At 41.7% G+C, this 144,179-nt stretch overlaps 1 protein-coding gene across 3 annotated transcripts; it reads right to left on the reverse strand.

Annotated features, from left to right (window-relative positions):
- Positions 1-629: 629 nt before the first annotated feature.
- Positions 630-70,237, reverse strand: MME (membrane metalloendopeptidase). 3 transcript variants are annotated; one of them, XM_038416238.2, is made up of 23 exons: positions 69,585-70,237; positions 65,221-65,390; positions 64,113-64,148; positions 56,303-56,464; positions 55,074-55,154; positions 53,964-54,059; positions 53,737-53,855; positions 52,508-52,573; positions 47,091-47,225; positions 44,191-44,292; positions 40,035-40,171; positions 39,840-39,933; positions 36,704-36,832; positions 35,401-35,499; positions 30,227-30,307; positions 29,002-29,105; positions 23,480-23,538; positions 14,723-14,842; positions 13,836-13,969; positions 10,895-10,960; positions 7,397-7,492; positions 6,946-7,022; positions 630-2,435 (listed from the first exon to the last, which is right to left on the reverse strand). In XM_038416238.2, exons 2-23 carry the CDS (start codon positions 65,378-65,380, stop codon positions 2,336-2,338), a joined length of 2,253 nt encoding a protein of 750 aa, XP_038272166.1. In that variant the 5' UTR covers positions 65,381-65,390; positions 69,585-70,237; the 3' UTR covers positions 630-2,335. The 3 variants fall into 3 exon arrangements, with proteins under 3 accessions (XP_038272166.1, XP_043348443.1, XP_043348444.1); XM_043492508.1 differs by lacking the exon at positions 69,585-70,237 and adding an exon at positions 65,675-65,707; XM_043492509.1 differs by lacking the exon at positions 69,585-70,237 and adding an exon at positions 65,596-65,638.
- Between the last annotated feature and the right edge of the window lie 73,942 nt (positions 70,238-144,179).

The following is a 144,179-nucleotide window of genomic DNA, read 5'->3' on the forward strand; positions in this document are numbered from 1 at the left end:
TAGGTCACACATTGCTATCCCCTTTGCTGTGCCAACAGGGGGACGCAGATGGAGTGGAACTGGGATTAGAGTTCTCTTGTGCAAGGTGTAGGGTAGTATTTGGAAAGCCAGCTCAAGGGTCTGCACTGGTAATACAGTGCAGAGCCAAGTTGTGTGGGGCTCTGTCAGAATCTCGGTACAATGGGCTTTGGCAGCGCAGAGCTGGCAGATGGCCTAGGGGCTGCCATTATGTAGAGCCACTGTTGTTGTCCTTTGTAGAGTGGCGATGCAGTGGCTGGTGAGCTGCAGTAGCATCCACAGAGTATTTTTTCCTCTTGCTCCTGCACTAAGCCTGACTACTTGGGCAGGGTGCAGGAAGAGGACTTGGAGCTCTGTGTTTTGATGTATTTTGTTTGTCAGCCTGGTGTGATGAACGCATGTGAGACAAAGACTAGCATAGTCCATTTTGGTGTAATTTCCCTAGGTTCCAAATTATCCATTTATTTTTTTTAACCATCATCAAATAATTTGAATTTTCATGTTAATCATAACAGGCACCACAGGAGTTTGGAATTTCTGTAGTTCTACTGCAGACGACACATCTTTGTTACTGCACATCTCCCACTGAAAACACACATACACTGCAGTCATTGTAGACAATAATGAGCAGTTGGCTCATAATTTCAATTTATTATCAAAAGGTTTTCCTCAGATGACAAACTTGAAAAGCGAAAATGAACATAGTTTTACCCATTATAGAAGTCATTGGAGGTATCTGGTGTTTATTTTTGGAAGTCTTAACTAGCTTCGATACAAGAAGCAGTAAGTTCCTTGGCAACCTGCAGGAGGGCATTTCATATGTATCATAGTGTACTTAAAGCCTTTTGCCAGTACCAATTAAGGGTCCAATCTTGCAAACACTTGTATAACTCTAATGACATAACCAGTCTCATTGACTTCAAATGGACTACTGACATCAACAAAGTCAAAGTATTTACTGGATCAGACCCTAAAAATTGAAAAAGTGAGTCTCAAAAGTTGTTTTTTTGTGCATCCCTTTAGAGATCTGTTTTATAGGCTTTGTCATATCATACTATGTGTAACTAAAATTTCTCAATTATATGCAGCCACTGATAAAATATATAACAATAACTTCAAGTCATAAGTATAGCTCAGAATTAAATATAAAAACTATGATTTATATATTACTACAAATCTTTTAAAAAGACCAAGTTTAGAGAAAGCAAGACAACTCTTAGAAAACTGTGAAGGGGTCTTTGATCACAACATTACTGATTGTAAACTCAAAAATTAATAAATTAGCTACATTTTCATTTTGGCTGGAAAGCGGTAAATAAAACCAAGTAAATAGTGAATTCAGCCTTTAAGCATTGGAATAATTACTGAGAAATTATTTAAGTGAATTACAACAGGTCTTTGGACTTTTCTCATATAAATCATTTCAAGTAAAAATGAAAACAAACATTTGGTAGAACACATTTATCATGACAGAAGAGGATACAGAGTCTGACATTTTTTATATGAACTGTTGTCTCATTATACTTTGATGTCCAAGCAGTAGCGTAGCCGGGGGAGAGCGACCGCTCCCCCTCTGAGCACAAGTGGTGCCTTTTTAATTTATAATTTAGTTTAATTTAATTTATAGGCTCCTTTTTTAATTTTTACTCACCCAGCGGCGCTCCGGGTCTTTGGTGGCGGGGGCCTTCACACTCTCCGGCTCTTTGGCCGTACTTCGGCAGCACTGCTTGGTGGGAACCTTCACTCACTCTGGGTCCTTGGTGGCATTTCGGCGGCGGGGGCCTTCAGTGCCGCCAAGGACCCAGAGCGCTGCCGGGTGAGTACAAGCGGACGGCACCTTTTTTATGTCTGCTGCCCTGTTCGCTCATCTAACTACGCCACTGTGTCCAAGATAATGTGCTACTTAATATCTTCTTTCTCCATCTGATCAGAAATATCAGTATACATTTTCAAAGGAGTAGGTGATTAAGTGTTCCCCAGGGAGAATAAAAAAATCTGTAGACCAAATGGAAAACAGAATTAAACTATAATAACAATGTTGTTTAAGAGTGAAGAAATAGGTAAACAATTAAGTGATTTATATTTTGCAAGGTTTGGTCATAAAAAAGCAGTTTATATATTATATTTGCTGCCTTGGCTATAAACCTTAATTTGAAGAATTGATTGTTTTGAATTTCTGATCTCACAGATATTGTTGTTTTTTTTGTCCACTAACAAATGACTTTTGTAGCACATATCCTTCTCCCAGTCCTCCCAGTAAGTTCCAAATTTCTGTTTGCCTGGGAAGTTTGTCCTTGGGGTGCCTGGTTTATAGCTGTCACCAAACACGGCACTTTTTTGCAGGGTCCATGTACTCTGTTGTGGTGCATGAAAAGGCCTCGGTAAACTCCGCAGAGTTCTGCAATGATCCTATGACCCTTTAAAACAAAAACAAAAACAAAAAGAAGTTGGCACCACTAATTCTCTTTAAGACCCAACTTAAAATAAAACCTAACTGTTATTTTCTGCACCTCAAAATATTTTAGGAAACATCCATAAGCATTTTCAGGTTATCCCCCTTTCTCCTCTAAAATGATAATGGCCCAACTAAATTTTTATTTTTCCAGTTTGCACATTCCCTATCATATACAAAAGAAGATGACCCGTAGAAACACAGGCCTGATATTATTTCCATTGATGTCTATTGGAGTCAAACTCTCATTGACATCAAAGGAACAGGGTAATGGCCTTTCGTTCATTTTGGTGACAATTTTTCTGACAGCTCCACTTGTGCTTTAAGTCCTCTGTAAAAGTAGGTAAAACCTACAGCTGGAGGAATATTGAAGATGTTTTTTGTTAGTATTCATTCCATTTAACTATAGTCATGACCCTTTTTCTGGTCACTGTCCGCATATATTCTAGTGAACAAGTTTCCTGGAAGAAATGTTGACATAAACAGTAGATTTTAAGTGAATTTTGGGAAATGCTAGTCAAAAGCAATTTTCAGACTTGTATTGTGAAACCTGATTCTGAGAATTACACCCTTTGCACCCTGTGACCTATACATCTAGTCAAAACAACTCCAGATTTAATGTCAAATATCAAATAGTGGCACTTAATTGATTGTGAAGCAAGAATTATTTGCAGAAATCACTTTCTGAATAATTTCAATAACAATTAGATTCAATATAATCAAGAACTGTCTGTGGAAATTGTGAGCAGTAATAGAGGTGAAGCAGTTTATCAGATTACATTTGTTACAAATTACTGGATCGGCCTTGTAAAATCAAAAGGGGAATATTTGGTAAGTATTGTCAGGAGCCATCAGCAGCACATGGGACCAAATAGAAGAGAGAGAAAACAAAGATTGCTTTCTAGTAAGTGATCCAGCAAAGCCTTGACCAATCCCAGGGCTGGAGCCACTGAAGTTGGATTTTGCCAAAAACATAGCCAAAAATATTCTGTGTGTCATAAAATCTTACTTATAGCTGTCATTATTTTTGATCTATTGGCCGTGGAGAGCAAATCCTGCTTGCTTTAGTTATGTCACTAATACCAATAAGGTGAGTCACATGAGCAGGATTTGACTTGTATCTGTCATTATATTTGATTTGTTTTAAAATGGAATAACAATCAAATGCAAATTTTCTGAAAAATTACTTCATTTCTTTTTCCTCCTTTAGAGACCAAAATCTAAGGCTTCCTTTCATATTTATTTTATTGTAGTTAGATATTGTATTCTATTGCTACATTTATTCACATTGTAACAAATGTAATCTGATCAACAACTTCAGGTATATACAAGCTTCTGTCATTCTCCATCCAGTGCTCAAAACAACCGGTCCATACATTAAAAACATATAATGCAAATAACAAACCAATATAAAGAACTGCCCAGAGAACCTTGACAGAGAAATAAATCAACTCCAGCAAATGCAATAGGCATAAAATAAACCTATACATTTTGAGTCCATATGACATTTTGATACAAAGTCATTAATATACTGGTAGTTTTATATATTTAAGTTAAATATGTTGTAGTTTTAGCTATAATTCTAATATGTACAAAGATGCTTTAGATTTTAGAGCTTTAAGTTGGGCCTGATCCTGCAAATCATTACTTAGGCAAGGTGTCCCAGCAATATCAGTGAGATTTCTCATGTAAGATGACTTGTGTGAGTAAAGGTTTGCAGGATTAGGCACATTTCGTTTGTAGCCACCTATATAGATATAAAAACAGTAGTGAGACTTAACGTATGACATTGAAGCAAAGTGCATCCACATATAAATGCATAAAGACATCAAGCTGATTAATTTACAAGAACGAATGAACTGTACAAATTAATAACACAAATATGAGGCAAAGCTATAACAAACTGCCACAGACCCTCATTAACATTGTGCCTCGATTCAGTAGCTTGCAGGAGTTTTAAATATAATTGCCTTGGGGAGAGTTTTGCAGATAACACAGAAATGCCCACACCAAAATGCCAGTTAATGAAACCGCAGAAACAGTCACTGCTTTCACCAAATATTCAAATATGTGGAATAAGCAATAATTCTCTGGTAAAGAGGGGGGTTAAGAAAGAAAGCCCTTTGGAAGTGATGTGCTGAACTGTATCAGAAGATAATGTGATCAGCGGGAGTGCAAGTGCTGTAGGGTTCACAATGATTTTTGTGGCTAGCACAGGTATTGTGGCATCTACCATTCTGACGAGACTTAGCCAATCAGATTTATAAGAACAAACACAGTGTTTTTATGTTGTTCAAATGGAATGTTGTGCTGGTTTAGGTTAAAATTTAAGGATCCTAATCAGCCCACACCATCTGCAACTTCTGGGTACCTAAGCCTCATAAGTAGGGCCCTACCAAATTCACAGTCCATTTTGGTCAGTTTCATGGCCAGGGGTTTTTAAAATTAGTCAATTTCATGTTTTCAGATTTTTACATCTGAAATTTCAAGATGTTGTAACCATGGGGGTCCCAGCCCAAAGGTGGGAGGATCACAAGGCTATTGTGTGTGTGTGTGTGTTTGTGGGGGGGTGTCATGGGATTGCCACCCTCACTTCTGTCCTGATGCTGGCAGGGGCACTGCCTTCAGAACTGGGCATCCAGAGAGGAAGGCTGCTGGCTGGGCGCCCAGCTTAAAGCCAGCACCAGCAACAGCACAGAAATGAGGGTAGCCGGGTATGGGAGCATGGGTTACCATCTCTGTGGTTTTCCCAGCAGTCTCCCACCCGAGTGGGGGGCTGACAGCTGGAGCTGCAGCCTCTCTGCATGGGGGAGGGTGACAGCTAGAGCTGCAGCCTTTCTGTGTGGGGCAGGAGAGGTGACATCTGGAGCAGCAGCCTCTCTGGATGGGGAGGACACAGCTGGAGATGTGGAGCTTCCTGCAGCTGGGGGAGATCCCAGAGGCCGGTCTGACCTGCCCTGGGAGCAGCCCCTGCAGGGGAAGAGGAAGTCAGGCAGCCTAGCTGACTCGTTAGACTGTCAGGAGTACTGATCAAGTGCAGCTGCAGGGCCTTCCTCCTGATATCCCTTCACACACAGAGTCAGCTTTCTCCAGAAAGGGTTGACTTGCCAGGAGGGAGGCCCTGCACCTGCACCGTACTCCTGACAGCCTAACAAGTCAGCTAGGCTGGCTGAGGGACTGCCCTGCCTGACTGGCTGAGGAAGCTAGCAGGATGGTTCTTAAACTCAGCAGCAGCAGCAGGTTGGTGGTTGCTCAATGCACATGTCCACAGAGTCTCTGCTTCCCTGTGCTTGTCTCTCTCCAAGCCCTTCTCCACCACTGCTCCAGCCTAGACCTTGCCCTGCACCCAGTCCTGTCCCAGCTTTGCTCTTGGCTCTGAGCCAGCCATACTGCTGCCTTCCCTGGCTCCTGGTAATGCAGTTCTGACCCTTGGCTCTGATTTCCGGCTCCCACTCTGTCTTGACCCTTGGGTCTGGCATCTGGACTCTGATTTTGGTTCTGATCTTTGGCCGTGGTTCTGACCCTATTTCACCCCTTGGCTCTGGCATTTGGACTTCTACCACTAGGCATGATCACCTATGACTCAGTTCCCTGATGGGGGGAAAAGCAAATCAACTCTCCATCATGCCACAGTGCGTGGGTCTGTTGTTGCTCACAGGGTGGAGAATCTCTGTTACCAGCCTTTTTTTCTTCCCTTTGTTAGGGATAGGGAGGGAACAGGGACCTTGTTTCCCTTGTGTTTGTACAGTGCCCAGTACAATGCTGCCCAAGTCCTGTTTGTGGCCCTTAGACAGTGCCTCAGTACAATTAAATAATAATAATGTAGGTCTAGGGATGCAGTCACACTGTCTGTGCCATACCAGTGAAGGAAAAGACCCAATCCAGACAATAAAAAACAAAACAAAAACACCCCTAGAGTTCTGGAGGGCGCTCCTGCTTCTGATTTGGTGTGATGCCTGCGTACCTTTAGGCAAAGAGCTCCCACCATAGAAAAAGGCCCATCCTCCTCCCTTCTATTATCCCTGTTTGTGGGGAGACCATTTGATTTCTTCATCTTTCCCTGGCTGAGCCCTCTCTCCTTAGAGCTGTTAAGAGAGACATACAAAGTGAAATCCTTGCCCCGATGAAGTCAGTGGGAGTTTTGCCATTGACTTCAGCAGAGCCAGGATTTCAATCCTAGCCTTCAGGCCACGCAGCCCCTTAAGTCACTTTGTTGTCTGTCTTTTGGCCATCTTGGGGAGAACCTTAGCAAAGGCTTAAATGAACATGACCATAGGAGGCAACAAGGAAAGGCCACTGGCCTGGACGTCTGCAATCTATTCCCAGCTCTGTCACTGACCTGCTATCTGACCTTGAGATAGTCCTGTCACATCCATAAAATGAGGATAATGATACTTGCCCTGCTTTGTAGAGTGCTTTGATATCTACAATGAAAAGATATCTTACAGCTGAGGATGATGATTATAAACACTGACCTGAATTTGCCTGGGCTATGCGTATCAGTTTTAATGGAGTTGACAGCATATTCTGGACGGTATGTTCCACACCATATCTAGAAACATATCAGAAAGAAAGTAATTTGTTGTGAATAAGATTTTTCAGAAGTGCTGCTTTAGTTTTATTATGAAACATTTAATGCTGGAGAACACATTTCAAATTGGACCACAGTGAAAAAATGTGGATTCTATAAAATCCCACAGACTGTAGTGCACTTTCACAGGCATTTGAGCCTAGCAGACTTACTCCTGCATGAATTCACGTGTGTAACTAGGATTAACATCCTGTCTGCTTTGCTATGGACTCTGCTCAATTTAACAATCCTGCCAGCTCTTGTTAGAATGAGAAAAGTCAGACTGCTGTTTCAGCTTACGGTGAAATTATAACTCAAAATGATTTTCAAACCTTCAGTCAAGAAGGATACAATACCTGTGCAAAGTTCAGGAAGAACAGCTGCTTATGGTTCATGTCAAGCCCGGGAAGCAGTTTTTCTTTTCCGTTTTTTTTGACAAAGTTTTCGTAGGCCTGCAAAACGAATGGAGCAGAAATGTTATGGTTTCCTATTTCCCTTATCAAAATGGCACTTTAATGAGAATGAACATGGATTATCTGACATACTACAGCAAGACTATTTTAGGATCCTCTCTGGCTGAATGCCATCCAGGTGCAGAAAAAGAGTGGCCAGCGTAGAAAAGAAATGCAATGACCTGATTGACCCAGGGCCTGATTCTCCTCTCAGATCAGTTTTACAGTGGTGTAGCTCCACTGAGTTCAGGTGGTTACTCCTGATTTATATTGGGGTAAGTGAGGGGAGGAGTAGATCCAAGGAATGCAATTTACTGGTAGAAAAGGAAACACAGCGATATCATTGTCTTAGTAGGACAGGTGTGATAACTAGTAATATATCATGTCCTCGGCATCCAGACGTCATGCACCTTTTTATAGGAAAGATAATGTACAGGAGAATTGTGTTTGTATGACAATAACAGTAGAGACACAAACTCTAGACCAGTGGTACTCAAACTTGTTCCGCTGCTTGTGCAGGGAAAGCCCATGGCAGGCCCAGCTGGTTTGTTTACTTGCTGCGTATAACCTCCCCACTTCAGCAAGCTTTACATTAGTTAATATTTTATCAGATCCCATTTAACTGTCATGTACTCATGCTGCATTTCTCAGCATTACTAATTACCTACGGCTCGATTGTCCCCTGCCATGATTATATCCAGGGTTTACATTCTTATTGAGTATTTTCTGGAGTCCTCCCCCCACATCCCTCTCCCAAAATCCTATAAAAACTCCAGCGGGTTTGAAAATGTTTACCGGAGCTCTACTCCAGACAATACCAGCTGAATTTCAGCCCTGCTCATATCATCTCCTTGTGGACAGGGGGATTGAACTTCCACAGAAAAGAGTGAGGGGCCAACTTCCAAATCTGGCAGGCCCCATGGAAGATCTGACCCTCAGCATGTTGGGCTCGTGCATGTTCCTTCGGAGCCACTCTAACAGGGACTACCCCACCACAGCCCCCAGAGGGGCTATGTAGAAAAGTTAATGTAGCCTGATGTTGTGCTGTCTTCCTAAAGTACGGTGCATGAGACCAGAATAAGGAGACGATGTTCATCTTACCCACCCACTCTTCCTCTCAGACCACCTGGACTATGCAGAGTGCTCCGCTGGCTAGGTGCATGGACTGCAGCGTGGAGTGGACTGAGCCCCTTCTGCGCATGAAGAACCCCTCTGTGCCTGGACTCCAGGGGGCACAATCTGTCTCCAAGATGATTAGTGTGTAAACAGAGGCTTTATTCTGCTGTTTAATCAGCTAATATTTCTAACCTGATCCTTCCCATGATACTACAGTTAGAGCTGTGGGGTAACAAGTTTCAGTTGCAGCAAAAATCACCATCTTCTCTGATTTCACACAGTACACAAATATGTCATTCTGTTCCCAAATTCTTTGTTTTCTCCATGAATGTAAGTAATTTCAAGTTATTTAATTAAATCCATAGGCTGTTACCATTGGAATTATGACAATGCTTCAGTTATAAGACCTCTTTGATAAGAATCTGGTCTGACTTACATGGTGTAAATGTGGAGTAACTCCACTGCTCTTGCTCCATATTTACACTGTAGGCAATCAGAATCTGATTCATACCTACTTCTGGTGTAAAACTGATTTCGTGGTGACAAATGCAACATTTCCTTATGAAAAAGGAAATTTTCCCTAGGGCTACTTTTATGAAAATGCAGGCCATTTTTCAGGCTGTAATTAAGTTGATTTGCTAGTTTGTGGATTCTTTTTATTTTGAAAAGAAAAAAAAGTGTTCATTGGCAGAAATGGTGAAACTTTTCCCTGAACTAAATTCTTGTAAAAAATCTGTTGTCATCAAGTGAAATTTGCTCCTTTCACATGTTCATAATACAGACCATATCTGTGATATCACAGTAACTATGAAGTCCCAGTTTCTTCTTGGTAGTACTGCGGACTTGCTAGTATTCCCTGTGCTAGATTTACTCTGGGCTCCCATTGACTTGAGACAGGATAATATCCTGTGTATTTGTGCTTTCTTGTTTAAATGCTACATAAACCAGGGCTTGGATTGAGCTTGTATGTAGCAGTATGACATACCAGCTCCTCTTTCTGGTTGCTGCCACCTTGTCCAGAATCTAAGCTTTCCAGGAACTCCCTAGTGAACTGACAGGTTTCAGAGTAGCAGCCGTGTTAGTCTGTATTCGCAAAAAGAAAAGAAGTACTTGTGGCACCTTAGAGACTAACAAATTTATTTGAGCATAAGCTTTCGTGAGCTACAGTTCACTTCATCAGATGCTAGTGAACTGAGCGTAACTGATGCAGTGATTACTGTGTTTGCAGAACCTGAAACAATAGCTCTGAGAGGTCTGAGCTGCCCCATTTGTTCCAGGGGTGCTCTGGTGTGGAGTGATATTACATTAAGTGTCAACATTGTGAAATATATTTCACTCTGATTAAAGTGGAAAAGGAGAGGGCGGGTCATATTATGAGGATCTACATCATCTGCTGTGATGGAGAGCTCACTATGGTGCCACAAGAGTAGAACTGGGAAAGTACTGCCATTTTCCCATCCCAAACCCAAGAAGCCTAGAAGAGCCTAGCAGGGCATCTGGGCCTAGGGTTGCCAACCCTCCAAGATTGGTCTGGAGTCTCCCCGAATCAGCATCAATTTCCCGGTGACTATTGAAAGCAATCAGGAGATTTTAATAGGATATTTTAAGAAAATGACATTGTCATGTTGGAAAAAAAAAACTCCGGAATAGCTTCAGTCAGAGTTTGCAACCCTCTATGGGCCCCCACCCAGGAGTAACCTAGAACACAGAGCTGATGGGTGTAAATGGACCTCAGTAAGGGGAAACCAAGCCCTGAAAGCAAGCGGGATCATATTTTGAACATCTGAGTAATCTACTGTGAATGGCATTCCATGTGGGCAGAGACTGTTTTGTGGGTGGAGCTTGGAAGACTACCATTACCTTTCCCTGCCATTCATAAACAGAATGCTGGTGAACAGATATAGACAACAGGTCAATATGATCATTTCAGTCAGGTTAAAGTTTGTGTGGCATTGATTCACTAAGTGTTTTCATTCTACAAATTCTTTATGCCCAACCAGTAATAGTGAGAGAAGAGCTAGAGAGAGCTGTAATGGGCAATAATAAACAAAAGAGCACTAGGAATAGAAAATCCCTTCCCTAAAGTGAGTAATATACTGAACAAAAGGTAACAAAGTTTCAATTGTTTTAGAAGCTGACTTGGTGACAGAGAATTACAGTAAAGTGTCCTTCTGTCTTTGCCACACATAAAAACTGCTCCCCCCCCCCCCCCCGGAACTTTAATAAATGTGTTTCAACAGTAATAATCTCAACTGTGAAGACAAAGAGAAAATGGATCTTTCTCACCTTATAAGCTTGTCTAACACCCCCATTATCAGCAATGTTTTCTCCCAGAGTATTGATTCCACTCAGCTGCAAAGAGAGAAATGAAAAAGTTGCAGGTTTTCTTGCAGGAAAAGCTTCTCTATACTGGGAATTACAGTGCTAAACTTCTGAATATCTCCTGTTTATTTACCCACTTTGGCCTTGACTAGCGGCCTCAGGTTCCAAAGCAGAGATGAGTGAATGGCAAAAGTTTCAAGCAAGCCCTCCCAAATTTCAATGTTTAACAGAAGATCTATGTTAATGCTTCTGAACATTCTCTGCCTCCCTTGTCTCCAAACCCTAATTCCCTCCCTCTCGATACAATGAGCATTTTATGGCTGTCAAATCTTTCTTGCCCAGACTCTCTGATGCCTGCTGATTAATTCACTCTTTCTTGTTCTTTGTGTCCTTAACATCCAGCTTCTTATCTTTCTCGAACCCATCCCCCCTACTTTTGCTATAATCTCAATGGTGGGTCTGGCTGGTTCTGTTGGTCTCAGTGTGGCTTTTGTCAACACTGCTCAAGGTCTCCAGGCCAGTGGTGGCCAGAATACACTGGAAACCCATGAAGCAGGGAAGATCCAGACTTCATAATGTTGGAAGACATCAGTTAACAGAACCAAGACTGGCAAATCTGCTGGAATCTTACTAGGAATTTTGCTGGATATCAGGCAAGGTACATGGCCCCTTAGCTTCATGTTCTAATCAACATGCTGGGACAGATCCTCAGTGGGTGTAAATCAGCATAGTAACACTAAAGATAATGGAGCTATGCTAGTGGAGAACCTGGCTCTTTATTATTATTGAACAACTTTGCCAGTCCTTAATCCAAAGATGCATGTCATCTGAAGTCATAAAACTGCAACTCATCATTAGATTCAATTCTGAGGGTGGATAAGTATCAGGACAAAAACCTTCACTGTCATTTCCCCAAATGATTTTAAAAGGATTCTGGTGATCTTATTGGTATAGCTGATAGATTGAAAACTCCTCAGGATGGGAGTTTGTCTTTTGCACATTCTGTATGGCAATGAACAGACTTTTCAGCTGTCAACAAAGAGACAATAAGGTACAGCTGGGAGCAACCCCTCATTCATCACTTGCAGCAGGAGGTTCCATCCCATTGAAACTGCTCTTTATACAAGCTTTCAGCACTGCTGAACACTGCATGTGATTATCTGGAGAAGTCCCAAATAAACAAGACAGATGTTGTAAGTAACTGGCCTTTCACAATGGAATCAGGTGCTATTGTAAACATCTTCCACCCATTTACTGTCCAACAGCGTTTCAGGGGCTCATGCTCATTTGCTGTGTGACCTTCTCTGTGAAAGAAACAGCAACACAAACTGAAAAGCACATTTGTGCAGTACAAGGCTTTACAAGCTGTCCACAGAGAATGCAGGCAACTCAGCAGAAACTTCAGGTGAAAGAGCATTGAAACTCAGTCTTTTAAACATGAGAAATGCAAGTTTGGAACTGCAAAGACACTCAGTCTGCTTTACCTCTGTCTAGTTTCATCTGCCTTTCTCAACTAGCCGAGATTATTAGGGTTCTTTCTGTGTCAACATTTCTTTGTGCTGTTTGGTTAGGAGGATGCTTTTTTTTCAATGCATTTTTAGTTTGAAGGAGGTTCACTGGGAGAAGTTCCGTGGGACAAGTCACAGACTGCTGTTCTAGTGAACCACCAAACTTGTACAAACCTATGCAAATGTATGCATTCCAAACTGTGGATTGTAGATACATGAGATCTACACTTATTTATCAGCTTTTCTGTGGTGATATCTGAGTGCCTCACATACATTAATGAATTCATTCTTACAACATCCTGATGAAGTAGGGAAGTGATGTTATCCCGGTTTTACAGATGTGGACTGGGGACAAAGAGAGCTTATATGATTTGCCCAAGATCACACAAGGAAATCAGCAAATTCAAGATTAGAATCCACCTAACCCTAAATCCTAATCCAGGTCTTTAACAGTAAAACCCTTCCTCTATGAGAGAGCCCCAATTGTTTGAATGCCAACTTTGCTTAACTTCATGGCCTGTGAATATATGCAAAATGGTTCTGACAAGTTCATGAAGCTGTTCAAATTGAACTTTGAAGGGTTCACAGCTCTGCTTAGTCTCTAAGTAAATTCCAGACCAAAGGAGTAGAGGAGACTGCAGCAATGGAAGGAAAATGTGCTAATATAGGTCTCTGTTTATAAGAGAAATAGAAATACACTGATATGACTGAGTATCCTTCAATACTTTTTCAACTGGAAATTTTGCCATTTGAGTTAAATGGGCTGGACCCATATTTAGTTAAAAAAAAGAAGACAGATGTTATTGTCACCTGCTTTTATGAGTTAATGGAACGTTAAACTTACACAAACAGACTAAGGGCCTGAACCTGCAAGCTTCTACTTATTCAGGACTCAAGATGCTCAAGGACTCATTGGAGGCCTGTCTCTACCTGGTTTGGGATCTGTGCTGCTGACAATGCGGGGGAGAGACTGCATGGGCCAGGGAAAGTAGCGGGTACAATGAGTTTAGACTGGGAGATACATTTTCCCCACCTCCAGTTCCAAGGAAATGAAGCCAAAAATAAATTGTCTTTCCTGTTCTACCAGGAAGTTGAAGTGGGAAGGGATGGCTTTCAGGGCCCAATGCCGGTGCAGATTCGCAATCACAAACCATGGTCTTACAAAAGGGGGTGTGTGTGTAAATCCTGACCCCTGCTGGATCAGACAGTATGTATGTGATCTTCTTGGAGATGTCATCCACCAAAGTCTCCTTCCACAGGTTTTTCTGAGGGAGGCTAATCTGGGCCATACACCACAATGGAACTACTCTCATATATGAGTTTGTGGGATTGGGCCTTAAATGTCCATCTAATTTAATTTAAAATGACATTGTATAGACAAATTATGAATGACCTACATGTTGTCCACCTGCTAGGTCCCACGAAAAGTTTCCATACTGGTATACCATACACTTAGACTGATCCTTAAAATGTTTTGCTGATTCTGGAGTCCACCAGTCTATGAGGTCCCCATTCTCATTAAAATTTCTACCTGTAATGATATGTGCACAGAATGATGTATGTAAGAAACAAGCTGATGATGAAATAATGAAGGGCAATAAAAGTTACTTTCTCAGTTAGAAGAACATATATTACAGTATAATTATCCATGCAAATAGGTGTTTCTGTAATGAAGCAATCACAGAAATGATGCCTTTTTCTTCTTTCAAAACAAGCCTGTGTTCTAGACAGGAAGGAAAGGTACTGTTGCCTAGAACATAAGCTGTCTCCACAACAGCATACAAAGGGCTTTGGGCATAGCCTGGGGGAAAAGCAGGAGATCCACTGGTCAAAAAACCATGATGGAGGGAGAGCATGTGCTGTGCTACTGCTCAGGAGTGATGGAAGCTTCTTAAAAGTGGAGTGGGGGCATCAGTGCCTGAACCAGGTTCCTGCCCCCCGTGGCGTCCTTTCCCCCCAAGGCCCTGCCTTCATCCTGCCTCTTGTCCCCAAGACCCTGCCTCCTGCATGCTCCTCACTTTTAAAAGTGGTGGGGCCATGGCCCCCTGGACCTGCCTGTTCTGGTGCCCCTGCTACTGCTGCAGCCCTGAGGCTACCCTAGTGCCTCTGTAGTGCTTTGGCTGTTGCTCTCCAGAGAACACCAGTGCAAATCACAAGGAAATATGATTGGGTCCTAGAAGCACCATCTTTTTATCTGCTACCTTGAATGACTAGACTGCAAAGAATGCAGTCAATAATGTAATGTCTACCAAAAGGATTATCCAATAAAAACCCTGAACCTTACCATTGTCGTCAAATCCATGAGTGATTTCATGGCCAATGACCATACCAATGCCACCATAATTCAGTGATTTGGATTGAGAGGCACTGAAGAAAGGTGGTTGCAAAATGCCTGCGGGGAAGACTGCAAAGGAAAAAAACACAATAAGATGCTGATTCATTATTTCATGCACTCAACTTTAATAAAGTAATTCATTCATATGGGATCACTTACAAGAAATGTACTTTATTACAGAATCATTTACATGAACTTCAGTGAGGAAGTCAAGCTGTTTGCCCTCAAATACAACAGCAAGGGCAAATATATTTACATACGGAAGCTCTGTGAGAAGTGAAGATAAATGAGAAAAAAAAAATCAAACATGGGGGAAAGGGAAACATCCCTTCAAACATTTGCTTGGCAACTCACAACTGGCTTTTACATTGGATCTTCACTGTTATGTGCAGCAAAAAGAAGTAATGGTACTTAGCTATTATATAGCATTTGGCAACCCCAGACCACTCTAGCAATGTTAATTAATCCCCACAACACCCAGTGAGGTCAGAGACCGTAACAGGAGAGCGAATAAATTGTTTGACCAAGGCCCCACAGGGAGTCATTGTCAGAGATAAGACCTTATTCTCCCAGCAAAGGATATGAATTGATTCCATGAGAATCAATACAAGTAAGTTATATGCAGTAGGGGAAGATTTGGGCCACAGGGGTTCCTTTCATTCAGTTCTGTGTTCATTTCTTTAGGCCATTAACAGAAGAAGCAATGACACAAATAAATAAATCAATTAAATTAAATGCATGTTTCAATTGTGATGTGTTTCTGTAAAGATGAAGAATTTAAAAAATCTTCAAATATGAATTAGAGAATTCTGTTCTATTTTGTATTCTATGCAGGTTCTTGTTCTACACTCATCACTGGGGTTCCCCGAATAAGAGGGATTAATTCCCATTGTGAATGGTATGGTTGTGGAACTAGAATATAACAAGGGTGAGGAATTAATGGACAATTTTCCCATAGGGAGAATAGATACATTCAGTATTTTGCTATAAAGCCTAGTTTGGCTCAAGGTCTTCCTCCAAATATTGAGGGAGGGGGAATAAGAAAATATTAAAAGACAAAATAAAAAGCCACAGTAATTGTCCATGAACGCTGCCTACTGAGAATAATCAGCAAATTGATTAATCAATACAATTTGTACTGTAGAAGTAATGTCCAAACGCTTTGATGTTAAATATTTTCAGGAAATGCAGTAGAAATGACAAGAAATTAATGATATTGCAGGTACTTTGTGACAACTTAACTATTGGCAAAACTGGGCAATATCAAACAAAGCATCTGCTGATTATATTCCTACGTAGAGGTGTGACAGAATGCACTCCTGTATTCGCACCCTATACCAGTGGTGGGCAACCTGTGGCCTGTCAGGGTAATCTGCTGGCAGTCCACAAGACAGTTTGTTTACAGTTGCACGGCCATCTGCAGCTCCCAGTGGCTGCAGTTCGCTGTTCCTGGACAATGGGAACTACGGGAAGCAGGCGTGCTGGCCGCCGCTTCCTGCAGCTCCCATTGGCTGGGAATGGCGAACTGTGGCCACTGGGAGCTGTGGGAGGCTGTGCAAATGTAAACAAACTTTCTGGAGGCCAGCCAGCGGATTACCCTGATGGGCCACGTGTGGCCCGTAGGCCACAGGTTGCCCACCACTGCCCTATACACTATTGTAATAATATTTGTACAAGGTATGCCTTCCGAGGTATCATCTGAAAACATATAAATTGCTGATCAGTAATATGATCTGTCCACATATCTATTCAGGGGATACCATCATAGGGCCTAATCACATCAGCCACACTATCAGAGGCTCATTCACCTGCGCATCTACCAATGTGATATATGCCATCATGTGCCAGCAATGCCCCTCTGCCATGTACATTGGTCAAACTGGACAGTCTCTACGTAAAAGAATAAATGGACACAAATCAGATGTCAAGAATTATAACGTTCAAAAACCAGTCGGAGAACACTTCAGTCTCTCCGGTCACTCAATTACAGACTTGAGGGTGGCTATCCTTGAACAAAAAAACTTCAAAAACAGACTCCAACGAGAGACTGCTGAATTGGAATTAATTTGCAAACTAGATACAATTAACTTAGTCTTGAATAGAGACTGGGAATGGATGAGTCATTACACAAAGTAAAACTATTTCCCCATGTTATTTCTCCACCCCCACCCCACCCCACTCCCCACTGTTCCTCAGATGTTCTTGTTAACTGCTGGAAATAGCCTACCTTGCTTGTCACCATGAAAGGTTTTCCTCCTTTTCCCGCCCCTACTGCTGGTGATGGCTCATCTTAAGTGATCACTCTCCTTACAGTGTGTATGATAAAACCCATTGTTTCATGTTCTCTGTGTGTGTATATAAATCTTCCCACTGTATTTTCCACCAAATGCATCTGATGAAGTGAGCTGTAGCTCACGAAAGCTTATGCTCAAATAAATTTGTTAGTCTCTAAGGTGCCACAAGTACTCCTTTTCTTTTTGCAAAGGCACCTCTCTTTTCTTTCCCTGTCCATCTCACTCTTTGCATCTGAGAAGATAAAAGAAGCAGCTGTTGGACTCTGGGGAGGAGTCCTGATCTAGACGTTAGTCAGTAATACTGCTGGAAGCATGTGATGAGAAACTTTGCTTGGATCTAATATAGATTGTTAAGATAGGCACTAGACAGTGTTTTATCTTTATTTTTCTTGTAACCATTTCTAATTCTTATGCCTCCTCACTTGTACTCATTTAAAATCCATCTCTTTGAATTAATAAACTTGTTTTATTGTTTTATCTAATCTAGGGTGTTACATTGAAGTGTCTGGTAATTCCATTTAAGGTGGCAAGTTGTTGTATATTATTCCCTTAAAGGAATAAGGGACTCTAAATACAAGAAAAATGTATCGAACAAACATGAATCTGTTCAGTGTTTTCACTGATCTCACAAAAGCATTTGATACAGTCAATAGAGAAAGATTATGGATGATCCTCAGAAAACTTGGTTGCTCACCAAAACTGTTAAAGATCATTCATTTATTTCATGAGGGGATGCAAGGTCAGGTATTTTTTCTCACTGACTCCTTTCCCATTTCAAATGGAGTCAAACAAGGCTGTGTCCTTGCCCCTGTACTGTTCAACCTCTTCTTCACCCAAGTTCTCAACCATGCTACAGATGGGCTCAACAGCGGCATATATATCAGATAGAGACATGATGGCTCAGCCTTCAATCTTACAAGGCTTAAAGCAAAACCAAAAACTAACAGAACGATTAATAAGAGAAGTGGTCTTTGTGGAGGATTGTGCCCTCCTAGCTCACACAGAGGGAGATCTCCAGTGCATCACAGATCGCTTCGCTGAAGCATCAACATTGTTTGGCCTCACAAGCAGCCTAGAGAAAACTGAGTTGTTGCACCAATCATCTTCACCGCTCAGTGCTATATCCCCTTGCACCTCCATCAGTAGAATCCAACTAAAGCAAGGATTACCTATCTTGGCAGCAACATCTCCAATGATGGATCTCTTGACAAAGGGATCACAAACAGGATAGAGAAAGCTTCTCAGTCATTAGGAAAGCTACGTATCAAAGTCCTGAAATCCCACAACATAACCCTCTCAACAAAAATAAAACTTTGCAATGCTTCTGTGCTCACATCTCTCCTCTATGGCTGTGCGACCTGGACACCATACAAATGGCATATCAAACAGCTAGAGGCCTTCCATATGCAACTCATTACGGGATCGGCTGGCAGGACAAATTACCAACTTGGCGGTTCTCCAAAAGTCAAAGACCACAAGCATCAAGGCCATGTTGATAAAAGCCCAACTACGCTGGGTTGGACACATCATTAGGATGTGTGAATATCAACTCCCCAGAAAAATTTTCTATGGATAATTGGCACAAGGACACGGGAATCAAGGCCGCTCCAGAAAGTGCTGCAAGGACAGCATCAAGCACAGACCTTTTGGTGCAATAAAACCGGATGATGTTGAGAAGGCTGTGTTAAATAGAACAGCATGGCAAGACACATTCAGAGTTTTCCAAGTCTTTGAATAGGACAGAAATAATCGACTGTTAGCTGCAAGGGAAAAGCATCATACTACTGCTGAAGCTACCAAGATGCTCACCAATTACTTTGTCTGCCCAATCTGCTCATAAGCATGTGCGTCATGCTTTGGACTTAGAGTCACTCCAGAATCCATAAAGAGAAAGAGCATGAAAATGTCATTGTTGAATCAATGGACTCTATACACACACATGCACACACACACATTTGGACTGTCCAGGTGAGGACAGGACAGTACAAAACATAATGTCAGGACTCCTGGGTTTTTACCCACCCTCCTATAAGAGCATTGATTCCATGACTCCTGTTACATAACAAAATCCAGACTTAACTAGAGTTACCTGAGGCCACTATTAAAGTTATGGGGTACATTCAGAGTGGAGATTTTAAGACTATGTGTAACTCTGCTAAGCACTGAGAGCCTGTCTGTGCCCTGCTACTCTGCGGACTCTTAGGCACCTCACCACACCAGCCCTGTGCACACCTGCACAACACAGCTCTAGTCCCTGAAGCACAAAGCCTGCTTCCTCGAGGCACTCCTAGGATGCAAGATACTCCAAAGATGACAGGAAAATGGGTCCACTGCCTTCTTCCCATATACTTGCCAACAGAGACAACTGGCTGCATAGGGGGATCTATGGTGCACCTTCTGAAGGTCTCAAGCATTGGGCTATTCCCAGCATTCCCCCTACACGCCCAACAGCTTAGGGAGAATTCTCTTTGAGGCAGAGTGCCTCCCAGAGGTCGTGCTGAGGAAATGTGGATCCATACCACCCCAGCCGTTGGCTGTACTGGAGCACCAGGACAGAGCCCTAAACTCCCTAAGCACTGTGCTGAAAACTCCGCTTTAGAAGAAATCTTCTTAAGTGTAAAAAGAAAAGGAGTACTTGTGGCACCTTAGAGACTAACAAATTTATTAGAGCATAAGCTTTCGTGAGCTACAGCTCACTTCATTGGATGCTTCAAGCATCAACTTTAAAGATCATGCTGCTTTAATTATACAGTGACACGCCATAGCTCAAGGATGAGATAGTAAATATGAGCCATAAATTCTTATCAGTCATTAGCTTCAAGCTTCCAAATTATGACTCTTGTTCCACTGATTACTAAGCAAAAGCTATTTTAAACAAAGCTCTGTGAGCAGATTTTTAGGCTGCATGTTGAAAGGTACTTTCAAAATGTTTATTTGACTTCAACACTCTTGGCCTCATTCTGCAGTCCTTACCGAAGTGCAACTGATCAGTGAAGTCAATGGAGTGTTGTCTGTGTTAAGCTCTTACTGTAGTCTCTTTGTGGGAGCTCTTGTAGCTAATGATAATTGTGTGGCAGTTTTGCTTTGCCAGCATTTGGGTGATCGTGTATTGTTGGTTTCAAACTGTGTGGTTGGAACTCCATCCCCACACATTTCATGTTCAAAAACCCCAACCAAAGGGGTGCTCACTTGGTGCAGTGCAAAACTGCAAATTTCACATGATTTTGATTTAAAGACAGAAATTGCCTGAGGTTAACTGGAAAAATTTGTGAGCAAACATTATCTGAGTTTCAAGTGGGGGATGAAACCTGAAAACTGGCGAGTTTGGCATGGGTTCACATGTTCATGCAAATATTTCGCACAACCCATCTAATCAAATCGCCATGGGCTGCTACATTGTCCCTGGCTCTCATTTAGGTGCACCAGGTATAGGGTGCCAGGAGGCATCCTCCTGCTCCCGTCAATCTTGCCTTCCCTGTGCCAGGGCCAACATTATTGTAGTCCCTGTGCACTAGAGACTACAAACTCCTAGTGTCTCTCTGAGTGCAAGCCCACAGGCGATGGGGAGTTTTGGGAAAAGGTGGGGCCACATTTGCGGAGCTGTGAACAAGATATAAACTGGCTCAATAAAAACTATGGATCTAGGTCTTCAGGACCATTTTGAAATTGTCTAATTTAATAAAAAAAGAAATATTCTAATCAAACTAGCAACCTTCTTGGAAGTATTGACCTTAGAATTCCAATTCTCTTTCATTCTGGGTCTGATCCTAGAACTTCAAAATCAGTGGGAGCAGAAGCAGGGTTTATATGATCCGAGATGTAACATTAACTTTTGTTTTCTTCTGGGTAGAAAAGACATACTCTCAAAACATTAGCAATGTAAATATGCCCCAGAAAAATTAAAGGAAAACTTCATCCATTCGGTTCAGTGCAGCTATGTTTACAGAATGTGCAATGGGAATCACTTTTTGCCATGCAATAAATTGATATATATTCATAGAATAAAAGTTTCAAATTGCAGTTGAACCTCCTGCTGGCCGGTGACTATGTTGCAGAAAAGTGACATAATTTTTAACACTAGCAACCTGAGAACCCAGTGGAAGAAACTGCACACCAGTCTGCACGCTGATTTAATACTTAGTTTGAAAATAGAAGTAAGATTGTAATAGAAACAATTTTTTAAATATTAAACAGCCCTGGTTTAACTGCAATGAAACCAAGAGTGTCAAATATTTTCTACAAAGGCTTTCCATACGTAAACCAGTAACACGTTTTTTCTTCTTGTGCAAGCAATGCAAGATCAGGTCCTTTAGTTTCTAAACATGGTACAGATTTGTTTAATGCAGTAGTAAGAATTATATATGGTTTAGGATGTCTCCATAAGGGGTTATAAAGGCCAGAGTCTGTACCTGTGAGTGTCCCTTCTGTCTTGGTGTTGCATATGAAGCAAAATACTACACAGGGGCACCAAGATGAAAAAAGCAGAAATAACAGATACTTGAATTGAAATAGACACAAGAGGCCAGGTCCTCCGCTGCACCCACCTAGCAAAGCAGACTGAAGGGACTATTAGGGGGATAGTTATATGTGCCCCAGCCCCAACACAGGTTAGAGCAGGCTGCGGCTGCTCTAACTTGCCCTAGTTGCCTATGGCCCCCAGGATGCCCCACCCATCCCCTTCCCAGTCTTCTTCCTAGTCCTTTCTGCTCCTGACATGCCTTAGCCATCTTGCACCAGAGTCATGGAAGGAAAGCAGAAATGCTGGCTACACCTGCTCTGCACCCACTGCGGCTTCTTCCTTGCCAGGGGCAATCTCCAGCAGGGGCCCTGTGAGCAGTTTCTTGAATAGTGTAAAGGGAGCAAAATGGGGCAGATTCTCTGCCCCAGGATCTTCCATTTGAGAATTGAACAAATACATAATAGTAAGGGAGCACCCAGCAGGGTTGGGAAATTAGGAGTTCAGGCTTCGGCACTGATCTCTGGTTGACTGAGGGAAAGCCCCTTCAACTGCCTGAGCTTCAAATTTCTCTAAATTTCTATAAAATAAGGATAATAGTACTTACTGCACCAATGGTATACGCACATGAGGGATAATTAATGTTTGTAAAGTGCTTTGAGATCTTTGGATGAAAGTGTCTGCTTTAATGCAAAGTATGTTATTGTTATATCGAAAGGGGGAACCTCAGAGGTTTCTCTCACTATTACTATATTCTTTTCTTCAGCCAAAGCCTATTTTTCCATATTCATAAAAATAATTTATCTTTTTATTGTTTTTCTTCTATTTTCAAATTATATATAACCAAAGGCGGGCCTGATACACTGATACTACAAGGTTTCTAGCTATACCCAAAAGCATTTCTAAAGCTATTTGATGATTATTGTGTCTTCTTCTGTTTTTGTGCTGAGTTTAACCTGCCTGGTTGACATTTTCGTTTTTTCCAGTACAAAGGAAACCAGAATTAAAGAGAGATGAAGCATGTGACAAACCAGGAGTTTCAGGTCATCTGACAGATGACACGTACTTAACAGAAATAGGAACCAAGGAGCCCCCAGACTCCTCAAGATTTTACAGAGCCATACTTTAGAGAATGTGCCTTATTGCAGGTTTAAGGTAAAAAAAATGACAAATGGCAGCTGAGCCTATTGCAGTGGAAACAGATCTCCTTACAGGCTAAAGTGAGTTACATTCGTATTTCAAGATGATTTAACATGGGGCCATCTTCTGTTACCTTGCCAAAAGGACATTTGTCTGAGAGTAGCCCCGTTGATTTAGATGAGAATACTCCCAGGGGAAGGTACCTCCATGAACGTAAGGGCAGGAGATTTATGGCCCATAAAGAGGACATGAAAAGGGATGTTAAGGGATTCTAAGGAATACATTCAGTAAGTTCATGCTTCCATTATTCACCTGGATGAAATTCACTGTCCCAACTAAAGATAGAGTAAATAGGCTTTGTGTGAAGGAGCTATGAAGAAGTTGTAAGGAACAGAATCCATCTCTAATCTACAGACAGAACCCTGAGCAGTTCAGGCCACTGCTTCCTCTCTCAGGCCAGTACAGTTACTGCAACTCCTGGGCATCCCCTAGGCAAGGTTTGTGATCACTGTAATCTTTGACCCACTGGCCACACCTCTTTCCCTTCCACAGCTGAACTCCAAGCTCCCTTCCCTGCTGGCTTATGCAGAAATGGTCCACTTCCCAGTTCTTCCATGTACAGAAGATGTGGAGTCCCCATCCGTGAGTGAGAGCCCCACAATCACCTAATCCCCAAGTAATGAAACCTCTGTGGTTCTGCTACACCGAGGGCCTTCTGCTGTCCATATGCTATTGGGTGCATATCACTTTCAGAACTTAAAAACAAATAACCAGGCCATCGAGGAACTGTACCTTCAGTATGCTAGTAAACCTTACCTATCTGATTCCTGGTTGCAGAATAAAAGGCATTGACGACAGCAGCCCCACTTATCCACCTACAGAAAACACACAAGAAGTCTAGTTAGAAATGCAATTCTTAACAGCAAGCTCAATGGAGCACAAAAACAGACCAGGAAAGTGACCCTCTCCTTCACCTGTTACTGAAAATATTTAGATTTCCTTTTACTGGCACTAGAAGTTTTCGCTGGAAAAATTTCAAACACAAAAAACATCATTAATCCAGATTGCCTATCTTCAAGTAGTGAGTTACACCATCATAGATTATTGTGATTTCAAAGTATTTATGATTAATTAAAATTGTGTTTATAGTCTTAGATCCAGAAAACATTGACATATATCATCAGCTATAAGTCCAGAAATCTAGATAGCAGACTTGACTGTGGTCATTATACAGGGATGTGAGGCCCACACAGGTCTAAAACCCAGTTCTGTAGAGCTACTAGGCAGCTAGCCACTCCAGGCTGACACCCAGCAGCAGCAGCTATAATTGACTTGTGCTCCATTTCCCACAGCGCATGGAAAGTTTTGCCTCAAGTGTTTGACAGACAGCAGCCCCATTGCTCCTGATTGGCTCCCTGACCTATATAAACCCAAGGGGCATTCCAGGGAATGCCTAGGCAACAGTGTGATTCTTCTATGGCTGCCATGACTGGTCCTGCTCCTTGCTGTTGAATTCCTGGCTTGTCCTCAGCTTGATTAGGAATTCACTGCCTGACTCTGACCCTTGGTATTATCCCTGCCCTGGATCTGACTATGAACTCCCCTGCCACTCCCAGTCTTGAGTTTGTCCCTGCTCTGACCCTTGGCCCTGATTGACTTCACTGGAATCCTGACAGGGCAAATCTTCCAGAGAAACTGATAAGAATTGTGCCTCCGTAAGACCACAGCACTGAACTCTTATTTATTATCAAAAGTATTCCTATCTAAAAGGGGTTGAGTCTGCAGAGAACTAAGCACCTTGAGTTTTTATCTGGAGTTTTTATTTGCTCAGCATACAATTTGCTTTATAAGCATTTCAGTGTTGCTCATCACTGTATCTTGGGGCCCCACAAATGAATTATGAGGTAGGAAACTATTACTCCCTTTAACAGAAAAGGAAACCCAGGCACAGGGTCAAATAGGAGGGCTGTCACTGAGCCAGGTCTTCTTGGCTTTCAGTCCTGTGCCTTAACCACAAAACAATGTCTCCTCCCCTTGTAGGGTAGGGCCTACTGTATGGAAAATACTTGAAAAGTCTTGGCTGTTTTTACTGTCAGACATTTTTTACTAGACCTTCAGCGAAGAAGCTTCAGCACCATTGGTACTACACACGTTCAACTTGCAGTATTGAAGCTAAGGGTGACATTTGACACCTAAACAGAGGGCCAGAAGGAGGCTTATGCAACAGCTAAGTCTTACTTAAGATCTGAGACTAGAGGAATGTAAGTGGTGCATGTGACTTCTGCTGGCCCACTGCACAAAAGTTTATTTCACCCTCAGTGATTAATTTAGAAATATACCTTGGAAGATACCCCAAGATTGCCCCAATAATCTCTTGATGATAAAGACCCAACAGGGGATATTTGGGGGGGGGGAGAGGAAGGGCTAAGTGCTTACTGGAGAAAGGTGATACAATTGGCAGAAATGGTCTGTCTACTGTCAACTTGATATTTATATTATATGATGTGAAAGTCATGAAAAGGTCAGCCAGCTTTGTGATTTCACTGATTGTAAAAGTTTAATTTATAGAACCAACATAGAAGCAAAAACCACATATACAAAGGATTTTTGAATTATTAGTAAGAATGGTTTCTTGCGCCTATCTTTCACATACCCATAAACCAATGTGTTGTGGTGTTCTTTTATGTTCTGTTCTCAAATACAGTCCTGATGTAACACCACTGGCTTCACTGAAGCTGAGCCTGCTTACGCTAGTACTGAATTTGGCTTTGGAGACCTGATTCTGTATCTCATTGGTACACTTCGGAATACATCCATTTGAAGTCACTGGAGTGTTATTAAGGTGAGAAAGGTCAGAATCAAGCCATGTATCTTCCATAGAGGTAGCACTCAGCAATCTGTGGAATCTGGCCCAATGTTCTGATAAGAAGATAGGTTTTTGCTTCACATCAATAAAAGCTGAGCCCATATATTCCAAGCCAGAATATAACTCTAATGGTTTTATTAGGCTTATAAAATAGGCTTTAATATTCTACTTGAAGTTTTCCAAGTAGACTTTGGACTAGTAGGATGATGTTGTAAATGGTCTATTGGATAATTTATTGCCTATAAATAATAAGTTATTGTGATAGATTCCATCATTTAAATGACAATGAACAAGTGGACTGTGTGAAAGATCAGCTACTCTGTGCATCTGTCATACCTGATATAAAGTAAAATGAATATTAAGAATGAATAATGAGTAATATAAATCATTTGGGCCTGATTCTCCTCTCACTTACTCAAGTTTTATACCATGGAACTCCACTGACTTCGATGTAGTTACTCCTGCCTAGCACACTGGTGTAAGGCTATGTCTTCATTAGAAATGCTGCAGTTACACTGCTGTATCACTTCACTGTAGACACTCACTACAGCAACAGGAGGAGATAAGCAAGGCACTGCAAAAATTACCCTGAAAGTATCAGAGGGCTATGAGTTAGATAAAAGAAAGCAAGGTCGCAAGCTGTGGAGGGGGAGTCTCTGACAGGCAGACTTGATGGGTGGTTAGTGGGAAGAAAGGAGAATGTATTCTTTGGGAATGACAGACTTCATTTCTCCCATTGTAACTAACTTAAGAGGTACCTCTCTAAGTTAACTCTTAATGAATACAAGGATACATGCTGCTGCTTTTGTGTTAGCGTGATTTTTATTCTCTTCTAAATAGACTGTGTTTTTAATTCTACTTGAGTCTTACCCTGCTTGGGAGTTTCCTACTGACCATCCCAGAGACAAAACTACCTTCAACCTTTAACAAGATGTACTGAAAGAAGGGTGCCTGGAGCCTACTTTGGTCAGGATTCTTGATCAAAGGGGCACAAACTAGAGTCCCCTCCAAGAAGGTGTATCCCATGCAAAGCTGTAGTCCGATGGATGCATAGGGAATACCTAGTGACCATGGACAAAAAACAAGTGTAAGGTGGTAAGATGACAGGCTGAAAAAGATTACCTGTAGTCTGTTGGATTCTGCCAAAACTGAACTAAAAACTATAAACCAGCTACAAAGATAAACTGAACAAACCCATTTCTGCAGCTCTTACTTATAAGAATAGTCTTGCATTTGTGTCGGTGATCCATTCTGGTCATAATCCCCTCTCTGCTTGGGTCCTGCAAGTGGCTAAAGTAGCCAAAAAAGTGAGCAGTGCTGGCAGGGGAGGGATGTGGCCAGGACAACCAGGGACTGGGCTGATACAGCACATGCTTGTTTCAGCCTTTGAGTGGAAAGTAAAGCTGCCCTCCCCTGTAGATGCTAGCCACCCTCTTCAAGTGATGAATCCTCACCCCATTTTGCCATGGGTTTTGGTGGAACAGTCCTTGTATGCCACCAGGGGACAGATCTGGTCAAATAGCCACAAAGTATATTATCTCACAACAGGTGAGAAAACAGAGAATTTGATGATGCATTAAGGCAGTTTCTCTAAATCAGAAACCACAGAGTAAAATTTACAAAGAACATGAGAAACTGTGCTCTGGTCTGAAACAAGAAGAAGCATCAGCTAGTGAATCACAGCCTTTGAACCCCTCCACAACAGGTAAGTTCTTTCCATTCTGGCACTGGTCAATACTGAACATTTTCTCAAAAGATGGACAAAGTTTTTAAAAAGCTAAAGACTGAAAAATAAAATTGTAGCTTTGAGATATGCTAGTGAAAGCAGAGTTTAGCTGAGCCCAGGCAAGAGAACTGGGTAATAGGACAGTCTATTGTAAAAGCAGAGTGTAAATGAAACTATAACAAGAGAAGTTTCAGAGTAGCAGCCGTGTTAGTCTGTATTCGCAAAAAGAAAAGGAGTACTTGTGGCACCTTAGAGACTAACAAATTTATTAGAGCATAAGCTTTCGTGAGCTACAGCTCACTTCATCTGTAGCTCACGAAAGCTTATGCTCTAATAAATTTGTTAGTCTCTAAGGTGCCACAAGTACTCCTTTTCTTATAACAAGAGAAGTAGGTAATAGAGCACTGCAAGGGAGCCAGCTGGAGAGAGGGATGTGAAGAAATGTAGTAGTTAGCTGCACTCATACAGTTGCACAGATGTCAATGCTTAGATCAATTGCTTTTAGTCTATAATAATTACATTCTATGTCACTAAATTAAATGACCTAAGTGAGGTATCATAGTAATATTTCAGGTTGGAAGGAGGCCCCCATGACCATTTAGGGCTACCTACTGTTTAGCTTTTTTATATTAGCTTCTCTACCTCTAAGGGTATGTCTACAGTACCAGCACGACAGTGGGACAACAGCAGTGCTGCAGCTACACCACGTTGTAGTGTAGGCACTTACTGTAGTGATGGAAGTGGGTTTTCCATTGTTGTAGCAAATCCAGCCCCTTGAGAGGCAGTAGCTAAGCATCACTGGAAGAATTCTTTCTTTGACCTAACGATGTCTACACTGGGGCTTAGGTAAGCTTCACTACATCTCTCAGGGGTGTTAATTTTTCATACGCCGTGAGCAACGTTGCTAGGTCAACCTAAGTTTTAGGTGTAGACCAGACCTAAAATGTTTGCCTAACTCCTTTTTAACTTCTTATCTTATAAGATTTGCAAAAAAATGTGTATAGTAATTAAGAGCCATTTCCTGCATAGCTAGGTAGACAAACTTCCCATTGATTTCACTACAGCCAGATCATATTTATAAGATAAATGTATACATGATGGATTGTATTTTCCAATGAATGCATCTGATGAAGTGAACTGTAGCTCATGAAAGCTTATGCTCAAATAAATTTGTTAGTCTGTAAGGTGCCACAAGTACTCCTTTTCTTTTTGCATTTGTAATATAACTGCATTATGTTTCAGTGCATCTAAACTGTTATTCCGGTATCATTCTCAACTCAGTACCTCATAAGCTCAAGCTCCCAAAAAACTCACCAATATACATGCTGCATTCTTTTATATTACCTAAATAAATGTAATCACCTTTTTTGTTTTGATAAACACTCGGACACCCAATCTTTCCTGAATTCAGATCTATCTTCAAACACCAATTAATGAGAGAACATCTGGAGACCATTGATCTCTGGTAACATCTGTGCTGATTTAGGGTGAACAAGTAAGTCAAAGTGCTAATGCTCCGCTTTCAGTGTGTGCAGGAAATGTTAGTATACTGCTCACATAGTGTGGAAAAATGTGCACAGTGCTCAGCAATGGTAGCAAACAACTATGGCCATGTGGAACTGAGCCCTGGTGAAAAGAGGAGTGCTGGGGAGGAGTGTGGCCAATCCTAGGTGCTTACCTGAAAGCCAGTTATGTCTTACTTTAAACACACTTGATAAACAATACACAGACATTTAAAATACATACTGTTCCTTGTCCACCTTTTCTCTGAGCTTCTTCAGCCGCTTCCTTTGGCTATATAGCAAACTTTGAATGATGTTCTCAAAGTACTCTTCCTCTTTGTAGTTCAGCTTAAAAAAGGAGAAATAAAAGAAAAATGATATTGCAGGTTTGTTACTTGACTGCTACCGAAGAGGGACAGGATTTAAAAAGTCCATTTCGAGCATTGTACTCAGAGTGATGAATTTCCTATGAAAATTTCTAAGATGCGAAAGCACATCTTGGTTTGCAGTGCTCTGTAACATCATTCACTGGATATCACAGCTACATCAGCACCAGGACGTATGCTAATGTAATGTTGCAGTACAGTATACCCCAAAGGATCAGTATTTGCCACCACTATTTCGTATTTGTAGATTTAGGGTTGGATTCTGCCATCATTACTTGGAGTGAGTAGCACCGTATTCTGGGAATCACCTAATTCAAATCAATGGTGCTGCTTCCTAAGAGTATGCATGTCAGAATTAGGCCAGGATGTTATTTTAAGAAGATATTCTGATTTTTTTTATGACTCTCCATTCTTTTTTAGCTTTAAAAATATTAACAGCCCTTTGGACTCCTACCCCACCTTCTATCTGAGGATCTCAACATGCTTTACATACTTTAATGAAAGTAACTCTCATGATATCCCTGCAAGGCAGGAGAGAATTATGAGCCACACTTTGCAGATGGACAAAATGAGATACAGTTTACACTAGGTGACTTGCAGAAGGTCACAAATGAAGGGCCAAATTCAACCCTGATATTAAATGGGCACAACTTCTTTGAATTCCATTAAACTGAAGTCACTTAAAGCAGGGCTGTATAATTCACACATAGTCAGTAGAAATACTGGGCCTGATTCTCCATTGCACTACTCCAAATTTATGTTGATATAATGCCATTGGAATTTGCACTTATGCACCATCCCCTTGGCATGTCTTGGCCTATACCAGCAGCAAATTATACCACTACCCATGCTGGATCAGTCATCTGTGCCACACTGCATACTGGGAGGAGGAGGGCGGATGTGCAGAACCTAAACTCCACCCACTCCCTGACTCCTGCTCCCCTGAATTCAAGATCCAGGTAGCCCATGTGGAAGTGAAATCTTAAGCCTTATATACCTGCATAGGCGTGTAGTAGAATCACAGTCTAGTTCGTAAGAGCCTTTGCTAATCATTGTTTGCATGATGACTTTATGGATACTTACATCTTGGTATTCATTATTCAGTTTATTGTTATCCGTTATGATATCATCTGGATAGCCGATCCTCTCTGTAATTGCTGCAGCCTAAAGGACATAATGTTTAAATCGGTTTGCTATTACATGCCAATCCAAATACAGCTATACCTTCAAGATGATCAGATACTAGTAATATACCAGATGTTTACAGGCACCTATTTGGGAATACCTGTGTAGGAGCCTTCAGTCTCATTGTACAGAGTTTTTGTTGATGGATTTTTCTTTTCTTTAATGGATTTTAAAGATTGTAAAGTCCTTTGGTTAATTACTTTATGACTCTAAAAGAATTCAAAAAATGTGTCCCATTCAACAGAAATACTATCATATGCTTTTTCTATAAAACTATATGCTAGAGCTGGACCCCATATCTCAGCAGCAGTTTCAAATGCAATACTTATTTCAGTGAAATAAGTTATCCCAATGTATTTGATATTTCTATAAGACAGAAATTAAATTAATAATTTTAATTTGTGTAACTTCAACACAAGGCAGGCAAAATAGTCTTGTTAATATTTGCAGGGATAAGTACATTATATGGAGAGATGGGATCAAATTGAAATCCTGAATCTGAACAAATCCCAGCTTTTGAAGACAGGAATTTTCAGAATCTGAATCTGGATCCAAATTTTAGAGCAGGCTCCTACATCTACCATTGACTGAGCCATACCCCTGGATTTGCACACTCCTGTACATTGAGGGGTTTGTTTGAAATCCAGATCCAATCTTTTCAATCCAGACAATTCAATGTCCATTACTTTGTGTAACTGATCAGTCTCTTTTATTTGATGACACGGCCAGAAGTTATAAAAATCCTCATGATAGTAAAGGCCTCCTTGGCAATCCTTTCTCATATTTTCAATATACAAATGCCACAGTGAATTTAACTGTTAAACCAGTTTAACTGATATGTCTGTAAGTAATGTTCTGACTGGCTATGCACACAAATAAGCAATATAAATAACTCATCTCAGTACATTTGGGAATCTTAGGGCTTGTCTACACTTACGTGGGATCGATGTATTGCGGTCAATTTAGCGGATCTAGTGAAGACCTGCTAAATTAACCAGAGATTGCTCTCCCGTCGACTCCTGTACTCCAGATCGAGAAGAATAGGGGGAGTCAACAGGAGAGCATCTCCTGTCGACATCTCATAGTGTGGATCCCGCGGTAAGTAGGCCTAAGCTACGTCGATTTGAGTTACACTATTCACGTAACTCAAATTGTGCAGCTTAGATCGAATTTCCCCTATAGTGTAAACAAGGCCTAATACTAATTAGTTTGTTTGAAATGTAATGATTTTAGTCAAAGGCTCATCCATGTGAATCTGCATAGTCTTGCAAATGTTTCTTAAATTGGAGAGGCTGAGCACATATAACATCCAGAACTAATTACAGTTCAGAGTGTACAATAGATGCTCAATTCATAGATTCATAGATATTAAGGCCAGAAGGGACCATTCTGATCATCTAGTCCGACCTCCTGCACAACGCAGGCCACAGAATCTCACCCACCCACTCCTACGAAAAACCTCACCTATGTCTGAGCTATTGAAGTCCTCAAATCGTGGTTTAAAGACTTCAAGGAGCAGAGAATCCTCCCTCAAGTGACCTGTGCCCCATGCTACAGAGGAAGGCGAAAAACCTCCATGGCCTCTTCCAATCTGCCCTGGAGGAAAATTTCTTCCCGACCCCAAATATGGCGATCAGCTAAACCCTGACCATATGGGCAAGATTCACCAGCCAGATACTACAGAATATTCTTTCCTGGGTAACTCAGATCCCATTCATCTAATATTCCATCTCAGGGGATTAGGCCTATTTACCCTGAATATTTAAAGATCTATTAATTACCAAAATCACATTATCCCATCATACCATCTCCTCCATAAACTTATCGAGTAGTATCTTAAAGCCAGATAGATCTTTTGCCCCCACTGCTTCCCTTGGAAGGCAATTCCAAAACTTCACTCCTCTGATGGTTAGAAACCTTCATCTAATTTCAAGTCTAAACTTCCTGGTGGCCAGTTTATACCCATTTGTTCTTGTGTCCACATTGGTGCTCAGCTTAAATAATTCCTCTGTATTTATTCCTCTGACATATTTATAGAGAGCAATCATATCTCCCCTCAACCTTCTTTTAGTTAGGCTAAACAAGCCAAACTCCTTAAGTCTCCTTTCATAAGACAAGTTTTCCATTCCTCGGATCATCCTAGTAGCCCTAAGATGTACTACCTTGCTTAAAATACCATTCTTGGACTCAACCTACTGCATTGTTGAAATGTTGATATAGATTGTAACTAACTATTGTCTATGACCATGGCTATACATAAATATAATATGGCATGATTGCATCTTCATTGCATAAGCATGTAATGAAAGACACTAACGTAAAGCAAAATGTGCAGGGGAGCATGGCTAAACTCATTGGGGAACACTAACTTTGAACTTCCTGACTGTAATGTTGCAATAATGGCATTATTTTATATGTTGCAGAATCTAGAGCCTGTTGAAAAAATAATAATACATTTCACAGGAATTTTTCAAAAAAATTAATGGGTTTTTCCAAATTTTGAAAAAATACAATTGTCAAAAAAATTGACCAGCTCAATAGTAAGTAGAAAAATCCCACCATTTTCAGGGTTTTCTTTTAAAAAAAATTAGAGACAGAATTTGATGAAAAATGTCATTAAAATACTCAAAATTGGGAAAATTTCAACCAGCTCTAGAATATTGTTGATAAATGCAAAGTAATGCACATACTCACAACTATGCATACAAAATGATGGGGTCTAAATTAGCTATTACCACTCAAAGAGATCTTGGAGTCACTCTGAGTAATTCTCTGAAAACACCTGCTCAATGTGGAGCAGCAGTCAAACAGAATGTTAGGAACCATTAGGTTTCAGAGTAGCAGCCGTGTTAGTCTGTATTCTCAAAAAGAAAAGGAGTACTTGTGGCACCTTAGAGACTAACAAATTTATTTGAGCATAAGCTTTTGTGAGCTACAGGAAGTGAGCTGTAGCTCACAAAAGCTTATGCTCAAATAAATTTGTTAGTCTCTAAGGTGCCACAAGTCCTCCTTTTCTTTTTAGGAACATTAGGAAAGAGATAGATAAGACAGAAAATATCAGAACACCATTGTATAAATCCATGGTACACCCACACGTTGAATACAGTGGGCAGTTCTGGTCAGCCCATTTAAAAATAGATCTATTAGAATTAGAAAAGGTGCAGAGAAGGGCAACAAAAATGATAGGGGGGATGGAACAGCTTCCATGTGAGGAGAGATTAAAAAGACTGGGACTGTTTAGCTTAGAAAAGAGATGACTGAGGGGGGATATGATAGAAATCTATAAAATCATGACTGGTGGGGAGAAAATGACTAGGGAATTGTCATTTACACCTTCACATACCCCAAGAACTAGGCTCACCCAAGGAAATTAATAGGCACTAGGTCTAAAACCAACATAAGTGTCAGGAATTAGGGACTGCAGCAAAGCTAGTCTCTAAGCAGCCTCATCAGTACAGAAGACTGACCTGCAGAAGACTGTCTAATTAGCAACACCACCTGATTGGCTGCTGAGGCCAGAAGGCTGGCTTTTAAGCCAGCAGCAGCAGCAGCAGCAGCTTGCTGGCTTCTCAGTGATCATATTGTCCTACCCTCCTCCCCCATATGCCTGCTCCTGCCTTTCACCCAGCCTCACTTCTGTCCTGACATGCCTTAAACCCCTCCTTGCCTGCTGCCCTGTTCGATCCAGTTCCTGACCTCATTTGACTCTCAGCTCTGGCTCCTGACTATGGACTCCAGCTTGACCCTTGTATCTGATACTCATTTTCTGCCTTCTGATTTGACCCTGGGTTCCCGATGACTGACTATGGCTCTGGCTCTGGCCGCTGGCTAGACTGCCCTCATCTTGGTCCGCTGACAATAAGGAAGTACTTTTTCACACAATGCACAGTCAACCTATGGAACTTGTTGCCAGGAGTTGTTGTGAAGGCCAAAATTATAACTGGGCTCAAAAAAGAATTACCTAAGTTCATGGAGGATCAGTCCATCAATGGGTATTAGCCAAGATAGTCAGGGATGCAACACAATGCTCTAGGTGACCCTAAATATTGGACTGCCAGAAGCTGGGACTGGACAATGGGATGGATCACTCTGAAGCATCTGACACCAACCACTGTTGGAAGATAGGATATTGGGGTACCAGGTGGACCACTGATCTGACCACTATGGCCATTCTCATGTTCTTATTAGAAAGCATCCCATTTGATTATCTCCCCTGCAAAAGAAGGATGGTCTCCTACAGTATGTTGTCTAGTGTTTAATTCAGCCTAGTTTTAAACGTTTAAAGCAATAGGACTTTATCTCTGCCCCTAGAAGACTGTTCTACAGATATCGCTGTCCAGGAGTTTTTTACAATATTCAGCCTAAATGTTTCCCTTCTTAATTCAATCCCATTACTCCTACAGTCATTTTAGCTCAATGAATTACCTTAAATCATTCCTTTCCATTTTGGTCTTTATAACTGTCTACAAATACTGTATTTGAAAGGGTATCTACTCCCTTTGTCCCTGCTCAGCCCAGTGATAGCTCAACCTTTTCTATACAGGGATTTCCTGTTCCATGCAGGATCCTCCAATGTAACCAGGACTTAACTGAGACCCCCTTCTATTCAGTAATATGGGAAAGGCAGGGTGGTTGTGCCCCCCCATCCCCAGTTAAAAACTCATGGATTAGTTGAACCATGCATATTTATCTCTTTTAACCTTTCCTCATCAGTCATTCCCAGTCAATCTGAAAACTGCTAATGTAGCATGTGGAGCTTTAAAAACTATGATTATATATGTGATTGGTACACTTTTAAGGTCTGGAAAAACTCTGTATGGTAGAGTCTGAGTCTTATCAGTTGTAGCTGTGCTGACTGGAAACTGACCCTCAGAATGAAATGGGGTTGGATATAGTTCGTAAACAAGGGATCTCCATATTGTACTAACTTGATTGCTGTTATTCTGATCTAAATAAAGTAATAGTAGATAAATTCAATGGTATGACTGTCTGATTAGATTTTTTGGTCAATTTAAGTTACCTATCTTTACAACAGAGTTATAAAACAAATCAAAACTTGTTTTTTCACTTACTTTTTGTTCTGCTTTCTTTTTGGTTTCTGCATCCATCCAGGTGAGTTCATCTAACGTTGTTATAAAAACCTCACGGATTTGTATAATCATTTCTTGAACCTGGGAAAAGCCATCAGAATACAGTAAGACCACCCTGGTCATTTTTCCCTAAATCATCATCTGTTTTGTACATTCTTGTTGTTACTCAAATGGCATATTAATTGAGCAACAAACAAACTAAATCTTAAGGCCAATTTTATCAGAAAGCAAAGTTTCCAAGTGGAAAGTGTTAATTATAACAATTACCTTTGTTATTTAAAGAATCAAAAGTTAAAAGTGGCTATTACTAATTGCAGCAATAATTATTTGGGAAGATGTTATGGTTAGTGATCCTAAAGAATGTATGATTAGACAATAACCCTGTAATAACCACAAAGGAAAAATCATGTATTTTCACATCATTAGCCATAATACAATACTGTTTTAAATAACTAAATTCACCCTCCTTTCATTGAGAAAATATACCTTACAAAATCATTTTACTTAAATATTTAATTTATCAATTTATTTTAATTAAGTTGATTTAAAAGAGTTGGTTTTCAGAAAAGGTAATCAAATTCAGTGCCTCACTCTGTAACCTTCTCTGCTTTATGATAGTGCCAGCTGTAGTTTGCCTAAGCTGTAGATTGCCTAATCTTCATTGACATCCACTCTTAGCATCATTTGCTAATTGCTTGTTTTACTGTCCTGGAAAAGGAGCATAATCCCATCACTACAGATTGTTGACATGGGTGCTTCCCAGCGTATTGCTGAGCAGCATGTTCTTCACTGTTCTTAACCAAACCTTAACATCTGAATGTGGGAAATAACATTTTATGTTTTTGCAATTAGTGTTCCCCCTATACAGGATGAGGGAACTAAATCTATTTGCTTAGAAACATTAGCAGAGTAGTATTGCATGATGATATACTGTGTAATGTTTGTCAGATAACTCAAAGATTCTCTTGAACTGATAAGCTTGCTTTTTCTTTTCCTGATCTAGCCCTTGGTAGCCATTAGCACGGGAATGAAACAAAGCTACTATACTTTCAAGGAACAAATTCTGACACTGGATGAATGAGTGGTGCAGCTCCCATTTATGTCAGTTGGAGCAGCTGCAAGCATCCCAGAATTTCCCCTGGGCATCTGCAGTAGAATGAAATGAATGACATCAGCAATAATTGGATTTCTACAATTCTAATAAGACGCCAATTTCTATTAAATCACCATCTACTAAACTTAACCACTTGGATAGTGAACAAGTTAAGCGAATTGAAAACATTACCACATGTTTACTGTCTCCAGAAAATGCTTCCTCTACATACAGTCGTCCCACTGCATTCTCCATATTGCCATTGACATAGTTTGCACACCGCCGCCAAACAGCTGTTTCTGATGTTGTGCCATAAAGTGCCTGTTAAACATAAATATTAGATAAAGGAATGACATCTAGGTCAACATAAACAGGAGAATGGTGGTTGATTACCAGACCATGAGTTTTGGAGGAGTCTAATCTACCCTCACTGACTACATTTAATTATCATTAGTGTTTGTGGGGATGAGGGGTACTCTCTAAATTGCACACCAATCTGAGCAAACATAAGGGAGTCACTGGCAACATTTCCTATCCCTCCAGCAGCCATGGAAGGGAGTGGGGGAAGAAAAAGACCCCTAATAGCCATGAAGGGGAGAGATAAGGAAGGTGTTGCTGCACATTGCTGCTCTGGTGCCTGCATTTGAATTGCAACCCCTTGCTCCACTAAGGGTCACTGTGACCAGAGGGCAAATTCACACCCAGGGGAGGAAGATTGAGCTTTCCACCACAGCCCTGCCAGAAGTTCCATAAGAGTGCCACCAGTGGTATCTGAGCAGGGGATCCACCTAGTCAATACCCCAGATACACAGGCTATAACACCTTTCCAGCGAGAGCCACACATTTTTGGGGCAGCCCTGACTGTTTGAAGGGCGGCTGTTGGTATCTTGTACTATCAATGTACATGTTGCAAAGATTTTTGTCATGATATTTCATTAATGATGATGCAGAGATGTTGATGTGATGGTGTGACATCATCACAAAATGATTACAATGTTAGGGAGTCACACCGTGATTACCTGGTGGCTCCCTGGAGCCCTGTTCAGTGAGGAAAGAGTTATCCTTCTCTTCAAGATTGTAATCTGGGACTTCATGTATTAAGAGCTACATAGTTGCTGCACTTTGCACTGAATTAATGATAGTGAAAAGGAAAACTGCCGATATTTCCTTTCACCCCAACAAATACATAAAGAATTTGGAGGAGAGGAAAGGGCTTCAGTGGGACACAATATAGAACTGTCTACAACAGGCTTCCCTGAAGACCTTGCATTGTTGCAGCTTTTCCATGACTCTTACACGATTCAACACCGCCACTGAATAGAATAGAAAATTCCCCTATCTAATTTTGCTTCCTTTTTCACACACAGACACACACATATACCCTGCATCAGGGGAAATATTCATGTAACAATACTGGCACACTATGCTGGGACTGATTCACTTTTAACCACAAAAAGCAGCAGACACAACAAAAATAAATGCAAAAAAAATTACACTGTCATGTTATGGTAGAGATTTTTTACTCAGAAATCAGGGGGCTAGAGTCACTAGGTCAGCCAAGCTGTGCTCAGCACAAGTCCAATGTGCTGGGAGACCATGAAAGTGACCTCAGTGCTGCTCAAACTTACACCAGCTGCCCACAAACCAAAGGGGAGTGGGAGTTGTTGCTGCAGCTGTTGCTCAGGTGCCACCTTATACCTGGCCACATCCCACATACACGGGCTAGAATAGCCAGGAGAGATTACGGTGCTCTTTGTTGCTCAGGGATTCTCCTACACCCACAGAATCCTCAGGAAGCAGCTTTTAAGTCTGTTTTGCCTCACCAGCGTGGCACAATGAACTGGTGAATCTGACCCTGGAAATCCAAAATTATGTTTCCTACAACAATGGAAACTGATCCGCTCTGCATGTGATTATCAACGGTGTTAAACTACAATGCATTAATATAGATTCATGTGTGTAATGTGACCATTATGGTTCTATTAGAAACCATACCACTAACTTTCATTATTTTATTGTGCATAAACTCTCAATTACAGTGTTCCATTAATATAATGGAACATTTAACTTTTAACATTTAACTTCTGTTTTTTAAATAATAATAATAATAATTAATAGAAAAAGGAAGGTGCCAGTGACTTTCTTTAAAGGAAATAACTATATCCACAGTTGTACAGACTCTTCAACTCCAAGTGCTATGCATCACCATACTAATGTACATGCCATTTTTACTGTCTTTCCAAGTCTCTCAATAACAGATCTGTTGGAGGGGCAACAACTGTGATCGTGCAACCTGACAGTTTGGCCTCAGGGAATAGAATGGAACTCCAGTGAACTAGGGTCATAGTCCTGCCTTTGTAGTAGATGCAGGTTTATTTGAATATGCAGTCTAGCAATCTGCCAGGCTCCTTCTGCTGAGATTCTAAAAAGTGGTGGCAAGAGGTTTGATGGCCTTTTTGATAGGGTTCTGGCATCTTCACCTGCAAATTTCAAGCATTCTGTGTTCTAGCTCCAGAACATGTGAAATTTTAAATCAATAACTGACTGAATGGTCAAACCTTCAGAGAAACATGCTCAGGGTGAATCGGGGAAAGGATCTTAATGTGATTATGTTAGGGAGGTAGATTAACTACAGTGATGAGAGAACTCCTCCCATCACTGTAATGAGTGTTTACACTGACATGCTACAGCATTTTAAGTGTAGACACAGTCAGTATTCGGCATCTTGCAGGATTGTGCCATTAATGACAGCAATATTGGGCCCATAATGTTTGACTCTGGGTAGGGTGACCAGACAGCAAGTGTGAAAAATCAGGACAAGGGGTTGGGGGTAATAGGAGCCTACATAAGAAAAATACCCCAAAATCGGGACTGTCCCTACAGAATCGGGACATCTGGTCACCCTAGCTATGGGTCATGATACTGTAAGGTGCTGAAAAGCTTGCAGCAAGTCAATAGGAGTCGAGGAGCCATAAAATATTATTAAATATTACTAAATACTAATATTATTACATATTATTAAAATATTACTATACTGCCATAAAACTGATCATGCATTCACTTGATTGACTCAGATTCAGAATAACACAGAGACAGACCTTAGAACAATATGTTTCCAACCCGCTTTTCAAGTATCAAGGATACATCATATAAATTATAAACACACTCCAGCAGGAGCATCAGCAAACATCTACAGCTTTGTGTGTTGCAAAGTTCAAAATGTATGAAAAAAATGTATATCATGTAGCTGGTTCTCGGAAAACATTTACCTTCAGTGGGTGTTAAAAAGTCATATTTAAAATTTAAAAAGAGAGATGAATTTCTGCACCTTACGAAAAGCATTCCTTGTGTCCTTGTAGTTACGGCTTAGACTGTTTACAAGATCCATTACGTATCGCCAAATCATGTAATTTTGAATGTCTCTGTGTAATAAAACAATAATAATAAGCTGGTGATGTTTCTAGGCTTTTGGAACTTATTGGCAATAAAATGCAAATTTTAAAAACATACCTGACATACCTACCTGCAAGTATATTTATTAAGAATAGGCTTTAGTTTGGTTAGATATTCCGGAGCGTAAACAACCACATCTTCTGCATTCTCAACATTAATTTTCACAGTTGACATTATATTATTTATGAATTCTGACCAGTTGAATTGCTGGAAAAAACATGCATTTTAGGGATAAGTATTAAATAAGATTAAAATAATGTGATTGTTACCCATTTCTTTTTGGGATTCAACTATGTTTGAGTGAAACAAATGTTTCAGCTAGTCTTTAGTTTTCCTAATAGTGACACTACTGTAACTGGAGCTATCATGGTAATACTTGATTTTGGAGGATTTGAAATGATATTACTCCAGGCTGACAATTACTGTGCAGGATATGGAATTTGTTGTTTTTTTAAAGTACAGTGAGTTAAATGGTTATAGTATTATAAAATAAATCTGGAAAAGTGGAAATGATACTTTATGCAGTTTCAGGAGCTCTTTTCTTTTCTTTTCTTTTCTTTTCTTTTCTTTTCTTTTCTTTTCTTTTCTTTTCTTTTCTTTTCTTTTCTAGTCAAAAGTTTTTAAATTAATAATTCTCTGAGAACCTTATTTTCATTTACTCTAAGGCCCCTCTGTATTGCTTTGGGAGTATAATAGCATATATACTAAGGCCTTGGTATATATGATAATCTGGTCCTGAGACTTTCATATGCACTAAGAGCCTGATACAAAGCACAGTGAAATCAATAAGATGTATTCCAGTGGGCTTTGGAACATACCCCAAATCCTTTTACTCTTGCTCCCCAGCCTGCCATATTTTCACTAAAATGAGATACTTGAAAAGGATATGTTTGAAAGCAACACTGTTTTCAGTGTAAAAAGGCAATTAAATCTCAGACCAAGGTTAGTGCTTGTCTTTGGAGACCACATTATAATATCAGTAAATTAAACAATGCCTTTGTATTTACACGGAGAGTGTACAAGAAGACCAATGCAGGCTACAATAAAAAAAAAAGTCAATGTGAATGGCAGGTACACACCTGCATAAAAGCAAACTGTTTGGACACATCTCTGAATGAGCACCCTAGAACATGGGCATCCCTCATGCTGGCTTGTGCAAAATGTCTCCTCTCAAAATTCTATGTCATTCACATGTGAACAAGGTACACAGACTGAAACAGACCATGTCTATGGTTTATGTGGGTGAGTTACACTCTACCATTAGAATAAAGTGGCTTTTCTCCTCCTCTTCTGGCCTCCAACCCCATATTTGTTTGTACTGCTTTTCATTATTACAAGGTCTTCAGAGCTTGGGCAAACAGCTATCAAAGCAATTTTCCATTAAGCAAATTCTTATTGAGTAATGCCTATACAGTCTGCACAGTGTGTTATTTTAAAACGTGAACATGTTAAATTTGAAACTGTGTGAAGGTATAAGGGATACTATTCCTCAGGGATCACAAGCCTGCAGCTGGCTGGCTGATTAGCTCCACTTGTTGCACTTGGGAAAAAGAGCTGGCACTTAATTGGTTGATCCTCATAAAAGAAGGCAGCAGGAAATGGAGGGAGGAGTTGGTAGTACCTTCCAGAAAACTGATGGGCTAGTGACTGTTTGCAATAGACTGCTGCTGGACCAATTGTGTTACTAAGGCTGTGAGGTAAGAGGCATGACATTTTGTGTTGATGAATTTACTGGTGTGAGGAGCAGACTTGGGGAAGGGACTACTCAGCCTGCACAGACACTGAGGGAAGAGTCTGTGAGGTTTTGTTTTCTTGTGTTAAGAAGGCTTGAAATAAAAAAAAATAACTAACTGTGTGGAAAACTGCTTCCCTGGATTCTATGAGACAGCGTCAGATGGAATGAGCTGGCTCAGCAAGAGCAAAACCTGGCCTGATAGGAGGAAGGTGCTGTAAGATAGGTCCCCAATCCTTTATGTTCTGTAATTGTGAACAACTTTTGAATAAGAAATATCATTGCTTGCCATTATGTTTTCTGTTTAATAGCTCTTTGCTCAAGGAACTAGATGGATGAAAGGATTCGTAAGAGGTTATAGAATTTTTCGCTGGACACTGAATTTGTCCCCCATACAGGCAGTAGTTATCAAAAATTGTTGACAGCTGGAGACTATTTTGTGGATTATGAAGAATGAGTTACTGGTCTCACTCTATTATGTAGTGGGACGGTACTTGTACGACTAACCTCACCAACAACATGGCATCTTTGTTCAGTTTCATCAAAGAACAAGGTCTGAGTAAGAATGCAGAATATACTTCTACAACCTATACATGCTCCCTCTAGGTCAGTACTGAAGCATATTGGCAGAGTAATGGCCTTTTCCACTGACAATTATATTGACAGCACTGGAAAATGTGTTACACTTCTATTGGCCTTATTCTGTGCTGCTCTGAACACTACATGGAAGATGCTTAACTTCTTCAACTACCAGAAACCTCAATGGAAGATGAGGGTGTTCAATACATTGCAGGATTGAATACTATGAAAAAACAAAAACCTTCTCCATTCATCACTTTACCAAATGAGCTTCCAGTGTGAGTAGATATGGTAGTTTTCATTAGGAAAACTATGACTATACACTGCTTTGTGTCGAAGTTCACATGATCGGTTAAAATATGCATATTGGCCCATAACTCCCTGTTCCATTGTGCTGGGATTCAAGATTAAAAGAGGGCTGCAGAGCCTCTGTGGCCAATATGAAGACTGAGGAGTTGGAAATTAAAGAAGATGGTTGTCACTGGAGACAATAATTGAGCTGCTAGAGCTACTCAGTATTTTTCCCCTGTTCAGTTAAATCTGCTCTTTAAATAGTTAAGGAAAGTTACTGTATCTAGGACAAGCAGCTTTGTACTTTGACACCTGAGGAAGTTTGTCACTAAAAAAGGTCTGCCTCTTATTTTGAAAAGTGGTTTGGTCTTGATTTCTACCTTCTTAAGGCATTTTTGGACAGACTTTCAGGAGAGAGGTGGCTGTTAATTTCCCCATGGCATTAGAAATAACCAGGGCAGTAATGTTTAATGAGCAAACTAAATAAATTCCTGATACCAGGGTTTATGTATAATCTTAATGTATAATCTTTAATTGAGATCTGTGAGTGTATGTGATGTTTATGAAATCAGAAGTGTGATAAACTGAGCTGAATTAAATTGATATTATTTAGGTTGGGACATTTAAAGTCATTGACAGTCTTTGAGATTAAGAAGGATACTTAGGTAACAAGCAGTGGCAGGAGGTGTATTTAAAAGTACATTACTTGAGCGGAAAGACTCAGTAATAATATACTGCTGCCTAGCATTCCAAGTTCTCTTCCAGTGACCATTAGCTAAGACTGTATTTCCAGAAGTGGCAAATTTCAGCCACCTGCCCCGCCAAGAGTAAATCAAGTCCATGGAATTAATTTTTAATGAGAATTTTCTCTCCTTTTCTCTAACTTTACCATGGGTGTGGGATGGCAGGGGCAAGGCCAGCCATAATCTGGCTCAAAATAATGTGTTTAGCTCTCAGATACAGAGATGTGTAGATAACTTTATTTTTCAGGCTGCTGGCTGTTCTGAAAAATAAAAAAACAACTTGCTTTGGGTCGAACAAAACATTTTGTTCAACCTATAATGGAACATTTCATCTTGATTTCTGTGTGTGTGTGTGTGTGTGTGTGTGTGTGTGTGTGTGTGTGTGTATATATGTATTACTGTTTTGAAATGTCCTTCAATTTTATTTTAAAAATGTAACTTTAAATCATAAAAATGAAAGGTTTCATTTAAAAAATGAACCAAAAACTTCTGTACTGGGGGTTAACTTTTCAATTGAAACCATTTGGTGAATTCGACACATGCATAAAACATTTTGGTTTACCAAGTCCGCATTTTTGGTCTCCCCCTCCCCCCCCCCCCAAAAAAAGAATTGGGGTTGAAAAATTTTGACCAGCTCTAGTCAATGCTCTTCCAGCAATCCTGAGTGTTGGCTTTAAAAGAGCACCTCCTTGTTTTTAATTTAGTGGCACCAAATCAGCCAGTAATACCCTATCATCTTCAAGCACTTCATGTACATAGTTCAACTTTAAAATACTTCCGTTCTAGATAAAAGCTTTATTTCAAAAAGAATTCTATAATATGACAGTTTCTTTTATCAGGAACTAATAGGACTTGAAAATATTTGGATATTAATCACTCACCTGATGATTGATCTCCAAAGAGAAGTTATTTTGGAGTTCTGTTAACGTCATTTTATTATACAGCAGAACTGGATCATTTCTGTCTTCAGGTTTAGTTGTAGCCTACACATGTTAATTACAGAAGAAGACTATATAAGTTGAGGCAATTTATAGCAATACCAGGAAAAGGAAGTGACGATGAAAGAACTGAAGGTCTTATGGCTTGATACATTGATACATGTCTACTGTATATGGGCAGTACATATATTGTTCAATGTCTTGCAGGTACATGTTGTAGGCTTGAGTCAAAAGAGGACAAAATTACACTCACTAAATATCTGTTAATATTATAGGTCTCTACTTTTTGGATTGGTTTTGGATTAGAGAGCCAGTATTACTGCCTCTTCCAAGAAGCTCTCTTGCTCTGCTAAGATACTTTCAACCCGTGGGATATACTTCTACTCTTTTTCTCATGCACCACGGATATCCCCAGTTAAGTTGCTTAAACAGCCATCTGGCACACGTTCTCTTGTCCTCAAAGATCCACCCTTCATTCCTGGGTTTCCATCTGTCCTTTCCAATGTACAGCATCCCCTCCGAGCCAGATCTGCCCTAAAGGTAGGAGAGGAGCAAGCACTTGCATGATGCAGCACTGAGCAGGGAAATACTGGCTTTTTGCCCTGAGGGTGCCATATTGCTGCTTCCCCTCTGTCTCCTCCCATTGCAGCTTGTCTGACTAGAGAGGGGGAAGAAGTATCATCTGGCAGCATGTCGTCCTTGTGTCCCTTCTTACCATGGCTCCCATTATGGTGAGTTGAGAACACAAAACAATAAGGATCAAAGTGATTTCTCAAAGGAAGGTGGTCTATCCAAGGCAGAATCCCCTACCTTTATTGGCACTGCCACTCTGCTGGTGTAGGGTTAGCAAACTTTGGCCTCTCCATTCATTTTTAATTTAGAAATTCTCTCCCCAGCTCCAATCCTTTTTAAAACTTCCTTTATATTTATTTTTTTCGTTCCCTCTACCGTGCTTCATTATTCCTCACTCGGCTTCATCATACTTTTTCTCTGCACTCCTTTTCCTACAGGCTTTTTTAAGCCAAATGCAGATTCCACATCCATTACTGTTCAAACTGGAGCTGAACTTTCAAACTTAGGTCGAATCGGTTCAGAATTAGGCAACAGCAGGTTGCCCATCACTAAGCGTGGCATTTGCCAATAGAAGTGCAATAGAGAAGTGTCAGATGTGACTTCCTTTCTAACTTCTCTTTTCAATCCCTCACTCTTTATCAAATAAACTCCTCTTGGTTGAAAGTTTTCCATCTTTGGTCTCAGCCAGAGGTGACTTTCTCAAGATTCTGAGGAAAATCAAAATCATCTGGTTTTGATATATGGAAATGAGGAAATTACACTTCCTCCTTGACACACATGCCATTAGTCTGTTGGTGTGACTCAAATGGCTGAAGCTAGAAAATGCAAACTTGGATTGTTTTTTAGTCCTCCTCATTGAGGAAGTAAAAACAACTCAAGGATGAAGAAAATCCGTCCAGAATCTTCAAGTTGTGAATGTTTTGAGGCCATATTTTTGTGCATGAGTACTAGAATTTTCCATTTGGTTTTCCCCCTTGACACATTTAAATTCTGGCTGCCTGTGTAAGGGATGCTACTGTTGAAGAAAACTCTTGGCTAAGAATCCATTTGGGACAGCTGACTAAGGGGGGACTGAAAAGGTGGTGTGGGCCAAATATTACTCTATTGTATTGGGTGCCTACTGCTCTAATCAACCCCCCAAAATCAAGAAGGGTAGGGAGGAAAGAGACCCCTAAAATGTCCCTCAAAGTGCCTTTTCTTAAGCAGATGTATGTGAATCAAGTCTCTTCTGTCATTTTCCCACTCCCCACTACAGCTATGGAGGGCTGAAGTAAACAATGTGCAGAGGGTCAGGATACTACTGCTTGGGAGGAGACAGCTAATGACAATATCTCCTCTTTCTCATTGTAATAAGCACCTTCAGGTCCATGTGCCCTTTAATCTCCCATCTTGTGTACCAGGCCTGACCTTCTTCAGGATTGGCCTGGTGCACATCCCATTTACAGGTTTCAGAGTAGCAGCCGTGTTAGTCTGTATTCGCAAAAAGAAAAGGAGTACTTGTGGCACCTTAGAGACTAACAAATTTATTAGAGCATATTTGTTAGTCTCTAAGGTGCCACAAGTACTCCTTTTCTTTATCCCATTTACAGTGTCCTGTGTCTTATGGACACCATACTGCCATATAAGCTAGTCTTAGGATTTGGAACCTAAAGTGTTGTATAGAGTTGTTTAAATGGAGAACCTCTGTGTACACGAATCACTTCAAGTGCTTTGCAGTAGACTGGTACATTACATGTAGCATTCTCGTCCTAATTTATAGCTGCATTATCAAATTAAAAGACGCTAAAAATATACTCAACATTTTGCTAATAATACTTTCCAGACAAGCAATTGCTATAGTTGCCAAAAGGGTGGTATGAAATCTTAAAATCATAGGGGAAGGGGCTCACAGGATTGTGAATGGGAGGGAAGGTAGCCCATGAGACAATCTTTCAGGTCCTCACTTTGGAAAAGTCTGAGACTTCTGCTCTACTCTATACAGTTGGTATATCAGTTTAGGATTGTAAAATTTTTTGGGATCCTTTAAAGATGAAGGCCATTATATAAATGTAACATGGGCTGCATTGTCTCGAATACAGCTTCCAGTTACAGGGAGACCATGCCTATTGATTATCTCAGGGCAGAATATGGCTCCATATCTTCTTAGTGTTCACATTTAAGGTAACTTCATAACTGTTTATAATGTTCTTTCCTAAGTATTCCTACTGCTTATCTCTTTCAACCGAGAATAAAGTCAGTTATGTAAAACTCACAAAGAAAAGTTTCCTTACATTGGCAATCTCTATCTCCAGATCCATAACTCTTTCCATTTCTTTAGAAATCTGGCTTTCATTGATGGTGAGATTTTTTTCTTGGAGAATTAACTTAGCCACAGAAATCATGAAAGACACATAGGCTGAACAGGCCTGCAAAAAAGAAACCATTTCAAGACAAATCTCTTCAAAGTACTGTGTATCATACATATCTTAGACTAACTTTGATTTTTGTTTCAGAGTAGCAGCCATGTTAGTCTGTATTTGCAAAAAGAAAAGGAGTACTTGTGGCACCTTAGAGACTAACAAATTTATTTGAGCATAAGCTTTCATGAGCTACAGCTCACTTCATGGGATGCATTCGGTGGAAAATACAGTGGGGAGATTTATATACACACACACAGAGAACATGAAACAATGGGTTTTATCATACACACCGTAAGGAGAGTGATCACTTAAGATGAGCCATCACCAGCAGGAGCGGGGGAGGAGGGAAGGAGGAAAACCTTTCATGGTGACAAGCAAAGTGGGCCATTTCCAGCAGTTAACAAAAACGTCTGAGGGGGGTGGGGTGGGGAGGGAAGAAATAACATGGGGAAATAGTTTTACTTTGTGTAATGACTCATCCACTCCCAGTCCCTATTCAAGCCTAAATTAATTGTATCCAGTTTGCAAATTAATTCCAATTCAGCAGTCTCTCGTTGGAGTCTGTTTTTGAAGCTTTTTTGTTGAAGGATAGCCACTCTTAGGTCTGTGATCGAGTGACCAGAGAGATTGAAGTGTTCTCCAACTGGTTTTTGAATGTTAAAATTCTTGACGTCTGATTTGTGTCCATTTATTCTTTTACGAAGAGACTGTCCAGTCTGACCAATGTACATGGCAGAGGGGCATTGCTGGCACATGATGGCATATATCACATTGGTAGAATGACTGTTCTTTAGAAATGTAGCTAAGAAGAGTCAAGAACAAAATCTAGTACTACATTCTGAAATGCTGTGTGTTAACGTGGAAATTAACTTTAAACATTTCCTCATGGCAAATTGCTATATGTTTGCAGCACTAATCAAGGCTAAACATTGCAATTTGTTATGCCATGCACTCTATTTAAAATTAAGATGTTTATTAGTCCATACTTAAACCCCACCCCTCGTTTGTCTGGGAATTACCCTAAATTTCCTAATCATCTTACTTAAATTATAATTTCTGAAAATAGTGCCTCCAGGCAGCAGAAGCAGAAACATTAACATCAGGGAAATGCTGATGGGCTAGTGCTGAATTAGCATTTGGGAAACATCATTCCCAGAAATAGTGATTCATTTTTTTAGTCAAGTAATTACTATATCTTTCTTGTGAGTCTATAGGAACCTCTGTGATGGGCAGTTTCCTCAGTCTGCAGTGATACATACTTTCTATCAGAACATCCTGAGGTCTGGCTAATGGCCGTGCACTCTGTTATACATTCAAAGGCTAGGGGAAAAGTGTTGTGTATACAGCTTTTTATAAATTGTGTTGGCTAATAGTTTGTAGCAGGGACATTTCTGCAGCTCCTCTGAATTTAACAGAAAATGATAACCTTTCTGTGGGCTTTCAGTTCATCCTGTTAAATGTAATGAATAATAATATCCCTGCTATGGATATCTATAGGGTAGCTAACATGTAATATGGATATAATTTTCTATTACATTTTATAAGATTAAATTTCTAGAGAACCCTCTTAGTGTCATCTGTTCAGTTCTATGGGACTTTTCCATAAAGGAAAGTAGGGCAGGAATTTCATTACAATGCCTCTTTATAATTCCCACTCACTTTGCTTTACCTTCTCCCTGATAGGAATCCTGCTTTCAACATGCTCCCTTAATGCAAATATAAATAAATTAAACTAAATAGAAAAACAAAATTTTTAAAGCATATGTGCATTTAAGGAAATATGTTGGGATGTTTTTATGTCTGCTCACAAGCTGACAGAATCTGTCCTGAAATGAGACATTCAGGTGGACATTTTAGTGACTACCACCAATGCCATTCATCTGCAGTTAGCCTCTCGTATGTGTGTTAAAAGGCAGTGCTGGTAACAGTCTGTATGCACTTGGGGCTTAAACCTACGAAGCACTGGGCACCTCCTGAAAAAGATGATGACTTCACTGGGAGTTGGTGGTCACCGCACCTCACAGGATTGGGCCCTCACTGATAGAAAAGAACACTTTAACAGTGAGGAAGTGGCATGAAGTTCCTGGCAGTTAAAATGACAAACTGTACCATGAAGTGTGCTTATCAAGCCCAGAAACACCACTTAAGAGTACACAGATATGTACACAAATCTTAAGCTTTCCATGGGCCCAATCCAAATCCAAAGTTAATGGTAGTCCTTTAATTGCCTTCAATGGACTGTGGATCAGGCCTAACCTGGAGACCATTGCATGGCACCTAGGAACAATCAGAACAGCCAAGAGGACAATTCAGCTGATCTCTAGCTACAGTTGTAAATAGGTGCTGGATATACTGCAATCTTAAAGGGCATTCAGGGTCAAAAATAACTGTCAGCAGTGGGGTGATATGGCTTCTGAGTAGGGGTGAAAGTGGGCCGGTACAACATACCGGTAAGAAGTGGCCGCCGGTACCGGCCCGTACTCAGCCGACGTTAAAGCGCTTCTTATAGCTGCAGCACTTTAATGTCACTGTCCCCTTTGCCCCCTGTGGGCCGCCAATGGAGGGGTGGGGGCAAAAGGGGCAGCTGCCCCAGGGCCGGCAATTTAAAAGGGCCCGAGGCTCCCAGCCACCGCTGCTGCTACCGCGGCAGCAGCCAGAGCCCTGGGCCCTTTAAATAGGTGCCAGAGCCGTGGGCAGTGCGGCCAGACAGCGCAGATGGGCTGGCTGGGGGAGACTAACCCTCCCCTCCAAACCCCCCCTTCTGCCTGAGGCCCTACCCGTTCCAAGGTCCCCGAGCCTGGCCCCTGTACCGGTAAGTGCTTAATGTTACTTTCACTCCTGTTTGAGGTACCATTAGTTTAAAAAACCCTCATACAGATTCCACATGTTGTTTTGGAAGGGAAACGCCCCTTCTAAAGCTGAAAATGCTTAGGTTAAAGAACAGGAGATAGACTGACTGTTTGCCACATACAGCTCAAGGATAAAAGCAGAATGACACAGCAGGAACCAGAGCCAAGAAAAGGCTGCTGGCAGACTGCAGATGTCCACTCTGTTGGGAAGAGACTTTTCTCATTGCCTTGAAGTCTTTGTGGTGGTGGGAAATTTAGTATCTTCCGGCCTAGTGCTTACTCTTGGCATTGCTAAGAGGTTTGGTTTGTTTGTTTTGGGTTTTTTTCCCCCCCCAAACGTTTGTCCATACTTTCTTCCTTATTTAGTGGTAGAATGTTTGCGGTTTTGATGGTAGACAATTTTTCAGGTCACAGTGTAAGACCATCTAATTTGTTCACTAGATTCTATATCAAAACAAATACTAAAACCAAGTATCTTGCATTTAAAAGGCCCAAGAAATAGCTATTGTTACAGCCCAAATACATCCTTAAGGGGGATAAAATTTGGATTAAAATTTGAATGGGGTGCCAGCACTTCATGTTAAACATTGTACAGATTTGTATATCTGAGAACTCAGTGGCCTGATTCTCCTCTCACTTATGCTTGTGTAAATCACAATTTGCTCCACTGAAGTAATTACTGCTATACTTTGTAAAAACTATTGTAAGATCAAAATCGGGCCCACAGTCAAATGAAAATACCAGCAAGAGTCACAATTCATACAATTTATATAATTTCCTCATGACCTACTTTCTGGTAGGCTGTAAGCTCTTTGGGGCAGGGGCCATCTTTTTGTTCTGTGTTTATACAGCACCTAGCATAGTGGGGTACTTGTCTGTGACAGGGGCTCCTAGGAACTATAGTAATATGCATAATTAGTGGTTATCTATTAGTAAGTAAACTCTAATTAAACAATGTTACAATTTAAACTAGTTAAGTATCATATGTTAGCAAAAATCAACAAAACGCAATCATGCATTTCTCACCACTTCTGTCTTTAATCATATGATAGGAAAACTGGCTAAATAAAGGCACAATTTTAGCTCTTAGATGACTTCAGTAAATATATATATATTTAACCCCGGAGGGTTAAGGTGCACCCATTGTTGGCAATGGAGGGAATAGACAATTCAAGTAGCAAGGAGGTAATGAATATATACATACATGGTAAGTAAACATGAATTAAAGATCAGCTAGAACTATAAACAGCTTTAGTAATTCTAATGGCATGATGTAATGTGGCTGCTAGGCTCTTTGCTTACCTTCAAGCTTAAGATACTTTTAGACCTTTTCTGCTAAACCATGCAATACAATAGTTCTGACTGGAGGCTCCTTTTTGACTGTAGGTTTCCTACTCTCTTCACCCCATTAAACATACCAGTGACAATTAAAATTTAACATTTTTTTTTTCAAAATGGTCAAATGTCATCTCCATCCTTAATCTTGTTTTCAAAAGTCAAATACAGACAGTGTCAATAAATCCACTAACTCTAACTCTGGTCTATAAGCTCCTGGTACAAGGATCTCAAGAAGGTGGCAGGAAATCTGTAAAGCCTGGCCTCCACTGACACCCTAGACTCTTTCCAGTCTGGCTTCATTCAAGATGTGATAGTACAGAAATGGCCTTGGTTGAACTGATGAGACAACCTCTTCATGATGCTGGAACACCAGGGCTGAGACCAAATCTTCCATATTAAACACTGCCTGTTTCAACTATCCTGGTTTATTTTGTGTGTCTTGGCAGAAGTTGATGGAATGATGTTACATTTATTCCTTTCCATTTTTGGCAACTGCTGCTGCTCCATAAGAGCTTCAGCTTGCATGCTCCCAGAAGACTCAGCCTCATCATTGTTCTTCTTTGACATCTACGTGCAGACATTAGGAACAACCATGAGGCAACATGAGCTATGTGCATCCTTCTCATCCAGGACAGAGTATCCCCACTATCTCAGTGCATATGGGGAACTTGACTTTGGCTAGAGAACAGCTGGCTCAGAGTGCACCCAGGAAAACTGAACCAAGTCCCTACCTTCACTGCATCATATTCATAGCACCACCACGGCCCTATGGCTCTTGTCCCCCTCCCCTACTCTAATTTATATCTCCTTGCCTTCTCACTTGCTACTCATTCATATTCAATGTTTCCTTTTTCTGTTCCTGATTTTTATGCCTTTCTTTAAGTTTCTTCCTCATTCTTCTCTCTGCTAAGCACACACTCTGTTATCAGATCAATCTCTTCTTAAAACTCTTTATACCCATGAATCTCTCTGTTCTCCCCACGAGTGCGGTTTCCATGGGAGTTAGATTGCAGGCTCTTTTGGCCAGGGACAGTTCTCTTTTCAGTATTGCCTGTGCACATGGGAGAGAATGTGCACCCCTACTTGTTAGCCATGGCTTACCTCCTTATATGCACCAGTACATTCATAGTAGTCACGAGAAGGCAGACCAAGCCCAGGTTGATCAATCTACAAAAACAATTAAATAGCTTACAGACAAAATAGCACCCTGTAGCAAACTAATATTTTGGAAATAATGAAAGTATTGTTCTCCGATTTCATTCTTAATATTGCAAATCCATAGGCTGACTGAGGTGGGTCTCTTTCTCTCTCTTCCTACCTTCCTCTTCTCCCCCCCCCCCCCCCCTTTTCTTTTTCCTCTCCTTTTTCCTCCCTATTACTGGAAAACTTTAAATCAAGACTGGATGCATTCCTAAGAGCCATGCTGTAATTCAAACACAGATATTGGACTTGAAGAGGGATTATACAGGGAAGTCCTCTGGCCTGTGTCCTGCAGGATGTCAGATGAGATAATCACAGTGGAACCTTCTGGCCTTAATTTATGAATCATCTCCTCTTAGCTCTTTCTCTCTGCTGCTGCCCTATGAAAAATACAGTCCATTGTGGCATTGTCTTCAGAGGTAAGCAGACAATGCAACTGGTGGCAAAGAATACACAGACAAAATTTATAGACTGGCACCATGGCTCTTGAACACTCTATATAATGTGTAAAACAGACTAGATTCACCATTGCTAAGGGTTGCATGAGAAAGCTGGGCTGCAGGTGGATTCACACTGCCCTTCTCCAGATATTCTCCTAGGGGAGACTATTTTAAATTTATGGCCAGGGCAGGCTGCATAGCAGCTGCTTGGAAAATGTGCTATTTAATCAAAAAATAGACTGGTCGCCCTAGCCACATCCCTTTCAGAGCTCTGCTGGCTGACTGCAGATCCCACAGTGGAGTAAGGGGTGTGACTGTCTTGTACAGCTGCAACTCCCTTGTTGGTGGGTTTTCTGCCTTAGAGTCTTGCAATCCTGAGTTATGCTGGCTGAGCATAGACTAGTGAATACAAGAAAATATGCGGCATGCATACTATTTTCATACATATACAGATATTTGTCACAGTCCTATTAAGTGTCATTAAAACCCCTCAGTAACTGAGATTCTCTGTACCAGACTGATAAACCCTTTAAATACAAAGGGTACAAACGTAAGATTTGCTATTGCTTAATTGCCAAAATTCAAATCAGTAAATTTTTCCTTCTGACTTCTTATAGCTAATAATTATAAAAGAGTGAAATGTATATGGCTATAAGGATTATTTAGTCAATGCCATCCTAGCAGACTTACATGAATGATATGCACTGTGGAGTTCTTATCATCGGTGCCAACAAAAAAATTAATAAGGACCTTTTTCCCATATTGTGAATTCAGTTGTGCAATAGCTGTTTCAGCTGTCCAATTGGCACCTAAGGAAATGATAGATGCATTTAGTCTCAGTATTTTTGGAAAATAAAGAAAAAATACAATCATTTAGAGATTTTAACAGAAAAATAAACAGACAAAAGTTATCCTACCATATGTAGAGTCCCAGTTATCTGTTGCTACTGGCCATTCAGACACATGTGGCAATATATTGATTAAAGGTTTTCCACCTCTACTATCAATAGTAGCTTTTGGAAACAAGAAAATTAATACAGTATGAGTTATATGCCCAGATATTTTAAAACATCCAAATACTATATTGACTTGTATAAAAGGTTCTCTGTATTCCAGGATTCTGCAGCTGAAAAACTTTCTCCCAGAACATACCCACCAGCAGCACTGCAGATTTGTGCTCCAGAATCTGAGATTTCTTTAAAAAAAAAAAACCAACTCTCATGGATGCAAAACAAACCAAAGAAACAAGAAAACCTTAAAATGTGAGCCAGTGTAAACTGAAGTACAGTTTGCTGCAATCACTTTCAAACAATAGCTCTGAAAAGTTTGAGTTAACATTTCACTCTGACACCTAACAATGATAATTCAAAGGGCTACGTTATTAGCTATTTTACTGATGATCATTTTAGTAGAAACATCCGGCTAACATTCTTATCCCCAAAATCCAAAACTGTTTCCCCATGCCTTTCCTAAAGTCAGAAGTCCCAAATGACTGCTACCCAGCACTCAAAATCTCCATCTTCAAGAATTTCTACAGTGCAGTTCTAAGTTGCCTATGAAAGGCTGCAGCACAGAGAATAGGGAAGAATAATATAAACTCACATCAAAATTAATAACACACTGGCTACTGTACTGAGCTTCATATTTAATTAAATACAAATCTACATAAGAACAGCCATACTTGGTCAGACCAAAAGTCCATCTAGCCCAGTATACTGTCTTCTGACAGTGGCCAATGCCTGGTGCTCCAGAGGGAATGAATAGAACAGGTAATCACCAAGTGATCCATCCCCTGTTGCCCATTCCCAACTTCTGGCAAATAGAGGCTAGGGACACCTAATATAATTCACATGAAGTGGGGTCAGAACTTCCAGTTTGCTTCCCAAGATAGCTCCAGAAGCTGGGGGTCTTGTAGCATTTAGTTACAGTCCCCTTGCATTGTGCAGTATATGTTATGCCCATATTTAGGATATTATGCCCATATTTATATAGAAATCTTACATACAGTAATTTGTGGAGAAACTTACATTCATTTATACATGATCTGTACAGAGTTTTTGCTTTCTGCACTGCGAGTATGTCATTAGTATTGTCCCTGTCAAGGACGTCTGAAACAAAGAACACATACATGGAAAAATATTACAGCATCTCCTCTGCAATGGGAGGAGCCTGGAGGAAAACATGATGGAAACCAACTGGGAGCACAAGGATGTGGGATCAATAACTCTTCAGCATGCTCCCTGTTCAGAGCAAATTCCATGGAAGCCCCTCCACTCCAAGTCTGAGAGGACAGGGCCCTGGAGGTGACATGGCTGGGTGGGGAGTGGTGAGACTCTTAAGACAGCCACTCTCCATGGTATCACCTCCAGTCTACAAATGTTTACCTGGCAAACATTATTGGGAAACCTTCTATGGAGTCCCCCTCTGTAGAATGAAAATTCCCTGACCCTGGAGGGAGAGTTTGCAGATGGTGGAGAGTAGAGGGAGCTGTGTTTCCATGCAAGAGGTGAAGCCTAGGAAACAGTACAGGAATATTGGGTTTCCCTGCAAAGGCCCCTGCCCACCATGGATGCTTTGAGTTTTGTGGGTGGTGTCCCCCAAATGATCTGCTGGGAAGGGTGCTTGCTGCCCCCCGACACACAATGGAATGATTAGAAAAACACCCTATGTGTGGAAACTCAAGGGAGGGATTATATAGGTCACAATCCTGAATTTGGTCTTAATACCTTTTGACATCTTGATATGCCTTGAACTTAACATTTAGAAAGCAGGCAGAAAGGGTCTGCCTGCTTGGCTGTGGCTGAAGAAGTACAGACATGCAGAATGTAAAGCTGGCACAGAGCAACTTCTAGCATGTGGAGCAGTGCTCCAATGGCTCACACAGAGGGAAACTCCTTTTTTCCCCCCTCACCTGGGACAGCTGTCACTTATAGGTCAGGAGGGTAATGAATTCATCTGTTGTAATAGGTGGATAAGTGCACACACAGAATTCAGTCATCAGAGGGGTCAGGTCTGGACAAGTCTGCTTCAGTGGTCAGCTACTATTTTTTCAGAAACAACAGCATTACTATCAAAACTCAAATTACTATCCAAGCAAATAATCTGGGTTGATTTATGCTGAACTGAATACAGATCTTGACTATTCTATCACATATAAACCTTTATTACATAACATGTTTTGTTCTGATTACACACAAGCCAAAGAGGAAACTTTTATATGGTCCAGCTTTCTAGTACATGGACAAACTCCACTGACCTTTCAAAACAACTTCTAGTTCGTCTCTTAAAATGTCAAAGTTGCTGTAACGGGAGCTGGTCTCTGGAATGACGTTCTTCTTTAACCATCCTCCACAGGCATATTGGTAAAAATCTTTACAAGGTTCTGCAGTAGTGTCCATATTCTCAATGATTCGGGCTGCTGTAATATGAGACAGAGCGACACATGTAGAAACCTTAGAAAATAAATAAATCTGGATTCTGATGTGGAAAGGGACAAATATAATTCCTGAGTTTAGGATACCCTAGCTTCCCCCTTCCCTCTCCAAAAAACCTACACAATCTTCTTAAATTAAAAGAATTTTTTTCAAACCAGGCAGTAAATTTAATAATTTAACACTTTGTCTTTAAAGCCTTGTATAGACAATGACTAACTCATCCTCACAACAGCCCTGTTTGTCGGGTGGGTATCTCCATTTTACCACAGAGAACACTGAGACAACAAGGTAAAGTAACTTATCCAAGGCAGTGTCAGTGCCAGAGCCAGGATTAAAACTTAGAATCACCTGACTCCCAACCCTGTACTCATTCTTCCAGACCACCCACCTTTCTAATTTATACTGTAACATGATAAATACTAAATTGATATCTGATATTGTTCACTGAAAGATCTTCATCCTCAAAGGGCAGTAGAGATGGACCCACATGTAGTGGTGAGTAGGCAGCCTTAAAGCAAAACTCCAGTGATCCTTTGTTATCTAAAAGTTATTAAAAAAACAAAACCCCCATTTTTGGGGCATATTCCTACTCAGTATACATTTTTAAATGTCAAAGCATCTTTTAAAAAATCCTAGTTGCTTATTCAATATCAGTATTTGCTGGGTACTTTCTTTCTTTAATTTAGTCCAGGGATCTCAAACTCAGATCACCACCAGGGCCACATGAGGACTAGTACATGGGCCCGAGGGCTGCATCACTGACACCTTTTCATACAAAGATACAAAAGCTCTGGCCCCACCTCTTCCCACCCCTCCCCACCCCCATTCCTACCCTTCCCCAAAGTCCCTGCCCAACTCCGCCCCCTCCCTGCTCCTATTCCAACCCGTTCCCCAAATCCCTGTGCTGGCCCCGCCTCTTCTCTGCCTCCTCCCCTGAGCACGGTGCATCCCCACTCCCCTCTCTTCTGGACAGTCCTAAGCTGTTTGGCGGTGGGAAGTGCTCGGAGGTAGATGGAGGAGTGAGGATGCAGCACGCTCGGGCGGGAGGGGTGCTGAGGGGAGCTATGGCGGGCAGCAAGAAATAACTCCGTGGGCCACCGCGTGATTGAGGTTCCTGATTTAGTCCTTACTCAGGTAAATCTGCCATTGATTTTAATGTGCCTAGATGTGGAGCCAAGTACAATTAAACAGCCCACAAAATGCAACACATACAATAACTTTTTTTAGTTACCAGTTTTTTCTAATGGAAAAATTGATTTTTCTAATTGTATTTAGCATAATCAAATTGTCAAGATGATGACTCCGTGATGATTTGTTTTTTAATTATATACAAGGTACTTGTGTTTCCTTTACTCATTTACACTTCTGTGTAACAAAATGTGGCTAAAATAGCATTTAAATTACACACAAGTTTTCCCTTTAAGGAATGGGAGACATTTTCAGAGGAGATTACAGTCTGGCAAATAAAGGAAACTAGGGATTGGAGGTGAGTGTTAGGAGTTAAATCTCCTAGAAAGCCTCTGGCTCATGCCTTTTTTATGCTGTTGGTAAGTTGCATGCAGGGCCTAGTATTTCTGTGTGTGTGTGTGTGTGTGTGTGTGTGTGTGTGGTGTATTTTCTGCTCAATGGACTTTTTTAATGACTTGAGAGACCTTTTTGATAAAGGTCTGTTTTTTTCACAATGCCCTAATTCTTGGATCGTGCAAAACTATGACTAGAACAAATCCTGCATTATTTGGCCCCAAGAAATAGCTCCCATAAGCAGTAAAAAAGGTCATGGAAACAAATAAAATACAGCACCTGATCTTTGTACCACTGAAGACAATGGCAACACTCTCATTGATTTTTAAAGCATACAAGATTGTGCCCACCATACAGGGAGATTGAAGTTTGGTTGTGTTTCCCCATGTTTGAGTGTTAAGGTTCTTGTAAAATTCAAAACCCAACTCTACTATCAAGTACCTTTGGTCAAGGGGTTGCCCACTTTGGCCATAATCTCTGATATCCCAGTCACTGTCTAGATTCCCCCTCCCCACCGCCCTACTCCCCAAGGTGTCGTGAATTTTTTGAATTGTGCCTTTTATCTTGTCACGGCTCCAGCTGCTTTCTCTAATAGGTTTGGTAGTGCCCGGTCACAAGCTTGCAGTTCCATTTTCATCCATTTCTTACTTCGTTTTTGTGGTCCATTATTCTGCCCCAGTAAAATCTCTCTTGCTTTCACTTTTTTTTTTTTTCAGTCCTTTTCCACCAGAGTCTAACATTTCACTAAAAGAAAAGGAGTACTTGTAGCACCTTAGAGACTAACAAATTTATTTGAGCATAAGCTTTCGTGAACTACAGCTCACTTCATCGGATGCATTTGGTGGAAAATACAGTGGGGAGATTTATATATACACACAGAGAACATGAAACAATAGGTTTTATCATACACACTGTAAGGAGAGTGATCACTTAAGATGAGCCATCACCAGCAGCAGGGGGGAAAGGAGGAAAGCTTTTATGGTGACAAGCAAGGTAGGCTATTTCCAGCAGTTAACAAGAACATCTGAGGAACAGTGGGGGGTGGGGTGGGGAGAAATAACATGGGGAAATAGTTTTACTTTGTGTAATGACTCATCCATTCCCAGTCTCTATTCAAGCCTAAGTTAATTGTATCCAGTTTACAAATTAATTCCAATTCAGCAGTCTCTCGTTGGAGTCCGTTTTTGAAGCTTTTTTGTTGAAGGATAGCCACCCTCAGGTCTGTAATCGAGTGACCGGAGAGACTGAAGTGTTCTCCGACTGGTTTTTGAATGTTATAATTCTTGACGTCTGATTTGTGTCCTTTTATTCTTTTATGTAGAGACTGTCCAGTTTGAACAATGTACATGGCAGAGGGGCATTGCTGGCACATGATGGCATATATCACATTGGTAGATGCACAGGTGAATGAGCCTCTGACAGTGTGGCTGATGTGGTTAGGCCCTATCATGGTGTCCCCTGAATAGATATTTGGACAGAGTTGGCAACGGGCTTTGTTGCAAGGATAGGTGCCTGGGTTAATGGTTCTGTTGTGTGGTTGCTGGTCAGTATTTGCTTCAGGTTGGAGGGCTGTCTGTAAGCAAGGACTGGCCTGTCTCCCAAGATCTGTGAGAGTGATGGGTCGCCCTTCAGGATGGGTTGTAGATCCTTGATGATGCGTTGGAGAGGTTTTAGTTGGGGGCTGAAGATGATGGCTAGTGGCGTTCTGTTATTTTCTTTGTTGGGCCTGTCCTGTAGTAGGTGACTTCTGGGTACTCTTCTGGCTCTGTCAATGTGTTTCTTCACTTCAGCAGGTGGGTATTGTAGTTGTAAGAATGCTTGATAGAGATCTTGTAGGTGTTTATCTCTGTCTGAGGGGTTGGATCAAATGCGGTTGTATCGTAGAGCTTGGCTGTAGACAATGGATCGTGTGGTATGATCTGGATGAAAGCTAGAGGCATGTAGGTAGGAATAGCGGTCAGTAGGTTTCCGATATAGGGTGGTGTTTATGTGACCATCGCTTATTAGCACCATAGTGTCCAGGAAGTGGATGTCTTGTGTGGACTGGTCCAGGCTGAGGTTGATGGTGGGATGGAAATTGTTGAAATCCTGGTGGAATTCCTCAAGGGCTTCTTTTCCATGGGTCCAGATGATGAAGATGTCATCAATGTAGTGCAAGTAGAGTAGGGGCATTAGGGGACAAGAGCTGAGGAAGTGTTGTTCTAAGTCAGCCATAAAAATGTTGGCATACTGTGGGGCCATGCGGGTACCCATTGCAGTGCCGCTGATTTGAAGGTATACATTGTCCCCAAATGTGAAATAGTTATGGGTGAGGACAAAGTCACAAAGTTCAGCCACTAGGTTAGCCGTGACATTATTGTGGATACTGTTCCTGACGGCTTGGAGTCCATCTTTGTGTGGAATGTTGGTGTAGAGGGCTTCTACATCCATAGTGGCTAGGATGGTGTTTTTAGGAAGCTCACCAATGGATTTTAGTTTCCTCAGGAAGTCAGTGGTGTCTCGAAGATAGCTGGGAGTGCTGGTAACGTAGGGCCTGAGGAGGGAGTCTACATAGCCAGACAATCTTGCTGTCAGGGTGCCAATGCCTGAGATGATGGGGCGTCCAGGATTTCCAGATTTATGGATCTTGGGTAGCAGATAGAATACCCCAGGTCGGGGTTCTAGTGGTTTGTCTGTGCGGATTTGTTCTTGTGCTTTTTCAGGGAGTTTCTTGAGCAAATGCTGTAGTTTCTTTTGGTAACTCTCAGTGGGATCAGAGGGTAATGGCTTGTAGAAAGTGGTGTTGGAGAGCTGCCTAGTAGCCTCTTGTTCATATTCCGACCTATTCATGATGACGAAAGCACCTCCTTTGTCAGCCTTTTTGATTATGATGTCAGAGTTGTTTCTGAGGCTGTGGATGGCATTGTGTTCTGCACGGCTGAGGTTATGGGGCAAGTGATGCCTCCTTTCCCCCCCTGCTGCTGGTGGTGGCTCATCTTAAGTGATCACTCTCCTTACAGTGTGTATGATAAAACCCATTGTTTCATGTTCTCTGTGTGTGTATATAAATCTCCCCACTGTATTTTCCACCAAATGCATCCGATGAAGTGAGCTGTAGTTCACGAAAGCTTATACTCAAATAAATTTGTTAGTCTCTAAGGTGCCACAAGTATTCCTTTTCTTTTTGCGAGTAACATTTCACTGGCTTCCATTACTTGACAGCTTCTGTTTTAAGATAGCAAATTATTATTATTATTATTTTTTTAAAGCATGACTTCATGAGTTTCACTGGCTGGGCAGAAGCTCAATCCAAAAGGCAGTTTTCTCCCCTGAATTAACTTGGAGTGTGCTAGCATCAGCAGGCACTTCACTCTTAGTTAGCCCAGGGGACAAGAAAGTTTTTAATATCCTAGTCTGGAAGCTGGCTGACTTCCATGACTGGAAAGCACCAGCCATGTCGCAAAATAATTTTGTACTGGAAAAATCTCCTGTTGAAAAGACTGGATATGAAACATTTTGGGGTTTTTTTGTTTTTGTGTTTTTTTTTTGTTTTTTTTTTTTTGCAAAAGTGACATCTACATCTTGCATGCATCCAGCAAATCATTAACAGGTTACATAAACGCAAAGCCTGTTTCACCCTTGGAATTAAACTCCTATCTGCATGTATTACGACCTACCTGCTATTGAGATATACACTTAATCACAACACTTTTACTGAAAAACCCATATTGGCCAATGTGTTAATCAAAGAGCTGTTCCCCTCTGCCCCTGCATGGCTTTGCAAAAGTTGTTTTTTAGGAGCAAGACTCTGTGACATGCAAATGGTTCATAACATCCTGTTTGGCTCACTCACCTCTAGCCCCCCCGCTTCCCCCCACTTTGCAAAGCAGAACCACTATGGGGAGTCTCTACAGCTTGAATGATGGATTTGTGTCTCAGTTAAATTTGAACTTTATCACTTTCCCCAAAGCACTACTGTGCTTGTTTTTCCTTTATTTGTCAATACTGCATCTCTTGGTTTATTGGGCCTGCTCCTGCTCCCATTGAGACTGGTAGCTAAATTCCTATTAACTACGGTAAGAGCCGACCCACAGAGCTCGGTTAACTGGCATCTATAATGCAAGACTTTCATTTTAACCCTTTTCAGGGGCTTGTGCATATTGCAAAGTTTTTGAAAATGAACACAAAAAAACTGTCCCAGTGCATTGTTCATATCTGGTGTAAGTTCAAGGCTTTACCAGTTTATTTAATTTCTATCCATAATAAAATTGATCTGATTCAATTTCTTTTGGGACCTCTGTATAAATTCCTTGTGTTAGTAATTTGATCACTTACTTTCCATGTGTGTACCGCAGCCATAGTACTACTGAAAGTAACCTGAGCAGTTTATCCAACTTGCCCTTGATACCAAAGCCCAATCAGATATTGGACACCAACTGTTGATGTAAATATTGAACTCAGAGTTATGGTTCATCATAGTGGAAACATTAATACATGGTAACTAATATGGCTCGACAACTATTTCTCTGGTTTAAGGGTTTTTTTATTATACTAGTCTTTCACAACAGAGTGAATTTTATCATGCCATTGAATCACTTCATAACTGTGGAAAACCCATGAAAACTACTATATTGCCAAATCTTTTGAAGAGCTGGGTGCCTTGAACTCCCATTGACTTGTCATTACAGAACACTGGTTTAGGGCTGGAGTGTGGAGTCCCCATTCACAGTAGTGAGCATTTAAACCCAGGAGTAGTCCTGTGAGTGAATGAGTCTGTACTCACAGACATGAGCAAGGATTCCACAATCTGGCCCTTAAGTCATGTGGCATATTTATAGGTCTGACCTCCTACATAAAATAGGCCACAGAACTTCCCTGGAAGAAGAATGCAGAATACATGATGGGTTATATAGTATAAGGTGTTATAGGTGCTTGCTTGGGATGATCTGTGTTATTCACAAGGCTCGTCTCAAATTTATACTAATTTTAAAACATTTTATCTATGATTATTTAGTCACATAGCACTGAAAGCATATATAGAAAAGATGGAATGTTCTCTGGGTCTCTGTCCAGAAGAATTTGCAGTCTAACTCTCACAAATATGATATATGGACAACAGTTCAAGGATGAGTAGGTGCAGAGATAATTGTATTTTTGTATCCCAATGAAAACCAAGTAAAGGCGAGACTGCTGGACTGAGTTAGTGATAGCTTCCAGAAATATAGGATGAGCTCCCAGAGACACTGGAGTCAGTGGCAAAACTCCCATTGACTTCACCTGAGACAATACAATGTTTCCTGAAGCATTAGGTGAGTGTCCACAGCAAGGGCATCTGCTACTACCATAGTGCAGTATGTGCTTCCTGTGACAGCCAATGATGAGGGAATGATGAAATTCTATTGCTCCTCTTAACAGTATAGTCCCTCCAGTCCTTTTACTCTAAAGGGCCAATGACTGGCTATGCTTAGAGAAGTTAAGTGGGGTACAAGGTTCCTTGCTCCCTCTTCACCCCAGCCTCTTTCATGTGCGCATGCACGGCAGTGCACAATTTAGAAGATAAAGGATGAAATCTGGAAGATACAGGGTAAAATCCTGCCCCACTGGAATCAATGGGAGTTTTGCAATTGACTTCAATGGGGCCAGGATTTCACCCATAAAATATAAATCACTACCATGCTAGAGAGCTTGAAGGTTTGATCCTGATCTCAGACACACAGAGAAGCTGATTGTTGATTGTCTTGTAAAAATGAAGGCCTGAAGGCTTTGAGATCAGGATTGAGGTTTTAATGTGCTTTTTAAAAAGTAAGTGAACCATTGTTGCTATATTTCATGAATTAAAAGTATGATATACAATTAAATCAATTTATTTTACCAAACATTTTAATTACTTAAATAAAACTGAAATTATAAAACTCCCATGAAAGTATCTACTACAAACACATAAAGAGCATATGAAATCAGTACTTTTTCAGTGCCTTTGCTTTCCTGAAACAGCTAAAGTGTTACTAAATAAAGGATAGATTTGTGAAGAGAAGAATATTTAAGATAAGCAGGGTTACAGTGTAATGGATTCTATAAAGTACCAACACAGGCAAAAGTAGTAGAATCAGTTGAAAAGCTATATCTCCTTACCTGATTTTATACAGTCTGAAGACTTGCAAACACCATCTGAAAAAAGTTATGGGACAAAAATTCAAATCCTTTATTTCATTTGAAAGTCTCCTTAATGTACACTACTCTAAATTATTGATTTCAGTGCTACCGTCATTTCAAAATTGAATTTAAAGGCAATGCAGAAACTAAACACCACCTAAAATTTTAATTCATTCAGGGCCTGATCTTTGCAAACACTTGTACAATTGAATATAATGCTAACTATGTCCTATTGGCATCAACTGGATATTCACAATAGTTAGTGCTTCAACTGGTAAGTAAGTGTTTTCAGGATCAGGCCCTAAGATTGCTAACATCTTCATTTAGTTAGGGTCATGCACTGTTTTTGATCCTTCTGATGAAATTCCAATTGACAACAGTGGGAGTTGTACTTCAAATCAAGAGCCTTAGTTAGGAAGAATGGAGTTTTCATGCTGGGTACAATAAGAATGTATAGAAAGCTTTCCTATTTCATTTATCTTTTCACTAGCATACACTAGCATTAATGTGTAATTAAATTATAGTGTATACAATAAAGCACAGACTGTAAACTACAGAATTAGTATATTGGAACAAACAGGTGTTTTTGTTAAAGTATAGCATTTGACACATTCTGTTACTTGAAGTAAAACTTCTTGGAAAAGGAATGTTCATAGTAAATCAGAACTTTAAATGAAATATTACATTTGGATGAACTTTTAAATTTCAGTTGACCATATAATGCTGTCTAATGACTCTTTTATGGTCAGCTGCAAATAAATTGCAGCTGTTAATCAGCTAATTGTATACACAATACTTTATATGATTATAAAAAGTATAACATAGTAGTGACAGGCAATTTAATTCTTGGCTGAGCCCCTCTAGGTCAAACATAAAATGGTTTTTCTTTTATTAGCTAAATGATTTAGTTAGCAATATATATGCACTCAGACACACTGAAACTTTAACATCACATTTGAGCCTACCTCACTTGAGTGCTATTATCTCTTATCTTATTCTATCAGGTTCATTCTATTCTTGAAAACATTTTTTGCAGACTATTAACAGCTTTAAAATTCAAATTGCAAAAAGATGAACATCCACTTACCATCATATGTTGCATACAGAGCTATCATTGTGATAGATATAATAGTTAGGAGAATCACTACAACAATGAGCCCTATTTCGAGGGCACTCCATCGCAGTTTTTTCTTTGGTTTTGGAGTGTTCATTTCAGTTATATCCATCTGGCTTTCCGACTTGCCCATAACCCAAATTCTGAAAAGGAAAAAGCCAAATTCACTAAGAACCTAATTGAATCGTATTTCCCAAATACATCTAGCCATTTAGCTCATCAGCTACTAGGATTTTGCCATGGTGAGCTTTCACAAAAGGAAAAAAGGTTGGCTTATTGAAAAATCCAAGTAGCATGTTAGTCATAAAATTAAAGTGACTATAACCACACAGCTGTTTTGCCACTCACAGTTCACAGGACAGTTCTTCTTTCACACATACAAGCCACCAAAAAGGAAAGAACACAAACCCATGGTTTTAACACTTACCCTTGTGATTTAATCATATGTCTTGGGACAAGAGTTCATAGGCAAGCAAAAGGCAACTATTACTGTCTGAATAAAAATTAACTTAACATTCCAATCTTTGTTCTCACGCCAAAGGTCAAATATGTTATTTTTACCTCAGTGGCATTTTTTAAAAAATCTTTTCAGCAATTAGATTGTAGTGTTGAGGCTATGACTAATTAGAAGCAAGAAAAATGGGCTTTGTTCTGGGCTCAATCCCACTCACGCTGAAGTTAGTGGGAGTCGTTATTTTAATTTTAATGGGAGTAGTATCAGAACCACTGATCTAACTTTAGATGGGTGTAAATTAGGAATAACTCCAATAAAGACAAGTAAAACTAGAGGAAGTGAGATCAGAGAATGTGCAGGTAGTAGGATATGATTGTGGTGACAGTCCTTTTTGTTTATATTTCTTTAAGGGCAATTTTTGGTTTACCTCTTACAGTACTGCTGATCTTATATCCACTCCTTGCATCCTCATTTGAATATTGTCATTCACATAGGGCTGGTTCATTCCCTCTGCTTCTGCAATACTGGGTCAGATTCTCCCTGATGCAGGGTAATTCTCCCTTCCACAGAATGGGAATCCTGACAGTTTCAACTCAGAGCTTCCTTGAGATTCTTTTATTAGGGGGTAGAGTTCGCCCCCTGCCCTCCTGCCTTTTCACTCTACAGAGAAGAATAACGGATTTCTACCAGCAGGAATGGTGGAAATCCTCAAACTCTCTGGGCTTGTCCCCCCCACAAAGTAACCAACCAAGGGCACAGCAGTAAGTCAGGGCCTTTGAGTCCTCCTGCCTCCATCATACTGAGAGGGACCCACCTGGGGCATCTGGCCTAGTGGCCTGCCTTCCCATCATCCAATAAGGAACACCAGATGGTGGCAAACTTATCAGCATCTTGTTGTCATCATCACTCAATCAGCTCTGAGGCTTGTATTCTATATCTATCTATTTGTTGTAATGCTATTGGTGGCTGGTTCTGCTTCATCCGTATCCTCTCCTACCACCATAGCCATTCAGCTGCGCAACCTCACTTCCTTTCCCATACAGATTGAAATTCTCAATTATTCCTACTCTTTTAAACCTATGACCTCTTCCTCCTCTCCTTTCAATTTCAAGATCTCCATGCCCCGCCTCCCCCAAAAACTAGCCCTCTATAACTATTATTTGTAAGTTAATAAATAAAAAAAACATGTAAAAGAATTCAATACCCCGGAGATAACTGTCCACCTGTCCCATCACCCTGATCACTTTGTGTGAATGTTCCCCAACGCTTCATCTCTTTTAGACTGTAGGCTCTCCTGGGCAGGGCCAATCTATGTTTGTCCAGCACCAAGCTCAATGGAATCTGGGGCCCTGAGCCTAACTGGGGTCTTTGGGGACTAATAATAACAACAGTAAATAAATGAATAGGATGATATGCCCTCCCATCGTCTCCCAGTTCTACTTGCAGTTCCCAGACATCACAGTACTTACAAGCTCTCCTGACTCACAACTGTTCTCTTAAGGGATAGTTCTTGAACCACAGAGCAGGGAGGCACAGGTCATCCACAGGAGACTGAAATCCTGCATAGCCTGTCTAGCCCCTCCCTTTCCAAACATATAGACTACCAGAGCCCTACCTCCTGGCTAGTCCACATGGGCTCCCATTTTACTGTGAATTACAGGCTTTTCATCAAATAAGTTACAGCTTGCCACACATAAGAGTGGAATCCCATAGAAAATGGATACAGAAGAGTGAGAATTTCCCATGTTTGGGAGAACTGGGACCTATATTAAACAGTGAAATCTAAATTCACAGATACAAATGTATAACTTTTTAAAATTGCTTTTATCTTTTCACCTCCACATACAGCAAGCAATAAGAATTGCTCTTTGTTTATAGTAAGAGCTGACCAATGCTCAAAACGTTCTCAACACTCTCCTCCTAAACTAGAATAAGGTGCACTCTTCAGATTTTGGAAGTGTTTTTAGTGCTCTGGAAATGCTGTATTTTTCATGTGCAAATGTGCTTTTGCAGTCAGCAACTTTTTCCAAGTAAACTAGTCTTTCTGTTGCTGCAGAAGTGTTCCTCTTATTTAAAGGCATCCCACTGATTCATTCTTACTTTTAGTTCTTTGTAAAATCTATAAAGAAAACCATTAAAGAACACCTAGTAAAAGCCTCTTTATGTGTTAATTGCAGACACAACAAAAGCATAGGAGTAATTTAAGCAGATATGAGCTTAGGTATTATAGTTTCATTATGTTTCTCTCAGTGCTCCTGTGATCCTCTACCAGCTGCCCACTAAAGCTTAGACAAAACAGACAACCATAATTATTTTGACTGACTGTGGCCTAGGTGGCAGAGTGAGTTAATGCATTAGCTTTTCATTTCTGGATATTTCTGCATATGTTTAAAACTGACTTCTGAGATGAGCCACATGTTCTCAATCAAATCTCTAAAGAAATGTGAGTGTGTCCCAAAAGTACCACACACTTCCACATGAGTTAAAACTTATGTCCTGAGGAACTGAGGAGTAGACACACCCGGGCTGTTACAATAAGGGTAGAAAAGAATTGACAGAGATGACTAACAAATGCATTCAGCCATCACTCAGATAAGCATGAATTCTTGGGCCAGGGCTACTATCTCTTCTACATTTTATCGGACCTGTGAATGTGATCTTGGAGTAACTATGTATACCTGCAAAAACCTTTACCATTTACAAATGTAATTTGTTTTTAATTAAAAAGTGAACACAAAGTATTTGTTACAGCCATACCACTTTGTGCTATGATTGTGTCAGCTCCAACAAGCTAAGCAGTGGCCTGGATCAGAAAAAGGATATCAGAATCTTATTGACACTACAATTTGATTGGTTATGGCATCCATTGCTCATCCTTTGGAGGAGACGTAAAACCAAAGTTATCAAAGGTGTAAAACCAGAGTCACTTATGATCATTTCAGTAGGATGCCTTCCATAAGTAAAGGATGCAGGATGTGGCCCCTGGAACACTAAGCTGGATCCTGCAGGGTACTTAGCTAGGAGCTGGTACTTAGCATCTCACCGGAGGCACTAAGTTTCTTGCAGGTTCAAATCCAGAGTGACTTAATACATAAATTTTATGAAATGTGTAATATCAACTTTTATGTAAAAGACAATGTGAAAAAATAATCCTATGCCATCAAAGCATAATCAGTATCACTGTAATGATCCGATGAAGTGAGTATCACTGTAATGCATCCGATGAAGTGAGCTGTAGCTCACGAAAGCTTATGCTCTAATAAATTTGTTAGTCTCTAAGGTGCCACAAGTACTCCTTTTCTTTTTGCGAATACAGACTAACACGGCTGCTACTCTGAAACCTGTAAATTACATTTGAGTCCAATGGAGGAAAACAGGGTATTTGAAAATAAGGTATGTCTTCATAATGACAAAGATAGCAGAAGGAGAGCATAATAACATAAATCTAGACGGTGTTAACTATATGCTGTATATAATTAAAAATCATAGTCCAATGAAGGCTTGGCCACCATAACCTTAATATCCATAACATTCAAGGGAGACTCTGCTACAACAAGCTCTCGGGCACGTTTGTTGAAGAGGACAGCCAAGTAACTGTGTACAGGGAGGTGTGATAAGAGTTTAGAAAACTGCATTCTCTCTGTGCCTATCTCCATAGCTCTCCAGTTGCTTTTTCTCCCTGTCCTCCTCTTCCTCCCTCACCTCCAGAACCTCTCCCTGTCCGACCCCACTCTCACTCTCTTCCCCTTTTCCAGTCCCCGTCTCCCCGCCCCCCTCTCCAGTCCATCTGCCCTCGTCCTGTCCTCTCCCCCTGCCAGTCCCGCTGCCCCGTCTCCTCTTGCTGCCTCAGTGCCCCTGCCCTGTCTCCTCTCCCGGGACTCACCAGCTGATGTTCGGAGAAGTTCGGTGCTGATGTAAATAGACACATCACCGACCAATGAAAACGCGAAGGCAGCCTCGGGTGTCCCCGGCTGAGCAGTCGCCGGGAGCCGGCGGGAAAGCGGCTGGGGAGGTAGAGCGGGGCACAGACTCTGCTCCTGGGGCGCCGGGCTTAGACTCCGGGTGCAGCGCGGCCGGGAGCGAGGAGCTGCGGCATCTCCCAGACATCAAAGCCCGGCAGAGCTCTGCCTTCTTCCCGCACCGGCTGCGGCGGCAGTTCGGCGGCGGCTGCTGTAGAGCCAGGCTTTGCTGGCGGCAATAAACCAGCCCTGGTCTCCCGGCGGCCGGCGGAGCTGTTCTCTGGGGGAGCCGAAGGCTTCCCCCGGGCGATCGTGCAGTGGGATATTATGCAGGGGGGCTAGCCAGGTACTCCCGCCACAGCTTGCTCCGGGATCGCGAGGGAAGGAGGCGCCTGCGGGTGGCCCTCAGCGCAGGGGAGCACTGATCCGACGGAGTTGCCCCATTTCCGGACTTCGGAGTGGAGGCTTGGGGCAGACTTTAGTCAGCTGCTCTCTCTCGAGTGCGGGAAACACACACACAGGCCGTATGCAAAGTGACAGCTGAGCTGCAGCGGGAGCTCAGACTGCACCTTCCTTCACGGGGTTTTCATGTCTCCCCAGGCTAAGTCCAAGGGGGTGGGGGGAAGGGTGCAAAAGCGGGGTTAGCAGTAGAAGTTCTGCCGTGCACAATGCCTGTTTTGTGCAGGCGCGTTGCCTTTGTCAAATGAATGCCGTCACACCGCTTATCTGCAAGCTTCCCTTCCCCACGCACACTTAATGATTTCTGAAGAGGGAGAGACAGACAGGAGAGACTTTTTGCATTCAGAAGGGGGCTGGGTATGGGAATGGCTCTGAACTCTACTTTTTCAAGATTCTCTGGCAAAGTAAAGATAGCCATGTGCGTGTTTGGCGCCACATTAGTGGAAATCACGCTACTATCTAGATCCTTAACGGCAGCAGTTTGATTTCTGTTACTAACGTGCCGAACAGGCAACGGATAGATTTTTATTACCATTCCCCACACCCCCTTTCCTAGACGCCCATATAGTGTTTCAGGGATGCAAGTACCAATTGAAATGTCTCAGCTCTGATATTACTAGCTCCGCAAACTAAAATATCTGCCACCTCAGAGCTGCAACCTTTCTTTAATGGAGAAGGGTGAACATTAAGAACTAATTTCCTTTCTGAGCTGCACAGCAAATGGTCCCAACCACCCATCAGTAAGGCGAGGGTGAACAGCCTACAATTAAGTAGGACAGCCTATTAAAGGAATAAAAACGAGCAGAAGTTTTCACAGACTGAGCAGAAAGGCAGAGAAGCAGCCAGTGAAGGCAAGAAAGGGGCACATTCAAAAATTAACAGAACAGAGATACCACATTTTCTTCCAGTGTAAAACTAAATGCAGAGTAATAACCACCCTACTCTAATCTTTTCTACAGACTTATTAATTCAAACGTCTCAATGTCAACCTCTCATGCATTAGTCTTTCATTTCTGCCACTTCAATTATTACAGCAAGCCATCTGCTTCCACGACTATCCATCTTTCTACTGCCTTAAAATCACCCTTTACACTGTCATAATTCCAAGGCTTCTACCCATTATCCTTCTTACAAATGGTGAGGGCAGACAAGTCATTAAAATTTTTTAAAATGAGTCTAATTATGTGAGTATAGTAGGTTCCCCCCCAACAGCCTGATATTTAAAGTACATTAAAGTTCCAGAAGTAGAGGGAAATGGGAGTGGTCTGAGTTAAAATGAGCCCCAAGGTTTCATTTTTCAAAATGTTCTGAGGTGAACAAAAGAAATGCCAATACTTTGGGGCCCATTCCAGAGGGAGGAAGAGGGGAAAGTAACTTTAAAATCTGCTCAAAAGAGACTAAAATACCTAAGTCTTCATCCCTTATTTGTCCAGTTGTTTTAGAGCCCCTAGTTTGGAGGGGATGGGAGAGAGAAGAGATTACAGGCTAGTAGATATAGGGGTTAATCAGTTGTATAATCTGTGGATCAAATTCTGAAGTTCTTCCTCAGCCTTTATTCAGGCAAGAATCCCATATAAATGTATCCTGCTTAAGAGATGAGTGAAGAGGTAACACTTTGGGCTCAATGGGCCACATCTTCAGCTAGTATCAATTTGCACAGCTCCCTTTACTTCAGTAGAGCAACATCCATTTTCACCAGCTGAGGATCTGGCCAGTGCTGTAAAGGGTACCAATATGAAAGGATTGCTAAAACGACTTCAGGACTACATTCTCTAATCTTTTTATGCACTGCATTTTTTAGAGATAACAAAAAGGTCATTCCATTCATGGAAGAATTAAATATATTTATTAGATATGCCTCTACTGCCATGATGAACCAAAGAAATGACAACATAATGCTTTAACTCATGTGATGTTCTCTCTGAACCAAAGAAATGACAACATAATGCTTTAACTCATGTGATGTTCTCTCAGAATATTTGTGTGTGTGATCAGATTCCTTACTGTAATTCAATTTGCTCATTTGTTCATGTTGTTTAAAAAAAACCAAAGAAACAGAAACAAGTTCTCCCTAAATTTTACAATAGTTTATAACAGTTTATAATCCTAGGCATTTTAGTGTCATAATAAATGGCCAGTCCTCTCAAATTGTACTCATGTAACACTTAGTCCCTTGAGTAGTCATATTGGTTTCAGTGAAAATAACCACAGGAGTAAGGGTTTGCAGAATCAGGCACTATGTGGTAACTTTAATGGGATCTGGGGTTACTTCCTGATAACTTTCTGTATTCTAAAAAATGACTACTAAGTTGAAGCCGATACATGAAAAAGTGGTAATTTGGTAGTCAAAGAGAATACAGCATGCCACTTACAGAATCAGAGAATGGAAATAGTATTAATAGAATGGCACATTGCCATTCAATCAATGTCTCTGGCTTGAAACATACAGGTTTCTGTGCCAGCTGTTTGTCTAAGGGAGATCGGATGGCAGTCCTTCATACTAGTGACATGATCTCTTCAAAAGAAGAGGTTAAAGAAATCTGCTTCTTCTGAAACTTTACTTCCGAGTACCTTCCCCCCAGCCCCATGCATCACAAGTCATTATCTAAATTGTTCAGCCATCTAACTGTTGCATCATCGAGGATAGTAAGGTGTTGCAGTCGACCATCCAACCTTCTAATTGTGCACTCCACCACATTTGACTGTCTGCATCACTGCCCTGCAGTCACACTGTGAAGACTGGGCTAAACCAAATTTCTGCATTGTGGGAGCCACTATGTCTATTCTAGTCAGTAGCCTATTGAGCCTAGTTCAGGATAAGCATCCCAGATTGTAAACTAGGGTTTCTGAAGTTCATCGGCATTCCTGTCTCTCTATCCCAGAGTTGGTAGCATTCCATAAAGTCATAGCTGTTGGCCCTGATATGTTGTTGTTCATTTGAGAAAGGCACTGGACTGGCAGCACTGGACATGAATGCACGAATGGCCACCTCAAATGAATATTGCAAAGTCTTGTGTGGAAAGTCAGCAGGAACTACAGGGGTAGGTGTTTTCCTCTGGAGGTGGGCAGATCTTCTTGTGGGAAATGTGAGTTGCTTATTTGCACGTATTGAAACCATTGTCAGGCCTTGTGTGCAGCAGATGGTTTCATCTGTCCTATCCCTCCATGCAGTTTTAAGGGTGATGGCATCTCTGTGACATTGCACTCTATATGATTTTATAAAAATATGCTAGTGAGTGTGAAGATAATGTAATTGGAATATGCTTCATGCAAAAGGTGTCTTGTAAGGTATCATTACAAAGCTTATAATCTACCGAGTGTGGTCATCCTATTTGTATAAATGTATCACTCTTGTATCTGAAACTAGAAATGTGAATTATAGCTCTGAGGTCCTATTGTAGTTATGCAAAGTGTGGGCCATTAATGGTGGTTTGGAATCTTAATGGGTCCATTAACCAGGACAATTACCTGTAGATGGCTCTGTTTTACTTGTAAGTCTTCCTGTATATCTGTGGGCTGGCAAATGGGTAATGAAGTCTTACAGTGACATGTGATAATGTCACCTGAACTGGAATCCATCTTTAACCTGTTTCAGAGTAGCAGCCGTGTTAGTCTGTATTCGCAAAAAGAAAAGGAGTACTTGTGGCACCTTAGAGACTAACAAATTTATTAGAGCATAAGCTTTCGTGAGCTACAGCTCACTTCATCGGATGCATTTGGTGGAAAATACAGAGGGGAGATTGATATACACACACATGATATAAACCCATGAAACAATGGGTTTATCATACACACTGTAAGGAGAGTGATCACTTAAGATAAGCCATCGCCAGCAGCGGGGGGGGAAAGGGGGGAGGAAAACCTTTCATGGTGACAAGCAAGGTAGGCTATTTCCAGCAGTTAACAAGAATATCTGAGGAACAGTGGGGGGTGACTAACAGACCTAAGAGTGGCTATCCTTCAACAAAAAAGCTTCAAAAACAGACTCCAACGAGAGACTGCTGAATTGGAATTAATTTGCAAACTGGATACAATTAATTTAGGCTTGAATAGAGACTGGGAATGGATGAGTCATTACACAAAGTAAAACTATTTCCCCATGTTATTTCTCCCCCCACCCCACCCCCCACTGTTCCTCAGATAGTCTTGTTAACTGCTGGAAATAGCCTACCTTGCTTGTCACCATGAAAGGTTTTCCTCCTTTCCCCCCCTGCTGCTGGTGATGGCTTATCTTAAGTGATTACTCTCCTTACAGTGTGTATGATAAACCCATTGTTTCATGTTCTCTGTGTGTGTATATAAATCTCCCCTCTGTATTTTCCACCAAATGCATCCGATGAAGTGAGCTGTAGCTCACGAAAGTTTATGCTCTAATAAATTTGTTAGTCTCTAAGGTGCCACAAGTACTCCTCATCTTTAACCTGGTGCTTTTTCATTGAGAAGGAGGGGTGGCAACTTAGAGGGACAAAGGATTCCCACCTTATGCAAAAGATATATATATTTGGGTGGAACAGAACAAAGGGGGTGGCAATCATGAGAAATCCCCTAGCTACCACCTGAGCTGGAACAAGGGCTATACTAGGGGAAAGGATTGTGCCCAGACTAGGAAGGCATCTAGTCTGTGAAAGAAACTTATTGAAACATCTCTGAGGGTGAGATTTTATCTGTATTCAGTTTTTTTACTGTACTAGACTTAGACTTGCGTGTTTTATTTTATTTTGTTTGGTAATTCACTTTGTTCTGTCTGTTACCACTTGGAACCACTTAAATCCTACTTTCTGTATTTAATAAAATCACTTTTTACTTATTAATTAACCCAGGGTATGTATTAATACCTGTGGTTGGGGAACAGCTGTGCATATCTCTCTATCAGTAAAAAGAAAAAGAGTACTTGCAGCACCTTAGAGACTAACATTTATTTGAGCATAAGCTTTCATGAGCTACAGCTCAATGCATCCGATGAAGTGAGCTGTAGCTCACGAAAGCTTATGCTCAAATAAATTTGTTAGTCTCTAAGGTGCCTCAAGAACTCCTTTTCTTTTTGCGGATACAGACTAACACAGCTACTACTCTGATCTCTATCAGTGTTATAGAAGGTGAACAATTTATGAGTTTACCCTGTATAAGCTTTATACAGGGTAAAATGGATTTATTTGGGGTTTGGATCCCATTGGGACTTGGGCATCTGAGTGTTAAAGACAGGAACATTTCTTAAGCTGCTTTCAGTTAAGTCTGCAGCTTTGGGGCACGTGGTTCGGACCCTGGTCTGTGTTGGAGCAGACTGGTTTGTCTGGTTCAACAAGACAGAGTGCTGGAGTTCCAAGCTGGCAGGGAAAGCAGGGGCAGAAGTAGTTTTGTCACATCAGTTGGCAGCCCCCAGGGGGTTTCCGTGATCTAACCTGTCACAATCTCATCAAAGTTTTGGGGGAGCTATGTGAGCCAACACATAAATTAATGTTAATGTATGGTTAAGGGAGCCACTAATGATACAAAAAGAAAAGGAGTACTTGTGGCACCTTAGAGACTAACAAATTTATTAGAGCATAAGCTTTCATGCTCTAATAAATTTGTTAGTCTCTAAGGTGCCACAAGTACTCCTTTTCTTTTTGCGAATACAGACTAACACGGCTGCTACTCTGAAACTAATGATACAGGTGATAGTATTCAGCTCCAAATCAATGAGATGCTATGCCATCTTTTTCCCCACACTGCTGCACTGCATTCCTCTGAAGCGAACACCAGTGCCAGAACTGAAGTTTGTAGAACATTTGCCTCTACTTCCCAGGATGTTCCTGCTAGCTTTTGGATCGAGGCCGTGTAGGAGATGATCTTTTTCTTTGTGTTCTACATGGGACCATTAAGATAGACTACGGTCCAGTTTGACCCTAAATAAGTGGCAACTAGCTAAAAAGGGCGTGAACAATCCTCAGCAGAGACTGTAATGGTAGATTGGTTATAATAGATGAAGAGTTGGGGCTGTTTTGAGGGAACTCTTGGTAAACCCAGGAGGGGGCAATAGTTGAGCTATTCTGGGGGTACTTAACTTCTGTTTTTAGGGTAACAAGTGGAGTCTAAGACGGTGGCCACGATCTTCCATCTGAATGATTACCTGGCCAATCTGTTCTCCTTAGGTACGGGTCTCCAGGATGTCTAAGGAATTTCTTAGAGGATACAGATACAGCCCTCTGATAAATGATTGACACAAACAGTGTTCCAAAACAAATCACCCTTTATTGGTGCAAACACAAATAACACAAATCCCTAACACAATAACAACCTAACAACACCCCTTACTGATGCTATAAAACACAAATCCCTCACAACAAGCTAGAGAGCACCCCATACTCAATTGTCATACAGTTTGAAGTGATGCTACGTGGCTGCGCCTTGCTTCAGATGGCCAGTCTTCCACAGGTTGCTGACAGCTTCTGGTAACAGTCTTTCAGTGTCTTTCATGTTAAGTCTCATCTTTGGATCTGTAAAGTCTTTCATGTTAAGTCTCATCTTTGGATCCTTCTCTGGTTTCTGCTCCTCCTGTTCCAACTTCTACATGCACTCTAGCACTCTTACTCTCTGCACAGTCTCTACACTCCTTGCACCTTCTCTTCTGCTATCTGTATCTCTGACACTCTCTCTTTATATAATGACAGGTTTCAGAGTAGCAGTCGTGTTAGTCTGTATTTGCAAAAAGAAAAGGAGTACTTGTGGCACCTTAGAGACTAACAAATTTATTAGAGCATAAGCTTTCGTGAGCCACAGCTCAAAGCTTATGCTCTAATAAATTTGTTAGTCTCTAAGGTGCCACAAGTACTCCTTTTCTCTTTAAATACTATGCTGACAGGCTTGATTGACAGTTGTTTTGCTTACTTTTGCTAATATTTTCCTGTCAGAGTTCTGCAGAGCACATACCACATCACAATATTGTTTTTAATGTACCCAATCTCATGATCAACAATTGCCTCACCTCTGCTTTTGCTGCCAATTTGTCTCCTGCCAATTTCAGTGCTAAGTGACCTACAGCTTTCATCTAATGGTGGAGTGACTCTTGCTCATTCAAAATAAAGGCTAGGAGCTCAAGATGGAGTCTGGGGACTTCAAAATGGAGTTTCTCTGGTATTACACAGACAAAGGTAAGTGGCCAGAATATTTGTGTCTTGGCAGAGTAACCCTTCAATATTGCATAGAATGTTACCCACATCAGTGGGATGGATGTCATCTGCATATACATACTAATCAGCTTAGGTGTTGTTTCTAAGTATATATGTTGAAAAAGAGGAGCTAGAATGGATCATTGTGGGAGTCTGTAACAGAGATGCCTAAGGCAGCAGACTTTGTCTCCTGCTTGCAAGATGAAGCATCAATTCATTATGATGAACCGTACCATGGGCTTGCAGTCTGGAACAACTTGGCAGTCAGCCTTGTATGCCAGACAGTCTTATATGAAGCTAACATATCCGCCAGAATGGAAGCAACTTTCTTGCCCTTCTCAAAGGCATCTTCAATGTCTTGTATTAAGCAAATGACTTGATTCTGGGTACACCATCCTCATTTGAAGGCAGTTGTGGTTTGATAACCTCATTGACGGACATCAGAATCTGTCTCTCCATAAGCTTGCATAGGCACAAAGGAGAAGAATTGTTTCTAGCTCTTGGGATCTGCCACTAGTTTTTCTGGTTTCAGAATGGCTACCTTTTTTTTCCCTGCACCAGATTTTTGAGATGCAGTTGTCCTGGAAACATGTAATGTACACACAGTAATGTGCTTCCAGATAATCCAGTACTATCTATAATAGAAAGATGCACTTTACTGTATACTTAGAACAAGTTGCATCACAGGGGGGAGGGATAGCTCAGTGGTTTGAGCATTAGCTTGCTAAACCCAGGGTTGTGAGTTCAATCCTTGAGGGGGCCATTTAGGGATTTGGGGCAAAAATTGGGGATTGGTCCTGCTTTGAGCAGGAGGTTGGAATAGATGATCTCCTGAGGTCCCTTCCAACCCTGATATTCTATAATAGCTCAACTCACAGTCATGCAATCAATGGAAAAACAGCCAGTAACCCATTCAGTATTGTATTGGCTCATATGACTAGGGCAGCAACAATGAGGCATTTTGTAGTCAAGGTACTCTCTGAATGACATTTAACAAAATGAGTACCCATTTAAAATGACTATGAGATAACGTTGAGAAAGGTTGATACATTGCCTTTGAACGCTGGTCATTTTGATGAGATCTAATGTCCACCCTTAATATATAAATTATATTACAAAACACTACATTAAAAGAACATTAGGTTGAAAAGTCAAGCATTCGAAAGTTAGGAAAGGCCAAAATTAGGGTTGCCTAGACTACTTCCTCTCAGGTCCTGCGTGCAGTGCCAGAGCGATCTGCATCAGCCAGAAACAGCTATTGCAAGGAAAGTCCTGCTCAGCCCTTGCATTCCCAAGAGGGAGCATGCTCAGTGCAGATGGAATCTTCAGAGAATGGAACTGCTAATCTGCAACAAATCTCTATTGAGCATGTGCAAACAGATTTTTCAGAGGCTTATAACTTGTCCAAATTTGTGGGAATTTTCATGGGGACAGCAAAAGTCACAACCCTGGCACCATGTCAACTCCTCCCACCCACCACTAGCCAAATTACAAATCTTTGCTCCAAAGTACGGAGGTACTAGAAATTCTCAACAAAACAGTTGTAAGAAATTTTAACATGGGAAAAACAACATATTGCTGAACTAGTTTAGCTGAAATTTGAATAAAATAAAATAAAGTTAGCCTGATGCAGTCACCTGGCATGGAAAATTTCAACTGAAATGATTAAAGTTTGGCAAAGTTATAAACAACTGAAAATAGAGTCTCATAATGGAAATTGTCAAGCAACTATAGGCATTGCTGGCTGTGCTGCCTATAGTAATAAAAATTTTCCACACTCAGATAGCATTTTTCACTTGAACCTCTCAAAACATTTTGTGAATGTTAATAAATTAATCTTCTCAGTGAGGTACATTATTATTATTATTACAATATTATCTCCATTTTACAGATTTAGAAACTGAGACAGAGACAGGTTAGATTACCTGTCTAAGGTCACACAGCAAGTGAGTGGGGAATTGAATTTTCATCCCCTGACTTTCCATATCCCATTTTTTAGCTACTAAACCATGCTTCCTAAATGATCACTTTTCACACCAAAACTTAGGAACACAATTTCTCAGTAAGAAGCTGTCAGCTCACTCAGAGAGTTCTTTCCCTGCTGTCCCCAGCACTGCAGCTTGTTTTGATTGAGCTTGATTTATTTATTTATTTCTAGAATTTCTGTCTTCTTTCCCAGACTTTAATTCAACTCCTGGCTACCGATGTTGCATTCTCCTACAATATTATATAATTGTAATGTCTCCTTTACTGTATCTAAACAAGTCTGTGGTCTGAGTATTTTGCTTTGTAAATTATTCATTTAAGAAGACTGTTTCCTCCAAATGACTCAGTGTAGAGTAAAGCAAAGCAGGTTTAACATTGTCTATTTTGGTATGAGGGCCTTGATTAAATCTGTCAGCTTCCTCTTGCTTCAGCACCAGAGGAATTATCCAGGAGGCAGACGGACCAGATGATGGTTGCTGTAAAACAGATTGTGAATTCATGGCTCTAGGTTCATCATATACAAAATTCCGAATTCCTTTCTTTGTGTTTCATATGATTGCAGACTAACTGGGTTATAATCCCTGAATTCCAAAGAGATCACAGCTCTCGAAAGGTTTGTTAGAATTTCTAAATGATTCAGGCTTCAGTAGTAGAGTACCATAAACCCCTCCAGGGCTGGTGTGAGCAGGTTGATATGTTTTATACCACAACTGATTCAGATGAGTTTGCAATCCTTGACATTTGAAAAGGTTTGGCTGCAAACACATCTGGTTTGCTGTATGTTTGAATCTCACTGCAAACCCACAGACAAAGTTTGAGTTAACATTGGCTCACTGGGACCAGAAATTGGACTAGTGACCATATTGGAAAATATGATTGTAAGTGTTTATTAGAAGACAACACAGAGGATTCTTCTTTTGTGAGAGGAGGGAGAAAATTAACTATAGATAATAAGTGACACACACACTTTATACATGGGGAAGAGGAGACACCATATTGCATGACCATAATATAAATGCAGTAAGAAAGAGAAGGAGAAAGAAAGCATTGTGGGAGATTATAGTAATAAAGACAGTAGGCAGATGGAGTGATAACCTGGGAGGCAGGTGCTGTCTGATGGGGATCAGATTAGAGTGTGGTCTGTCTTTGGGGACCATTTTCCTACAGGAGATACCAATCAGATTGTCACTCACAATCAGTGCTGCAAAGCGGTGAACCGTGGTCTAGAAGGATCATAGGAACTATAGGTAAGTGGGAGAATAAGTAAATATATGAATATGTTACAAGGGTAGTGTGATTAGAACAGTGATCGTGGGGTGACAGAGCAACACCGTGGCCAAGGGAAGAAGCTTGTATGTGCACCTGCTGGGTAGCCAGAGCAGACAGCTGGAGCTTAGGAAAGTTGGACCTGGTTGGCACAGGATGTAGTGGCATTAGCTGAACCAGGATTTTGAGTCGGAGAAAGCTATACAAGTAATACATATAGTTAGGCTAAATAATTATAATTCAATTTTCCACTAACTGATGGAATGAAGGCTGGTAACATACTGGCCTAGACTACTGCTCAAGGCTGAGTTGAAATGTTTATTTTCTCTGACTTTTCTGTCTGGACAAGCGACATAAGCTTAACCGCAACCTAAGAAACAAAGTGATATAGTTTCTGCCTTCCCTTCTGATTGCTCACAGTAGACACCACTAGTCAGGGACACTGGGGAAATGCTGTGTAACTTTCAGAGTAGCAGCCGTGTTAGTCTGTATTCGCAAAAAGAAAAGGAGTACTTGTGGCACCTTTAGAGACTAACAAATTTATTAGAGCATAAGCTTTCGTGAGCTACAGCTCACTTCATCGGATGCATTTGGTGGAAAAAACATTTTTTTCCACCAAATTTTTCCACCCTTTTTTTCCACCAAATGCATCCGATGAAGTGAGCTGTAGCTCACGAAAGCTTATGCTCTAATAAATTTGTTAGTCTCTAAGATGCCACAAGTACTCCTTTTCTTTTTGCTGTGTAACTTGTTTTACTTCAGAACTGAAATGTACAATAGCCTCAAAGTGTCTGTGAGCTGGGATAGAGTAAAGAAACTCCTATCCCACTTTGATAGAGCATTCACAGACTCAAGCAAATTTGTGTAAATCATTGCTAGTTTCTGAATGCAGGCTGGATTTGATCAAAGGTTTATTTGTGTGTGTGTGTGTTAAGGTTCAAACTGAATGTGTTGCATAGCTCTGCTTTTAAGTAGGCAGTAGTTGGTGAGTTTAAGAAAGAAACCAGACAGCTCTCATCAAGTGAAGGAGATTACTGTGAGAATGGGCCCTCCTACTTTTAGGATGGGAGTTGAGGGATCTGGGCATGAATCACTGGAAATATTTTAGCTACACAGTAGCTTTGTCCAGGATAATAACTCTTCTTGGGATTATAAACTCTTCTTGGGATTATAACTCTTCTTGTGGTTGGGGGTTGATTTTTAGAGGTTGTGAAGTGTGATATGCAGTCAGAGGGATGACAAATCTGTGAAATGAGACTTTATTCAAGTGTGTAAACTGCAGACTGTCAGCTCCTTGCATCGTGTATGCTGATTTCATGTCTGCAAATTCAATTATTCAGGGAATCAGGGAAACATTTCATGAGATTATCCATATCAATATAAATCAATTCCAGGTCACACTTACTCTGTACCTATTAGACATGAAAATCAGTTGATAGTAAAACATAAAAGAATCAGTTCCATTAACGTAGTTGAGAAGGAAGAAGTTGATGTTTCCCAAGGCATTTTCTACTGAGGACTTACAGTACTGGCTGGTAAATGAAGCTAAAACTGTATAATGAAAAAACTGTGTGTTAAGGAAACATTATTTCTGCAAAATGCTAGAATTAAGTTTTAGAAGGTACCTTAACTCAGGCACAGAGGACTTGCATGGTTAGACTTTATAATGTGCGACATCACATGGTATATATTTGAATGAGGAGAGATTTCAGAGTAGCAGCCGTGTTAGCAAAACCAAAAGGAGTACTTGTGGCACCTTAGAGACTAACAAATTTATTTGAGCATAAGCTTTCGTGAGCTACAGCTCAGAGTAGTTTTATATGATGTTCATTAAGATTTTTTATTTAGCTGCTTGGTATTCACAGGCATGTGCTTAGTATTTTTCTGTGCCAGTCCTGGGGTATTATACATTGTTTGTATGAAAAATGAACAGCACTTCAGTATTGTATTTGCCCTTGGTTTGAACTGTTTTCATTTGTTTTATTTTCACTACCTTTTAAACTTTAATATTTGCATATATACTAGTAACCTGGAGCAACGGCAGTGTCTTTTTTTTGTTAACAGTTTCTGGCATATCAACATTGCAGGGAGAGAGGTTGTTGTGAACTCTCTTTTATAGTAACTGGCTTTTAAATGCTTATCTGCTGTATACTAGCTTAAAGATACTCGCAGTGCTTCACTTTGTATTTTCAGTGCTTGGCATATTAAAGTTAGAGTCATAGAGTTTAAGGCCAGATCACCTAGCTTCACCTGCTATATATCACAGGCCACCAACACCAACCAGTACCCACACACACTAAACTCAACAAACAAAACGAGACCAATGTATAACAGTCCACCGGAGACTAAACTATTATGTTCACAAGGAGCAAATAGGAGGGATTGGGGTGCACCAGTGCCCAAGGCCCCCACAATGGCAGGGTAATTATTAAGTGAGATATGCCCAGGTAATCCTCGCAAGTGACCCACATTCATACACTACAGAGAAAGGGAAAAACCTTCTCCCCAAGATCACTGCCAATCTGACTTGGAGGAAAATTCTTTTCTGAACTCACATATGGTGATCAAGTTGCATTTGTTCCTTCCTAGTTATGCAGTAGTTGACTAAATTTTTATATTGTCTTCCTGCTCCTCTCCTCTTTGCAATCAAAGGCCACTGTTATTTTGATGTTTGGATTCTATTCTTAACTGAAAGTTATGAGATAATCTATTTAAATTATAATTTAGCTGTCTTGAAAGACTGTATGTGCATATTTTCCCTCCTGTTTATTTTTGGGGGTGGGGTAATACTTCCCCTTTCTTGCAATCTGTACATTTCAAAGTCAAAAATTCCTCTTTGGTATTTTTACTGCATATAAATTGTACTCCTCATTTCTATAGCTCCTAATCCCTGTGAATTCTCTAAATTTAGTAAATATCGTGTTCACTTTTTTCCATGCTTAGCACTTTTCAAGATGTAGCAATTTTAAGTGCTCAGAACTGCATGCCACATACAGGCAGGATGTGCCTCTTTCTCTGGCCATGCACTCTCTCTAGGGGAAGATCTGCTTCTGCTTGCTACATCTTGAATCAGATAGTCCGACTACCAATGAACATCAACAAAATCTAGGGGAGGCAATAGGCTACCCTATTACTGCCTCCTTAAATGGTGCACCTAGGAAAATGCCTCTTATTTTTTTTTAAATACAGGGATGTGGCAATAATTCATTTGGGCTATAATGCTGCAGAAAAGAAGTATTTTCTTGTGCTGCATTGGATGGCTGAATAACTGAGCTCAAAGAACAAGCCCAGCAAATTCAGTTTGACTCAAAATAAAGTCTGGCCTAAGTACATTCTGCTCTTTAATACACCAAAATAACTGGTTTGGTGGATAGGGGAATGCAGTGAATCATAGAATCATAGAATCATAGAATATCAGGGTTGGAAGGGACCCCAGAAGGTCATCTAGTCCAACCCCCTGCTCAAAGCAGGACCAAGTCCCAGTTAAATCATCCCAGCCAGGGCTTTGTCAAGCCTGACCTTAAAAACCTCTAAGGAAGGAGATTCTACCACCTCCCTAGGTAACGCATTCCAGTGTTTCACCACCCTCTTAGTGAAAAAGTTTTTCCTAATATCCAATCTAAACCTCCCCCATTGCAACTTGAGACCATTACTCCTCGTTCTGTCATCTGCTACCATTGAGAACAGTCTAGAGCCATCCTCTTTGAAACCCCCTTTCAGGTAGTTGAAAGCAGCTATCAAATCCCCCCTCATTCTTCTCTTCTGCAGACTAAACAATCCCAGCTCCCTCAGCCTCTCCTCATAAGTCATGTGCTCTAGACCCCTAATCATTTTTGTTGCCCTTCGTTGTACTCTTTCCAATTTATCCACATCCTTCCTGTAGTGTGGGGCCCAAAACTGGACACAGTACTCCAGATGAGGCCTCACCAGTGTCGAATAGAGGGGAACGATCACGTCCCTCGATCTGCTCGCTATGCCCCTACTTATACATCCCAAAATGCCATTGGCCTTCTTGGCAACAAGGGCACACTGCTGACTCATATCCAGCTTCTCGTCCACTGTCACCCCTAGGTCCTTTTCCGCAGAACTGCTGCCGAGCCATTCGGTCCCTAGTCTGTAGCGGTGCATTGGATTCTTCCATCCTAAGTGCAGGACCCTGCACTTATCCTTATTGAACCTCATTAGATTTCTTTTGGCCCAATCCTCCAATTTGTCTAGGTCCTTCTGTATCCTACCCCTCCCCTCCAGCGTATCTACCACTCCTCCCAGTTTAGTATCATCCGCAAATTTGCTGAGAGTGCAATCCACACCATCCTCCAGATCATTTATGAAGATATTGAACAAAACGGGCCCCAGGACCGACCCCTGGGGCACTCCACTTGACACCGGCTGCCAACTAGACATGGAGCCATTGATCACTACCCGTTGAGCCCGACAATCTAGCCAGCTTTCTACCCACCTTATAGTGCATTCATCCAGCCCATACTTCCTTAACTTGCTGACAAGAATGCTGTGGGAGACCGTGTCAAAAGCTTTGCTAAAGTCAAGAAACAATACATCCACTGCTTTCCCTTCATCCACAGAACCAGTAATCTCATCATAAAAGGCGATTAGATTAGTCAGGCATGACCTTCCCTTGGTGAATCCATGCTGACTGTTCCTGATCACTTTCCTCTCCTCTAAGTGCTTCAGGATTGATTCTTTGAGGACCTGCTCCATGATTTTTCCAGGGACTGAGGTGAGGCTGACCGGCCTGTAGTTCCCAGGATCCTCCTTCTTCCCTTTTTTAAAGATGGGCACTACATTAGCCTTTTTCCAGTCATCCGGGACTTCCCCCGTTCGCCACGAGTTTTCAAAGATAATGGCCAAGGGCTCTGCAATCACAGCCGCCAATTCCTTCAGCACTCTCGGATGCAATTCGTCCGGCCCCATGGACTTGTGCACGTCCAGCTTTTCTAAATAGTCCCTAACCACCTCTATCTCTACAGAGGGCTGGCCATCTCTTCCCCATTTTGTGTTGCCCAGCACAGCAGTCTGGGAGCTGACCTTGTTAGTGAAAACAGAGGCAAAAAAAGCATTGAGTACATTAGCTTTTTCCACATCCTCTGTCACTAGCTTGCCTCCCTCATTCAGTAAGGGGCCCACACTTTCCTTGGCTTTCTTCTTGTTGCCAACATACCTGAAGAAACCCTTCTTGTTACTCTTGACATCTCTTGCTAGCTGCAGCTCCAGGTGCGATTTGGCCCTCCTGATATCTTTCCTACATGCCCGAGCAATATTTTTATACTCTTCCCTGGTCATATGTCCAACCTTCCACTTCTTGTAAGCTTCTTTTTTATGTTTAAGATCCGCTAGGATTTCACCATTAAGCCAAGCTGGTCGCCTGCCATATTACTATTCTTTCGACTCAGTGGACATAATATACCTGGATTTCTGCAAGGCTTTTGACACAGTCCCACATGACAAATTTAATAAGTAAGCTGGAGAAATGCAGACTTAGCGAAACTACCATTCGTTGGATACATGATTAGTTAAACAACCGCAAACAAAGAGTAACTATTAATGGGATGATGTCAGATTGGAGGGAGGTCTCAAGTGGGGTGATAGTACTGCTCTTCTCAGCACTGGTTAGGCCTCAGCTGGAGTACTGTGTCCAGTTTTGGTCACTACTGTATAGAAAGGATATAGAGAGACTGGAAAGGAGCCATATGAGCAAAGGCTGAAGGAACTGGGAATGTTTAGTTTAGAAAAGAGGAGATCGAGGTGGGGACATGATAGCCATCTTCCAATACTTTAAAGGCTGCCATAAAAAAGATGGAGAAGAGTTATTCTCTCACAGAAGGTAGGACAAGAGGCAATGGGTTCAAACTACAGTGTAGTAGATTTAATCTAAATCTCAGGAAAAACTTCCTAATTGTAAGAACAGTTTCCCCAGTTGTGAAAAGGAATGTCGGTGGTAACCATTTTTCTCCACAACTCTACATTCCCTCTTCTAAGTAGGGCACAGAGAACCCCAATAGCAGCTTACCTCAATCCCCATATCTGAGAAAGGAATGAATAAGTCCAGCAAAGACAGCAGGAGGCCAATGGCATCTCCTTCCTCCCATCAATATAGGTTTTAACAACTATATCATGAGACAAGGGCAGGAAAATCCCCTAGCTTCCCATTCCTCCAACTTGAACCCAGGGTTGGAGAACCCAGCAGTTCATTTCTCTTCTTCTGATCTCCTGTTGGACAGAGGTTGGGAAAACGTAGAGGCTAGGTGCTGCAGGGTTCTACTAGTTATTAGTATGACTTTTGGGAGAGAGGGTGAATCCCTTTACAGCCCACCTTGGCTGCCTTTCTCTTTCTCACTCTCACTCCAGTCTTCTACTACACCTAATCACAGGAGGTAAATATACTGATAAGCTGGATGTTTCTACTAAAATGGGCAGCAGTAAAATAGTTAACATTGGGTTTTAAATTGTAATCACTAAGTTTCAGCGCTAATACCAGGTGAAATTAACGGAAAAGTTTATACCTCTCATATTGTATTTTTAGGGACTCAGTAGGCAGCAGCAGTGGCTCATATTTGAAGCTCATATTTGACTAGAAGAGCCAGGAACTTAGGCCAAAAATTTCAAATGTCTGAAGTTAGGCAGTTAAATCTCCTACCTGGGGACCTACACAAGTGGCTGGATTTTTAGAGCTGTAGGTCAGGCCCCTTAGGCCTGCACCTTGAAAGTCAATGGGAACTTTGCCGTGAACTTCAAAGAAGGTAGGATCAAGCCCTTATTCAGATGCCTCACTATGGATTTGGTTGCCTATTTTTAGGCATTCAAGTATGCATATTTTGGCCTTTAAGGTTTTTTTAAGAGACTCTGCAGAAACTAATGTGGGTATTCAGATTGGCCATTCTTTTCCTCTCCCCAGGTCTATTGCTGGAAGTGATGTAAGAAGAATGATTTGGACTTTATTACATGAGAATTCTCACTGTGGTCTGACAGCCAGGAGACCCAAAGGAATAGGGATTTCCTTTCTCTTTTTTTCCATTTTTGTACAGGATTTATGCTGTGCAACATTCTCCCGAATGGCTGCACTTATGTGAAAGCATCCAAGTAGCAGCTGATGCAGGCAGCATCAGAAACATGTATGACGGGATCAAGAAAGTCTTGGGTCCAACTTCAAAGAAGACAGTCCCATTGAAATCAGCAACAGGGGAAACAATCAACGACTGCATCAAGAAGATGGATTGCTGGGTAGAACTCTACTCTGAGTTTTATTCTCATGAAAATATTGTTACGGATGCAGCCATCAATGCCATCAAAAGCCTGCCTGTTATGAACCAACTCAATGATGAACCAACTGTCGAGGAGCTTAGCCTCGCCATACATGGCCTCCCCAATGGAAAGACCCCTGGAAAAGACTGCATACTGTCCGAGTTCATAAAATGCGGAAAACCTGTTCTACTGCAACATCTTCATGAGTTGCTCTGCTTGTGCTGGAAATGAGAGACACCAGCATCATCACTCTCTATAAAAACGAGGGTGACAAGCGACTGTAACAACTATCGTGGCATTTCCCTTCTTAGTACTATGGGAAAAGCCTTTGCCCGAGTTGTCCTGAACAGACTTCAGACCCTTGCAGACAGAATCTATCCTGAATCACAGTGCAGCTTCAGAGCTGAAAGGTCTACCATCAACATGATCTTCTCGCTGAGACAACTACAAGAGAAATGCAGAGAACAAATAAAGCCCCTCTACATAGCCTTCGTCAGTCTCACAAAGGCTTTTGACTTTGTCAGTAGACGTGAACTATTTGCGCTTCTAGAAAAGATTGGATGTCCCCCCACACCAAGCTCTTAAGCATGATTCAATCCTTTCATGAAAACATGTACAGCACAGATCAATTGGACAGCTCAGTTTTTGAGGCTTTTCAGATTCATAGTGGTGTTAAGCTAGGTTGTGTACTTGCCCCAACTTTGTTTGGGATCTTCTTCTCCCTGCTACTGAAACAAGTTTTTGGTTCCTCACCTGAAGGAATCTATTTGCACACAAGATCTGATGGAAAGCTGTTCAATCTTGCAAGACTCAGATCTAAAACCAAGACTTGGGAGGCCCTTATTCAACACCTCCTCTTCGCTGACAATGCAGCAGTGACAACCCACACAGAAACCCATTTCCAAAATCTTATGGACGTTTTTTTCCAAAGCCTTCCAGGACTTTGGGCTTACTATAAGCCTAAAAACAAGACTAAAATAATATGCCAAGGAGTTGAGGAAGCATGCTCCATCAAGATCAACAAGCTTGAAGTGTTGAATGAGTTCACATACTTGGGGTCCACTATCGCAGTCCACCTTTCACTTGAGACAACTCAGCATCCACATTGGAAAAGCCACCACAACAATGTCTAGACTGAACAAGAGGGTCTGGCAAAACAACAAACTGACAGAACACACAAAGATCTGTGTATATCATGCGTGTGTTATAAGCACACTTTTGTATGGAAGCGAGACATGGACACTATGCTCTCATCAGGAAAAGAGGCTCAACAGCTTTCATATGTGTTGCCGTCGTTGAATCTTTGGAATCTCCTGGAGAGACAGTCACCAACACTGAGGTGCTCAAATGGACTAGCATACCTAGCAAGCAAACACTGCTGAAACATAGATGCCTCCATTGGCTTGGGCATGTGTGCTGAATGAATGATAAGCACATCCCAAAGGTTATCCTCTACGGTGAATTTGTATCTGAAAAAAGACCCAAAGGATATCCAAAATTGCGTTTCAAGGATGTGTGCAAGCGAGACCTCAAAGAAATGAACATGGATGTGGACAAATGGGAAGAACACATTCAAGGCCACAGCCTTTGGAAACAAGAGCTTAACAAAGGTCTCTGGAGTTCTGAGAGGAAGCTGTCCAGCTTAGCAGAGGAGAAAAGAGCTCACAGAAGGCACAGCCCAAAGGGTCGAAACATCACCTTTAAATGTGACAGATGCAGCAGAGATTGCCTCTTTTCAGTGGGTCTCCTCAGCCATGTTTGTGGCTGCCATAAAACCAACCGAGTAAATTCTTTACGTCTCGGGGGCACATATCCATGGACTGAAGGATGCCTGTACAAGCCTTGTATTTTGTCATCTGGGATAAAAAAACCCAAAAGGGACACTTAATTGGAAAAAAATCCATTATTTATCTCATTGTGTACAGATGTAGAGCGACCTAATCTGTGACATGGAAATAGAACTCATTTTTCTTTCAGGCTATTTGCTTATATTATTGGGAAATGAGACTACAATATAGGTTTTAAACACAGTGTGAAGGATGTGGATTGAAATTCTATAGTTGCATTGATTTGTTGCTGCAGTGGATGAAGTGCAGTGGTTTGTTATTTTGTAGGGTTGTGAAATATTTGTCCAGTGCTCTAGATGTTACTTTGACACAGTTTATATATTTTTTTATTCCTATGTTTAGGCCAGATTCTCCTAGGGTGACCAGATAGCAAATGTGAAAAGTTGGGACACAGGGTGGGAGGGCGGAGGTGGGGGTAATAGGAGCCTATATAAGAACAAGACCCAAAAATCGAGACTGTCCCTATAAATCAGGATATCAGGTCACCCTAGATTCTGCCCCCATTACTCACATCAAGCATTGCCATACTTCCTGAGTAATACCATTGATTGCAATGGTACTCAACAGGAGTAAGAATGGCACAATGTAGCCCTTAATATTTAGCAGATATATAAGTGTACAATCCATCCATGGCTCATTGTATTATAACAAGGAGAACTGTACCCAGTATTCTTAAATTCTGTATAAGGTTATGTCTACACTTATTGCAGCATGTACAATACATACACTGCATGCTCTCCAGCAGGAGCATATATAGAATATATACAGTGAGACACTGCTTATGCCAGTAAAGTAATGAGACGACAGACCCTTAGAATCCTACACAATCCTCTGCATGCAGAGAAAGGCTCTGGCAGGGGAGAGGCAGCAAAGCATTGATAACTATTCTCTGAGTATGGTCTTTCAAACTTTGACAATTTGCCCCGCTTTGCAGCAGTCAGTAAGAAAAATCTGTCTTTTTTTCCTCTCTCCTCAACTTCTGTCATATTTTTCTCTTTTTCTTTTAAAAATTAATATCCAGAGCATATTATATACATGAATTTACTGCAGTTATGCATCTATAATACTGAAGTAGTACACTATCCCTTATAATGGGTTAGAGCCTGATCCTTAGACTGTGATCAACTTTTTTTGAATTACCAAAATCATAACTCACACTCTTTTGTGTTTATTTTTGTTTCCATTGAGATCTGTGTTAGATTATCCTGATATATGTAGCAGGATAATCTATCACTTTTTCTATCTTTATTAGAAGCCATTCCGTAAACTTTACAAAGTAGGACAATTAAATTTGTACTGTAGATTCCAATGTGTTTTTAACAAAAATGTTGGAAAGATAGTTTGTGAATACAAGTGGCTAATAATTTGATTACACCAGAATAATTTAGGATTACTTCTACTAATGTGAATGATTTACTTCAGATTTATTTTAATAGAATCATAAGGTTAGAAGGGACTGCAAGAGTCATCTAGTTTAACCCCCTGCCAAGATGCAGGATTTGTTGTGTCTAAACTATCCAAGACAGATGGCTATCCAGCCTCCTTTTGTAAACCTTCAGCAAAAGAGCTTCCGCAACCTCCATAGGAAGTCTGTTCCATTGCGTGGGTTCTAATGGTGGCAGCACACTTCCCTGTCCTATCTCTTTTCTCCACTTCCTATGTGGACACCCAACTGAAGTGAGAATTAGGGATGGCTGAACCTTGTGGAGTTTGAGATTTGGCAAACTGCTTGAAGTACTCTTTTGGGTTAACAAAGTTCACAAAACTTGCTCTAGTATATGAACCTTTTATTTCTTCTAATTTAAATCCTTTAAAAAATAAAAGGAATGCTTTGCAAATATTCATGGCAGGCTTGTGCAGAGGCCATGCTAATTGTCTCCTCATTGTTCCAGCATCTTTTATGGTGCCAATCAAGCAGGGTTATTTCCTAAGGGTGATTCAATTAAAAAAGTTATTCTGACTGAAAGAGAGCCCGTGCAATTTATGAAAGCAAGCCAGAATCCCTCTCTCCACTCCCACATAAAGATACAATATGACAAATGGATACTTACTGTTGTACATTGTTCATTTTGTAATTAGAATTTTTTCACTTCCAACCCCCAGACTTTCAGGGGAGTTCAACCTTAGTCTTGTGTTTTCAGTCTGCCCACTCTTAGCACCAATATTCACTTTGTTTTCATAATTGGTTATGTCCTCTCTCATCCTGTCTTCTTCCTTTTTTGACAGCATTTCCTAAGTATGAAGTGAACCAAATATTGTTCATGGTTAAATCAAACCCTTGAACTCACAATGTTTAAACAGGTTTGTAATTAGCCCAGCCAACCCTACTGAGAAAAGGACAGCCTTGGAATTTGCCTGGATTTTCAGGGGGATTTAGTAGTCCACTTACAGGCCTCTTAAATGCCCCTCAGCTCAGCTGAGCATAAGGCATTCCAAAGACACCACACACTGAGACCATAGAGGATTTTGAATGAAGCTACCTTAGCCTACACACAAAAACCTAAAGGAATAAGGAGAAAAGTTATTTTTTTAGAAAAATAGTTTAAGAAAATAAAAGTGAGAGAGTTTTAAAGTTTTTTACATCTAAAATGAAAAATAGCATCTTAAAACTTTGTAAAAGTGATAGGGGACTTTCAAAAATCAACTGGGCAAAACTTTGCCGGTTTGGTTCCAAATAGTATGATTTTTCTGTTAGTATTCAAATTGGCATATGAATAAAAATATGCCTGTTAAAATGTATGCCTGCCAGACACTGCACCTCACACTATCGGTCCACTAAAACACTGTGTTTGTGAACAAGGAATTTCACAAATTCTCTTTTCCCTGGTGATGGTTTCAAATGGGTCTCAGTGTTTGTCCAACTCAGGAAGAGACCTGATCCCCAGACCTTCACCCTCTTAAAATCCTCAGATGCAAGGTGTCTGTAAAGCATCAAGTTTTACTGCTGTGCTCGTATTATGAAAGTAAGAACATATGAATCACCATATTGGGTCAGAACAATGGTCCATCTAACCCAGTTTCTTGTCTTCTGACTGTGGCCAGTTCCAGATGCTTCAGAGGGAATGAACAGAACAGGGCAACTATTGGGCAACTCCATCCTCAGTCATCCATTCCCAGGTTCTGGCAGCTGGAGGTTTAATGCACGCCTGGAACATGGGTTGTGTCCCTGACCACTCAGCTACTAGCAATTGATGGAACTATGCTCCATGAATTTACTTAATTCTTTTTTTGAATCAAGTTGTACTTTTGACTTTCACAATATCCCCAGGCAACAAGTTCCTGCCTTATTTCTCTCTCTTTTCTAAGATGAATAGTCCCAGTCTTTTTAATGTCTCCTTGCATGCTCCATACCCTTAAACATTTTTGTTGCCCTTCTCTGTACCTTTTCCAATTCTAATATATTTTGGAGGGGATGGGACTACCAGAACTGCATGTAGTATTCAAGGTGTGGGTGCAACATGGATTTATATAGTGGCACTTAGATATTTTCTCTCTTCTTATCTATCCTTTTCTAATGGTTCCTAACATTCTGTTAGCATTTTTGACTGCTGCTGCACATTGAGTGGGTGTTTTCAGAGAAATATCAACAGTGACTCCAAGATCTCATTCTTGAGTGGTAACAGCTAATTTGGACCCCAGCATTTGTATGTATAGTTGGGATTATGTTTTCCAGTGTGCATTACTCTCCATTAATACCATTAAAGAGCAATTAGCCCAGTCACATTCTTCCGGACTACAAGGGCAGACCTCCACTGTAGCTTTCCTGGCCAGGAAGAGAGTGCAAACCAAGTTATTTAACTGGGATCTAAGTAAGTAGCCCACTTTTCAGTGCGGTTAGTTGAAAATAGCAGTGTGCGTGTGTTAGAATAAAGGGATGAAGTAGAACAAATGGTTGTTTTTGAGGCAACATGTCATTGCTTGTTCTTCCAGTTTGGGCCTGGACCAAACTGCAAATGGGCTGTTCCTCTTTCACTTCCAATCAATGCCCTGTTAAAAGACCAAAGACACAGAAATAAGAGGTGGAGAATTTATACATCAAAGAAATTGTATCAGAGTGTGACTTAGGTTTGGTCTGTCCAAATCTGCGTTCTGATTAGATATGGGCTTGAGTTATAAAATTCGTATCTAGATCCAAACCCAAATTTTCCCAAAGTCCAATGGGGAGTGAGATCCAGGGTTCTGATTTGGGCCTCTCTCTAGTTTTATTGTCCAGCCAGACTTTCTTGCTGACGTAAGATCTCTCCATTCGTTCCCACTGAATTCACAGCTCAGACCTCATAAATGAAACGAAACGGATGTAAATGAATGAGAAATCATTAAGCTTTGCTTCAACTACTAGCAGTGCTTCAATCCATCATGTGCCTGAGTCATCTAAGATGGCTTTGCACGCAAAAAAGAGTGTATTTAAGAGCTAATAACTCATCTGTTACAGTGGCCACTCAGTGTCTCCCTCAGCTTTTCCATTACTGGTCTGGTGACATCCGCAGGACTGAAAGTGAACATGCCTAACAGTATTAATATACATATTTAATGCTCTATTGTGCCTAATATTGGGGTATACAGGAAAACATTAGGGTTTTTCACTTGGCTCTTGGCCTATGCCTCAGATGTATAAAGGCATAGATCCAAATTCTGTGCTCACTTACCCAGGTAAAACTCCAGAGTTTCTCTGTTACCTGCAACTGAAGATATTCCATTGCAGTCCTTAGTTATATTGGATTTATACTCACAATCATATAACTGGGAGTATAGTTTGGCCCTTATTATTTAAATAGTAGTAGTAGCAGCAACAGCAATTAGTAGTTCATTGTGTCACACTGTGAATTCCCAAAATGTAGCCTGAACTATAAATCTGAAGAGTTTCTGGAAAATAAAATTGTTGTTTGAACATCAAGCACACGCTGTCCCTTCCTCTTCCTTCACTGAATTAGTTTTTAAAAAGCCAAGAGCTGCTGCAGAGATAACAAGGACTAAAGAATTTACAGCAGGTGGTACCAACTGTGCAAGTATAACTCCAAGCCAAAATAATATGACACCAAGCTGTGGAGAAGCCTAGGGGATCTGAGAGTGACTCAGTTAGGTGGAAGTGAGAGTAGAGGATCTGGTCGAGTCCCCAGCCTTCCAGAAGTGTGTTACTATTCTCTTACTTTGTGAGATAATCTGGGGGAATGCCATGTTAAAATTAAAATAATCTCCTGGCTAGGGAACAAGCAGATACAGTCAAGAATACTTGTGGACCAGTTAGACAATCTCAATCCCTATACACAGAGAAATTGCAGAACAAAGCTATAAAACATTGTGTCAAACAGTGGTGCCCCCAGTATAGTTTGAGAAGTAGAAGTTCATAAACATTATAAAATCATGCCATTCCATACATGATGCTAAAAAACAGCCATAAATCAGTAACAAATATGTTACAGGGAGCCAGTAAACTCCTCCTGAGTTTGCATTCTGCCTCTGCCACTGATTAGCTATGTGGACTTGAGTAAGTCATAGTGGTATCATCCAGTGGATAGAAATAGCAGTGAGGAGGTTTCTGCTCTATATGTGGCTCTGCCACTGAATCACAATATAGTCTTGAACATGTCACTTAACTGCTCTGTGCTTTGGTTTTCTCATCTGTAAAATGAATATTGTGGTACTTTTACTGTATCCACCTCTTCAGGTCTATGTGGGGGGGAGTGCTAAGTGTTAACAGTAAGAAGAAACAATATCATTTTTATATATATATATATATATATATATATATATATATATATATATATATATATATAACCTCTCTGTGTTTCAGTTTTTCCTTCTGTAAATTGGGGATTGTAATACTTATCCACCTAGGGTGTACAAAGATAATTCTCACCTTTTGTGAAACTGTAGAAAATTCATTTTTAAACCCCAGGAAATAGCTGCTTTATGTGAAAAGCGTGAAATTCACACAAATTGTATGTGGATTTTACTGGGAATTGCTACCAATTTTGTGAAAATAGTGGGAATTAAGACACAGTACTGTGCTGGCCTAAGTTCAATACATTTTCACAAGCATTTACCTTTCTGCATGATTAAAATATTGTTAGTCTCACCATTTGACATTGACTCCAATAGGATTACTTGAAAAGGAAGGGCTGGTGAATCAGTGGGATAAAGAGAAATAAATAGCCTCTTCCAGATATAGTAGCTGGCTGCGTGACAGCCAAATATTTTCACTTTTCGAAATCTTATCTTAAAGCTTTTTGGGGTGTTTCTCAGAGGACTGTTGTAGAAGTGGGGGCAAGACTATGATTCCAATCTAGTTTCCAGTGGCATCAGATATGGGAGCTTGATTCTGCTCTCATGCTGGTTCTATGCCCATGTAATTCTTTCGACTTCAGTGAAGTTGCTCCTGAGATAAACAAGTACTTCTCTCTGCTGGTTGCAAAATAATATTGCATATGACTTAACTACAAAATAGTTACTCTTATTCCAGGGGTATGCTTTCTCAGTATTGTAAATCTTTCCACAATTTTCAAAGTAGTGTTCTTTCTAGCTACTTTCCTATTTTTATTTTTCCATGGGGATATTAGGTCTCTCCAGAAGTTCTTTCCTTTGCTGAGTGATCCAAAATGTGTACAGATATTAAAAGCATCTGCTAGAAGATATCCAGTAGAATGCTCACCCTCAGGAAAATCCTACATAAGCTGTGCCAGACAGCTGAGATAGCAAAGCTCATGTGCGAGTTTGTTATCGCACAATGAGTTTGCAGCATTGTCAGTGATGATGAAACTGGGGGAAGACTTTGGGAGGTATGCCCCATTTTTGTTTAGTCTTTCAGAGCAGATGGTACCATTGTGCTGAGGGTTGTGTGATCTTGTTATAACCAGAGGTGCACAGTGCAGCTTTCACCTGAAAGTCAATGCCAATGGTTGAAACATATACTTTGTAGAATGACACCCTCATGAGCTCAGACAATATATATATACACACATATATATAGTCTGTTCCACCTATGCCTAAGACCAGATATATAGGGGAGAGAGCTAGTTTAGGCTAAGTTGTCTTTATGTTCATCTTATTCTGGACCAGTCCTCACTACTTAACCCAACATGGTTCTGAGTGGACAACTAACCTGTTCTGCAGATTCTTTTCCCATCTCAAACATAGTTTATATCAATCTTTGCTAAATAAGAGCTGGTCACATTATTTGTTGCAAATAATTTAGTCAGAGATTTTAGCTCAGAGGCGACGTGTGGAGGGAGTCACATGTCCCTCTAGGGTGGGAGTTGGACTCAGCACAGCTTAGCGGGATGTGCCTTGGAAAGGCACAGATACCTAGTGCTCCTGCTGAACCCTGCTAGGAGGCGCCTGGAGTAGAGAAGAGAGATCGGACTGGCAGCACAGCTCTGCCAGAGTGCTTGCGGGGAAACCCACTGAGTCCCATCCCTTCCTTGCCCAGAACTGCAGTTACCTGCTTGACAGTATCTGGAACCTGCGCCATGCCCGTAGGGAGGTGATAGAAGCAGTGGGGAAAGAGCTCTGAGGGGAGTAGCCAGCAGGGTAGTGCTGGCTTGGAACAAGTGTTGGAGGTCCAGGCGAGTGGGGAAAAAGGACCCTGAGGCAATGCATGGGGTAGTCATGTGTCCCCCACCACCCTCAATTTGTGCTCCCCCACCATCAGGTTGTCTCCGTGTTCCGTTCACAAATTGTCTATGAACATGTTACAGTTTTCAAAGTTTGTTCTTTGTTCAAACTCGTTTGCTGAATGGTTTATGTGAATACATGTCAGATTGTTCACATATTGTTCAAAGTGGTCCTTCAACTTTTGGACTTTGCTGTTCAAGCTGCATGATGAGTCATATGATGTTGCTCCTATTTTTGGCTGACTGGATGTTCTAATATTTATAAACAGCATCTACTTCTATGCAAAATGCATTTTGTGCCGTGGTTCACAGATCCTGGCTCCAGCTTTAAATTAATTTTCTGTGAGCTTCTCCTCCAGTGAACAAGGCTGAACTGAAATGTAATTCAGAATTCACAAAAATGTTCATAAATACTTCCCCCCCCACCCCCCATTTGTCCAGCTCCAGCTACAATGTATTATGATTCACTTGAGCTCCTGGTGTACCTCAGATAGCTTGACCATCCTTTTGACTTCTGTGGTGAATCTTTGTGGGGAGACTGAACGATAATGACAATACTTTAGTACTTGCCCTTTCTCTTTTAAGTTAATTGCATGTTTAGTCTGGCTGGTCTGTGTGTTAAATTCAAGGTGGGAGAGGGGAAAATAGATTACCTATTTCTGATACAGACCATGGATCTATGAGATAAACAGGAGCAAGTCATCTTGTCCACATATGGTGCAGGACCAGATCAAATCAGTATTACTGCTTCTGATATGGTCAGTTTTTTATTGTATGATATATTCCTCTAATTATTCACCATAGTTTGAAGACTGTACAGTTGCTTTTTGTTCACTGCATGATTCCTGATTCATTCCCTGACTACAGCCTTGAATAGTCCCACATAGAGCTATTTGGAAGCTCCTGGCTCTCGTTCAGCCTATTGAAATCTATCATTTTAGAAATGTTTCCACATGAAGTCAGACCATTTAACAGGAGTGCATTATGAGCCAATGTGAATCTTCCTACTGACTGCAGTGGGCAGTGAATCAAGCCTTATACCTCCTTCTACAGTCACTGGTATCGATGATATTCAATGGATCAGGTATCAGCAGGTTCAGGTATTCGTTAGGATAAGCACAATGCTTTCTGAACTATCAGAATTTTTTTGTATGCTTCATGCTGTTGGATGGCCTGGAAATACCACAGGAACATCTTTCTCATGATAGCTTGGTACATCAAGTTTGTTCCAGTTAGAAAGAGGATGTGTGGAAGTAACATCAGTAAATTTCTATATCATTATAGCACACAAAACCCTCAATCCTGACTGCGGCCCCATTATGCGGTATAAACACATAGAAGAGACAATCCCTGACCCAGAAAGATTACAACAGAAAAAACACAAAGGGCAGATGATGGAAATATGACACACAAACAAATGTGTGGCACAGCTTTGTTAATTACATGTGGTAGTGGTGGTATTTAATACAGGGTAGAAGTAGGCAGTAAGAGTATAGGAAAAAGAAAGAAAAGGAAGAACAATCATAGATTGTCACCTATCTAGCCATTATGTATCTGAATTCAGAGGCATCACAGCTGAAATGACTAATAAGGAGGAATTTCAGGAAAGATAAGGTAGTGGCTGGACAGATTTTGTCAAGGAGTTTTCCCCATGCATAAGGGAGTGTGATGGGGTTTGTAAACCCCACAGGGCACAGAAGGTTAACTGGATCTCGAGAGCTTTATTAGCCTCATCTAGTGCACCTGAAGTGTGTGTGATAGGCTGAGGGAGGAAGCTAAAGTAGGGAGTACAGGGCAGTCAAAGGGAGAAGACACTGGGGAGAGGAAGTTTTGGATCCTCTCCTGTAAGAGGATTGGCAAGAGACAAGGATAAGGGGATTCAGGAAAGCTGCAGGAGAGGATTAGTTTTCTGGTGAGCCTGGGAAAGGACAAAACTTGAAGGGAGAGGCCATGTGAGTCAACATCCTGAGAATAGGATGGTAGACTGAGAGGAACAGGAAAAGAGACTGGAATTTCATGCCCCGCAGGGCTGGAGGTTGGTTTTTTGTTTGTTACTTCTCAGCAGAGACACTGGGACTGAAGAGAGACCTCAGGAGGTACAAAAGACATTTGAGCTGAGTATATGTAATTTGCCAGCTGTGGTGGACATTATTTGAAATTCTAAAGACCAGTTGAACCCAGGAAGGGGTGGGGGTAGAATGTGACCTGGCCAAGACACCATGATGCCATATCACAGAAGTCCTGAGGCAGAGCCATGGAAAGGTCATGTCACATTACAAGGGGGTACACTGGGATGATGAGTCAGTTACAGGGAGAAAGTGTGAAGGTATTTAATGGAGAAAGCAACTGATGGGTAATACAGGCTGGGAACACTGGAGGAGTGGTGGTGAGGTTGTTGTAATAAATTACAAGATTAGCTAGATAGAATGGGCTTAATTGTGAAGGGCCTTAAAGACAAGGACGAGATATTCGTGTGGAACTGGTTTGCTTCTTCTCTTTCCAATCTGATCTATATTTCATAGAGGGATACCAGACGTGGCTGACTTTCATATAAATACAGGCACAATCTACAATGGTAATGAGAATAGCTGCAGTTTCCCCTTTTGTTTCGCCATGCTACCCTTCCAGGACCTAACTCCTATCAAAATCATTCATTAATGCAGAATATTTTCTAAAGCTTTAACTTTGTGGGCATTTGTAATTGGCCAGATTCTATATACACATTGATCTGGAACATTCCTAGTGGATTCTTTGAATGCCATGAGGGTTTTTCCATCTGGGTTAGTCGGTTAGTAGAGGAACTTTTATTGAACTTCTAGATTAATATTATTCTTGGCCTGATTTCTCAGGTGATGATTATCTTGGAAGTATGGTCCATTAGAGATGGAAGTAACCTGGGAAGCTATGTCTACAAAAGCAACTGGACCGATACATCTGGCAAGGAAAGGGTAAAGATAGGGAGGAAACACTGACTATAGGTGAAAAGAAAAGGAGTACTTGTGGCACCTTAGAGACTAACAAATTTATTAGAGCATAAGCTTTCGTGAGCTACAGCTCACTTCATCGGATGCATCCGATGAAGTGAGCTGTAGCTCACGAAAGCTTATGCTCTAATAAATTTGTTAGTCTCTAAGGTGCCACAAGTACTCCTTTTCTTTTTGCGAATACAGACTAACACGGCTGCTACTCTGAAACCACTAAATTAATAGTGGATCACTTCAAATGTCTGAACATTGTTTAAAAAATTGTATCATGCCTAAAATTACAAAATTTAGGAAAAGGTTGACGATATGCAACAGGATATTTAGAGCTTTTACAAGAATGGGATCATATGAAAACTGATTTAAGACATGAGCTATAGCGTTAAAAGTTTTGGCAAGTGATACTCGGTTCTTGACTGTCTGCCCTGGATGTGACGGAATAGCATGTTAATGTCACTCCATATAATCAGAGATGAGTGCTACTGTTGTCAGATATGATCTGTCAGATATTTTAAAAAAGAAGAATCCATCTACATTAGGGACTCAAAATATATGTGGACATGAAGTTCAGATGTATTTGTTCAGCTGCTCAAATACCTTGGTGAAGAGCGTGGTAGAAATGCACAGATAGATAAAATCTGCCAGTTGGTGGTCAGACACTAGAGCAAACATAACCAAATATCAAGATTCCTCTGCCGCTGACCATGCAGTATGGTCACCCCACATGTGATCATAGCACAGACTCAACAGACTAAGAGGCTCTGAGGTTTGGTTTGTGGAGAGTCAGGAACTTCTGAATTCTATTGCCACTACTGCTATTGAATTTCTGTGTGGTCATGGGCAGTAGCTTCACTTCGGAGTCTGTTTACTTTTCTATAGAATGGAGATAAAAATTATCTACTTTACAGTGATGTTACAAGAGTTAGTTATTTAGGTCCTGATTCAGCAAGTGCTTAAGCATATGCCTGACATTAAGCACATGAACTGACTTATGCTTAAAGTTAAACTCATGCTTAAGTACCTTGCTGAATGTGGGCCTTAAAGCTTTTCTAGACAAATAGTGCACAGCAAGCTGGGTTATAAGTCTACAGCACACTAGCATGCTGCACACCATAGACCTGTCTACACTACGGGGACTGTAGTGGAATAGCTACGGTGCTGTAGCCATGCCAGCATAACCCCGTAACATAGAAAACCTATAGTGACAAAAGGGGGTTTTCCTTCATTGTAGAAACTCCACCTCCTGGAACAGTAGCTTAGGTCAACAAAAGCCTTCTTCCATTGACCTATCTGCATCTACATCAGGGGTTAGAGTGGCCTGCCTAACTATCCAGGCAGACCATGCTACCACACTGTAGCAGGGCAGCAACTCAACCCTGCAGCGCCTCCCGCTGGTCATCCAGGGAATTAGCATTCCAGCCTCCAGAGTGCCCTCTGCAGGCCAGTGTCCCACTTGCTGCTGGGCCCCAAGTCCCTCCTGGACCCCGGTGCCCCCTTTCATGCCAGGGTGTTGCCACTTGCAGTACCGAATTTGGGGTACCGTGGATGCAATTAGATGGTATTGGCCTCCGGGAGCTATCCCAGAGTGCTCCATTGTGACCGCTCTGGACAGCACTCTCAACTCAAATGCACTGACCAGGTAGACAGGAAAAGGCCCACAAACTTTTGAATTTCAATTTTCTATTTGGCCAGTGTGGCAAGCTGCAGGTGACCATGCAGAGCCCATCAGCAGAGGTGACCATGATGGAGTCCCAGAATCACAAAAGAGCTCCGGCATGGACCAAACGGGAGGTACGGGATCTGATCGCTGTATGGGGAGAAAGAAAAGGAGTACTTGTGGCACCTTAGAGACTAACAAATTTATTAGAGCATAAGCTTTCGTGAGCTACAGCTCACTTCATCGGATGCATTTCATGGAAAAAACAGAGGAGAGATTTATATACACACACAGAGAACATGAAACAATGGGTTTATCATACATATGGTAAGGAGAGTGATCACTTAAGATAAGCCATCACCAGCAGCAGGGGGGGGGAAAGGAGGAAAACCTTTCATGGTGACAAGCAAGGTAGGCTAATTCCAGCAGTTGACAAGAATATCAGAGGAACAGTGGGGGGTGGGGTGAGGGGGAGAAATACCATGGGGAAATAGTTTTACTTTGTGTAATGACTCATCCATTCCCAGTCTCTATTCAAGCCTAAGTTAATTGTATCCAGTTTGCAAATTAATTCCAATTCAGCAGTCTCTCGTTGGAGTCTGTTTTTGAAGCTTTTTTGTTGAAGGATAGCCACTCTTAGGTCTGTAATCGAATGACCAGAGAGATTGAAGTGTTCTCCAACTGGTTTTTGAATGTTATAATTCTTGACGTCTGATTTGTGTCCATTCATTATTTTCCGTAGAGACTGTCCGGTTTGGCCAATGTACATGGCAGAGGGGCATTGCTGGCACATGATGGCATATATCACATTGGTAGATGCGCAGGTGAACGAGCCTCTGATGGTGTGGCTGATGTGATTAGGCCCTATGATGGTATCCCCTGAATAGATATGTGGACAGAGTTGGCAACGGGCTTTGTTGCAAGGATAGGTTCCTGGGTTAGTGGTTCTGTTGTGTGGTGTGTGGTTGCTGGTGAGTATTTGCTTCAGATTGGGGGGCTGTCTGTAAGCAAGGACTGGCCTGTCTCCCAAGATCTGCGAGAGTGATGGGTCGTCCTTCAGGATAGGTTGTAGATCCTTGATGAACCTTGGAGAGGTTTTAGTTGGGGGCTGAAGGTGATGGCTAGTGGCGTTCTGTTATTTTCTTTGTTGGGCCTGTCCTGTAGTAGGTGACTTCTGGGTACTCTTCTGGCTCTGTCAATCTGTTTCTTCACTTCAGCAGGTGGGTATTGTAGTTGTAGGAATGCATGATAGAGATCTTGTAGGTGTTTGTCTCTGTCTGAGGGGTTGGAGCAAATGCGGTTATATCGTAGAGCTTGGCTGTAGACAATGGATCGAGTGGTATGATCTGGATGAAAGCTAGAGGCATGTAGTTAGGAATAGCGGTCAGTAGGTTTCCGATATAGGGTGGTGTTTATGTGACCATCGCTTATTAGCACCATAGTGTCCAGGAAGTGGATCTCTTGTGTGGACTGGTCCAGGCTGAGGTTGATGGTGGGATGGAAATTGTTGAAATCATGGTGGAATTCCTCAAGAGCTTCTTTTCCATGGGTCCAGATGATGAAGATGCCATCAATGTAGCGCAAGTAGAGTAGGGGCATTAGGGGACGAGAGCTGAGGAAGCGTTGTTCTAAGTCAGCCATAAAAATGTTGGCATACTGTGGGGCCATGCGGGTACCCATCGCAGTGCCGCTGATTTGAAGGTATACATTGTCACCAAATGTGAAATAGTTATGGGTGAGGACAAAGTCACAAAGTTCAGCCACAGGTTAGCCATGACAGTATCGGGGATACTGTTCCTGACGGCTTGTAGTCCATCTTTGTGTGGAATGTTGGTGTAGAGGGCTTCTACATCCATAGTGGCTAGGATGGTGTTTTTAGGAAGATCACCAATGGACTGTAGTTTCCTCAGGAAGTCAGTGGTGTCTTGAAGATAGCTGGGAGTGCTGGTAACGAAGGGCCTGAGGAGGGAGTCTACATAGCCAGACAATCCTGCTGTCAGGGTGCCAATGCCTGAGATGATGGGGCGTCCAGGATTTCCAGGTTTATGGATCTTGGGTAGCAGATAGAATACCCCAGGTCGGGGTTCTAGGGTTGTGTCTGTGCGGATTTGTTCTTGTGCTTTTTCAGGGTGTTTCTTGAGCAAATGGTGTAGTTTCTTTTGGTAACTCTCAGTGGGATCAGAGGGTAATGGCTTGTAGAAAGTTGTGTTGGAGAGCTGCCTAGTAGCCTTTTGTTCATACTCCGACCTATTCATGATGACGATAGCACCTCCTTTGTCAGCCTTTTTGATTATGATGTCAGAGTTGTTTCTGAGGCTGTGGATGGCACTGTGTTCTGCATGGCTTAAGTGATCACTCTCCTTACCATATGTATGATAAACCCATTGTTTCATGTTCTCTGTGTGTGTATATAAATCTCTCCTCTGTTTTTTCCACCAAATGCATCCGATGAAGTGAGCTGTAGCTCAGGAAAGCTTATGCTCTAATAAATTTGTTAGTCTCTAAGGTGCCACAAGTACTCCTTTTCTTTTTGCGAATGCAGACTAACACGGCTGCTACTCTGAAACCTGTATGGGGAGAGGAATCCGTGCTATCAGAACTACGTTCCAGTTTTCGAAATGCCAAAACATTTGTGAAAATCTCCCAGGGCATGAAGGACAGAGGCCATAACAGGGACCCGAAGCAGTGCCACGTGAAACTTAAGGAGCTGAGGCAAGCCTACCAGAAAACCAGATAGGCGAACAGACGTTCCAGGTCAGAGCCCCAAACCTTGCTTGTCACCATGAAAGGTTTTCCTCCTTTTCTCCCCCGCTGCTGGTGATGGCTTATCTTAAGTGATCACTCTCCTTACAGTGTGTATGATAAAACCCTTTGTTTCATGTTCTCTGTGTGTGTATATACATCTCCCCACTGTATTTTCCACCACATGCATCCAATAAAGTGAACTGTAGCTCACGAAAGCTTATGCTCAAATAAATTTGTTAGTCTCTAAGGTGCCACAAGTACTCCTTTTCTTTTTGCGAATACAGACTAACACGGCTGCTACTCTGAAACCTGTCATTATGCAAGGCTTCTATAATGAGCTGCATGCCATTTTAGGGGGTTCAGCCACCACTACCCCAGCCGTGCTGTTTGACTCATTCAGTGGAGATGGAGGCAACACAGAAGCAGGTTTTGGGGACGAGGAAGACGAGGAGGAGGAGGTTGTATATAGCTCACAGCAAACAAGCGGAGAAACCGGTTTTCCCGACAGGAACTGTTTCTCACCCTGGACCTGGAGCCAGTACCCCCCAAACCCACCCAAGGCTGCCTCCCGGACCCACCAGGAGGAGAAGGGACCTCTGGTGAGTGTACCTTTTAAAATACTATACAAGGTTTAAAAGCCACCATGTTTGATGATTAATTTGCCCTGGCATTCGTGGCTCTCCTGGATATATTCCCAAAGCCTTTGCAAAAGGTTTCTGGAGAGGGCAGCCTTATACCATCCACCATGGTAGGACACTTTACCACTCCAGGCCAGTAGCACGTACTCGGGAATCATTGTAGAACAAAGCATTGCAGTGTATGTTTGCTGGCGTTCAAACAAAATCCGCTCTTTATCTCTCTGCATTATCCTCAGGAGAGTGATATCATTCATGGTCACCTGGTTGAAATAGAGTGCTTTTCTTAAGGGGACATTCAGAGGTGCCCGTTCCTGCTGGGCTGTTTACCCATGGCTGAACAGAAATGTTCCCCGCTGTTAGCCACGCGGTGGGGGGAGGCAAAATGCGACCTTGTAACGAAAGCACATGTGCTATGTATGTAATGTTAACAGCAAGGTTTACCGTGAAAGAGTGTACCCATTGTTCTATAAAATGTGTCTTTTAAATACCACTGTCCCTTTTTTTTCTCCACCAGCTGCATGTGTTTCAAGGATCACAGGATCTTTTCCTTCCCAGAGGCTAGCGAAGATTAGAAGGCGAAAAAAATGCACTCGTGATGAAATGTTCTTTGAGCTCATGCTGTCCTCCCACACTGACAGAGCACAGACGAATGCATGGAGGTAGACAATGTCAGAGTGCAGGAAAGCACAAAATGACCAGGAGGAGAGGTGGCGGGCTGAAGAGAGTAAGTGGCGGGCTGAAAAGAGGGCTGAAGCTGAAAGGTGGTGGCAGTGTGATGAGAGGAGGCAGGATTCAATGCTGAGGCTGCTGGAGGATCAAACTAATATGCTCCAGCGTATGGTTGAGCTGCAGGAAAGGCAGCAGGAGCACAGACTACCACTACAGCCCCTGTGTAACCAACCGCCCTCCTCCCCAAGTTCCATAGCCTCCTCACCCAGATGCCCAAGAATGCGGTGGAGGGGCCTCCGGCCACCCAGCCACTCCTCCTCAGAGGATTGCCCAAGTAACAGAAGGCTGGCATTCAATAAGTTTTAAACTTTAAAAGTGCTGTGTGGCCTTGTCCTTCCCTCTTCCACCACCCCTCCTGGGCTACCTTGGTAATTATCCCCCTATTTGTGTGATGAATTAATAAAGAATGCATGAATGTGAAGCAAGAATGACTTTATTGCCTCTGCAAGCGGTGATCGAAGGGAGGTGAGGAGGGTGGTTAGCTTACAGGGAAGTAGAGTGAACCAAGGGGCGGGGGGTTTCATCAAGGAGAAACAAACAGAACTTTCACACCGTAGCCTGGCCAGTCATGAAACTGGTTTTCAAAGCTTCTCTGATGCGCACCACACCCTCCTGTGCTCTTCTAACTGCCCTGGTGTCTGGCTGTGCGTAACCAGCAGCCAGGCGATTTGCCTCAACCTCCCACCCCACCATAAACGTTTCCCCCTTACTCTTACAGATATTGTGGAGCACACAGCAAGCAGTAATAACAGTGGGAATATTGGTTTCACTGAGGTCTAACCGAGTCAGTAAACTGCGCCAGCATGCTTTTAAATGTCCAAATGCACATTCTACCACCATTCTGCACTTGCTCAGCCTGTAGTTAAACAGCTCCTGACTACTCTCCAGGCTGCCTATGTATGGCTTCATGAGCCATGCCATTAAGGGGTAGGCTGGGTCCCCAAGGATAACTATATGCATTTCAACATCCCCAATGGTTATTTTCTAGTCTGGGAAGAAAGTCCCTTCCTGCAGCTTTTGAAACAGACCAGAGTTCCTGAAGATGCGAGCGTCATGTACCTTTCCCGGCCATCCCATGTTGATGATGGTGAAACGTCCCTTGTGATCCACCAGTGCTTGCAGCACTATTGAAAAGTACACTTTGCAGTTTATGTACTCGCTGGCTTGGTGCTCCAGTGCCAAGATAGGGATATGGGTTCCGTCTATGGACCCACCACAGTTAGGGAATCCCATTGCAGCAAAGCCATCCACTAAGACCTGCACATTTCCCAGGGTCACTACCCTTGATATCAGCAGATCTTTGATTGTGTTGGCTACTTGCATCACAGCAGCCCCCACAGTAGATTTACCCACTCCAAATTGATTCCCGACTGACCGGTAGCTGTCTGGCATTGCAAGCTTCCACAGGGCTATTGCCACTCGCTTCTCAACTGTGAGGGCTGCTCTCATCTTGGTAGTCTTGCGCTTTAGGGCAGGGGAAAGCAAGTCACAAAGTTCCATGAAAGTGCCCTTACGCATGCGAAAGTTTTGCAGCCACTGGGAATCGTCCCAGACCTGCAACACTATGCGGTCCCACCAGTCTGTGCTTGTTTCCTGAGCCCAGAATCAGCATTCCACCACATGAACCTGCCCCATTAGCACCATGATGCCCACATTGGCAGGGCCCATGCTTTGAGAGACGTCTGTGTCCATGTCCTCATCACTCTTGTCACCGCGCTGACGTCGCCTACTCACCCAGTTTTGCTTTGCCAGGTTCTGGTGCTGCATATACTGCTGGATAATGCATATGGTGTTTAATGTGCTCCTAATTGCCAAAGTGATCTGAGCGGGCTCCATGCTTGCCGTGGTATGGCATCTGCACAGAAAAACGGTGCGGAACGATTGTCTGCTGTTGCCCTGACGGAGGGAGGGGCGACTGATGACATGGCTTACAGGGAATTAAAATCAACCAAGAGTGTAGCTTTGCGAGAAACTGAATGGTCGCCTCAAGGATAGAACTCAAAACTGGGTTTAGCAGGCTGTTGATTTCACAGAGGGAGAGAGGGAGGAGAAAATGAATACAAAACAAATCTCGTCTATTTCTTGTTTTGAGCCACTTCATCAATCTTTATACATCATGCTGGCAGCAGACTGTGCAGTACGACCGCTAGCCATCGTCACCTCCTGGGTGCTCGGCAGAAGACAGTGCAGTATGATTACTGGCCATTGTCTTCTGCTAGCTGCAGATTAAAAGACAGTGCACTGCCAGTAGGACTCAATCGCCATGAGATGAAATAAGGGAAATGACCTGGCTGAGTCACTTCCATGTTTGCCCAGGAGCCCGGTTAAAAGAGCACCCAGGACTACATCGATGACGGCTACCAGTCATACTGCACTGTCTGCTGCCAAAAGGCAATAAACTGCTGCTGTGTAGCAATGCAGTACCATGTCCGCCAGCACCCAGGAGACATACGGTGACGGTTAGCTGAGCGGGCTCCATGCTTGCTGTGGTATGGCGTCTGCACAGGTAACTCAAGAAAAAAGGCACAAAATGATTGTCTGCCCTTGCTTTTATGGAGGGAGGGAGGGAGGGAACGGGGGCCTGACGATATGTACCCAGAACCACCCGCGACAATGTTTTAGCCCCATCAGGCACTGGGATTTCTATCCAGAATTCAAATGGGTGGTGGAGACTGCAGGAACTGTGGGATAGCTACCCACAGTGCAAAGCTCTGGAAGTCGACTGTTGCCTCAGTACTGTGGAAACAGTCCGCCGACTACATGCACTTAGAGCATTTGGGTGGGGACACACACACTCAACTGTATAAAAACGCTTTCTACAAAACAGACTTCTATAAATTTGACCTAATTTCATAGTGTAGACATACCCTAATAGGGAATTTTTAGTGTGCAGCAGCAAGGTCTACATGGACAATTAGTGCACAGCATGTCAGAGCACTGTAGATTTATATCTTAGCTCTCTATGCGCTAACAGTTTGTCTAGAAAAACCCTTAGCGCTTGTACAGTGCTTTCAAACTGGAAAGTGTTCCATAAGTGGTATTACTGAAGTCAACAAAAAGTGCAGTAGCTGTGCCAGTCAAGCCAAATGGAATCTCTTTCTAGTTGATCTGAGTTCAACTTGGCTCCACTAGAAGTTACTTGTCCTGTCTATACTGACAATTCATTCTGCATGCCCAATTGCTGCTTTGATTTGATCTTTGCCAATCAAAATAGCCAGCCCAGTTTTTCATAGAGTCAGTTATTAGCCCACTTCCCCCTAGACTCCCCCAGTGAGAATCAACCTCAGAGACCTATTACCTAGTTTGCTGTGAAGACTCCTGGGCACAGAGATGCATTTTTAAAATAAGAGCATCGTTGTATTGTTTTATAAAAATGTCAAGAATTTGTCATATTTTATTAGATAACTTTCCCTTTTGCATTCTAGGATTCCATATTCATAGGGGAAATGAATGATGTCTGACCAATTTCCTCTGACTATTCTTTTTAGAATCTAGCTTTTCTAAGCACAGTATACCTACTGCAAGACAAAAAGCAGCATGCAGTATAATACTGAGGTAGCTGAGAACAAAAAAGGCATAAAGGGCATTAATATTTGACCAGCTGTGAAAAGGCATTTTGAGTGCACATGACCTGTCAGTCCATTGTGCAGGCTCTTGGTACTAAGTGATGAATGAAAGAAAAAGCTCTTACAGTCTATGGCTATCCAACAAAGCTCTCAGTGCAAAAGAAAGGGCTTAATTCTGATCTCACACCAGTTTGCATTAACGTTAATGAGATTACTCCTGATTTACTCTGGTGTGAGATGCCCAGAATGTCCATGATGACAGTTGTTATGGTTGCTCCTTAAGGAATAATGACAGCTTTTCCATAGAAGGATTTTCATTCTGAAAGATTGTAGCAATCCATTATATAAATGGGCAGGGCTGGCTCCAGCTTTTTTGCCACCCCAAGCAGTGAAGGAAAAAAACAAACTGAGCCTGGTTGAGCTGCCGCCGAAGTGAAGAGGAAGAGAGGACATGCAGGGCCCATCGCCGAATTGCCGCCGAAGACCCGGATGTGCCGCCCCTTTCTGCTGGCTGCCCCAGGCCTGCTTCCTTCTCTGGTGCCTGGAAATGGCCCTGTAAATGGGCCCACATGGTCTGAGATGAATTAGCTAACATTCTATATATACGTTTAGGCTGAGATTTGCAGGGCTGCCCAAAGGACTTGGACACCCAATTCCCATTAAATTTAAGTGGAAATTGAGCAGCTTTGAAACTAGTTGCCCTTAATAAACTCTGACTCATGTTTGAATATTGTCATGAAGATATTCAATCAGAAACAAATTTACCCTAGACTGGATGGTTAGGAGACTGTTAATGGGGTATGGATGTAGGTCTCTGGATGTGTGAGGGCCCCAGCTGTCAGCTGGTCCATATTTGGTCAAATATTGAGCCTCATCTTATCAAAATATTCAGGTAAAAACCACTTTGGCTGAAGACCCCTCAATCCTGCTCATCTGCCTCCTTCCCACAGCCATGGGGAAGGAATTATCAGGTTGTGGATATCTCTCCTCACACTCTCTCTCTCTCTCTCTCTCTCTCTCTCTCTCTCCTGTCCTCAGGAAGAGGGGCCACATAGCCTGGAGGGAACTTCCTTCTTCCTTTCCTTCCTGGAAAAGTGGAAATTGAGAAGATCCAAGCTGTCTGAGTAATTTCACCTCCTGAAGCATCAGAAGTCTGGCTTGCCAGGATCTTACCCCCTTTGCGTCCAGGGAAGGGAGCTAGACCATTTGAATAGTTACTCTCTTCCCACTGGAACTAGGAGAGCAGTAACTGAAGTATCATTTTCTTCCCTCCCCCGATTTGGTGAGGTGAGCGGGAGAAGGGGGATGGTATAGATGAGCCACTGCTGTGCTTACAGTTGTGAGCTAGCTGAATGAGGGGTGGATCTATGCTTCTTTGCCTCTCCCTGTCAGATGGACATCAGCTGGGTGTAAAGGAACACCAATCAGCCTGTCATTCTTCCTGGTGGTCCCTGGCATCATGCTCTCCTGGATCTCATTTCCTGTCCCTGAATCATGACTTATCTAAATAGCCCTGAATGTTAGTGATGTTTGGGTATTTCTCTGAACCCAGTTGTCACCAATTTAAGATTATTTGGGTAATTTATTATTCACTCGGCCCACTTGGAGTCATAGGTTTAAATCCAACGCAAATCAGCTGTAACTGTAAGGAGTTGTCTCTGAAGGCTGTTCAGTGGCACAAGCCATTGGTCAGTATCGTGATGTTAATGGACAGGTGGTCAAATTACCCAAATCATAACAAAAAGGGAACTTAAAGCTGTCTTAAAAAAGCAGCTGAAAATTCCCTGCCAACATAGGAGGTATGTTGTTAAGGTGCAATATGTTAAGGTGATCATGGGCTGGCTCCATGGAACTGCTCCAGCAAGTGTAAGCTTCAGCAGTCCTGTGGCCACTCTGACTTACACCAAGAGCTGGCTATCGGACTGGGGCAAATGGAAAGATGGCTAAGTGCCCAAAATGTTAGAGGCACATTCCAAACACAGAGGAAGGTATAGTCCCTGCCCCAAAAAGCATAGCATGGTTTTTCAGCGGGCCATAACTGATGCTGTGCTGTCTTTCAAGAGAGAGTTTTGTTTTGGTGGCTGTACCTTAATTACATTTGAAAATATGCAATTCATTTGTGGAGGGGAGGCATAAAATTATAAATGTTTTAAAGTAGTGACTTTGGTTTACAGTTTTTTTTTTAAAAAGAGACTGTTCTGACACTCTCATAAGTATTAATATCATTTGTTTTTAAAAATAAATTAACAAAAGGAAGACACCTGAGTTCACAGAGCTACAGAAATTCTTGCTCAAAAGTGTCTGATAGTGCATAAATAGGCACTATGCATTAAATGCATATATTATTACATGTATATGGTATCCACTATCTTGGTATACAGCTATGTCCTAGATGGCTTGCATGCATCCTGATTTGTAAAATCTCACATCTAATTAGGATTATCCATGGACTGGGAAGGAGTGGGCTGGAACTCTGCTTGGCACCACAGATACCCAGTTGGCATAAATTAGACCAGCCTTGAAGCTGTTCTAATTCATGTTGGAGCTGGCACCAGTAGAGACTAACCCATGGAATCAGGGAGTTGGAATCAGATTTGTGATGACTTCCTTGACCCTGTGCTGAGTGGATCTCAGACGCAGGAGAGAATCAAGCCCATCTTTGTAGCTGGAATATCCATTTTGACTAACATTCGCAAAAGCATCCACTAACTTTGGCTCTTCCATTTTTGAGTGCCCAGCTTGAGACACAAAATAAAGGTACCTCAAATTAGGTGGCTGTTTTTAAAATTTTTGCTATAGGTTCTTCATGTTAGATGCCCCAAAACTAAGGAAATCCAAAGTAGCGGACACTTTTCAAAAGTTTGTCCTTTATGTTTTAATAGGAAAGCACCGTATTACTATTCACCATGTAGAAAATTATTTGTATTACTTGTAGCTGAAAGCCCATGCTGTGGCACAGGTGTAGCATTTGGGCCAAGTAATCTACCATCTGTGCAGTCTCCCTCATATAACCAATGTGACTGTTACATGCAAATTAGCTGTAAAGTGAGGGTGGTGATTGGTTGAGTTACCTCTGGTATCACAATGGTTTAGGACTCTTGGCCTTAGATACATGCCTTACTATAGCTGTAAATGGCATAGGTGTAATTCATAAAGTCAAAATGGCTGAGAACTTAAAATTTGGACAGTAGTAGACAGTAAATCCCATTGATGGTTGAACCTGGTGATATTCTAAACAAAAAGAGCTCTCAATTTTTTTGGGATTTCTTTTCATTGCTTCATATTGACTCAGATATCCTAGACTTCAGAGTGACAATCCTGGAATCTTATTATGTATATGGAATTTAAAAGGGGTAGCTCCATGTTATAGGGACTCAGAGTTGATTGCAATAACACAATTCAGCAATGTATTATTACACTTTTAAATGTATCAAAATATTCACTGCATCATAGCAAACATGTTCAAAGTGAAGAAAAGACAAAGTGCTCTTATATTATCATACAATTTTAAAATATTACCTTTGCTATATATAGATTTGCTTGTTCCTTTACTAAAATAATACAGTTGATTTTTTTCCCCTAGTGTGGTTTAAAAAAATGCCTATATGTAGAATTTTTCTTTCAACACTTCCAGTTTCCATATAAATCATGATGTAGAAAAACATTCATCTGGACATTTGGGGTCCACTGTAACACAGTTTCACTGTGCTGCTCAGAAGATGTTCTTAATGACCTCGAGGCTATGAAATTTTAGATAGCTGAAGAGACTGCAATCTGAAAGTATGATAGGACTATAATAAAGACACTTTTTCCCATTCATCCCAGCTAGCCTGAAACATATAGTCCAACAGACCCCAATAAACATAGATCTAGAAGGACCAAAAAAGGAATGTGTCAGATTTAAATTAATGAGGAAGAATAGAACATGGTGACAGACATAGGATGGGTTTTGATGCCAAGTGGGGAAGGTAGCACCCACATTTTTAATATTAGATGTGAATTTACAAAGCATTCTAATTGAAAATATAGTTCTCCACAAACCTGGTTTATTTAAGGTATAATTTCCCATCAGCACATCTCCTTTTTGCCCCCTGGAAAATGTAATAACTAAACGACTGATGAATTGAATCATCACCTCTTGAAATGGCCAGATATGCTGAATAACTGAAACAAAACAAAGCTTTTTATCTGAATGTAAACAAAATAACAAAAAATTATTCATACATTTCTTTTTTGCATAGCATATCAATTCAATTGACCTGCTAACTAAGGAATGTTAATTCAGTTTGCTATTTCTTTCCACTGTCCATCTTTTTCTCATCAAATACAATTAAAATGAAATTTAAACAAATTGCTATGCACAGTAATGGAACAGGATGAACTAAACTATAATTTAAACACATATAAGTGGACTGAGTGAGCAGATCAATTTCAGTGATTAAAGTTATCACAAAAGAAAGAGTAGCTGCCATCGCATAACCTAAGCAGGTAACGGAGAGGATATAAAAAGAACAATTCTTGTGATCAACATTAAGTTTACTTTACTGCACTATTTGCTAACTTTAGAAAGGGAGCTCACATTTCAATATAAAAAGGGCACTTTGATTAAACAAGAAATCATCCAGGGAGATTACGTAACTGACTTTCCATGAATAGATATTTAGTTAAGAGAAAATTAATGACTTTGTTTCACAGGAAATATTTTTTTCTGTGACACTGAAGTTTAAAGGAAGAAAAAGTGGAATCCATATAAATAAACTCAAAGGAATTCAGCTGGGATACTTACATCGGTATATTAAGTGCTTGCAACTAGCCATAATAACCTTTACTAAATGGTTCCAAAAAGTTGCCAAGAGGCTTTCTGGTCTCTGAACTTAAACATTCATAGTTTATTAAGTAGACTTATGGAGAACTAGGGTGGTACAGTGTTCTAGTGTGCTAGGAAAGAAACCCTGCCTCCCTAAGGCCCCTAACCACTATCACTAGGAAAGGTTAAACAAGCACAATATTTGTACTGTTTTTTTTTCATTCTTGGAAGACTATATAAATGTTCTCATTAAATATTTACTATTGCCAAATGTAGTCATCCGAATTATCTCATGACTGTTTTAATAGCATTACCAATAAGGCTTTATACAATATTTAGTTTCAAAAAGGTTTATTACAGGCTGTTACCATAAATCTCATTGAGCCTGATTCTTATTTATATTACAGCTTCTTTACACCGCTCTGGCAGTGTAAAGGGGGTGTAACTTTACTTGCAGAGAGCAGTAATGGGGCCTTAAGGGTAAATTGCAAAAAAGGTGTTTAACCTTAGTGTTTTAACCTGAGTTAGCTAACCTGTGCTTTAACTTGTGTTTGCCAGCAGTGTAAATATGGCAGTTGGCTTTTAACCCAGGTTAACCCATTGAGTTCAAGCCCATAAGGGCAGCCTGGGATGAACTTGAGCTGCTCACCCAAGTTAAAACCCGAGTTGCCATGTCTTCCCTACTATTTTAACCCAAGTTAGCTAACCTGAGTAAAGATTTTTTTTTTTACAGGGTAGACCTGTAATGGGCAACCTGCGGCCCGTCAGGGTAATCTGCTGGTGGGCCGCCAGACTGTTTGTTTATATTTGCACAGCTGCCCGCAGCTCCCAGTGGCCATGGTTCGCTGTTCCCGAGTGGTGGCCATCACTTCTCCAGCCTCTAATTTTCACTGCTCTCTTTGGCTGCCCAGTTAACTCCTAAGTAGCTGCTGCTTGCATTCATTGCTAGAACTCATCTTCTCCTTCCTCCCACCACAGTGGCTCCATGCGATAGCTGCTCTTCCTGGCCCCTACTGTGACCCTGAATCAGAAAAGCATCCCTAAAGCCAGTACTTTAATTCCTGCTTAATTCAATGGGACTTAAGTACATGGTCAAAGTTAAGCATATGCTTAAATGCTTTCCTGAATCAGAGCTTATATTTGCTGTAGGTCCCTGCTGCCATATCCTCAGCCAGACAGGCAGAGCGCTGGAAAGCCCAGTGGGGATTTGTTTCTCCTTCCTTTTCTATTCTCATGGGCATGGGCTGAGGAAGCCCAGAAATATTTTGTTTCTTTCCCTCCATACCTCCTTTACTGAGCAACACGTGGGAGAGCTCAGCAGTGACTCATTTCTCTCACTGTCCCCTTTCTGGGCAGCAGATGGGGAAGCACAGCACTAGTGGCCTTTTCCCTCTCATCTGTCTTTCCGATTCCTCTCCTGGGTATGGGCTATGGAAGTCCAGGCCTTGCTTAATATAAACATTATACAATAAGAATTTTGATCATCAGCAGGAAACTTGGGTTTTTTGATCATTAGCAGGAAACTTGGGTTTCCAAATCTTGCCCAATCTTTAGCCACATCATTTTATATTTATGCTGTTCCCTTAAGAATGACTGTTTGATTTCTTCTCTGGATATTTTGTCTAGCTCTGTGGTTTTTTGTTTTGGTTTGTTTGCATTTGTTTTGCTTTTAAACACCCGTCCTGTGCCAATGCTGGCACACAGGGCAGAAACCAGTCTCTTCTATTCCTCTCTGTCATTTTCTGCTGCTTCCATTTGCTCTCTGGTGTTGAGATCTACTATTCTTTCTCTCATACTGTGAGTGGCTCATGAACATGGGTGCCAGACTCAGAGGAGACTGTCAGGAAATAGGGCACAAACCCCAAATTGGTTATATGTTCTATAATTCAATTTCATCAACCAAGTAACAAGTGTGAACTGAACAAGCACTATAACAGCCTTACCGTGGAGTCACAGACAGTCCCCTTGGGCACTCTGATCTATCTTATCATTCTAGGCAAGTCTGCCTCTTTGATAGATATAGTCTCTTATACCAAAAAATCACAACAATAGTCAGGTTACTCCTAATCCCAAAGGACCAGTCTCTTACCCACATCAACTGTACTCAGTTCTCAAATCAAAGACAATGCTTGTAGCCAATCCTGTAAGAAATTAAGTAACATTTATTAACTAGAAAAAAGAAATGAGAGTTATTTACAATGTTAAAGCAGGGAACATACACACCCAGATGAGTTATAGTCTTAAGTTCTAAAAGATAGAAACTTCTATAATAAGCAAACTCTGTATGTCCTTTAGGGCTAATCCAGGCAAAACAGCTGGGGGTCTTTTGTTTAGGCTTAGTGATTCTTGTCCCTTTAGAGTCCAAGCAGCAAAAAGAACCAAGTTTCTCCTTGTTGGGTTTTTAGCCCCTTCACCCCAGAGCCCACGCTGATGGGATGAGTTCATGCGCAGGTCTCCTCTGCCTGGAGCAGGGAGGAGTGCAATTAACAAAGCCTCTGTTCTTTTAATGGCTCGTGTTGGCTCATTTGGTTTTAAAGGCCTCCTTGTTGGTCAGAACCTAGCATCTTCTGTAGGAAGCCAGCATTTGCACTAGAGAAGGCTTCTTTCCTGTTTGATAAGTTACACATTTACAGAGGTTTACAATGCAAACATTTGCTAATGCTTTATAACATTGGGTACAGATAAGTGAGACTAATACAGCATCCTACAAGCTATTCATAAGGTCTAAACACCAAACACATTCTTACAACTCTAATATCTATCTTAACAATACTGCCATACAGATAAGCCAGAATGGTTTCCATGCTGATTTGTTCAGTGAGGCAGGGGCCCTTGGCATGAGCTGGCACAAGGTCTGCCAGAATCACACTGTCCTGGCTCCAAGAGTTCTTCTTAAGGTTTCTCTTGGGCTCCCTCATTTCCTCACCCTCAGGTGGTTTCCATTTGACAGCTGCATGTGGAAATCTGTGTATTGGCCTCCAGAGTACATACCCTAGATATGTCCAGCACGTCTTTCTGGTGGAAATGAGCTGCCGGTTGGTGAATTCTCAAATCTTGATATTGGTGATGAAGGCTTTCCAACCAATGCCCAGAATCATTCTTAGTCATTTATTTTTGAAGGCTTCTAGTTTTCTGCCCACTGTGTTAGTAGCTGTCACAGCCGTATGTTAGCATTGAGATTATGGTTAAATTGAAAATTTTCAGTTTCATTCTGGTACTGTATATCTTTCATTTCCAAACGTTGTTGAGTTTAGTAAGTGCTGTGGATGCCTTTCCTATTCTTGATGTCACTTCCTTCTTGAGGTCTCCACTGGCTAATATGGTGCTGCCCAGATGAACTGTTCTACTTCCATGATATTTTTGCCTTCTAATGTGCTTGACATCTGGGTTTCAAGGGTTTCACATGAGCTAGGAACCTGTTAGCCAGTGTATCATATATTGCAGACTCCAAACCAGATTCCTAAAGATGGCAGTCATACAGAGGAACATAGTGATGAGGGTAAAGATGAGTTCTACGGTTGCCTCCAAAATGTGATTGGCAAAATACTTAAACATGACTTACTTCTTGTGATGGGTGACTTTTAAATGCTGAAGTACAATATGGCAACCAAAGAACAGAAAGAACAGTGGGGAAGCACACAATGGGAATTATCAGCCAAAATGGCAAGAGAGTCATTGAATTGTTTGGTGTCCAGCTTATTTCTTGCAAGTACCCTGTACTCTCATAAAGGTCCACACAAAGAAACATGGAATTCACCAGATGGCAAAACAAAAAATAAGATTGACACATCTGTGATAATTTGAGATTCAGGTCCTTGATTCACATCACAAGGGAATGTTGAACAGCAGATGTTAGCAGTGACCACAATCTTTGCAATTGCAAACTGAAATGCAATTTGAAAAAGATCAACTTTAAGCAGAAAGCAGGAAAGAAAATCAACAGTACACAACTGAAAACAAAAGATTACTGTGAAAAATTCCAATCTGAACGAAGGAATAGTTTTAAGCTCTGTTGTAACCTTTATTTATTAGTATTCATTTCAAAATTGCACTTGTCTTTTACTTGACTTATGGTTTTCTAATAGTATGTCTTGTCCACTGCCTTTTGTTTCTTCTCAACACCCTCTGTCAATTCAGCTTGTGTTTTAGTTGTAGTGTTTTACTATTTCTCTCTTGTGAATTAATGCCCCTTTTAGCTCTTTACATGCGATCTTGGTTCATCCTGCTGCTTCACTTTCATGTTGAAGGACAATATTTCCATCATATTATATGCTGTTCAACAGAGATCTCCAAATTTAATTTCTAACTGCTTCTGTTTCTCTAAATAATTCTGGTTTAATGGTTTTCCAGTATTCTAAATTGCAGGGATATAAAATGATATTTTAATTGCAGCTGGAAAACCTATATGGAAGATTGCAGCCATAATATAAACATGACTTACAAATGTAATTGTACCCTTCCTTTCTTAAATGTGATTTATACATTGTATAAATGCTTTCATGAAAACTTGCATCAAATGCCCAGCTGTGAAATCATGATTATAATGGGACTAATCAGTTTAACTAAATGGAATCATTTAAAAATACCATATTAAAGGAAACTGTTGGCGTATGTCCTTTTGAAATAGCACAATATCTCCCTTTTAAATGAAAACCAAATAAGATTCAGGGTGGAAGTGAGTGGAAACTCATGCCTCTGGAAACACAGCTGTTTTTCTTTTCCTTGAAATTCTTTTCTTTAATAACCTTTATGGGAATTCTTTTTCCCTTCTGTTCATGTGAAGGTCTGCAGGGACAGTTTGCCAGAAACATAGGACACACCAGGACATTATTTTCAAATGTGGGTGCTAAGCACCAGGCACCCAAATACCTAAATAAGTGGATGGGTGTTTAGAGGTGCTGAGCACCTTGCCTTGAGATCAGTGGGAGCTGTGATTTCCCAACACTTCTGAAAATCAGATCCCCTTCTGAAAATACTTGTCACAATGGTTTTCAATATACTTTCCTCAGCCCCAGTATAACACACATGTGCAGGTCTCTCTGCAATTCCATCACTACATCTGGAGGTTTCCCTAATAGTGCCAAGTTTTTCCAAGATATTCTCACCTGCAGTTTTTCTGTACTCTTCTATGGGATAGAAAAGCAATCCAAGAACGTCTGAAAACCTGAAAAAAGAAAAGGAGTACTTGTGGCACCTTAGAGACTAACAAATTTATTAGAGCATAAGCTTTCATGAGCTACAGCTCACTTCATCGTAGCTCACCAAAGCTTATGCTCTAATAAATTTGTTAGTCTCTAAGGTGCCACAAGTACTCCTTTTCTTTTTGCGAATACAGACTAACATGGCTGCTACTCTGAAACCTGAAAACCTGCAGTGGCTTAACTCGTAAATGGAGTGACAGTCCCTGTGAACATATGACTCCAGTACTTTATGATCTGCAGTGGCTTCCTGTTTGTTTCTGGATGCAATTAAAGGAACTGATTTACCTTTTAAGTCTAGCACTCGGGTATCTGAAAGATAGGGAAGAGGCAATCTCTTGTCACAACAGTTGAGATTTGCTGATACATTCTTGCTGTTTCCTGAAATGGAATTATCCAGGAGTAGGTAGCAAGACATTCTCAGTTTAAGACTCTTGGGTGGGATTTTCAAAAGCTGTAGTTACGTACAGCATGAGTTCCACTGAATTTCAATGAGCCTGTATAGATTACATTGATAGTTTATAAAGCCACAAGGGACCACTGTGATCATCTAATCTGATCTGCTGTATAGAACAGGGATCGGCAATGTTTGGCACGCGGCCCATCAGGGTAAGCTCCCTGGTGAGCTGGGCTGGTTTGTTTACCTTCTGCGTCCATAGGTTTGGCCAATCACAGCTCCCATTGGCCGCGGATTCGCTGCTCCAGGCCAATGGGGGCTGTGGGAAGCGGCGCGGGCTGAGGGATGTGCTGGCCACAGCTTCCTGCAGCCACCACTGGCCTGGAGCAGCAAACCACGGCCAGTGGGAGCCGCGATCAGCTGCTGGGGACACAGCAGGTAAACAAATTGGCCCAGCCCGCCAGGGGCTTACCCTTGCGCGCCACGGGCCAAACAAGCCTGGTACAGAACTTCCTTGGTGACTTAAGTGCTTTTGAAAAGTCCACTCATCTCCTATAAATTTTACTTCCTCTGATCTATCAGAACATGAGTTCAGCAATATTCAGATTATGGTATGATCAGGTTCTTTATTAATCAACCACTATCTTGCTTCAGAAGTAAATATCACTTTTCCTATCTGCGTAACATTTTAGTGACATCAGTAGAATAAAATTTTAAAAATGAAATATGCTAATGCATGAAACCCCAATAATTTGGCTATATACACATCTCATTCTTTGCTCCTCCCACATTTACTTATTTAATTTACTTAAAGAAAATGTACCACAGATTTAGTTTAGTTTAATGTTAATGTCTGATGCACGTTCAGAGCAAGGCTTTGCAATGTACTGCTGCAGCTCTGACCTTGAAGAGTCGATTTGCTATTTTGTTTGTATTTTGTCATTTTCTTTATAGGTTCATAGATTCATAGATTCATAGATACTAAGGTCAGAAGGGACCATTCTGATCATCTCGTCCGACCTCCTGCACAGCGCAGGCCACAGAATCTCACCCACCCACTCCTATGAAAAACCTCACCCATGTCTGAGCTATTGAAGTCCTTAAATCATGGTTTAAAGACTTCAAGGAGCAGAGAAGCCTCCCTCAAGTCAACCATGTCCCATGCTACAGAGGAAGGCGAAAAACCTCCAGGGCCTCTCCAATCTGCCCTGGAGGAAAATTCCTTCCCGACCCCAAATATGGCAATCAGCTAAACCCTGAGCATATGGGCAAGATTCACCAGCCAGATACTACAGAAAATTCTTTCCTGGGTAACTCAGATTCCATCCATCTAATATCCCATCTAAGGGGATTTGGCCTATTTACCCTGAATATTTAAAGATCAATTACTTACCAAAATCCCATTATCCCATCATACCATCTTCTCCATAAACTTATCAAGTAGAATCTTAAAACCAGATAAATTTTTTGCCCCCACTGCTTCCCTTGGAAGGCTATTCCAAAACTTCACTCCTCTGATGGTTAAAAAACTTCGTCTGATTTCAAGTCTAAACTTCCTGGTGGCCAGTTTATACCCATTTGTTCTTGTGTCCACATTGGTGCTGAGCTGAAATAATTCCTCTCCCTCTCCTGTATTTATCCCTCTGATATATTTATAGAGAGCAATCATATCTCCCCTCAACCTTCTTTTAGTTAGGCTAAACAAGCCAAGCTCCTTAAGTCTCCTTTCATAAGACAAGTTTTCCATTCCTCGGATCATCCTAGTAGCCCTTCTCTGTACCTGCTCCAGTTTGAATTCATCCTTTTTAAACATGGGAGACCAGAACTGCACACAGTATTCTAGGTGAGGTCTCACCAGTGCCTTGTATAATGGTACTAAAACCTCCTTATCCCTACTGGAAATGCCTCTCCTGATGCATCCCAAAACCGCATTAGCTTTTTTCACAGACATATCACATTGGCAGCTCATAGTCATCCTATGATCAGCCAATACTCCAAGGTCCTTCTCCTCTTCCGTTACTTCTAATTGATGCGTCCCCAACTTATAACTAAAATTCTTGTTATTAATCCCTAAATGCATAACCTTACACTTCTCACTATTAAATTTCATCCTATTACTATTACTCCAGTTTACAAGGTCATCCAGATCCTCCTGTATAATATCCCGATCCTTCTCTGAATTGGCAATACCTCCCAGCTTTGTATCATCTGCAAACTTTATTAGCACACTTTTTGTGCCAAGGTCAGTAATAAAAAGATTAAACAAGATTGGTCCCAAAACCGATCCCTGAGGAACTCCACTGGTAACCTCCCTCCAACCTGACAGTTCGCCTTTCAGTAGGACCCGTTGCAGTCTCCCCTTTAACCAATTCCTTATCCACCTTTTGATGTTCATATTGATCCCCATCTTCTCCAATTTAACTAATAATTCCCCATGTGGCACGGTATCAAATGCCTTACTGAAATCTAGGTAAATTAGATCCACTGCATTTCCTTTATCTAAAAAATCTGTTACCTTTTCAAAAAAGGAGATTAGGTTGGTTTGGCACGATCTACCTTTTGTAAAACCATGTTGTATTTTGTCCCATTTACCATTGACTTCAATGTCCTTAACTAATTTCTCCTTCAAAATTTTTTCCAGGACCTTGCATACTACACATGTCAAACTAACTGGCCTGTAGTTACCCGGATCACTTTTTTTCCCTTTCTTAAAAATAGGAACTATATTAGCAATTCTCCAATCATTCGGTACTACTCCTGAGTTTACAGATTCATTAAAAATTCTTGCTAATGGGCTTGCAATTTCAGGTGCCAATTCCTTTAATATTCTTGGATGAAGATTATCTGGGCCCCCCGATTTAGTCCCATTAAGCTGTTTCAGTTTCGCTTGTACCTCAGATATGGTAATATCTACCTCCATATCCTCATTCCCATTTGTCATGCTACCGTTATCCCCAAGATCCTCTTTAGCCTTATTAAAGACTGAGGCAAAATATTTGTTTAGATATTGGGCCATGCCTAGATTATCTTTAACCTCACTCCATCCTCAGTGTTAAGCAGCCCCACTTCTTCTTTCTTAGTTTTCTTCTTATTTATATGGCTATAGAATCTTTTACTATTGGTTTTAATTCCCTTTGCAAGGTCCAACTCTACTCGACTTTTAGCCTGTCTCACTTTATCCCTACATGTTCTGACCTCAATTAGGTAGCTTTCCTTGATGATCTCTCCCATCTTCCACTCCCTCTATGCTTTCTGCTTCTTCTTAATCACCTCTCTAAGATGCTTGCTCATCCAGCTTGGTCTACAACTTCTGCCTATGAATTTTTTCCCCTTTCTTGGGATACAGGCTTCCGATAGCTTCTGCAGCTTTGATTTAAAGTAATCCCAGGCCTCCTCTACCTTTAGATCCATAAGTTCTTCAGTCCAATCCACTTCCCTAACTAATTTCCTTAATTTTTGAAAGTCAGCCCTTTTGAAATCAAAAACCCTAGTTGCAGATTTATTTTTGTTAATCCTTCCATTCAGTTTGAACTGAATTAGCTCATGATCACTTGAGCCAAGATTGTCCCCTACAACCATTTCTTCTATCAGGTCCTCGCTACTCACCAAAATTAAATCTAAAATGGCATCCCCTCTAGTCGGTTCAGCAACTACTTGATGAAGGAATCCATCAGCTATCACATCTAGGAAAATCTGAGCCCTATTATTATTACTAGCACTGGTCCTCCAGTCTATATCTGGGAAGTTAAAGTCTCCCATGATCACGTAGTTTCCATTAGTATTTACTTTATTAAAGACATTAAAAAGGGCTCTATCCATATCCAAATTAGATCCCAGAGGTCTATAGCACACCCCAAGCACTATCGTAGGAGAGGCTTTACTAATTTTCTTCCCCAATGTAATTTTTGCCCAGACGGACTCTGTCTTATCCATTGCATCGCTTCTTATTTCTTTACATTCCACCTCATCATTGATATACAATGCTACTCCACCACCTTTACCTTTGTTTCTGTCTTTCCTAAACAGCACATACCCTTCAATACCTGTAGTCCAGTCATGACTACTATTCCACCATGTTTCTGTTATCCCTATAATATCTGGTTTCACTTCCTGCACCAGTAGCTCTAGTTCCTCCATTTTGTTACCTAGGCTCCTCGCATTGGTGTATAAACATCTTAATTTTTGCTGTTTGGCCTCGCTCACATTTTGTACCCTATTAGGCACAGTCATTCTACAGCCAGTATAACCTATTAGACTAGTATCCACACCGCCCTTGCTCCTTATATACATTCTCCTACCCACGGCTGTATCCTTTCTTACTTCGTCTTCTTCCCTCTCAATGCTAAAATCTGGCGTGGAGATTTCCTGGACATCTCTCATCCATCTCCCCCTAATTCCTAGTTTAAAGCTCTCTTTATCAGTTGTGCCAGCCTCAATCCTAGAAGTCTATTTCCTTCCCTACCCTTCCCTTATCATCTTTTATCATCTTTCTTTAAAAACAAAATAAAGAATAATAAAATAAAATAGCTTGTTCCAAAGTGATTCAAGTAAAGGTCTGAAAACACGAGCATGCAATACAACCACTGTATTGTGTCCCGAGGGCCACATCTGGGTGGGGAAATTGCTTGCAGGGCCAGGGCAGGGGGTTGGGGAGTGGGGATGGAGTGTGGGAAGGGGTGCAGTGTGCAGGAAGGGGTTCAGGGCAAGGGGTTGGGGCAGAGGAGGGTTGCGGGGTGTATCAGGAGGCTCAAGGAAGGGGGTTAGGGTGCAGGAGGGATGTGGAGTGCAGGAGGGGGCTCAGGTCAGGGGGTTGAGGTGAAGGAGGGGTGCAGGAGGGGGCTCAGGACAGGGAGTTGGGGTGCAGGAGGGGTGTGGGATGCAGCAGAGGGCTCAGGGCAGGGAGTTGGGGTGTGGGGTGCTGGAGGGGTTCGGGCTCCAGCCCAGCACCACTTACCTAGAGCGGCTCTGGGTGGCAGCGGCATGCACTGGTGCCAGGGCAGGCTCCCTGCCTGCCCCCGCTCCAGCCCTGGCCTCAGGCCGCACCACTCCCAGAAGCAGCCAGCACCACATCCCTGTGCGGCCCCTGGAAGTGGGAGGGCACAGGGATCCGTGTGTTTCTCTTGCCTCTGGGTACCACCCCCAAAGCTCCCATTGGCTGCGGTAACCCGTTCCTGGCCAATGGGAGCTTTGGGGGAGGTACCCACAGGGAAGAGCAGCGTGCGGAGCTCTGTGCTCTCCCACCCCCACCCCCAGGGGCTGCAGGGATTTGGTGTGGCCGCTTCCTGGAGTGGCACGGCACCACGGGGGTAGCAATCCCACGGGCCGGATTGAAAGCCCCAAAGGGCCGGATCTAGCCCCCGGCCATAGTTTGCCCACCCCTGTTGTAGGTAGTCACATTTAAAGGATCCATATCAAGGACGTCTATTATATAAAATACAAAGTAGTATTTTCAAATATACAATGAATTCAAGATAGCTGGGCAGTCTCATGCAATTAAATTAACAATCTCATAACTGAAGAAATAGAACTTAGTATTATAGATAAAGCAATGCCTGGACACTGGATCTAAAACCTTTGAATTCTGGGCCAATTCTGGCTCTGAACTTAGCATTTCATGGCCATTTATTCCTGAATATTAAACATTTTATTTAACTATGGTATGTAAACAATTAAGAAAAAAGTATTCAGTTAGCAGTAGTTCATATTAGAAGAAAAACAAGTAAACGGAATGCACAGATTAGTTTAAAACAAAGTATAGTGATCTATTCTGAACATAAAGAAAAGGAGTCCTTGTGGCACCTTAGAGACTAACAAATTTATTAGAGCATAAGCTTTCGTGAGCTACAGCTCACTTCATCGGATGCATTTGGTGAAAAAAACGGAACATGTGATTGATAGGTAACAAAGACTTGTATTTTTTGTAGAAAATAGGAAAAATTGCAATATGATATTACTGTACTGTGGACAATAGCAGATGTAGGAATATGTACAATGGAAGATCCTAATCTGGTCTGCGTGAAATAACTTCATCGTTGTTTAAAAGTGCTCGTTCACTGCTGACTGTCAGCCATGAGTAAGAAGGAGTATAATGTTCACCAGCAATTTGAATTAGCAGGCTTCCTAACATTTAAATGAAGAGCACAGATTAGTATAATATACACAAACATTTCACTATTTCACAGTTTGAAAGAAGCAGTAGGTGACACAAAGCAGTGCAGGTGTGGTAGGATGTGCAGGTCATTGGGTGCTACTTGGGGTTCTGGGGGCAGGGCTCACTGAGCCAGATAGTGGTGTGTGGTTTGCTAGGTTTCATTGCAGCAGAGCTTCCAGAGTCCCAGCTGGCTGTGCCTCCCAGAGCTGAAGCAATCAGGGGCAGCTGAGCCTATTTGAGCTCAGACCCTTAAAAGGGGTGAAAAGAGGCTGGCCTGACCTTTTGGGGGCAGATACGGATGTTTGCTAAGTAAAAGCTAGGCTAGGGAACTCTGGAGGAAAAACAGCTGTCCCATTTAAATTGTTTTGTTGAGTTTTATATTTTGTGCAGTTTACAGGGAATGTATGAAGGGAATGTGGCCACAGAGTTTGCTTTGTGTTCTGTTAGTTTGGGGCGGGCAAACTTTTTGGCTTGAGGGCCGCATTGGGTTTCTGAAATTGTATGGAGGGCCGGTTAGGGGAGGCTGTGCCTCCCCAAAACAGCCAGGCATGGTCCAGCCCCTGCCCCCTATCTGACCCCCCCTGCTTCTCGCCTCCTAATGGCCCGCCTCGGACTCCTGCCCATCCAACCCCCCCTGTTCCCTGATGGCCCCCCAGGGACCCCTTCCCTATCCACCCACCCTGCTCTCGGTCCCCTGACCGTCCCTGCACTCCCTGCCCCTAACTGCCTCCCACAGCCCCATCCAACCTCCCTCTCCTTCCTGACTGCCCCCCTGGCACCCCTGCCCCCATTCAACCCCCCTGTTCCCCACCCTCTGACTGCCCCGTCCCCTATCCACACCCCTGACCACCCCCCCGAGCTCCCCTGCCCTCTAACCCACCCATCCCTGCCCCCTTACCGCGCTGCCTGGAGCACCGGTGGCTGGCAGCGCATCTGCACCAGGACAGGCAGCCGTGCAGCACAGAGCGCTGGGTCAGGCTGGGCTCTGCAGCCCTGCCGCCTGAGGCATTGTGCCGGAGGCAAGGTGAGGCTGTGGGGGAGGGGCCAGGGGCTGGCCTCCCGGGCCAGGAGCTCAGGGGTCAGACAGTACAGTCCCGGGGGCCAGATGTGGCCTGTGGGCCATAGTTCGCCCACCTCTGTGTTAGTTGAACAAAATATCTAAAGCAGAAAAACGCAGAGAGGGAGTTTTGGTTTAATCTGGGCCTTTTATATCCCAAGCAGCTGAGCCTGTGGCCACATGTAGTGAGGCAGATGAGTGGGGTCCCAAAGTAAACCTTAAGAAAGCAGGGAATGGTTGAGCAGGTAGGTTTCACGGACACATTGCTCCAGTCTTGAGGTTTTCTTTGTCCTAAGAATCAGTGGCTTTCATCACATCTCTTTCTGTGCAACTTATATCACGCAAATGACATGCTTTATTAAACAAGTACCTTACAAAAACAAGAATGAGAAGACCAGCCACTGACAAAAAATCAGAGTGGAAACTGGGAATCCTGGCCTTCCCACAAGGACTCTTCAGCCTTTCTTTGAGTTGTCGGTCTGGAGCTCTGAATATAGATCAGTGCAGGCTGCCATGGCCCCTGCAGGCCAGACATTTGCCAGACTAAACCAAAACCAGTCTGTGAAAAAGGAGCAAAAAAAGAAAAAAAAAAAGTGATTCTCTTCCCAGTGTAGCTATAAACAAATAACAGAGATGTGACACTAAAGGTAGTGTGGACCGAGTGTGGTCTACTGGCTAGAGGAGGGGCCTGGAAGCGAGGTTCTTGTGTGTTTTAGTTCTTGCTAGGTTTCAGAGTAGCAGCCGTGTTAGTCTGTATTCGCAAAAAGAAAAGGAGTACTTGTGGCACCTTAGAGACTAACAAATTTATTAGAGCATAAGCTTTCATGAGCTACAGATCACTTCATGTAGCTCATGAAAGCTTATGCTCTAATAAATTTGTTAGTCTCTAAGGTGCCACAAGTACTCCTTTTCTTTTAGTTCTTGCTGTGACTTACTCACGCTGTGGCCTGGGGCAAATCACACATGGCAAAAGTTTTGAATGTGACTCCTAAATTTAGATACCTAAATCCACCCCACTTAGCTGCCTAAGAGGTGATTTTTAGATTTTCAGAAATACTGGTTTCAGAGTAGCAGCCATGTTAGTCTGTATTCGCAAAAAGAAAAGGAGTACTTGTGGCACCTTGGAGACTAACAAATTTATTTGAGCATAAGCTTTCATGAGCTATAGCTCACTTCGTTGGAACTGGGTATGTGTTGTTTCCACTGACCTGTTTAAACATGTTGCTGTAACCTCAGGATGGCTCACTTTTGCCATGTGAAATGGGGATGATAATTCTTCCATGCAGTGTTGTGAGACATCGCTCATTAATTGGCAAGATTCACCCTCCAGACATGGAGTCTGTGGAAGTACAATTTGTATCCCCGTATGCCTGTGGGGAAGTAGATACAGAGAATTTATCCCTGGGTGAATAACATGCCTCATAGTGATAGACCCAAGGAGCTCAGTCTGTTTAGCTTAACCAAGAAAAAGTTATGGGGTGATTTGATAATAGTCTAAGTACCTACATTGGGACCAATTATTTGACAATGGGCTTTTCAATCTAGCAGACAAAGGTTATAACAAGATCTAATTGCTGGAAGTTGAAGCTCAATAAATTTAAACTGGAAATAAGGCATAAGTTTTAACAGTGGATATTAATCAATGAAAGAATTTACCATGGGTTGTGGTGGATTCTCCATCACTGAAAATTTTTAAATCAAGATTGGATATATTTCTAAAAGAATTATTTCAGTGAGGTACTATGGCTGGTGGTATACAGGAGATCAGGCTAGATGATCACAGTGAATCTATACTGATATTGCCCTTTTCAAGGAATTCCCTGGGAGGGCAGCTTTAAAATCCTCATTTATTAAAATTCTCACTCTTGAGACTGCAATAGACAATTCAAGGGTCCTGGCAGGATGGTGGTTGTAGGCTGCTTATATCAATGAGCCTCTATATTATATGTGCATATATGGGGGCCCATTTATGGAGCTAAGTAATAATGAGACAGTGCAGCCATTGTTTTCTCACTCTACTGTAATGGGAAGAATGTCAACAAGTAGTTCTACTGAATGGTTTGACTACTGAGCCTTTAGTTAAGTGTTTAGTGCCCGCAGATAGTCTTTCTGTCTCACACACTTACACCTCTTTCCAACATAATCATTTTCTATAAATGTTTTTCTTCAGAAGTTTGGGGAGTGGAGATAAGTCTATTATTTTAGGCTCTTAAACCAAGAAATAGTAAAATTATATTGAAGTGAAACGTAATGTTAATATTGTCCAATCATGCCATAAAGTTCTGAAACTCCCCCCCCCCCCAAACACTGGCACACATCAAAGAACTGCAAATCCTCTTTGTAAGAGAACAAGGCATCCTTTTTCCTGATAACAGATTTCAGATCAACCTCTGAAAACAATCAGCTGTTAATTGTCAGCACTTTATTGAGCATTATGGCAAGTGTATTCTGCAAAATGAACTGCTTGTCTCTTCCTTTTATCTTCTAATCACTCTCAGGGTAGTGCAATTTAAATGAGTAACCACTGAAATTAGGTTAATCACATGATGGATTTCAGAGTAGCAGCCGTGTTAGTCTGTATTCGCAAAAAGAAAAGGAGTACTTGTGGCACCTTAGAGACTAACAAATTTATTAGAGCATAAGCTTTCGTGAGCTACAGCTCACTTCATCGGATGCATCACATGATGGATGAAAGTGTAAGTAAGATTTCCACTCCTGCTTCAATGGTGAGTTAAATACAAATCCAATCCATTGCATGTGTTGACAAAGACCAGACTTAGAACCATAAGACCTGTAACAGCTTTTGGTCACTACCAACCTGAACTGGTTTCTAGCCAGGGACCTGGATATGAAAGAATCTGTATCCTGTTTCAAAGCCCAGTGCTTTATAATAGACCTGATAATCGAAGTGTTATTCATGCTGTTATGTGGACATGCATGTCTGTATAGCTGGACACTCATCACTGCAAGTACTTGGAACTCAGGTAGTGAAAGGCATATCAGATTTCCACAAAAGAAGACTGAGGAAGTCATATGATGCAGAATCAAATACTTGAATGCTATTGACTGTAGGAATGGGCTTCAAGAATTTCAGGGAAAATTGCTACGTTAATCTTAAAGTTTTAAGTCTAATACCAAATGGGATTTACTTGATGCTGTTACAAAAAAGCTCAAATTCTCTTCCGGTGGCCCTGATGCTTCATCTGTCACTTATCTTGGGTATTTCTCAGCAGAGGATGATGACAGGCTGTTTCCCTTTGGGATGACAAGTAGGTATGGAGGGCTCCCCATGGTATGACCATGGAATGTCTGGCACTTCAGAATTGGAAATGGCTTCACATGCACTGGTTAGCAACTGACACCTCCAGATTGGGTGTGAATACCAGGAGAATTTAAATCCCTAAACTGGCAAGTTGGGTTCCTCCTCTGAAATCTTTCCCCCTTTTTCTCTCTCTGACCAGAGTCTTCAGCACAACCAGTCTTTGTGATTTACATGGTTCCTTCCTCTTGGGTTCTAGTGGCAGATAAGACTGTCTGGAAATGAATTATTTCCTACCATTGTAGGAAAGGGAGGTAGGGCTGGACTCTGAGTTAGGAGAGTTTGCATGGGAGGTTGAGCCATCAGAACAGCAGAGTCCTAAGATCTGCTTTCTCTGCTTGTGCTTTAAAGCCAGCCCTAATCAAGAGACTACAAAGGCACCACCTAGTTTCCTTGACTGGGATGTCAGACTCCCAACAGCAGACAGCTTCAATTTTCCATTGGAGTGGTTGGAGGCAAGAAACAAGAGGAAGTGAGGGGGGAGAGAGAGATTCTTACAGAGGCAGAAACTTTGCCATGCCTGACTCAATCCTGTGAGGTGCTGAGAGCCCTCCATTCCCAGATGCTGACTGGGAGTTGAACAGGATTCAGCACCTGGTGAGAAACACTTGGCATCCAATAGACCCAGAGTTTGTGCTGAGTAGTGTAAACTAATCTTTCATACTAACTTTGGTTTCTCTTTCTTTTCTCCCTACCCACTTCCCCTGCCGCCACCTGCACACTCTTCCTTGCAGTGCAACGTTATATTATATTATATCTGACTTCTTTGACCCTTGTCATATGGAGTTTGAATCTGGGTAGGGCATAGAACCTGCACTGGTTGATGATCTTTCTGGTGTAGGATAAAGATCAGGGACCAAATCTCTGGCCTTTCTTAAATCCTCTTTGTTCCCATAATCCATGCCTTTGTCACCTGTAGACTGGACTACAGTAATGTGGGCGCTATACAGTTCAGATGCTGAAGCTAGTGAAGACTATAGTAGCTCATCTGAAGTGGAGTACTCCAATGTGAGCACAGGACATCAGTGATCTGTGACCTACAGTGGCTGCTCATTGGCTTCTGGGCGGAGTTTAAGCTTATGACTGTTGTTCTATAGAGCCCTTTCTGAGAGAACCATCTTCCTCTGGGCCACAGTACCATGGCTGGGATCAGTGGAAGCACTCAAGATGGAGCTCTTTTGATCTATAGAAGAGAGGTGGATGCACTCAGGGCATTCTCTGTGAGTGCCCCTTCAGTTGGGGGACTCCTCACCTCTTGGGTATGCGGCCTAGTTTATCTTTTTGAGCAGGGCTGAAATGACTAACGTTAGGGTTTCTTTGCAAATCTATAGGTTGCAGAGAGGAAATGTAATTTGTTTTCTGCTCTATTTTGCTGCCTGACAGTGTTATGAATAGGGAGAAACGTGTTGCTGTTCTGGTTTTGTAATGATTTTTCTAGTGTATTTTAATTGGTGACAGGGGCACCTGGAGCCTGGCCATGGGTTTTTTATAAAATCCAAACAAATAAATGCATACATGTAAATGTGTGGTGTTTATTTTATTTTAATGTTTTAAATGCCTGCTAGATAGAACCAACAGAATGTTTTTATTTTAAAGCAAATGTGAGTGTGCTTTCCTTGCCCCTTCTGTACCTGAACCACAAGAGGATACGAATCAATTACAGCCAGACCTAACACTCCTTGGTTGTTTAGCTCAAACTAGAATAGTTCATGCTTTTCGTTCTGGAGGTCCCTAGTTCAGTCTTTGTTGTTTCAGCCAAGATGCATCCTAGGTGCTAAGGGGACTCATCTAGGATTCAAACTGCTGTGGGCCTCTGACACTCACCATCCAGTGGGTTATATATGTACGCTGCACTCACATACACACAAATGATGTGGTGGTGATATCCAAATTACATGTATCATAAACCTCTGACCCAGAAACCTCTGGAACTGCAGTACTTCTAACGTTGCTTGAGGAATGTAATATGCCAATATTTCCTTCTTGTCTGCAAAAATATGGAATTTCCTTCCAAAAATACACTTACTTGAAGCTCAAAGTACCAATATTTTGTGCTATACCACTAAGTTTAAGGTGAAATATATCATGATCCTTCAGCCTAGCAAGTGACATTTTTATTGATAGAAAACCTAATTTTTAGAGGCATTTAAAATTTATCAGCTATTATTTTTTCTCTCCCTCACTGCTCTGTAGAATTCAGCTCATGGTACAAAAACACCCTAACTTTATTTAGCATATTGGTTTATTTCTCTTTCTAGATACAGAAGATGCCGTCCATAGATCTGGGCACATCCACACTATTGCAACCAGTGTTAAATATAATCATCAGCAAACTAGAAACCTTCAACAATCTCCGATACTGGCCAATTAGTGACTGTCTGGATTAAGGTCAAAGCAACCTCCTAAATACCTGAGAGAACAGATGATCTTTTCAGTATGCATGGAATGGCAACAAATCTGGGCTCCAGATGATCCAGGAGAAGCAAATTCCTGAGTCAAGACTTGATGAAGAATACCCTGCCAGCTGCTTTCTTCCATTCCTCACAAGGGAGCTCTGTGCTGAGTGCCCCTGTGGATCACAACTCTGGATGTATTGTATGGGGAATACGATGATCTCTTAGGTAGCTGCATCCTAAACCATTTAGAGCTTTATAGGTTAAAGCTAACATCTTAAGTTCCACCCAGACAGCTGGTGCAGCTTATAGAGGGTATTGGTTTTATGTACTCTGAGTGACGTTTCACTTAAACAGCATGCAGCTGCATTCTGCACCAGCTTCAGTCTCCAAGTGATCCCAGGATGTAGCCCCATGTACAGCACATTGTAGCCCTGAGGTGAGAAACACATGATTAATTATAGCAATCAGACAGAAATACATACACACAAGTGAAAAATAGAACTCTGCTACAGCTATCCCCTGGGCATCAAGAGCAGATACCTGTATCATCGTATAAAAGGTTGTTAAGAGGAGGAGGGAGGTAAATTGTTCTCATTAACCTCTGAGGATAGGACAAGAAGCAATGGGCTTAAATTGCAGCCAGGGTGGTTTAGGTTGGACATTAGGAAAAACTTCCTAGTTGTCAGAGTAGTTAAGCATTGGAATAAATTGCCTAGGGAGGTTGTGGAATCTCCGTCATTGGAGATTTTTAAGAGCAGATTAGACAAATACTCCCTCAGGGATAGTCCAGATAATACTTAGTCCTGCCATGAGCTCAGGGGACTGGACTAGATGACCTCTTGAGGTCCCTTCCAGTCCTACAATTCTAAGTTTCACTTTGCAAGATTTCACAGATGTTATGGTAGAGGTAAAATTTGATGACTTTGAGAGTGAACTTAAGCATGATGATATTTAGGGGATACTGCATTAATGGTCAGTGGCCCCTAAGCAAAAAATCATTTTAGAATCAATTCAAGACATCAGCTGAGTGGTCTGCTGGCAAGGTACTGAATTGAATACAGCCACTAGGCAAACCATACAAACAGTTAACTTTTGAGGGGTACAACAAAGCAGAAGGGAAAATATCAGAGTAATTCAGTCTTCCAAAAAGTAATGGAAAGTATAACTCGTGGGGCTAACAATTTTATACTTGACAAATTCAGATGTGATATTGATGGAGTTGTTTGTTTATATATGGCTGACTTTGGTCCAGTGACTCAAATGACCTTAAACTCTTAGGGAAACATAATAGGGAGTAAAAAAGCCTAGATAAAGAACCTTGGATCACATGGTCCCTGCTACAACTATGACTCATGTCATAGTGACAAACTGGCACCCTACAGCTGTTCAGAGCCCTACGTCAAATGAGTTCCTTAGGTCTGAGTACTGTCTGTTCCTTATCGACAGGTGTCTATCACAAAACCCACTGCCATAACAGACACTGACTGGCACTCTTGTTGGCAGTGTCAATGGAGAGGCCAAGGACTGAATAAGAATGAAGTATAAATTGTTCTTTTTACAAGGCGTGGCTCAAGGCCTACTGGCAGGGTAGGAACACTTGCACTTCAGACAGCAGATTTTGGTATGCTCTTCAGTGACCCGGGAGTGCTATCATGCGCTGTGATTTTCTTAATGGAAAGTTTAAAAAAATCTATTCCTCCCACCGCTTTTTTATTAGCTAAATTTGAGGCCACTTGGATTTAATAATTAAAGGCCAGCTTGTGCCCAGCTGCTTGGTTGGTACACCAGGAGAGAGGCAGGGCTGGCCCACAACATTTTGTCACCTGAGGCGGGGAGCTCAAATGATGCCCCCATGCCCCCTCTCTTGGGCCAAAACTTTGAAACTCTGGGTCCTAATGGCGCCCCTCCACAGTCTGACACCTGAGGTGGCTGCCTCAGTTCACCTCATGGTAAGACCAGCCTTGGAGGGAAGGTAAGTGTACAGAATCTCGGATCAGTGTGTAGCTGGTGTGCACAATTCCCTATGCAGCCCATAGAGGACAAGACACCACAAAGAGGGTGGGGAGGATGCAGGGGAAATTATTGAGCAACCTCTGAAAAGTTGTATCAGCAGGTGCACTCCCCTTCTTGTTGGTAAAAATCCCATATTTCCACAAGTTCCCTTTGGAGTGCTGCAGCTTCTTCATCATTCCCAATGTATGTCTGAGACCTAAGTATTTTCTTACCATAATTCAATGCATTAGCATGTATTAAAAAATATCAGAGATGTTGATTGTACACATCTGAATCTTCTTCTAAAACATGTAGAGCTTATGTTTCTTTTAATTTAGTTTAATTTAAACATAGATGTGGAATGACTGTGGCTATGTAGTTTTAATAATAAAGATACCATCACAAACATATTTTGCAATCTGCACAGTGCTTCCTCTGGACACTACTATATTCAGCTTAAGAGAACAAACTTTGAAACACTTAAAGAGCTTTAGGATCTTTCTTGATGAGAATATTGGACCATATTCACTGGAATGCTCTGGCAGCTTTATGCATCTGGCATTATAAGGCATTATTGTTAAAAAAACCCAGAGTGAGTGTGAACATAGTCATATAGCCAATGCCTATTGAATAGAAAATGTTTGGCCTTTTAAATATTATGTCTTTCAAATATAAACAGCTAGTTGCATCTGTAGGGCAGATCCTCAGCTAGTATAAATGGCCATAGCTCCATTTAAACTAGTTGAAGATCTAGCCCTCTGGCTTTAAAAAAAAGATTACATGGTAACTGAAATACTGTACCACGAACATTTAAACATCTGCACAGATTTATTTCTGAGTGTGCTATCTCTGACGTATTGGAAGAGCAGAGTGAGATGGAAATTTTACCTTGTTCCTTCACTTTTCTCTAGCAAACTGAATTTCTAATCTTCCCTCCCATATTCAGGCCTCTCCCTTTCTCCAGCCTCATCCTCGTCCACACCACAGCTCTCAGTTTTGGAGTCATTTTTGACTCCTCTCTTCATTTCTCTCTTCACAACCTAGTGTGACACTTCCTGGGGGTGACCAGGGCTGTGAGGCACCTTGCTACCTCCTGTTCTTAGCATGAGAAAGCCTTGTCTGTGCATGCTGTGGGTCAGCTGCCCCACTCCACCAGCCAGGGGCCACACAAGTGCTCCCCTCTAGGCCTCACAAGCCCTGCTGTTACTTTACAAGTTAGTGATTGGCACAGCCTAACCATTGAGCCCTCCAAACGTCTCCCTCTGGAGTCTCTAGTCCCTGGTTCACTGGACACTTGCAGTGTTCACAGGTTTGCTGCTTCTAAAGAAGCCATGAATCCCAGCTTGCCACATTCACATCAGATTGCTGCTCATAGATTTGTATTAAGTGAAAACAAGTATAAGTTTATTTAACAAAGTATAGAGATTCAAGTAAATGTATTGGACACAAATGGTAACAAAATAAAGTCATAACATGCATTCTAGAGATTAGACTTAATTAACAAGACCCCCTTTGTGTCTCATAGAGTATTGCTCACCCAAAATCCTTCCAGCACTTCATAGCCAGGCTGGTGGTGATCCTCCTTTCATGAAACACACTGTCAGTTTGCCTCATAGGTGAAGGATTCCGTGTGTCTTCTTGTATTCCAGGATATACCAGAACAATCCCTTGTCTTTCTCATAAACAGGACAACCACCGCTGTTTGTTTCATCTTGTACATTTCCTTTCTTGTAGATTTGAAATCTCTCATTCCGCTCCTGGCTCAGTATCCATATAGGCATATGGTGTGAGGCATACAGTATACATTACACAAAGGGACAGACAGGGAGATAGGCATCTGTTACCTACTGCCTGATAGGAACATTTCTGAGGTAGGTCACTTCCTGGTGGCTTTAAGAATGCAAATTTTAATATTGACGCAGAACTTGTACACACATATCACAACCAATGGGCTACGGGCTGTTGGTAGAGATCTCACATGCCACCTTTAAGTGAACTATTACACATATATCTGACCCAAGGGGTCCCTGTAAAATTCTATGCACCTCCTGTGCCTTCTGCCAGTTGGCAGCAGGGGATTGCTGGGTCACACTCAGGCTCTTGCCAGTTTCTGTTACTATTGCCTCTACAATAGCACCAAAATCCACTCCATCCTTTCCTAAACGCTCATCCATGCCTCTCTATCAGCCTCCTCTGGCTGCTCTCAATGGTGCTGCAATAATGAAAGATCTAGATGCCACCATCAGCACTCTCCACCCCATTCCATGCCACCCCATTCCACGCCATCAGGTTGCTGGAGATAAGAGGGCAAAGAGAAATTTTCCATAAATATTTTTTGTCTGAAGAAATAAAGGGCAGGAGATTGGTTTATACCCCTCCAGCCCCATTACCAACTGTCATTTGTAGCAGACAGAGAGAGGATTCACAGTTGGACAACAAAAATGATTAGAAGCATGGAAAAACTTCTGTATAAAGAAAGACTGAAACTAATGGGATTGTTTTGTTTAGAGAGAAGATAATGACTGGAATAGGAAGGTAAACCAGACAGCCCTATATCTACTCTCTCATATACAAGAACAAGAGGCACTGAATTAAATTTAAAGGAAACATTTAAACTTGATGAAAGAAAATACTTAGAAAAATACAGTTTTCTATTCAATGTTATTAAATTGCATATGACTTATGTCTTTTGCAAATACAAAAGGAAAAACATACACTATGTAAAACACCACCAACAGCTATATACTACATATAATACATTAAAATGTCAATCATAACTTGAAAAACTCTCTTTGTTAGCCTAATGCTAAAAGGGCAAAAATTGCCATGGATTTAATTACTACGGGGATTGAGAAAACATTTAAACATTATCTTTTGCGATGGTAATAGATTCTTTTTTATACAAAAGAGGTAAAATCCAGTGTGCTCTCAGAAGCTGAAAAATTCTACAAACCAAAAGATAATAAGGTAGCTCTTCCAATGCTCCAGATTTATGTGGGCAAAAACACAGATTTTAAGGGAATTTTCCACATCTACCTTTAAGGAGAGCAGTTATTTTAAAAATATAAAATCATTATGACAGTTGCCTTTAGTTCCCCTCTTCTCTCCTGCAATGCAGCATATCCATGGAACTCATTGCTACAAGAATTCACTGAGGCCAAAATCTTTAGAAAGAGTCAAAGAATGTTTACATGGATAAAGAGAAAATCTGTAGGTAGAATAAAACAGCATAAGGGATATAAAGTCTCATGCTTAAGGGCATAAACCAACCTCTGACTGTGGGGGTTTGAAAGTAACTTCCCTTATGGACTGGTTATTCTGTAATTCTGTAAATGTATTAATGTCAAAAACCATGCAATAGAACTTAATTCTCTATTATCAGCAGAATTTAATTAAGTCTGAAGCTAGTCCAGAAATATTCAGGGATGTACTAATTTTGTATTTCCATTCAGCATGCCAGGTGAACTGTTCTATTTTTTTAAATTGCAGAGATAGAATAGTCACAGATCCAGACAAGTCAGTCTATCAAACAGTGAAAGTGACAGGAGGGCAACCTGTCAGGTAAGAGTCTAAATGTCTGATCTGACTCTGACATCTTCTTGTTGTGAAAAAAAACTGAGCCGTAATGAAAGGCTCTCAGTTTTCATTCAGAGATGTCCTACAGGCCAGTAGTCACACACATGTGCATAACTCCACACCACTTCTAAACCCCCACCCCCCACTCCTAGGACAATGATATCATTGCACTTATGCAGGTGGATGTCAGAGCACTGAGTTTTGGCAGCAATTCTATCACAACCTCTGTCTTTTTTGTAATGAAAATAGAAGAGGAGATGTTGTTGGTGCCACAGGCGCAGAACAGCTTGACCTTAATTTTCACAATTAAAAAATGATGACTAGCTGCATAACCAACGCTCTGGCTGCACGACAGGAAAGGAATAATTTAAGATATGAAGTAACTTTTACACTTGATCCTTGGTGGCATCACTGAAGTAAACATGTTGGAACATAGCCTGTGAAGTTTTTCCTAGCACTCCTGTTGACCCAGTACTTTCCCAAGAAAGCCCAGCAACTATGCCTGCATAGCTGTTAGAACATAAGGGTGAGTCAAAATATTGGTGTCTTTAGATGCTTTTCATATTAGCTTTTAAGCTGGTGAGATGTTCTAATTCCAAAAAATACTATTTATTTAATACATTTTTAAGCACCTATCATCTAAGTGCAGCACAATCAGATCATAAATAAAAAGACAACAATAATACTAAAAAAAATCAATCAGATCCCCAGCCAGCACCAAAGGGCAGACGTTGTAGTTCTCAGACAAGTCATCTTGCCAAATAAAATGCAACAATTCTCAGTTCACATGCAAAATATTGAAGAAATGCAAAACTGAAGAAATCTAATTCTCTCACATCACATCCCGACCATCCACCCCAACAACATCAATGACAGAATCAGGATTAAAAAAAGGAGTACTTCTGGCACCTTAAAGACTAACAAATTTATTTGACCCTCATTGTCCCACCCCCACAGCAAGGGATTCAAAGTTCTTCTCTTCTGTGGGAGAGAATTCCACAAGCAAGACCCAGAACAAGAAATCTGTGCTGCTGGCTTAGTCCTGGTCCTGAATGGATTTAGGGCCCAGGACCCGACCCACTGATTGACTGACTAACTACTGGGCAGTGATTTATGGAGAGGGAACAATTCTTGTCCTTAAGCCCCAGATTATGAAAGGCTTTATAAATATATGAAAACCTTGAATTGTACTGAATTAATTTACATAGCATTCAGGTCCGCCGTGCAATTTTATGGGTGAAGAAGAAACCTACAAACCATAATGGTGATTGAGGGAGAAGCAGAATCCTCACTGACATTTTTCACTTAGTATTCAGCTGGCTGCTAAATGTTTGGCATCTGACCAAACTGATTTGAATCATTATCAAATGATTCTTTCGCACATGTCCGGGTCAAGTACAGGTGGTTGGCAGCATAAGCCTCAGAGAGCACAAACACCCAGTCACAACAAAGCTCCTCTGGTTGAGCAATTCATGGAATATCATTGTCTTGAATGAGCAAGATTGTATCAGGTTATGAATTATTTCCTTGTATGAGATTTTAGTTCAGGGGTAGGCAAACTTTTTAGCCTGAGGGCCACATTGGAGTTGCAAAACTGTATGGAGGGCCGAGTAGGGAAGGCTGTGCCTCCCCAAACAGCCTGGCCCCCTATCTGCCTCCTCCCACTTCCCGCCCCCTGAATGCCCCCCCAGAACCCCTGACCCATCCAACCCCCCCGCTCCTTGTCCCCTGACTGCCCCCTCCCAGGACCCCCCACCCTAACCACTCCCCTGGGACCCCACTCCCTAGCCAACCCCCACTACTCCCTGTCCCTGGCTGCCCAAACCCCTATCCAAACCGCCACCCCCTGACAGGCCCCCCAGGACTCCCATGCCTATCCAACCCCCCCATTCCCTATCCCCTGACTGCCTCCTTCTGGGACCCCCGACCCAAACCGCTCCCTAGGACCCCACCCTCTATCCACTCCCACCTGTTCTCCATCTCCTGACTGCCCCGACTCCTATCCATACCCCGACCCCCTGACAGGCCCCCTGGGACTCCAACACCTATCCAATCATGCCCTGTCCCCTGACCACCCCAGAACCTACACCCCATCCAACCCCCCCTGCTCCCTGTCCCCTGACTGCCCCCTGCAAACCGCTGCCCCTTATCCAACACCCCTGCTCCCCACCCCCTTCCCATGGTGCTCAGAGTGGCAGGACTGGAAGCTGTGCTGCCCAGCCGGAGCCAGCCACCCTGCCTGAGCGGCGTGGCTGTGTGGGAGGGGGGACAGCAGGGGAGGGACGGGGGCTAGACTTCCTGGCCAGGAGCTCAAGGGCTGGGCAGGACGGTCCCACAGGCCAGATGTGGCCCATGGGCCATAGTTTGCCCACCTCTGTTTTAGTTTATAATTTGGACAATTCCTTACTGACTTAGCTGTATGCGTGGTACAGATCAGTTTTTGAACTGGAGTTTCTGGGCTAGAGCCTCAGTTGTTTGAAGTTAGTGGAGCTATGCCAGTTTGCACCACCTGAGGGTTGAGACCTTAAAAGTTCATTATTTGTTTTGCATCCATTGATGGTCATTGCCTAGACGGCTGTGACTGGATGCCAATGCTGAATGCCACATGCCTTTAGCTTGCTGAGGGTAGCCAGTTTAGGCACTGTGCTGGTTTTGGGTTTCTAGGTAAGCATTCCAGGTCCAGACCTAGTGTTTGACATCCCTCTTGGCAGTGGGGGCTCCATGGGGTGAAACTAGTGTTGTCTCCCACAAGGCTCCCAGGCAGCTCTAGCATGTTCCCCAGAATCCCGCCGAAGGTGTGAGCCTTCTGGTTTACAGAATACCTCTTCAGAGAGATGTGACAGTGAAAGTCAACAGACACAGACTTTGCACAGGATTCTAACACATTATTCTTCTTCACTTATGTTTCACAAGAAATACACAGATCTATACAAAATAATTGTAAGCCGGGCCTGCTGAATGCTTCCCTGACAACTAGGTGGGAGGGGGAGAGACTTCAAGAGCAAACTGTATTTACATGAACACACCTACTCTCATAGGTGCTGGAACATAGGTGCTGCAGCACCCCTTGGCTTGAAGTAGTTTCCATCATATACAGAGTTTACAGTTTGGTTCAATGGCTGTCAGCACCCCCACTATAAAAATTGTTCTTAGATATTCAGCAGATAGAGTGGTGTGTTGCTCAAAGTGATCAACTTTGGCTGGTGTTGGGTTACAAATCACCTTAGTACTGAATGCAGGGGTAGTGAAATGCTGTTACCAATGTTGGCATTATTGTGAATAAAGGGGAGCAGAACTGCACTCAACCTGCCCCAAATGTGGGGGTTACCCTCAGCTGAAAGGAGCCAGGGGCTCGAATGCCAGAGCCCTGTGGAAGTAAGAGGGGTGGGGACAGGTGTCCCAACCAGGAGGTGTGTGGACCCTCCCTAAGGGTCCTCCCCCAGACTGATTTAATCTGTTCCTTCCCACTGTTCAAAGAAAGAGCTAAATTGTCCTCATTAGGAGCCTCTTTGTTATTTTAAATGTTCAATCAGAGCTGAAATCAGTTGTGGTAGGACTGTGTTTCTGTCCTGCCTGCTAAGAACTAAAAATCACTGAGAGCTGTAATCACTTGAGATGTGGCGGTGTTTCTACCCAGCCTGCAAAGAACTGAAAATTATTAAGAGACTGATGTGCAGAGGTCACAATAGAGAGGCAGGTGGCAGCAGAAGGTGACTGACAGTTGGCTAGTGAATTAACGGCTGGTGAGGCTGTTAGCAGAACAAGTGGCTGGAGAGGCAGCAAGAAGCAGCAGCTGGCGGGACAGCCAGGCGGCAAGGAGCAGCAGCCGGCGGGACGGCCGGCCAAAGGAAGTGCTCAGATGCTAGAGCAAGCAAGGTGCCTTCTTCCCCAGGTCAGAGGCGAACTCACACAGATGTACCTCTGAACCCTGGGGTCCTCTCTGACCAAGGATGACCACTGTGACAGAGGTATAGTGAGGGAGCAGAGAGGGGCACAGAAAAGGAACTTTTGGTTGTAGAATTCAAGAACATGAGGCGGAAGGCACTGCCCCATGCTCTCTGGGGTGGGTGTCCTGCTCACAATTTTATGATTATGAATCCTGCTTGAGGCATTTTCTCTAATTACTGTTGGGTGACTTCCCTCCTTTCATTAAAAGTTTCTTTTCTACACTCAGAGTCTGTACTTGCAAGAGGGGAAGTATTGCCTCTCAGAGGCGCCCAGAGGTGGTGTGTAATTTTCCCAGGTTACTGGGTGGGGGCTTGAGCTGGGTTCTGTGATGTATCGATGGAAAGGAACTCCTAGGTATTGAACCCAGCCCTGGTTGCTGCTGGCTCCACCTGGCAGAAAGGTTACATAATAAACACAGCTATACACATTGTATGATGGGATAACATGATTTTGGCAATTAATTTAAATTTCTTTAAATTTTCATGTTAAATAGGCCCAATGGCCTGTGATGGGATGTTAGATGGGGTGGGATCTGAGTTACTACAGAGAATTGTTTCCTGGGTATCTGACCGGTGAATCTTGCTCATATGCTCAGGGTTTAGCTGATCGCCATATTTGAGGTCGGGAAGGAATTTTCCTCCAGGGCAGATTGGAAGAGGCCCTGGAGGTTTTTCACCTTCCTCTGTAGCATGGGGCACGGGTCACTTGCTGGAAGAGTCTCTGCTCCTTGAAGTCTTTAAACCACGATTTGAGGACTTTAATAGCTCAGACATAGGTGAGAGGTTTATCGCAGGAGTGGGTGGGTGAGATTCTGTGGCCTGCATTGTGCAGGAGGTCAGACTAGATGATCATAATGGTCCCTTCTGACCTTAATATCTACGAATCTACATTTCCCCTGCCACAATCCCCTTACCACTTGGGAGAGTTCTTTGGGCATAGTCCAGAGTCCTAGGAAGAATCCGGTATCCTTTCACTCCCCTTTGCTCTCCTGCACGTGATTTTTCATCCAGAATATAGAATCTCAGGGTCTTTGTCCCTTCTCGCTTTCAAAATGGCTGCTGAGAGACCCTCTCTTTTGTAATCTCCAGCCAGCTTTGTCAGGTGACTCCCTGATCAGCCTCAACACAATTTGCTTTGAAGTCAGCAGGAGCTTTGAGTGCTCGGCACCTCTAAAAGTCACTGCTCCGGTGCCATGTTTCCCTCCTAGAAGTGGCTGCGTTTCACTGGGGTGTGGCGTAATCCTCAGGCATGCAGGGTGAAATTCGACCCACACATGTAGAGCAGAGTGTCCGAACAAGGGAATCTATTTCACTCACAGTCTGCAGAATACTGGGTTGGCATTGTAAATTATTATTAGTTCATGTCAATATATATTTTTTGCATGAATTGTGTTAGCTTTATTACACCATGTCATTATTAATACAACTAACGTGCACATGTCAGCTGAGAATGTAATAGACTTGCTACCTTTCTTTGACAGCTCCCATTAAGTTGCTATCTGATTGTTTGCACTGAAAGAGAAAACAAGTTTTCCACCAGGAATAACAATTTATTTTTCTGTTATTAACCAGAAATGTCTTCAATGTGAGTCTAGCATTTATCCAGGAAGTGATAAGCCCAATAAGTTTTCTTGTATTAGGCCTTTTTATTTTGAATGGCTTGTAGCCAATCTGGCTTGTTGTACAAGAACAAGAAACGGTTCTCATGATATGTGCATCTATGTTCACTTTGCATTTAATATTAATTCCAAGCCAGTGTTAATCTGCATAAAGTTCAGTGGTGCTGC

This window comes from Dermochelys coriacea, chromosome 9 (assembly GCF_009764565.3).
Source record: "Dermochelys coriacea isolate rDerCor1 chromosome 9, rDerCor1.pri.v4, whole genome shotgun sequence".
Lineage (NCBI taxonomy): Eukaryota > Metazoa > Chordata > Testudines > Dermochelyidae > Dermochelys > Dermochelys coriacea.

What these genes read in the sequence shown, in the direction of transcription:
- MME (XM_043492508.1), bottom strand. An exon ending in TGAATAATGAATACCAAGAT is followed by an intron (nt 29,106 to 30,226) that starts GTAAGTATCCAT and finishes TCCTTTTTTAAG; the next exon opens with CTGAACTACAAAGAGGAAGA. An exon ending in CATAGCCCAGGCAAATTCAG is followed by an intron (nt 2,436 to 6,945) that starts GTCAGTGTTTAT and finishes TTTGTTTTAAAG; the next exon opens with GGTCATAGGATCATTGCAGA.